The sequence below is a fragment of the Podarcis erhardii genome (assembly GCF_964252035.2).
Source record: "Podarcis erhardii genome assembly, chromosome: 4".
Taxonomy (NCBI): Eukaryota; Metazoa; Chordata; class Lepidosauria; order Squamata; family Lacertidae; genus Podarcis; species Podarcis erhardii.
Genome location: NC_138508.1, coordinates 60,147,209 through 60,252,412, shown reverse-complemented (window position 1 = coordinate 60,252,412; position 105,204 = coordinate 60,147,209). Strand labels below are relative to the sequence as shown.

At 48.5% G+C, this 105,204-nt stretch overlaps 1 long non-coding RNA gene across 4 annotated transcripts; it reads left to right on the top strand.

The window, feature by feature from the left end:
- Positions 1-8,085: 8,085 nt before the first annotated feature.
- LOC309340258 lies at positions 8,086-70,651 on the top strand. 4 transcript variants are annotated; one of them, XR_014155896.1, is made up of 5 exons: positions 8,086-8,258; positions 41,440-41,749; positions 57,134-57,220; positions 64,666-64,736; positions 70,236-70,651. It is a non-coding gene; the product is annotated as an uncharacterized lncRNA (long non-coding RNA). The 4 variants fall into 4 exon arrangements; XR_014155895.1 differs by lacking the exon at positions 57,134-57,220; XR_014155898.1 differs by lacking the exon at positions 70,236-70,651 and having other exon boundaries at positions 64,666-68,732.
- The last annotated feature ends 34,553 nt before the right edge of the window (positions 70,652-105,204 follow it).

Sequence of the window (105,204 nt, the reverse complement as noted above, 5' to 3'; positions counted from 1 at the left end):
GGGGGCGAGTGTAGGACAAGCCTCGCGCTGCTGACAGCCAATCACGGAGCGCTGGTGACAGTCTGTGAAAGGGCTACTGTCTTCAACCCTGTCCAGTTCTCCTCGCAGTCAGATGCAGCTGCCACGCAGGGCCCTGCTGTGCCGTGGGGTGGGGTGGAGGAGGCGGAGAAGATAAACAAGGAGAGCGCAAAAGGATCACCTCCTCACACGTCTCGACCTTTGCCTCTCAGCAAAAGGCTCAGTTCCTGCAGAAACAAACAACAAAAACATCTCCCCACCCCCACCCCCTTAAAACAAAAGCAAGAGGCCAAGATGCCGAACAGCAAGGATGGCTGATCTGTGCCCCCCAGCTATTACTACTGGACTTCACCAGTTCCAGCCAGCACAGCCGAGGGTCAGGGATGATGGGAGCTGTAGTGTAAAACACTTGGAATGTCACAGGTCCCACAACCACCACTGTCACTGTGAGAACAGGATAGTTGACTAGATTAGCTTTCCTTGGGTTCATAAGTATTAAGTAGAAGTCCTGTTAAGATGGATGGGTCTTGCTCTCAGGGAAGTGTGTATCGCAGGGCTGAGGAACCTCCTCTTCCACTTGTTGTTGGACTACAGCTTCCATCCTCCCTGACCACTGGCCATGCTGGCTAGGTTTGATGGGAGCTGTGAGTGTCACTAGATCTGGAGGATGGGAAGTTCTTCAGCCCTAATGAGTAGGACTGCAGCCTTTATCTCCACATCAAGTAACCTCTGACTCACAACATCTAGCTGAAATCACTTTCGGCTTCCCCTCCAGTGTTAGACTGCAAAACCATCCTAACAGTCATTACTTGGAAGCAACTCCTACTCAGACCAGCCCAATCAATTCTGCGCATGTTGAGTTGGAAAATAAGTCCTGGGGAGTTCCATGAGATTTACATCTCAGTCCGTAGAGCAGAAGACTCTTAATCTCAGGGTCATGGGTTAAGCTCCATGTTGGGCAAAAGATTCCTGCATTGCAGGGGGCTGAACCAGATGAGTCCAACTCTACAATTCTATATATATCCCTCAATTTGTGCACAGACAGGGCTCCTTCGAGAAATATATTTCCAGATGTGCAAGGCAGCCCATGATCCATTAGCTTTATTTATTTATTTATTTATTTATTTGGTTGGTTGGTTGGTTGGTTGGTTGGTTGGTTGGTTGGTTTTCACAATGCTTCCAACTTCAAAGTGATTACTTTCTAAATGCCTTATTGTGTGAACTTTATGAAGCAGGGCTATGGAAAGTATAGGAAATTTATTTGAATCACAGGGCAGCACCTATTTAGTATCTGAACCTTCACTGACATGCGAGGGATCTCAAGGAAGGTAGGAGCATTTGCCAGCACAATGGACAGGACTCATTTTGAACCAGTGGTCACTTTTACCCTGCTCTCAATGTCTGCTGCAGCCCTTCACCACAATAACATATGGGGTGACCCTGAACTTGTGCCAAGTGTATTTTTGGCTTTATCCAAGAGTGACCGAAGTTAGCACTACTTTAAGCACAGGCTGGAGTACAAAAACCTTCAATCATAAATACCCTTAGAAATTGGGAAGAGGCTACAGCCAAACTCATAAATGTGCAGTCGGCTGGGAGGGGGGGTGGAGAGAGAGACAGCCCTCGCCCCCTCAGGACCAGAGCCTAGTTCTCACTGTGATGGTAAAATGTCTTTCTGGGCTGTGCCACTTCACTCTGGAAAATACAAAATGCTCTGCCATGGAAGAATATTCTGTGCATCTAGAAAACTAGCACGCTAGGTAGAAACATAGGCTAGAATCCTTCTCTATGGCATGCTAGTCTTCTGGGTGCAGGATTTGTGTGCAGGCGTGTGTGTTCCGTGAAGGAGCATTCGACCGCTATCTGCTTTCTGAGGTGACACAGCCAGGCACAGGTTTATCACCTCACTGTGAAAATTAGGCCCGGAAACCAGCCATCGTGATCCTTCTACCAAATTGCATTCTCAACTCCCGGGAATGGGAAATGCTGTTAGTTTCCAGAGAGGGTTTCTTTCCGCCGACACTGGCTTTTGTTTTAATTATTGGATGCAGGCGATGAATCATTCTCTGCCACCTTCTGCTTGAAAAGGAGGGGAGAAGGAAGCCATTTCTTTTCCTGGGCTGCCCTTGTGTGCAGCTGGTTCTCTGGAGCCACCATGGTGGTTGTATCTGGGCTCCTTTTTATTGAGAACTAAAGGCGGCGGCGGCGGCGGCAGCAGCAGCAAGCAGGCCGGAACACCAGAGAGAGAGAGAGAGAGAGAGAGAGCGCGTAGCGCTGAACAGTCCTTGTGGCCAAGCTGGATTTTCCGTTCATGCTGAGGAGCTCATGCAGCAACAGCAAATTTTCTGGCCTGCCTGAGCACGAAGGAAATGACAATGCGGATTGTTAGAGCTGGGCCGGAGAAATTGTGTGAAGTGGATGAAGCCTTCATTTCTTTCTTTCTTTCTTTTTTTTAAAGTGTTTTAAATAGTGTGCTAGTTAAAATAAAACCACTGATTATTTTGAAGGCTTCTAACAAAGACACTTCCTGGCTTCTTTGTGTGTGTTTTTAAGTTAGAGAGGCAACACCAGTGTAATAGCCTATTAGCAAAATGTCCTTGGGAACTTTCTAAAGTAAGGAATGTGTCATGTGTGAATGCCATTATTTCTAGATTCAAAACATGGACATTCTTTTCAGAACCTTACAGGTCTAGGGATGCAGATGAAACGGTTTAGGTAGTCAGTGGCTACAATCTGACCTACAATGATAGAAGCGACCCTGAGAGTCATCTAGTCCAACTCCCTGCAAAGGGAAGGACTTAAAGAAAAATCAACATGGAACTAAAACAAAAATATATTTTGTTAAGGGGAGAAATTTATTTGCTTCCTTCCCCAGTCTAAAAACAGCCCAATACACAGACAGGTTAACAAAGAATCCCATGGAAATTCAACAGAGCCACATGGACACAACCTCAGCTGCACCCTTCTTAACTAGGTTGTGAGTTTGGCTATGAATCAAGCACACTGGCTAGCCATGGAAAAACATCTGCTTACAAGCACACTCCTTAAAACCACAAGAAACACGATCTAAAATTTCAAACTCCTTCTGCCTGATTAATCCTGGCCAAGCCAAAATGTACCCATTTCCTCTATTCCAGGCCATAACTGGCCACATTAGGGAGTAATGAAATTACAAGGATTTGTTAATCTATGCTCTGGATCTCTGAAACACAGACACACAATAGCCAATTTCCAGAACAGCTGTGCAGAAAGTAGGGGAAGGGGCTGATGGCTTGATCACTTTGTAGAAACTGTGCAGGTAATTCTTTGTCCGCAAGGGTCCTGTGGGAGTGTCAGCATGTGGGGACTGCTTACAGTAGAACTGAGGTCTCAGAAGCCATTATAAAGGAAACACCTTTCCTCAGGCATCTGGGACCTTAGGTATGCTGAGGCCCAGTAGCTTCTTCCCTCAGGGCCAGCCCAACTCTTGGCAAGGCAGTCACTGCAGATAGCAGGATGGGAACAGCTGGGAGGGGGTGGCAGATTCAGGCCCCCCAAGGAACGTACTGCTTCCTGTGCATTGTCACCTACCTTCTCCCCACCCCTTCTCTGGCCTCTTTTTTTCCCCTTCTCCCCCACCTTCTTCAGCACACTGGGCTTCTCCAGGCTGCCTCCAGTCACCTCAGGTAGAGGCAGAAGGGTGGCAGAGGAGGAGGTTGGGGACACATTTTCTGTAGCAAAACATATTGAGCTGGCTGGTCCAGCTTTCCCTCTGCTCTCTTCATCTGAACTAGAGTTGTGAGGTAAGGCAAAGGCTGCTTCCCAGTACCAAAAAAGAACCAGAAGCGCAAAACAGAATTCCTCTGTAATTGTGGTTACCTAAAACCCTCCTCAGAAGGATAAAGGACTAAGGTAGCAGGACCATGAAAAGCCAAGCTTGGAGGTTGTCCGCAGACCTCTTACCAAGCTGAACCTAGATGCAATACTTTGAAGTAAAGCCCATTTGTTTCAGACTCCAGTGATTGTACTCAAATGGGCAACCAGGATAAAAGCACAGGTATGTATCACTTGCTTTAAAGAGTGGGTGTAAAGGCCACAGTGCTCCACACATTAAAAAATGTAGCCCAAGCAAACTTGCTAGTGAAATGAGGTGGATGGAAGCCAATATTCACATTGATCTCACTGTCACACGTGAGGGTATCACTGTTGACTGTGAAGTCATAATTCCAATACTTTCCAATGTGAAACCAACAACACAGATCAAGCATACAGGAAGAGCCATAGCTTAGTTGCAGAGCATCTGTTTTGCATGCAGAAGATCCCTGGTTCCATCCATCACTTCATCTCCAGGTAAGGCTGGAGGAGACCCTGCTATGAAATTGCCAGTCAGTGTAGGCAGTACTGAGCTTGATGGACCAATGGTCTGACTCAGCATAAGGCAACTTCCTATGTTCCATAGGTTTCCTGACACCCCCTCAAAGACAATGCTTTTCAAGGGAGGAAGTGAGGTACACCTTAAGTGAATGGAATGAGCCTTCAGACCTCACACAACCACCACTCCAGTTGTTTTTAGCAACTCATTTTTACTGCAGCTAAGCTTCCTCTCTCAAGGACAGGGCTGTGATAAAAAATACTATTTTGAAAGCACTGCCCCATGTGCAAGAATAATAGCAGATTTTATAAATTTCATATAATTCAGCTGATTTCCGCAGTATTCCTTAATGTTGAGGTATCAGGTATCAGGTGCAAAGTGCTTACTCCAGATCAGAATCTGGAGGATTACAGTTATAACAATTAATAAAGCAGGCCAGGTAGTCTCTGAAGACATTAAAGTCAATTGAATATTTGTCCTTAGCTCCAATGTGGAGTGAAGGGGCCCTGAAGTGTCAAACTCTGACATTCAGAACCTAAAATCATAACTGTAATTCAAAACAGGTCCCACTGATGTCAATGAGACTAAACAGGAGGCAAAATAATTCTAGATAAATATGTGTTCATAAACATGCTCAGAAAGGCATTCTGCTGCCTGAGGAAAGGTCAAGATGGCGACCCTCCCCATTCCACATGTAAAAAGAAGAAAGCCAAACATCGAAATCAGATCTTGCTTCAACACTGGGAACAGATAGCATCCACCACACCTGAAGGAAAACCTTCCATGACACACACACATCTGTCCCCCGACACCAACACCTGCATCTATTCCCCAACACCTACCACCCACTCCCTGCCCACCCTCTAGCATCTGCTGCCTGAGGCCACTGCCCCATTCTTCCTAATGGTAGTGCTGGCCCTGAACATGATAACTCGGAAGGAAATGTCAATTACGTTTTCATGAGACATCCAGCCATGCCTACTCTGTGTTGAGAAACTAAATGAGGATGAAGTCCGTATCAGTGTACATGAGATCTAAGCCTTAGTGTATAACACTGGTGTTTCAAACACCTCTGATCGGTAGGTAGACACCAGCGAGGCTTCCTTCCAAGTAAGTGTGATTAGGGATTGCAACGTAGTATGGACGCACATCGATTCAGCTATCATCTTCTTTGACCGTGTTCCCGCATCGAAGACTGCAACCCTAAGCACGCTGCTGAATAAGCCCTCCCCCGCCCCCCGGAGTACAGCGGGAATCGACTTCCCTGTAAACAGGCGTAGGATGGCACCGCATGTGTTAGCCCTGCTGCCTGAGGGCTTTTGCTGCGGCACAGCCAAGCCGCTGGCAGGCGGTGAAAGTAAACCCTATTAAAATGAGCAGGAGTTTGCGAGGAGGCAGCAATTGCAGAGCCTCCCTCTCTAGGCTGCAGCCCTTAAAAACTTCCGAAGTGAAAGTGTGCAGGAGAGAGGGTACTGTAGAGCAACCAGCAAGACTTTGCGCCCGGGTAAAGGGCGCCCGAACGGGCGGGCAGCTTTCGCTCCGCGCCGGAAGAGAGGCTCTCACCCCCCTCCCCCGATCTCCAGGCTCTGGCCTTGAGCTGCACCTTTCTCTCCGGGGTTGGCGAGGGAATTTCCCCGCGGCCCAGACTCGGGCTCCAGGCTGTTCGGCCTTCTCAGAAGCCGCCTGTCGCAGCTCCTTTCTTGGAGCGAGCGGGGTCAGCAACTGCGGGTGACGAGAAAAGAAAACCCTTGTAAACCCCAGCTTGGCGTGCGATTAGTCATCCCCAGAGTTCCCCTAAGTCAAAGAAAACTTGGCAATCCCCCAAAGCCGGAACCGTTAGGAGGGGCTACGCCTCCTGTTTCCCCATCACCACCAGCACCCCCCTCCTCCTAGGAAGGGCACGGTAGGGGCTGGGGGGCTGGGGGGGGGGCAGTGTGCGTTTCTGCCGCCGCGTATGTCAAAGCTCCTGCCGTCTTTCCAACGTTCGCGAAAGGTTTTCATCTTGGCAGCCAGATTAGCAACTAACGAAGTTCGGCGGCTGCAGCCCACACGACTTTAGTTGCCTGCGTTTATCCTTCAATAAAAGCCGATTCCTTTATTAGAAACAGGAGGCGCGTCTCCTACCGCCCCTCTCAAATCCCAACTGGCGAGGCGCAGCCCGACACCTCTCTACCCGCCCTCCTCGCCCCATCGATTCCCCTCTGGCAAAGCCACCGCCAAGCACTCCCGACGCCGCTGGCTGCCCCTGCTCGCACACCGGGGCCGGCCAGCAAGGCACACGGAGCCCCTGCCAGCCTCTCCTCCCTGGTGCAGGGAGTTAGTAACCCACAGCACACCCTCGATCGCGGGGGAGGGGGGCAGCCAACGTCTCCCTTGAAATCTCCCCTCGGGGGAGGCAGCCAGCCCGAATCTGCAAACTATTAATCCCTTTCTCACCAGGGGCAGCCAAACTACTAGGAGCAAATCCCCCGCTTCCCTGGGGCAAAGGTTTGAAATCCGTGCCTCCCCCCCCCCCGCAAAAAAACAAAACAAAAAACCCCCACACTCAAATCCTCTTCCCTTCCCCCATTCTCTCCCCATAGGTATAACCAATCTATTCATTTCTAAGACCATACAAACACACACCGCTCCCATCCAACACCTCCATCATCCTAACCAGCCCCCCCCCCTCCGGAGCACCTTCGTTCTTCCTTCGAGAAAAGTCGCTTCCTTTATTAGAAACAGAAGGCACGCCTTACCCCCTCCACAACCCCCTCCAATTAAAAAAAACACACACAAAAACACCAAACCTCGGGCGCAACCGCCCCCGCTTTCCCACCCCTAATAGCAGGGGGCCCTCCCCTTCTCAGGCGAAGCTAACACGCCCTTCCCTCTCCCTCAAATCCCTCATTACCAGGCGCAGCCAACCTCCCTCTCCTCCCGAAGCGCAGCCAACCACCCATCAAATCCCCCTTCGCCAGGCGCTGCTCCCGCTCCCTCCCTCCCCCTCCCTCCCCTCCCCCCGCATCAGCAGGTCTGAGAGGCAGCCGCGACGTATTTGCTTGTGCTCGTTCGCCAGCGCGGCCAGATTGAGCGAGCGAGGCTGCGAGGTTTTCCCGGGCGCCGCCGGGAGAGCTACGCTTGCTCTGGATGCCAACGGGCTCCCTGCCTATCCCTCGCGCTCTGCAGCGCGCTGGAGGCCCTGGGGAGCTTGTCGGTGCCAAAGCGAGGGCAGAGCCCGAGCCGCGGCTGCACGGCCGCTGTTGTGCGAAACGCCATTCGGCGAGCTCTGCTCGCAAAGCAGGCAGGTGATTCTGCCGAGCACAATGAAAGAGACCCTTTTCCCGGTTTAAACGGCGCTGAGCTGAAGCGGCTGGCTGGCTGGCTGGGGGCGGGGAAGAGGGGGAAGAGAGCGAAGCGAAAGCGCTGGGAGGCCAGCTGCGGTGGCGACACCCTCCGCGAAGCGGTTTGGCCCCGTCCCGGGGCGGCGGGACAAGCGACCTGGTGTTTTCCTGCGGGGAAGGCGGCGGCTCTCGCCGAGTCCTCCTTGGCACAGGCCCCAGAGCTCGCGGGACAGCGAAGCCTGCCCCGAGGGCGGGAAGAGGCGCGAGGAACAAAGCCCGGCGGCAGCCACCTCAGCCGCCCCAGGGCTGGCTGGCTGGCGGGGGAGGGCTAGGGAGGAGCGCTTGGGAAACGCCACCCGGGCGGGCGCGGGCCTGGCAGGGCTTCCGAGGCCTTCGCCGCGGGGAGCGAGGAGACCCCTTGCTGACGGCCAGGCTAAGCCGGGGGGGGGGAGGAGGAGGGGGGGCGCGAAGACAGGCCTCTCCAAAGCGGGAAGTTGCCGCTTGGCTGCCCGCCCTGGCGCGTCGCCTCGCTCCTCTCCTGAGGCCAGGGGCCTCCGCCGCCCACGGTGAGAACCGAAAGGGGGCCAGCCGGCAGTCTCGGCAGCGCGGGGGTGGGAGAGGGGAAACCCAGCCGCGGCGTCTGGAGACAGCGCTGCCTCTCGGCCCGGCGCGGGCCTCCCGCTCTTCTCGCCGCAGCGCTCGCTCGCCCAGCCGACGAGGGCGAAGAGAGCTGCTCTGAAGAAGCGGGCTCGCTGCGCAGCTCCGCACCAGCCACGGCTGGGAGCGGGAGGCCGGCGCGGGAGGCTGGCGGAGCGGCGGGGGCGGCTGCCGCCTGCTCTGTGCCTTGCGCGGCCCTGAGCTTCCACCTCTCGGCCTGCCTAAGGGCGCGCTTTGCAGAGCGAGCGAGCGAGCGAGGCAGACAGACACAGCCGCCGCCGCCGCCGCCGCGTGAGGCAGTCAGTCTCTGGGCCTGCTGCGTGACACGAAAAGATGGCGCTGCCTCGTCTTCCCTCCCCCTCCAGCAGCCAGCCTCCTTCCCTCTCGGCTGCCACTTCCTTCCCAGCCGCCTCGCCGGGCCGTTTAAAAGGCTTTCCCTCTTTCTTTTTCTTTCTTTCTTTTTCTTTTTGCAGCCGGACACTAGTGGGTCTCTCTTCTGCCTTTTCTCCCTGGCTCAGTGTCCTTGTTCCCCGCTCCATTTGGCTTGTTAACTTTCCTTCTCTTCCCCCTCCCCCAGCCCGCTTTTAATGTCAAGCAGCTTGCCGCGTGGGGGAGGGGAGCAGGGGGAGCCGGTGGACAAAGCCCGAGAAGCGAGAAAGGAAAAGTTCCGCCGCGGCCTCCCTCCCTCCCTCCCTCCCCCCTCCTCCGTTTCCTCCTCTCCTCCTCTCCCCCCCCCCCCGAGCCACCAGGGCGGGGAGGCCAAAGAGCTCGGAGCGGGTGGGGTGGGGGCTGCTCGAGACTCCCCGGGAGCAGGAAGGAAACCTCGCCAGAGAGTTTTGGCTGAGTTTCAGAGACACACACAAACAGAGAGAGAGAGACCCGAGCAGGAATCAAAGCCTTGCGGATTTGGGCTTCAAGCTGCTGCGAGCGCATGGAATAATGCGTCAGATTGGATCTGGGAACAGGCCGTCGATAAAGTGTCCTCTCCATCAGGTCCACCCCTACCGTTTCCCATTAACTGGGGACGGGGGAGGCAAAAGCCACCACACTCTTCCGGTCATGGCAGCATTTTAGCTTCGCATCGAAACCTCCCCCCCCCCCCGGTGGATCTTGGTGTGGGCTTCAATCCAGGGGTTCTTCCCTGCTTAGCGGAGTTGCGGACTAGAGGCTGCCGTGGGCCCAAGTGGCTCTGGTTCTCCCTGCCTGCCAGCTTTTATGCGTCTGTGCCTCCCACCCCCCACCCCTCTCTCCATCGTGCTCCTTTCTCCCCCTCTTCCCCCTTTCGGTTGTTTGATGTTGTTGTTCACTTCCTCCCCACCCATCACCTTTGCTGATGGATGGAAGGGGGTTGGGCTGCTGGAAGGGAAAAGAAAAGAGTTGATGCGCCAACGGCACACTACAGATGTCACAGCCGTCGGAGAAGTTTAACTGCCTGGAAATTTGGTCACAAAAGGGAGGACGAACCAGCAGCCCTTTGAATCGGTTCCAAACTACCTCCCCCCTCGCCCTGCTGCTCAAACCCCAGAAATCCCCCGCCCCCGTGTACACGCAACGCAGTCAGATTTGCCCTAAAGTGCTAAGAAATTTTTTTGTTTTGTTTTTGTGAAGACTGCAAATGAAATTCAGCGTGGCGGTCGCCTATTTTAAGGGGCTGATAATTGCACGTCGTGGTACTGGGATGCTGCTTAGAGAGGCGAAAAGGCCTCGCGTGCTCTCTCTTTACCAGCCCCAAATATGCGGACAAGTCAGCGGTGAGATCCCCACCCCACCCCCTCCAAATTGTCGCATGAACATAATACATGAGATTGTAAATCTACTGGTTTACAGAGGGTGTGTGTGTGTGTGTGTGTAAATTAAACGTTGCCAGAGCTTTGCCTTGTCTGCCAGCGCTTCGTAGCAGTCTTGTTTTAAAGAAGAGCAAATATTTTCCTTTTGGAATAGAAAATGCAAAATTAGGAAAAGACTGCCACCCAGAACCACATCCCAGTTAATTAGAAATCGATAAATCGTAGCAAGAATGTCTATAGTAAGGGGGGGCGCGCTTTGCATACACTGATTTCAGTGAGATTTACGTACTTCTAGGTAGTGTGTTTTGGATCCAAGCCGGTGGTGCAGTTTTGTTCCAGGCAAGTGCCCATCGTCTCTAAAGGCAAACTGATTTCTTAATTGTTTTTGCTGCTTGGTCTGATTGCCAGTTAAATGGAGTATCCATCGTTGTGATTGTGCGTACAAAAGTGGAAAGGGCCAGATTTGGTTGTTTGCGACTGACAAGGTCAGGAAAATTCTGACCTCTGATCAGATGCGCTCAGGAGGCGCATGAGTGACGTCCGCCAGCATGTTAACATTTAGCAGTGAGTGGAGCAAGTCTTCCATTTGTGCTGAAGAAATGGGGCAGGGGGCTTTCAGGAGCTCTATGCTTCTTCATTTCGAGACGATTGATTTTTGCTGCCAAGGCACCCGGGTCGCAAACGCAGTTGCTCTTTCACCTCCAGACACACGTAATGAGAACCGTGTTAGTCGAATCCCGCCACCCGCTCAGAATGCAAATGTAATTTTAGCCTGATTTCCAAACAGAAATTATCTCGAGATGCCTCAGGGGCTGCGGCCCTCAAGTACTGTACGTTGTTTGGCAAGAAGAAAGGCGGACCAGGAAATATCGTATTTCCTATTGTTATTTTGAAGTACTTATCTGATTCCTAGCAGTTTGCAAAGGGGGTTCTGTGCATTAAACTCTTGGGATGACGCGGGAATTCCGTCTTATCTCGAGAGAAATAACGTTTGTCCTTCATATTTTCATTTGTTTTTTGTTTTCTCTTTATGTTTGCTTGATCGTGGTCAAATTTGAGGAGCGAATTCAGGTTTGCATGGTGATTTGATAGTGGGAATGCGGAGAATCGTCTTTCTTATACCTGTTATCTGGCTCCGGATTGAATATTAACAGACATCAGCCTCCTGCGGTCGGTCCCGAGGCCTTGCCTTCTAGACCTTTGTCTGCTTTTCTAAAGGCAAGCAGGCACCAGGCACTTTCCTCTTTAAATGCACTGGGGCTAATCGGATTACAGTGGGGCCGATGGGGAGGAGGAGGAGGAGCGGGAGAGCCAATTCTGACTATTTAGAAAGCGGGTGCAGTGGTCCCCAAGGCCGCACGGCACCTACCCACGCGGACCCGTAGTTTGGCCGAAGGTGTTGACTTCTTTCTCAAGCGGCGTTTGGTTTGACTTCCTAACCCAGGAGGGTTAAAGGACTTCCACCACGTGCTAATTAAATCGCAAGTTCTTGCTGGCACCCTTGCAGCCGAAACGCATTCACTGGGAAGCCCGATCCACCACTCTGCTGGATGAAAGTCCTGAAACCTAAGACGCCAGAAGCCTCGGGTGGCAAACCCTTTTGTGTGGAAGTAACTCTTATTCATTTCAGTGGAATGTAAGGATTAGGGGGAAATACTTTTTTTTTTATTGAAATGAATGACATTTCCAGATAAATGCGGCATAGGCTCTTCCTGCACTCCAGCAGCGATCTGTCGAAGTTCTCGGACTTAAATGGCTTGTGGATCGTTGGGAGGCGGTAACAGATGAGCAATGTCAAATAAATACCAAGTGGAGCTGTAAAGTAGAAGTTTGGAAGCGCCTTCCCAGGGCCAATTAATCTTACTGATGGGGCGGGGGGGGGGGAGAGCACGTACCCGAGATCGCTTCAGGACTGAATTTGAAGCAGTGCTTAAAAACGCCAGCACGTGTTTTCAATATTTGGGCTGAGATCTGGTGCGTATGAGCTGGAGACAGATGTTTTCTTCCTTTTAGTCTTCTGAGGTCTGGAAGCAGGGCGATAGAATCTTCTTTCTTCGCCGGTGCGCACTCGTTTCTCTCCCACCCCGCCTGAGCATTGTGCCAGTGCAGACAGGTTTTTCAGGTTTTAGCTGTGCTTTGTCAAAAAACCTGCAAAGCCTGTTTGACCGGTGACGATGGTGCGTTCGCCACGGAAGGGTGGGGGTGGGCTCTTTGGTGCTCCCTTGGGCTCTTTTAAATAAAACCATAGCCTTGCTCCAGTCTAATGGAGAAAGCTGCTTTTATTCCGTCCTGCTTTAACCACAAATCCTCTCCCTACTCCCTACTCCCGGGACTGGGCACGAAGGCTTCTCGATCAGAGGGTGCGGCTCTCAAGAAGGACGGAACCCCAACACCTTACTTCGTGGTAAACAAGAAGGGCCGTTCTAGTGGACTAGTTATCCCCACGATTAGGACGTCAAACGGAGGCTTCCCTGCTCATTTTTTCCCTTCAACATATGTTTAGCAGCAGTGTGTGACTCCAAACGGCCTGTGCGATTTGAGGAAGGGAGGGGAGGGGTGGTGGGAGAAGCAAGTATTCTGAAATAATTAATCCGGGGCGAAAAGGACGTGATCCCCTCTGCGCCCTCGCCGAGTCGGCATGGTTGCCAAGTGCAGAGGAGCCCCCAGCTCCCCAGCTTCTGGGCAGGCTGGTGAAAATAAGAGCCCCCGGGCCAGCTCTGCCTAGTAAACAGCGAGCGCGTTTGTGCAGGCGCGCCGAGTAAACAGTGCCTGGCAAACAGACCACCGGCTTGGCTGGGGCTGAAGCAGAAACCTTCCACTTCTCAGCACTTAGCAACCGAGCCAAGCGTTGCTCGCCCGCTCTTTCCCGGAGCCAGGCAGGCAGGCAGGCTCGATTTGATTTACTTTCTGGTTACGACGCAGAGATTTCGCCTGGCAGTTCAAGGGCAGGACAGGAATCGTGGAAGCGGAGTCTTGTGAACGGAAATCTCTCATTTACAAGGTTCTGCTCCGCCACCGAAAGCCACCCTCGAGCACATTTGTTCCGCACGCAGCTCCCTTTTATCTTCTCCACTCGCTCCTTCTTCCCACGTCTCGCACGGAGGGGGGAGGGAGCCGGTGGGGAACCGCAGCGCAAATGCTACAGGAGCGAGCGAGAGAGCTCTGCTTGGCCTCTCGTTTAGGCCCAGGGCAGGCGGAATGTAAATAGGAAAGCGAGCTCCGGCTCCACGCGTAGACTAGATTCTCCAAGGCCAGACAAACACAGCAGGGGCACGTGATCAGGCTGCCCTACGAGCCTGTAAAGGCAGCAGAAGATGAGAGCCAAGGATCTCCCCGCTACTTTGTGGGCTTAGAGGAAGGTGAGGAGGGGCGAGCAGGAGGACGTGCGTCTGACCAAGAGAGCCTGGCTGGCCTTGTGCGGACCCGAGAACTTGGCGCGCTAAATGAACACTTTTCGAGCCCCCCAATCTGGCTGTTGAGTTGATGGGAATAGAAAATGGAGGATTGGCATTATTGTGGTTTTCACTCAGAGGACTGCAGCGTCGTGTCAAAAACTTGTAATTAGGCCCTGCACTCAAACTGAAGGATAAGGTATCGATCTTAAAAACAGGAGCGGGAAGGCTGAGATAAATGAAACATGTTTTCAGTCCTCTCCTTAGGGGAGGAGCCTTGGATGTCATGCCCCGTGGAAAGCCAGTGGGCCTTCACTGCCAGTGTTTATCACTAAACCCAAATGGATATCACAGAAAAAGAAAACTGGAGAATGAACTCTCTATCAGAGATTAGGATATGAGGGGATGTTTTGCCTTGGCTTCCATATTTGGAGTTCTGAGATCCTCCAGTCCTGCCCCCCTCCAAAAGGAAGTTTCAAAAAGCCCTCTAGCAGGGTTGTACCTGGTGCTTATTAGGTGGTGAATGCAGGTTTTTTTAGTCTTCCCGGAGTATGAAACCGCTAGGTAGTGGTAGTTACTCAATACAGTGGTACCTCGGGTTACATATGCTTCAGGTTACAGACTCCGCTAACCCAGAAATAGTACCTCCGGTTAAGAACTTTGCTTCAGGGTGAGAACAGAAATTGTGCTCCGGCGGGGCAGCAGCAGCAGGAGGCCCCATAAGCTAAAGTGGTGCTTCAGGTTAAGAACAGTTTCAGGTTAAGAACGGACCTCCGGAACGAATCAAGTACTTAACCCGAGGTACCACTGTAATGGCTATGGCTTTTCCTTTAAAAAGAGAGTGGGTTGAGTTTCGAAACCCTGACTGATTACTTGCCCCTTTTGAATGGCCCCAGTAATTCATTTTCATTCATAGGCTCCCATTGTCTTTTTCTCTGTCACATGCTTTGGGTGAGGAGACCTATCATTTCAAAGAGCAAGTTGGGAATAAAACTCACAAACTCAGTGTATATTAATTTCTTTGCATATTTTTTTATTTTTAGCCTACAATTGTGCTCAGGGCCATGTTAGTAATTTTGGGTCTTGCTCAAAAAAAAAAAACATTTCCATTGGGAATCCTGCCACATAGTTATGAATACTTTGTACCATAGAGGAAAAGCAGGCTGTGTGAAATCACCTTCTAATTTTCCTACTCTACATAACACTCAATAAGCTAACAGTTTATCCTCAAGTCTTGAAAAGTTTATTCTGCCATCATTAAAATAATATGCCTAGACAGGGCATTATTTCCCCCTTTTCTTTTTCTTTTTAAAATGAGACTGTGTTTAGAGACTGGCCACATAGTTGGTTTCTTTAATTTAAAGGAACACACACTACCTACTGAAGATCTATAATACAGATTCATACAAATATGTGAATATGCCACATATCCCAGTTATAGGAAGTTTTAAATTATTTGCAATATCTTGGAAGGAAGCTGTGCAAGTCATAGGTGTGCTAAACATGGTGTATGCACATGTCACATAATAAGAGCACTGTGCAATCTACAATAGTACCTAATGGCCTATACAGAGGGAGAAAAGGAACCAATTTTGCCTGTCCACTAGCACCTCTGGCATGTTCTCTGTCTAGGCTAGCCATATGACTTACCAAAATGGTCTTTACTTAGCTTTTGGCTAAATCCTGCATGGCACCTTTCCATATGCAACCTTTTGATTCAGAAGAATGTGTGTGTGTATAAAAGCATTCATTGGTTGCCAAGATCCAAGTTTGGGGAATGCACTCTTTGGTGAGAGAACCCCAGCAGGTATTTAAAATCACAAAATATGTAGCAAAGCAAAGCATGGAAATTTAGGCAGTTAGACCTTTTAAAAATGCCTTTCCAAGTAAGTTCCGAAATAGTCTCCTATTCTGCCAATACAGGAAAATACCATATGTTTAGTAAGTTAAAAATGGTTTCCTTACAAACTCTCTAAAGGTCAGGTTCATGTGCTTTTCCATACATCAGTATGCACAGTTGCACAGACAGTAAAACTTAGTTTAGTTCCCAAGTGGTGAAATGATTTATATACAAACTCAAGAGTGGCTTGTGAAAGCCATCCAATATGAGCTTGGATAACTAGCTCAGACTTCCTCACACATTGAGCTTGTTAGGTAGACTGAGGGGAACAAATGCTTGAATACCTTCTCCCTCCAAAGGTGCGCTGAGCCTGGCAGGACAGCTTGCTCTATGCTTTTAACCCTTTCATGCATTAATTAGACTTAAGCATGTTGGTTCTGTGACAGTTATGCTACATAATTAGGTTGAGGGGGTGATGGGGAAATACAGTGTGCGTGCATGGTAAAATATCATGGATTAAAACTTGCCTGTGTTCAGTTCATTGTCAGTTAATGACACCAGTTTCACCACAATTTTACCCATAGAATAGAGGGCATTCTGGAATTCTGCTTTTTGTCTTATTTGATCTGAAGCACACTTACTAGGAAGGAGTAAGCCCCAAGAGAAACCCCTAATATGTGTGTTTAGGATTGCATCCTTAAATAAAATAAACATTAGTGGTCCCATCATGTCCTTTACTCCATAGGGAAAGACTGTGACCAAACCGAAGGAATTGCCACTGAATTTAACCATAGTGGGGCTTATAAACAAAGGAAACAAAAGAAGCATGCGGTATGGCCTTTTATCTCAAACCATTTGAATAGCATTACTGTTGCAAACCAGGTGAACTACAACATAAAACTATCAGCTGAACTTGCAGGAATTTAATCATTCAGTGTAATGTGAGTGTGGTATGAGACAGCTACTGGAGGATAACCAGTTGTGCTGTCCCTAAATCACCACCTTAGTCCTCAAATCTGTTACTTTGGAATATAGTATTGTTGAAATGAGAAGACCCCAGAGTCAGCAACTTGCAGGTTTTCCCCCCTACCATACCTTCTGACATCAGGAAAGCTTGTATATTTGACCTAGAGGCTTTTCTTCTCCTGCAGCCCTGTTTATAGTTTAACTTTCCATCCAGTTCATTAACAAGAAAAAGAGCTGCTTTTTCATGAAAGGCAATGTTCCTAAGGACAGCAAAGTCCTTCCTTTCCCTTCTTGAAAATTCTCTACTTACAGGCAAGGCCATTCACTGCCTAATGACCAGAGTTTTTACCATAAGGCTGTGTGTGCTCCAGAGTTGGAAACCGCTAGCTAAGCGAGTCTATTTTTAATTCTTTTTGTCACAGGAGGCCTGGGTTATTTTTGTAACTACCACATCTCCAAATCCCCCCTCTCTGGCCTCCAAGAAGGTCTTGGAGCATGTCAGTAAATATACATCCTTACCCTAGATATTAAGATGGGCAGAAGTCCTAGATTTATGCCCAGCTTCTTAAGCAGCCTTGGCTTCTTAAGCTTTGAAATGCAGCAATTATGCAAATATTTGTGATGCTGTCCCCTTTGATCAAAACTTTCTCAAAATGATCCCTTTCCATTATGGAGCAGGAAAATGTATTTTGGCCATGTAAAGTGAGGTACAGAGCCCCTTGAACCTTTTTTTTAAAAAAAACAAACAAACCCAAAACCCAGAATCACACTAGTTTCTCATGCCATGCATTCCCACGTTCCCCAAAGTTGAATGATAAAAAGGATTTCTACAAAAGGGGTCATTCTCCCCACTCTTCTTCAGGCCTCAGTTTTATCACAACTAATATGCAAAAAGTACAGGAGGTTTACAGTCTGCTTTTGTTTTCAGCTGAGGTTATCTAGTTGATATACCCCTCCAGGGGATGTATTGGGTGTTAGGGGAGGGGTAGTACCTTTGGTCCCCACCCAGCATTCAGCTCTCACCTGTGGCTCCTAGAAGCTGTAAGCATATGACAGCAGCTACACCCAGGGACATGGCTTCGACTGGCTAAACCAGGTGAAGGTAGCCAATGGGTATTAAATCCTTGGCAAGTTAGGGACTTTCCCTGCATGGAAGGACAGGCTCTGATGGATTGAGAGGAGGAGAACACTCTCAAAGGTCCAACGGTCAAGAAGGGTCCAAAGGTCAAGAAGGTGGTTTTTGCACATGCTGTAGAGGGAAGTGAGGGGCAGATGGGGCTCATCAACCTGGGAAAGTAGATCATCCAGGAGAAGGAAAACTCTGATCTTAAACCTCTGCTGCCTTGTGGGATATCCTCAGAGAAGAACAGGCTAAGGAGAAAACCCTACACAAATCTAGAGTGGAGTCCCTAAAACGGTTGGATGGTGCCTTGTATGCCTCCTTCCACTGATGTCACAGACTAAACACGAGGCAAAATAGTTCTAGATAAATATATGTTCATAAACATGTTCAGAAGGGCATTCTGCTGCCTGAGGACAGGGGCAGAGCTACCTGCCCTGGCACCTTGAGTGGCGTGGGGGCAGGGCTAGCCACCCGCACGGCGAGCGTAGGGGGTTGCTCCTAGCTGCCTGCGTGGCGAGCGTCCCTAGCTGCCTGCCACCAGCACGTCGAGCGTGTGGTGGGCTTGGGGATGGCACAGCAATGTAACCCGCCCTCACAGCTGACACCCCCCCACACACACCTGCCTTCCTCCACCAGTACCTGGGGAAAGACCAAGATGGCACCCCTCCCCATTCCACATATAGAAAGAAGAAAACCAAGCTGGAAATAAGATCTTACTTCAACACTGGGAACAGATAGCATCCACCACACCTGAAGGAAAGCCTTCCATGACTCACACGCATCTGTCCCCAACACCAATACTTGCATCTATTCCCCAACACCTCCCACCCACTCCCTGCCCACCCTCTAGCATCTGCTGCCTGAGGCTGCTGCCCCATTCTTCCTAAGGGTAGTACTGGTCCTGAACATGATAACTCGGAAGGAAATGACAGCTATGTTTTCATGACGCATCCAGCCATGCCTACAACAAGCTTGTATGCCTCCTTCTGGCAACTGCTGTAGACAAGCTGGTGTCAAATGTATTGCTCTGCTTTCCTTTGGACTACATAAGTGAGACCAAGAGTGGGGTCTTGTTATCTGGGCAGCCCAGGACCTTCATACACACTGCCTAAACTTGCACTCTGGGGAGGTCACTTCGGTGCTACTAATGCAATAGTTTGACTTCCCCCTTGGAAGTGCAGACCATTGTCTCTTGAGACAGACAGGTGCCAACAACATATCCCTCCAAGTGCATCACTGATAGATGTAATCCAATCCAATAAAGCTATTCATGATTTAACTAAATTTAGCAGGGCTATTGTCTAAATGTGTTGAAGAGTTATGTGACAGAACCAGACCACCTTAAGTCCAGCATGCCATCTTAACAAGTTTCTGCAGTAGCTTTAAAATGGATTGAATGCTGATTCAACTGGTTTGCTGATATTCTCTTATTCCTTTTCTGATTGACAAGGTAGGAAGCAGTCAGAGAAAATTTACTTCCAACTTTCTTCTCAGGCATACAGCCAATCGCTTTATCTAGTCTTTAGACTTACAAGGAGAGTTGAGGCAGTTGCTAGGTCCCATTTGCAGTTGTGGAACTGCTTGCTGCAACCAAGCCTCAGCCTACTGGGATGATTTTACTAGATCCAGGAAAGTAGGCTGCTGTGTTGCATTTAGCAGGTGATGATAGGACACAGTGCCAAAAGCCCCCACAAGCCAACTTGGAAATGCCTGTGGAGCCTATCCAGAAGTTGTCTAGAAATCACAGTGCACATATTTATTCTAGGATCCAGCAAATAGCTAGGGCGAAAATGTGGCTGTTTCAAAGAGCAGCCCAAATTGGAGTGTGTGCATCAAGGAAGGTGGAAGGAAAGAAGGAAAGATAATATGGGGGTGGAGGAAGGCACCAGGGAAAGGATCTTATGAAATATAGGCTCATGAATATGAAAACATGCCAGAATGCTATGTAGGCCTTCAAGGTGCCACAGAGCTCTTTGTTTTTGTAACAATGGACTAACACATCTTCTGTTCTGCCTAACAATGCTATATGTGCGTCAGACTTTAACCACAAAACACATTATATAGACTTGCCTTTTGGCTAAATGACAATTGGAAAGCTTTAAAGCCACCTCTTGGTAGCACTGTGTTACTTTTTGTTTTAAACTGACAATTGCTGGCCACAGTTGTTGGCCATTAAAGTTTTCTTTTAACTAGGCATGGGTATGTTTGTACTGCATAGGTGGATGCATGGATTTAATAATATTTCTGTCCTACCTGTTGGTGTAAAATGGCCTCAAGGTGACTTATAATAACAAAGTACAATAAAGCTAATACAGTATAATAAATGCAATTACACCAACCAAACACAGAAATCCAGTAGATAAAGGGTCATTAAGCGATCACATATAGCACTAAACACCCCAGATAACGGGCTGGACTTTACTTGGTGCCTAAAAGGTAAGAGTTGATGCTCACTGAATGCGGGTTCCATAATTTGAGTGTCACCCAATAAAAATCTTCTCCGTTATTCTCCCATTCAACTTCAGAAGGTGGGGGGCACCTGGGGAAATGATTTCTACACATTCTTTTGCTGGCTGGCAGGTTCAAATGTGAGAAGAAAAACCATTTTTATACCCCATCCCCACACCACTGAGGACTTTGAAGGCCAAAACTAGAACTTTGAACTGAACTTGGAAATTAACTGGGAGACAGTGAATGTATTTTAACGTACCATGTGCACTGTGCGGTTGGCTGTGACAGTAGAACTTTATAGATGCGTTTCAGAAACAATAATCTAGCCTGTATATTACTAGAGTTGACTAACTACAGTCCAATCATCTTGTCTCCAAAAGGTGTAGGCTCAATCAAAGTTGGTAAAAGTTATGGATGCCAACAGCAATTGTACATTTCATTTGTTTTCAGACAAATCATTTTCTGCTTGAGCCTTCTAGGTGAGATACAAATTTAAATAAATATTGAATTGGAGATAGAGAGCATGCTTGCTGTTTCTGTTACTTCCCAGGGAGAGGAAGGGAGAGCAATCTGGCATTTACTGGGTGGGAGACAAAACTGAAACACTCCCAGGGATGACACCACTTCTGGGGAAAACTAAGGAAAGGAAATATTAAAAACAAGCTGATGAAGAATGGTAGTATCTCACTATTATTGAGAAAGCACCCATACTGAGACCCTTTTCATTCAACAAAGAATCTTGTGACATGTTAAAGATTAACAGATTTATTGTGGCTTAAGCTGTTAGTTTTGTTATTGTTAGTCTTATTGTGGCATGATCTATTTGTCTTTAAGGTGCCACAAGTATCTCTTGATGTTTTTGCTGCAACAAACGCAAATACCTTGCTAGACATCTTCATACATTCATTATTTATTTATTTTTATTCATTTGGAGTGCAATACTATACTGGTGTTATACTGGCTGAGAGGCTTTCGGATTTGTGAAGCTTCCCCAATACAACAGCAGAATAGCTGAAACGGGGGCAGTCTTTGGCTGAGATGCACAAGAAAGGAACACACTTGCACCAGATCCTATTCTCTCAATCCATGGCCATGCCCCCACTGGTGACAAAACTTCACTCTTCCACTGATCTCAGTAGGAGCGGCGCATGTAAAAATAGCTTCCCTTGCACTGATGACCACACTGCCCACACCTCAGTGACAGAACACAGGATATGGTATAACTCAACACCCCATCACAAGACACCCCAATTGGTATATAAGCCCCACACAGTGAGACCATAACTCAACTATTAGGTATGTGACATGGGAATATACCTCTCTGGCCTTATGCCATACATGCTGAATGGGGGGATCTGATGGAAAGAATCTGGTTGTCCAGATTCTTGTGAGAACAGGATGCTAGACTATATGGGCCTTTGGCCTGATCCAACAGGCCTCTTCTTATTTTCTCATACCCCATGGTGCACCTGATTGCTTTCTGCTGCTGTGACTGAGTGGTAAGATTATCATACTCCATATGTGGACATTTGATTTCCTTGATCTGCAGAACAAGTGCAGATCTTTTTACAAATGCCTCATAATTTTTATTCTACACATGCAAGGAGCCAATCTTTCAGTGTGGTAGGACCTAGACTCTGGAACTCAAGGACCATTTGACATTAGGTGAGTGTCTTTGCTGTGTATTTTTGGCACCTGCAGAAAAACAAATTGTTTAGGTGAGCCTACCCAGACATGTACACTTGACAAACATTTTAATATGTAACTGTATTTTATCACAGATATTTTTAACACTGCTGATCTTATTTATATTTTATATTTTTTATGGTCAGCTTGTTCTTAATGTTTGGTTTTTATCAGCATATTTAATGTATATTTTATATAAACCAATTTGAGCAGGTATGGGGATCTTAGTGGATCCAGGTGTGGCTGAACTACAGCTCCCATAAACCTTGACCATTGTCCATGCTTGCTGAGGCTGATGGAAGTTGTAACATCTGGAGGGCCAAAAGCTCTCCACTTCAGGCTTAGATGATTAACTGGTATACAAACCCTGTTAAGTAGAAAAGCGGGGAGCTGCTCTGTGGTATTTCCAGCGTGAATTTGAGTCCGAGGTGTTCCCTCTTTTTTGCCCATAACATAGTTCTCCCCTCCTCAGCATGGGAAGTATGATTAGGAGTATTGAACTCCTATCTCCTGCTTCCCAACTGGTGTACCACGCAGTGAACCTCAGCAGGCTGTTGCTGTCAGTGTGTATCTACCCTTGTTGCATGTCCTGGTCTCTGCTTTCGCCTGTTTGTTAAAAAAAGACCTTTCCCTTCCCAGGTGGATCTTGAACCCTTATGCCAAGAAGGGTTGCATGTGTCTCTTTCTCTGTGTGAGTGCCGTTCAAGCCCCTTGCCCAGGGAGCTGTGTGAGTGCTGTGTTTTGTGACTTCTCTTAGGATATGCCATGCTCCACTGTAGTAACATAAAACATAAGGGGTTCTGAAGCCCCCGACTTGGAGGAATGCCTGGGGACTGGCAGTAGAAAGCCCATTGCTAGCTGTGTTGTGGGGGCTGATAAAGTGAGGGTGCTGTGGCATCATCTCCTGTGTATACAGTGGTACCTCTGGTTACGAACTTAATTCGTTCCAGAGGTCTGTTCTTAACTTGAAACCATTCTTAACATGAGGCATGCTTTCGCTAATGGGCTTCCCGCTGGTGTTGTGCCGCCGGCACAAGACTTCCGCTTTCATCCCGGGGCAAAGTTCACAACAAGAAGCATCTACTTCTGGGTTAGTGGAGCTCGTTACCCAAAGCGTTCGTAAGGAGGACGGTACGTAACCCAAGGTTCCACTGTAGTGTGGTATGTGTACTGCAGGTGTTTCCCATCTTCATGAGTTCACTGGTTGTCTTTGTATGTGGGTGGTTATATTTCCCAGTCCTGCATAATTTAGGTATAGAATAGAACTGTATGAGGCATATATATGATCCTTACACTTAAAAAACCCAAAAAAATATCCAGAGTGACTAACAAATAGATATCAATGGTTTCTATGTCACACATGTATGTTGTGCGAACCTGGAAAATATATATTCCAGGTTTATACAACATACATGGTCAGTAGCTGCAAAGAAGGTAGTACAAGAAGGAATCTAGCACCTCTGGCATGAGTTTACTGTCTGCTGCATATCTCCTACAGTGAGAGGTATGACTGGAAACATTTAAGAGTATTTATCAGAAGCAGTAGGAATGATTTACAAGGCTCTGAGACCTAGCTGGGTTTTTTGCCCATTTAATTTGCCTTAAACATCTGTAATGCATTGAAAACTTTCCCCTTTTACCCAGTCATGACAGAAGTGGTGTGCTTTAGCAATGAGTACCTGAGCTTAAATACCTGAACTTTATTTGCCCCAAAAGCTTCCCATTGTTTAAACTCTGTGTAGGATTGATTCTCATTGTTAAGGTGACCTGCCTAGAACATTGCACTTGACACCATGTGACTGCCTGTTTGTGTCTATGTGGGAATACATTGTGGGAGATTGCAGTCAAATACAGCTAGCAAGCATAGTGCATGAAGGGCTAAAGGACCACAGAACTGTATTGCTAGATAGACTCAGGTCATGCCCCCTTTCTTCTGGAAAGGAAGGAAGTGAAGCATTTCTACTTCCCCTCTCTCTCTCTCTCTCTCTCTCTCTCTGCATCATGTAACCAGTGAAAGAGGACATGTGTAAGCTTTCTCCTGAACTTACAGCACATGTTTGGAACTATATTCTGTTATTTTCTACCCAAGCGTATTTTGCCTGTATTATCCTTGCTGCAGCATGGAATCATGCAAGACTGAGACTGTGAATCTGTAAGTAAAGCTTTTTAAACGTACTTAACAATGTGTGGTCTGCTCATTGCAAGAGGCGTGGAAAGAGGTCAGGTGCTGTGTGCAGCCGAGTAGGATAAAAGGGTTTAACAACCCATATTCCTAATGCTATACTGCTTCTTAACTTTTGTGCATTAAACTTTATGAGTTAAACTCTGCTACTGGGGCTCTCTCCCTGCAGAAGAGTGTGCAAAGCCCCATGTTTTGAATCCAGGAACCCAGCTATTTTCTTTGGTTGTTCACCCACATGTGGGTCCACAGGGATTCATATATTACGGTAAATTCCCCCACATACATTTTTGAACAAAGGATTGTGGAGAGCAAAAAAGAAGATTTGGGGGGGGGGGAGTTTCACTTCCAAAGATCAAATCTCATCTGATCTGATAAACTACAATATGTCTAGAGAACTAATGTTTTCATGATGTTGCTAGACTTAGCACAGAGCAGCTGATAGAAAAGTTAACTGTTTATTGCAACTGACAATAGATGGTCCCAATAGTGTGATTCAGGGGACCTATTGCATGATCTGTGAATCCAGTGACCTATCAAGTGGTAGATGGGCAACAAAATTGCCTCTTAAAAATCTGAGGTGAGTTGGGGATATGATTCACCATCCACTTACAGTGGAAGATTAAAATGGCATGCATCCAAATACTCATTCCTTTGTGATTCAGACTATTAGCCACCAGTCAATTGCCATCTGGCACCTTGTCCTCCAAATTTACACAATCTGAAATTGGCCTTGGGGATACCCTGTGCTGGGTTGATCTTGTGCCAGTTTCCTGAAACAGGGAAAGTACTTTTGGAGAAATGTTTCCACCAGCACAAATCCCCAATGTTGTGTGTTGGCTGCTTCCTGGTGCACATCAATGTGCGGAATCTAAATGGGCAGACCATTGATTGGCTACAGCTTAAACTTTTAGAGCTGTGTTATGATTGGCTTATTGCACAGCACATTTTTTTTTGCTTAAAGAGGTGCCATGCCAGGGAGGGAAGGAAGAGAGATGGCCTTAGTCTTGCATGCTTATAAGATATTAAGATCCAGTGCCTAATGAGATCATTGGGAGGTTATCTACTGAGTTAAAACATTAATGTAAGAAATTATACAATGTACACATCTTATGACACAGATAGCGAAGCCCAGAATTATGAGAGTTGTACTATTAAAAAGAAATATAAAGCAGTACATGCTACTTGTTTTGACAGAGGGGGGTCATGTTTAGGTTTTCTTTCCACATGACTCTCTTGCACTCTCTTGTCATTTTTGGGTCATTACCTGATGAAGTTTGAACTAGTAGCAGCAATCTCCCTCTCTAAGGGTAGTGGACCCATTCACATTGCCCACCCTTAGAGACTGATGGAACCCGAGGGGTTCCCAAATGCTTTGACAGATCTTACAGCTGATAAAGCTGATGATCCTGTTAGAGCTCTGGTTTTGCTGTGGGATAGCAGGATGTAATGGGCGGTTGACACAATCACTTACTCTCCCATCTTGTAGAGCCAGAGTGGCTCCTTCTCCTTGGTACTCTGGAGAGCTTCAGGCTATGAAGCAAGTTGGACAAAGGCTAGAGTACAACTGGCATAAGTCTCACTCTGAAACCCAACAAACACTGGTTTGGGCGTATAATCATGCCTACCATATGACAGTGCGGACTATGCAAGAAGCCTCATTGTGCAGCTCATTTTGCAGCTTCCATTGCATCCTCTAGCAGCCAATCCACGGAGTTATTTTGGATGACTCCCACCATGGGTGTGAGATCTTTGGGACGTTCAAGGGCATTCTTTGCCCAACTGGCTATACATTTTGAGGATAAAATTGCTCAACTTCTGATGGATTTTTTGTGTTATTTGTTCCTCATGATGCAGTCAGACTTTCTAGACATCTTTATTCAGGACTTTCCATTGTCTGGGCATCTATTAGGTAGAACTCCTTATTGAAGCTAATAGCTTCAAAATTAGAAATAAGAATCTCTACTCCCATAGCTTGAACAAGTGTAGTGCAGAAAATTGCCACAATCTAGTATTGGAGGGTTGTGCTTGTCTGCCTGTGTGGCCATCTGTTCCCAGGCCCCACTCCCTTCATATAAGAAAAAATGTGGGTCTCTGGGAAGTCATAATCCACTGTTCTGTCCTCTAGCGACATCATGTTCTTATAATAGGCAGGCACTTCCTCTGGCTTTGAGCTCTAACTGGAAGAAGTAAGATTGCCGCCATCTCCCCGCCATTGGCATGCAATTCTATATGAGGGTATTTGGTAAACACAAACTGCTCTCTCGTTTATTCCCCCTTCTCAAAAGTTCCACCTGTCATAAGTCTGCAGATTCGGATTTCAGACTATAATATGTAAACTGAATACTTTTGTATTTCCCCCTAAAATCATACTCTATTATTTTTATGATATATATTTCTTACCTCAAAATATTAACAGCCCTGAACCTAGCCTTGTATTTCTGCTCCCTTTCTGCTCATCTGTGAATGACTGAGATCCAGCTTTAGTCATGTACAGTCAGTCACTTGCAACAACTAATAGGTCCGGATAGGGATGCGCATCCTCATCTGCATTAAAAGATCCTTTCAGCCATTTTAACAGGGCCCCTATGTATTGCGTTTAACTCTCCTGGTCGTTTATCTAGAGACCAAACAGGCTTTTCTTTTTTTAGAGCTAGAAACTAACAAGAAGCAGCAATAACAATAAACAGTGGGTACATCTTATCACCTCCAACTGCCCGTTTGTTCTGACCCTATTTGTCCCTCAGCACATAGAGATGTGTCTCTACCATGGCATGTGCAGATACACATCCAGATTCACATTTCCATCTGTACTAGCTGTGCATGCAGAAACCTGGTTCTGTAAGCAAATCTCCATTCCTGGATCACAGGGCATTATCAGTAATTTAACTGGGTATCAGAAATGAGCTGTGTTATGCAAAATGAAAGATGCATGTACAGTGGTGCCTCGGGTTAAGTATTTAATTCGTTCCGGAGCTCCGTTCTTAACCTGAAACTGTTCTTAACCTGAAGCACCACTTTAGCTAATGGGGCCTTCCGCTGCCGCCGCGCTGCTGGAGCACGATTTCTGTTCTCATCCTGAAGCAAAGTTCTTAACCTGAAGCACTATTTCTGGGTTAGCAGAGTGTGTAACCTGAAGCGTATGTAACCTGAAGCGTATGTAACCCAAGGTACCACTGTACTTATTATTATGTTTTCATCTGCATACATAGTCTTCCAAGTCTCATTTTATCCTGTAAATTAGGTTAGGAAGAGAGATAGTAGCTGGCTCCCAATGTCATCCATGGTTGAGCAAGGGTTTGAGCCTGGCTCTCCCAAGTCCAGGTCAAATCCTGTAATCAAGATCATAGAGCTTCTCTAGCAGTATAGTAGATTTTGGCCAACATCTGATACATATGCTCAGGAACAGTAGCGGATTAACAGCAAAATAAAGTGTCACCCTGTTGGTTTTCTAAATCTACAGAAAACTATTTTCTCAACATTTTTGACATTTATATTGTCAGAATTCCCAGACTCTGTCATATCAATAGTTTGACTTCACAGTTTTCATCACTATGATACTTCTTTAGAAAAATATTCATTCTAGAAATGCAGGTGTGTTATCAATTCAATACTGCTTTTTTATGGCTCATCTATTATTATAGGCCACTAATGTACACATTCAAACTAGATGAATCATAAATGTATGCATAATGAGATCATGGAACAAACAAGACACTGCCTGGGTTACGTGGTTTGGTAGGGCTGAAACCTTCATCATAGTTGCTGCAAAGCTGGTTTATCAAGCTCCGCAGGATTTCTTATGACATGTGGTGGACCCTGCTGTTGTGAAGAATGGATTTTGCACAAGGCATTTTCCTTGTTGCAGTGCACTATGGAAGGAAAAGAGATTCATTTTGCACTTCAGCCCAGAGTGGGGGGACATAGGGAATTTAAGGTGCAAGGACCAGTCCTTGTGTTCCTTAAAATTAAAAGTTGAAAAGCAGCCTATTTTAGGAACATTAATATGATAAATTCTGTAACATCCAATGAAATAAGCCAGGGGTCAGCAACCTTCTTCAGCTGTGGGCTGGTCCACCGTCCCTCAGACCATGTGGTGGGCCGGACTATTTTTTTTGGGGGGGTGAACGAATTCCTATGCCCCACAAATAACCCAGAGATGCATTTTTAAATAAAAAGGACACATTCTACTCATGTAAAAACACGCTGATTCCTGGACCGTCCACAATCCAGATTTAGAAGACAATTGGGCCTTAGGTTGCCTACCCCTGAAATAAGCAATGCAGGGCCAATATATGACTTCTGAAGCCAAGCAAATTGCCTCTTTAGCATGCAGACTAAGTGCCAAATAAATTCAGGCATGTTTAAAAAGAAATTCACTGTTCACAAAAGGCAAACACAGCATTTATCCAGCAGCCATGACATTTAAATGCAGGAGATTGGTGCCAGTAGCAGTGAAATCCTGCAGCATGACACACGGGTAATTCTTCAGCTGAGAGAAAACAACAACAATTCACTTACATTTCACTCCTGTTCCAGCAGCATGCATGAACAACACTCAGGGTTGTGACCATCTACTATACTATTTCTGAGCCATCGCTTTTATAATTTTTAGAAAACAAAAAAGTGATAAATAATACATTGTGTGTGTAAGCAGGGGCAGCCCTACCAAAATGAGGCAACTGCTTTAGGTGGCAGATGTTGGGGCAGTAGTGGCAGCCTCCTGTCTGTTCATAAGAGCCCTCTGGGCAGTTCAGTCTATTGGAGGACAGAGCTGTGTATGTTATATAGCCTGTTCTGGCCACCCTAAATTAGCCTGCTACCTAAGGTGCAACACTGCCAGCATTGTAGTAATATTCAACAGCCAATCTAGTTGACTTCTGCATGTGGAATGGGGAGGGATGCCATCTTTATTCTTCATCTCGGAAGAGTGAGTGAAACTGGGCTGGGGATTCTGCAACTGCTGTACACATACCTGACAAACTAAATAATCTGAACATTAATCCCAAGAGAACAGAGGAAGGAACTGGGGCTCCCAGAATTAACACTATTTTGCATCCTAGCAGAAGTGTCAGTGTGTTCTCACAAAACCCCATTCTTGCTCTGGAGAAAGGGGTTCTTTCTCCAAGTGAAGCATTCTGAGCAATGTGGCCCAAAGAGTGCAAGTGTTTCCACCACTCATGGTGGCTAGAAAATATTTCAATACTGTATTGTATTCTGAAAACTAACACTCTTCCCACTGATATACTTCCCGGATGTAATTCTCAGACCCATAAACAGATAAGGGTTAACTTCTGTCCCCAATAATTATATGTCTCTGTGTTATTTATCAGCCTCTGACCCTTTTTCATGGTGATTATTTACTCCGGAACAGAAGTGCCAGTGCAGTGCTGTCTAATAAGCAGCCTGACCTGGAACTTGAATTACAGGGGGAAACATAGTGACCTTAATGAAACAAATAAGGACCACTTCCTGGCTCCACTGAGTTTTAGCCCCCCCCAAAAAAAAAATGTCCCCAAAGCCTTCCAAAAACAGTAGTTAAAGTGGCCATCATAAAAGATAAAGGGGGCAGAAACTCTAGTGGGCATCATCCCTGCCCTCAGTAAATTGAGTACTGGGTTGACACCATGTACAAATAGTATACAGACATGGCAGTCCTGCTTTAAGCATTAAATGAAGGGCTAGTCTTCCATGCCTGGGACCATAACAGCTGAAAGCAGGTCTGTCAAACAGTACAGAGACAGTGGCTTGCAGAACTGTAGCATTAATATGTTTTTTTCATTTCAAATAACTTAATTTGGCCAATGCCATTTTCTGATCACTGCTACCCACTTATTATTTGTGCATATTCAAAACCTGTTGAGTGCCTGACCTAGCCATGCTCATGTGTTCAACATGCATCTTCACACCCAGTATGTGGACATTGAAGCCAGGGCTAGCCCAGGAATGTGACATATGGGCGGGGCCAGAAGCACAGCCCTACTGCTTCTCCAGTAGATTCACACCCTACATCCATGTAATGCATGAATGTAATGCATCATATTCAAAAGCCATGACTTCATGATGGCATTGCAAATTTTTACACCCACTGAGTGAGTACAGTGGTACCTCAGGTTACAGATGCTTCAGGTTACAGACACTTCAGGTTACAGACTCCACTAACCCAGAAATAGTACCTCAGGCTAAGAACTTTGCTTCAAGATGAGAACAGAAATCATGCTCTGGTGGCACGGCAGCAGTGGGAGGCCCCATTAGCTAAAGTGGTGCTTCAGGCTAAAAACAGTTTCAAGTTAAGAACGGACCTCCGGAACGAATTAAGTTCTTAACCCGAGGTACCACTGTATAGGTGGGAACTTAGCAGGGTTTGCAGACAAGCATGTGGTGAACTGTCTGTTTTCCATATGGAGAGCTGGCTGGTTGGCTACAAGAGAAAGCATTTTCCCCCAAATCTGATTCAGCAGGGGAAGGGCAAGGAACAAACAATGCATAGTTGGTGGGAAGGCTTCAGCAGTTTTATTTATGGTAATCTGCTGGGCTTAGCATCTGAGAGGCTATAGCATCTGTGAGGACCACATCCCTGTTACCCTGCCTTACATTTTACCAGTAGAAAGTAATGGTGATATTCTCACCACCCTCTGGAATGTTTGCATTTGGTGTAAGGTCACCCAAATTCACATATGGCTCATTTATATTTCAGAGATAAAGAACACTTCAACATGATGCCAGATCTGCTATTTATTTCTCTCTCTGAGGATCAGGCCTCCCCTCATTCTTTTTCACATCTATTAAAAATGTCCCCATATCTAGCAAAACATGTCAGGATACTGGATACAAGTTCAAATGTCATTATACTGATCATATAGCTATGGTTGAAGGGACGGGCCTTGGCAAGATGCCTGTCGATTTCCCCACTAACATGGTCCAAAATAAGTAGCCCTTGTACCCTTGAAACCTGAAAACTCTTCCTCTGATTCTAACCATGTAATATTCATCTTTGGATTTAGAGAGAGTTTGATGCTTTCACTCTGGCTGGGATCCAAAGTGCTACTTTAGGTATGCCCAAGGGCTTGTACATACGCAATAGGGTTTAAGACTCCCCCCCCCCCCGACTCCTAATGCTAGACCCACCCATTCTGTGTTAGTGATTGCATTTGAAAAGTCAGTCAGTTTCAAAAGAGACACGCCAGGGTGGGGGCTGGTGTTTGATGATGACTTCATGGTTGATTTCCCAGTTATCTGCAGAAAGCTCCTGCAGTTGTGAATGATCCACTTGTGCATCTCTTATGTATGGTTTATTTGTTTCATTGGTCACTGAGGATTTAATATGGTCAGAAGCATGGGTTAGGGAGCGTGTGAACTGAAACTTTGGTTTTCTAGTACTTTGCGATGGAGGGTGTGTCACAACTGTGGTACAGCTCAGGAAACCAAGGAGTTTTCTTTGTGTGGTGAACAGTGTAGTAATGCAGAACAATAGTTACAAATGTCACGTTTTCTTATGTAAATATTATTAGTAGCTGTATTGCTAGTAAATACAGCTAGTTGCCCTGGTCAGGGAATCATGCAAGGTGGGTTACTTTCTACTGGCAGAAAAGTACTCTCAAGTAAAATTTGATTTCCCAAATTGTTGCCATAGTTTTTAACCTTCTGCTAATCTATTACATTTTATTTCATATGGAGAATGTTTTGTGAATGCAAAGCAAGTGTCCTTGAAAGTAAGGCTCATTTTCTGCCAAATCGGCATATGAATTAGGATCGTATACTAAATAATTTTATTAGTAAGCATCCTTAATCTGGATACAACTGAGAATCTCCTCTCATCCCCAAATAAACCAGACAAAGAGCTCCGAAGAACTCAAAAGCCATCACTAGAAATGGATGTAGTTAAAATATATGTCCTTTTGTATGCTCTTTCATACTACTTATTACAATGCAATACTACAGCGTTATGTGGCATGAGAATGATATTACTTTTCCTATATGTTTCACTCTGATTCCATATTAGAGAAAGGAGACAGGTCCTAAGCAGGAATGCTTTCACTTCAGCCTGAACAATCAAGGCTTTCTGGTCCATCCCTGTGAGCTTAGGATAAGCACAATGTGCTTAGGCCTTGTGGAGTGCATTTTTGCTGAATACCAAACAAAGGCTTTCCCAGCCCCTCTCTTCTCAGTTAAAAATACCAGAGCCTGCTGTGGATGGTCAATAAATCTTTGAGTTCTCCTATTAAACCGAAGGATTCTGAAGGACAAAGTGAATGGGAAACTTCAAGATTGGAGTTTATTGTATGACTTTGCTTAAATTATTTAGGCACTGAATAAACATTACAGGTGGTTCTCTCACTTCAAAAATGTGGGAATGTTCTGGGGTGCAGGAGAGGATATATTGACTAATTATATCCTTATCCAACTTGTGCTAACAAGTTCCCAAAATATCAGCAGAGTTTATAGACATTCCCCTTTAAGTTCGCAACGGTAACGCTTGCACAGGTTCGTCCCCAGGAAGTTTACCTGCTTGCTGGACAGACATCCCTCCCCATGTTCTAACATGTACACTCTAGGAATGTTGTCATTGACTGCTCCTGTGTTTACATCCCACATACCCCTTCTCAGGCAATACAACATACACAAAACATAAACAACTTTATTCAACCACCCAGAGTCCCAGCTTGACACGTAGATTCTGGAAACTCTCTCTTGGTAGGGGTTTCGTCAGGATGTCAGCAGTCATCTCTTGGGTGCTGCAGTAGGATAGTTCCACAAGTCCATCCTGGATCATCTGGCGTATGTAGTGGTATTTAACCCCAATGTGTTTTGTTCTGGCCAGGAACTTCTCACTCTGCGTCAGCTTCAGGCAACTTTGATTGTCCTCTAGCAAGCTGACAGGCCCTTTTCTCACCAACCCAAAGTCCTTTATGAGTTGATCAAGCCAGGCGATCTCTCTGCAGGCTTCTGTTGCTGCAACGTATTCTGATTCTGTGGAAGATAATGCTACACAGCTCTGTTTATAACTGCCCCATGAAACAGGTCCATCACCAAACATGAAAACATGACCACTTGTTGATTTATAATCAGCATTATCCCCAGCCCAATCCGCATCAGTATACCCAACCAACTTAGGGTCTCTGACGGCTGGTAACCTTAATTTACAATTCATGGTACCCTTCAAATATCGCACCACCCTCTTTACACCTGCCCAATCATGCTCAGTGGGAGAATTCACTTTTCTGCTAAGAATCCCCACAGCATTAGCTAAGTCAGGTCTACATGTGGTAACTAAATACAAAAGTTTACCAATCGCCGACCTGTAGTCATTGTTGTCTGGCAACTGCTTCGAATCCTGCTGATTCTTCAGGAAGTCAGTAGCCATCGGTGTAGCAACTGGATGTGCGTCTTGCATCTGCATGTGCTCAATCAGCTCGTGGATCTTCTGTCTTTGGCTGAGAAGAAATGAGCCGTCCTCTTCTCTTTCCACCTGGATCCCGAGGTAGTACTGGACATCTCCTAGCTCCTTGACCTCCACCTCTTTGCTAAGGTGTTTTACTATCTGTGTATAGTCTTTCTCACTTGCTGTGGCAATAATCAGGTCATCAACAAATGCTAAGATATATGAGAATTGTCCATTATTTGACTTACTGTACAAGCACTTGTCAGCGTCGCCTTGCTTGTACCCAAGTTGCGTCAGCATTTTATGCAACTTCTGGTTCCAGGCTCTAGCAGCCTGTTTAAGTCCATAAAGTCCTTTCTGCAGTTTGCACACTAAATGTGCCTCATGTGGTTTCACAAAACCTTTGGGCTGTTTCATATAGATTTCTTCAGAAATCTGCCCGTGTAGAAAAGCGGTAGCAATGTCTATGTGTTTCACTCTCATTTTCTTGGAGGCTGCAATGCTTAAAAGCATTCTTACGCTGCTGTACCTCACGGTTGGTGCAAAAACTTCATCATAATCTTCACCAAAACGCTGTGAAAATCCCTGTGCTACAAGTCTAGCTTTGTAGCGCTGCACTTCTCCTTCTGACCCCTTCTTAACCTTGAAAACCCATTTACTGCCAATGGCCTTCTTACCGGGAGGCAGCTCAGTGAGTGTCCAGGTCTTGTTCTGATGCAGTGCATCCATCTCCTCCTGCGCGGCCTTCCTCCAGAGACTGGCTTCTGCAGCTGGCATCTCCTGTATCTCTTCCCAAGTGGAAGGTTCTTGTGGAAACGCCGACCCTGCAAAGTAGGACAACCGTAATGGTGGGACACCTTTGTTGGTTCTGGACGAGCGCCTGACCTCTGGTTCTGCGACCGCATCAGCTTCCTCATCCTCCTCCAACGCAGGCATGTCCCCATCTGAGTCCTCATCTTCGTCTCTGGTGCCGCCAGGGTTCTGGTCCTCTGCGTCTTCTGGTGCGTCGCCTGTAGGGGGCGCTGTAACACTCGAAGGCAGATTAGTACTTTGTGGGGTCTCAAAAGGAAAATATACAAATTCTTGAGTCCTTTCTGACTCATCGGAAGAATCCACAACAGTGTTCTTAGTGTCTACTTTTCCATATTCATCAAAATAAACCGCATGGTATGCATTTGTCTTACCAGTTTGTAAGTCCATAATTCTATATCCTTTGCCTCCAGAGGCGTATCCCACCAGGATACCTGCTTTTGCCCTGGAGTCAAGCTTGTGTCTGTGTTCCTTGGGCACGTGGAAGTAACACGGACTTCCAAACACACGTATGTGCGACAGATTGGGAGCTTTCCCATGCCAAAGTTCAAATGGTGTGCGCTCTGCACCTTTAGTTGGCAGTCTATTCTGCAAATACACCGACGTGTATACTCCTTCGGCCCACAGCTTCTGTGGCAAACATGCATCCTTTAGCATGCACCTTGTCATGTCCATAATGGACCTAAACTTTCTCTCAGCTATGGCATTCTGCTGTGGTGTGTAAGGAATTGTGGTTACATGTGCAATTCCTTCCTTGGCCAGGAGAGCCTGCATTTCATTTGAGCAGTACTCACCTCCATTGTCGCTCATTAGCACAGCTGGAGATCTTTGGAATTTATTCTTGACCATGGCAATGTATTCCTGGAGCTTGTCCACTGTCTCACTCTTCTCTTTGAGGAAATACACAACACAAAATCTTGAAAAGTCATCCAGAAATATTAAAATATATCTATTCTTTCCCAGTGAGGGAACATTCATGGGTCCACATATGTCAGTGTGCACTATGTCAAGCACTTTGTTGCTTCTTTGTTCTGCACAACGTGGAAATGAAGGTTTTACAGCCTTCTCAGTAATACAGCTTATGCACTTTGCTGGAGCTTTGTTGCTCTGCTTTACCTGCAAACCTCTTACAAGATCTCTTTTCTGTAGATCCAGAATGACGTTGGTGTCTCTATGTCCAAGCCTTCTGTGCCACAGGTCCAGATCTGCTTCATCCTTCTGGCTGGAATGTGCCACTTTTGCAGACTGATTCTCTGAAAGATCAAGCTCATATACACCATTGATTAGCTCTGCTTGAGCAAACACTTTGCCATTTCTAGTCACTTTACATTCTCCATTTCCAAATGTGATCTGGAAACCTTTCTTGTCCAAAGTGGACACGCTGATTAAATTGCAGCTCAGCTCTGGTACATACAAAACTCTAGAGATTGTGTTCTCAATGCATTCATTATTTATATTGCATTTCAGCCTCATGGAACCTGCACCTTTTGCTTTAACAATGTTGCCATCTGCAATTTCAATTTCAGATCCTTCTTCATCATTTATCTCATTAAAATAGTCCTCTTTATATGAAAAATGCGAGCTGGCACCTGAATCAATTATCCATTTATTACGTCTATTTTCACGATTCTGGACAGTTAAATTCCTTTCTTGCAGTAGCCATGTGCATTCACATTTCCCCTTCTTTTCTCCTTTTGGCTGAAAGGGGTGGGGTTTCTTGGCTTTAGGAGCCCTGCAATTCTTTGCAATGTGTCCTTCTTTGTTACAATTGAAACAAATCACTTTCTTAGGCATCTCTTTGGACTTTGTAAATTGCCTAGATGCATAACTACTGTCTTTGCTTCTAGCATTTCTCACTGGAGATTCAGCTCTATCTCTGCATTCTTCTTTTAAATAACCAATCAAGTCTTTAAAAGTCAGACCTTGTCTATGATCCATCAAACTTACAAATGCGCTAAAGCGTGGTCCAAGTGATGATAACAAAAATGCTATCTTTGTATCTTCATCAAAAGCTTTGGGAGTCAAATCAATTCTTTGAATAATCTCAGTAAACTTGTTGATGTGCTCTGTGAATTCCTCTTTTGAATTCATCCTCACTCTGGTTAATTTACACACCAAGTTTCTGAAGCACTTTATGCTAGATTCTCCATACACGCGCTCAATATCTCTTAAGATTTGAGATGCATCATCTGTACTATTTATTAATGATAGCTGCTCATCACGAAGTCCACTCAAAATTATGTGTCTAGCTTCGCTGTTCATGCGTTTCCAAGCACTTATCTTGGCTAAAGCTTCCTCAGACGATCCCGTAGGTTGAGGGTTTAAAGCTTCCAAAATGTGCTTATAATCTAAACATGCTATCAAGCGCTGCTTCCAGTGTATGAAATTGTGTTCATTCAGCACAGGCATTCCTAGCTTTGCATCACTATCAAAAGCTGCTCTAGCCATCTTAAAATCCAAAAATTTGAAAATTCTTCAAAATTTCAAAATTTCTCAAAATTTTAAAATCAAAATCTCAAAAATCTAAAAATGCAAAACAATTCTTCACTGCCTTGGGTCACTGTGAACTCTGAGGGAAGGGGGGGGGTTGCTTAATCCCCACTGCACAATGGAACAAAGGACCATGTGCTTACCAGGAAGTTAACTCAGAAAAATACTACTCAACTCAAAATCACAATCCAATGCAATCCTTCAAAGATACGCAGAAATATGCAATACTGGGCCCAATAACCCTTTGTGGGAATGTTCTGGGGTGCAGGAGAGGATATATTGACTAATTATATCCTTATCCAACTTGTGCTAACAAGTTCCCAAAATATCAGCAGAGTTTATAGACATTCCCCTTTAAGTTCGCAACGGTAACGCTTGCACAGGTTCGCTAGAACCTCTATAATAATTACTCTGGTAATTTCCCCTTTGTTCCCTCTTAAAATACAAGACACGACACAGTCTTTATAAAAGTATAAAAGAGTTTACTCACGTTCTGTTCACAATATGATCCCAGAAGGTAGGCAGGCTTAAAAAGGTTACATGCAGTTAGAATCTATCTTGTAGCAAGATAGTACTGTCCTCTCTTGGCTGGGAGCCAAGAGGGCATGTTGCTCCTTCAGAAGATGAAGATGGCAAGAGGCAAGAGGCAAGAGTGGCTGCCTGCCCTGTGCTTTTATCATTACCTGCACAGGTGAGGCCACACCCACCTCTGGTCACATGCGGAGGAAGTCCGTCCCCAGGAAGTTTACCTGCTTGCTGGACAGACATCCCTCCCCATGTTCTAACATGTACACTCTAGGAATGTTGTCATTGACTGCTCCTGTGTTTACATCCCACAAAAAAGTAGCTTGTCTTGTGTGCATGAGAGATTTGGCAATTGTCTAATCAATGAGTTGTCTTGGGGTTCAAGAAAAAGGAAATTCACAGACACATGGTCATCACTTTTGATGGCTGAAAACATCAGGTGATAATTTGTATATCTGAAATAGGCACAAATTATCAAACATCTACAAGAAAGGGGTTTCATATTACTCGTGACAGAATTTAAAACCAAATAATTGCAATGAGACAGTTCATTCCTATTGAACAATATGGTGTGATATGACCTACATTCATACATCTGCAATTCAGCCTTGAGACAGGCTGCTACTGGGTATGCATTTTATCACATCAGAATCTGCAGTTGTAACTCCTTTTCAGTATTGTGGAAAGTTTCAGCATCTTGCCAGAATAATCAAAGTAAAGGTATAGCTATAGCAGCAGCAGCAGCAGCAGCAGCAGCACACATGCACACCTTAATTTTTCAGGCTATGTATGTAACTGGAACACACTCTTTTCTCAGTTTACCACCAGCTGCCTGGGGAGATAGGATTGGGCCTAACAAAACCAGGCCTCCAGATAAACCAGCTCATCTGTAAGGTGCTACTGGATGATTTATCTTTCTACTACCAACAGAAAGATTAAGAGGACTCCCCTCCTCTTCTTTAGGAAGCCATGAAAAATTCCAAAGGAAGAGACCCTAGTCACTTTCCTAAACAACCTGGTTTGTACTGTATTACCAAAATGTTACTGCCATGTTGGAACAGTATTCCTGCACTGTGCTTTAAAATCACTGCTTTTTGCAGCAATGTGCAGTATTTAAACTAGCTAAACTTCAATTTATAGCCAGGTCCTATGTATGTTTACTAAGAAGAAAATCCCACCTAGTTTAATGACGCGTACTCCCCCAAAATTCCAAATAAGATATTCTGGTCCCATCTTATCTTATGCATTCTTACTCAGAAGTAAAAACCCACTGAGAATACTGGCAACTGCATCCTCAGGCTTCTGGCTCTTCCTCCAGGAAATTCTGAGCAGCACTTTAGCCTCATAACAGCCTTGGGAAGTAAGTTGGGATAAAAGATAAAGTCTAGCTGAAAACCTGGGCTTAGTGTTTGAACTTGGATGGGACCGGAATATCCCACAGTGAAGCCCCACTGAAGCCAAGAAGCCACTTTTTTTCCAGCTCGCAGGAGGCAGGCACTAAACTGGCATATATGGAAATAAGCCCCATTGATTTTAAATTAAATCTTATTTCCATCTGCGCCTGCTTGGACTTGGTGTTAACACCAGCCATCCCCGCAAGCCTTGCTTTCCGATATCTTTGCTCACAAACGCATCGTCAGCCGTGATGATCTAGTATTCGACTTAAGCCTCCCCACCCCAAAGTTGGTGGGTGTCCCCCTCCCGCCCTTCTCCTTCTCCTTCTCCTCCTTTCCTTTCGCTCCTTTATCCAAAGGCTGCTCGGCTCTCTGTCATCTCTCTCCTGGTAATTGGCAGCAACATCTGACAAGGGATCAACCGTTGCTTGCAATCTGTTCAGTGACATTGCACACCTGGTCTTCGCATCCTCTCCCTCTCCCACTCCAGCTATTTATACCGCTCCGGCACCAGACGCGTCCGTGGCTCACAAGAGCAATAACTTTGGGCGCAACAAGGGCACCGCGAGTCATTTTTCTCTTAGCCAGCACTGTCTGTTCTGCTCTGCTGAGGATGACACAGAGCTCTTTCTCTGCGCTCGTAAGCAATGCCCAAAGAAACGCGGCGGCTGTAAGAGACCCGCTCTCCCTTTGCGCAGAAAGGAGTATGGAAAGGCGGCGGCGGCGGCGGCAGCTGCCTCTTCCGCAGTACCCCTCCGTACATCCCCTCTTGCTCCATACAACGCAAGGGTTCTCCCCACCCATCTCGCCCCTTCCCATCCGCCGCCCTCGCCTGGTGCACAGCGAGCCGAGCTGTCTCTGCTCTTTTCCCCTGAGGTCTCGCGCCGGCAGGCAACAGCCCTCAGCTCTCTCTGGCGCAGCACGCGGGGCTGACTGATAGGGCGCCAGGAGGCAGGCAGCGCTTGTCCATTCGCAGCTAATGATCCCCGCCGGCACTTGGGCTGGAAAATGCGCGAAAGCTACACTCCCGCCCCGCCCGGCGCCTTCTCCCGCTGTGAAATCCGATCCAAGTCCGGAGCCCTCGCTGCTTCCATTTTCAGCCAAGGCTGCTGAGGCCTGAGCCTCCCTAGGAGGAAGTACAATGAGCACCGTGGGATCGGGCCGGAAAGCTGCTTGACCCCTACGGCGAAGGAAAACAAGCGCTAGTGCAATGGAGAGGCTGAGAGGGCAACGCACCGACCGGGGACTCCCGGGTTCAAGTGTCGCCTTGGCTACTAAACCCACCGTCTTTTAGCATCAAGCCCACTGTCTACTAGGCCGGGGCCGGGCGGTTCAGAATACGGACCGACCGACCGCATAAGTCTGCATCCAGGGGTGTCAACTTGAATAAAATATTAGGGGGAGAAGGTAATGCCCGCCTCACATCACAAGACACCGCGCCCGCACACCATTTGAATGGCAATGCCCATCAACTTGGGGAATGGGGCTCAAATATTTTACATCGGTCCCTAAGAGTTGGGTTCTATGGTTGCATAGGAAGCTCTCTGAACACTCTAGAAGTCAATGCCAAGCACTGTTACTATAAAAGCGATAGAAATTAGTGGGTCGTGCGCCTAAGTTCAGGTTTGTGTGATCCGATCCTAAGCACGTTTACCGAGAGAAGCACGTCCTAGGGCATTTAGAGGTTGTAGGTCGATCCTATGCTTGTATAAGCGAAAGGAAAGCCTGGTGCTATGTCTCTGTCCTCTCCGTGTTTATTCGCCCGTCCCCCTGAGCTTAGTCATTTGAAATACAGGACAGCGAGCTGCCTTTCGGTGGCGACGAAGGCGGGAGGGGCAGGAGCGGCCGGGCTCGCTGGCTATGGCAGCCAAACGCGCGAGGCAGCCAAGGGAAGCCACTTTTGCAAGCGATATATAATTAGCCAGAGCTGCGCTTTCTTCCTCTTCCTCTTTCCATGAGCTTTCACCTTCAGATTCTGAAGGGAAAAGAGAGGGAGACGACGAACGCCCTTATCAAGATGGGATGGGCTCAGGGAGGGAGGTGAGTGCGAGGCGTCGCTTGGAAGCGGGCCAAGAGGAATTCCTGAAGGTTATTCAGGCTCCGGGCGGAATCCTGCTCTCGTTCTCCAACGCAAAAAGGAGGGAGGCAAACAAATGGCTGTCATCCTCATCACCCAGACAACAACAACCCAGATTACAGACTGCAGGCAGAATCCTCCCCCCACCCCCGCGTTTCTGCGTTTCCTTGGACAAGACGTCAAGGCGCCCATCAACCGCGCGCTCTGCTCGCAAACTAGCTCCCGAGGGCTCGTTTTAAACAACGAGATGTTGGGCCACCTTTGCATCGTCTGCTTCTGTGGAGCAATGGTGGGGAACCTTTGGTCCTCCAGCTGCTGTTGGGCTACAACTCCCATCCTCTTTGGCCGCTGGACATGCTTGTTGGGGCTGATGGGAGTTGTAGTTTAGCATCATCTCTGGAGACCCACAGGTTCCCCGCCTCTGCCGCAAAGGGTCCTGATAGCAGGATCCCAGCCATTCTTACAGAGAAGTTAACTCGTTTCAATAGGTCGTATTTACGAAGAGCGGTGGTCTTAAGAGTCCTAGTCCTGGAATTCTGTTTGGCAAACCCTGCTTACCTCAGTTCCGTTCTCCTATAAGAGAAGGCGGCAGTCCTAAACATATTGACTGGCTTTAGGTTTTAGCACGCTCTTTGTAGATTGAAGCCATGGCTTGCAGCGAAATCCTTAAAACTTGTAAGGCAATGCCTGAAGCCAAGTGAAACCGGACTCGCTGCTAGGTTGGCAGACACCTGAGCCAGAGGTCTTTGCTAGCCCTGCTACTGGTCCTTGTCACAACGTGATGACTCGGAAGTGCCTCTGAGTTCCGTGGCCCCCTCCGAAATCAGCTTGCATAGCGTAGGACAACCAAAAGCGCTGAGGGCTGGAGACGGCCCCTTCCCCCTTCCCCCACAGCCCATACTCCATCTCTGAGGCCTATCTCGACATGATTTCCTAGCCCTATACCATTTAATTTTCTCTGTCTGCCTCTCCCTCCCTCCTTTCCCAGCCCCCGATTCCCAGAGGCTTCCATGTGGTCGAGATTGCCCCTTAACAAAAGTATCCAAGCGGGGCGGGAGAGGCAGTTCGCACGCTGGCTCTGCTCCACTAAGTCTGCGCAGCCGGAGGAACCTTCAAGGACCGAGCCGCCACCCCTTTGATGTGCGACGCCGCCTGGAAGCGACAAAAGCCGAGCTCTCCTCTCCGCCCGGCCTCCTTTCAAAGGAAGGCGCTTAATTGTGCGGGCTCCTTGTTTGGGGAGGGAGCGGCAGGGAACTCCGCACAAAGTGGCGGCCAGCCGGAGCACGGCTACATCAAAGGTATTTATTTTGATTATCTCCTGGCTATTTTTGGCAAGAACTTTCCTCCTCTCTCGCTGCTTAAGTTTTGCCGGCAGAAGTGACTGTAATGATTCGTCTTTGTTCTCCACTGGATGTTTACGTTGCTCTTAGCATCACGTGCCTTTTGCTGGGACCACCAGCCCGCGGTTGCACTGGCTTGATTTGGAGTTAATCCTGGAAGGGGAAGGTGGGGGCGGCGGCGGCGGCGGCGGCGGCGGGTAACCCTGCTTTTATTAACTGTTTAGGTGTCAGCTAGTTTTTTTGCGCCGCCAGCTTCTTCTAACATCTTATTGAAACTTCTCTAATGGTGGGCTTGACTTTGCATTTGAAATGGTTCTCTCTACTTCCCTGGAACAAACCCCGGATCATCAAGTGTCACGGAAGTCTCATTCATTGACTTCCAGCTCTGTTACGCCTGCTTCTTATCAAAACCTGGACCCAAACCCCAAAGATGGAACCACCTTGTACTGGTTGTTGACTAATCCGGGTTAACCACATTTCTGCTCACGATTCTAATCTGGGGTTATAATTCCTCGCGTAGAAGCATGAATGGACAGAAAACACCCTAACCAATATTGAATCATTCGACGGCTAGTAGGATCAGTGGGCTGTAGGTGACTCCTATTCAGAATTTGCCGTGATCTTGACATTGGACCTCAAAAACTCCATTACGCTGCAGTTCTAAGTATACGCTTACCTGAAAGTAACTCTCAGTTAAACCTATAAAACAGAAGCAGGAACAAACCTGCTTAAAATAGGCCTCTTGTGGGCGGCGGGGAGCCTGTGACAGAGCATCAACTGAAGGGGTAAGCAGCTATCCTTTGGTAGAATATATCCAATGAATTCCAGTAGACTTATTTCCAAGTAAGCACACATGATGAGATGGGGTCGTCAGCCCTACAGAAAGCAACGGAAGGAACTCGGTGTGTGCTTAGGGAACTTAGGGATGTCCTGATGGAGCCAGCCAAGTGGGGGGAGGCGAAGGTGGCCTTTCCTATCCCAGGAAGGAGCGACAGCCGCCGCCCCCCTTCCTGCTGGGGGTTGGCTTGCGTTCTCCAGGAGGCTGGAAATACCTCCAAATTCGAAACAGCTGCTGGCCTTGCCGTGGTCTGCCTGCTAAAATATGCCGATCTCCTTTTAATCTGTTTCATATTCACAAATTAAGCACTTAGCCTAGGTAATAAATCATTAGCAGTTTACGAGACGAGGCTGAGACACACCAGTGAAGGGAAGTTGAGGGTGGGGGAACCGATCCCCCTAAAAGCGCAGCAGCCGCGCCTGGAAAGCAGCGCTTGGCAAAAAGCTGCCTGGATTCTCTGGGGCTCAGAGCGCCCGAAGCACGTAGTGTCGAGGATGACGCCTTGCCAAAAAACGCTTTCTCGAGTTCAGGGGTGGAAGGTGGGGACTTGGCCTAAAAAAAACCCTCCGCGGCAAGCGGAAGAAGCTGGAGGTCTGGCTGGAGACAGCTTCCCCGCACCCCGCCAGAGCCTCCTGCCTCCTCTGAGCAGGTAGCGCCCAGCTTGGCTGCACCTGCAAACGCGGCTCCGCTGCAAAGGATGACTCACTGGGAACAAGCAAGGCGCGGGCGCTCTCCATTTCTCCCTTCCCTTTTTCTTTCTGGCTGCGAGTCTCCGTCTCCTTTCCAAGGGCAGCTCGCCCATTCCTGGGCCAAGCTCTCCCCGCAGCCAACCCCCCCCCCCAACACCGGGAGACACAAGACATCCGTAGGACTGGGTTGCAGTCAAGAGCGAGAAGGCTGTGCTCTTCCCGGGACTGCACGGGAAACAATCGTGGAAGAGACCACCAGACAGCATTAGATCACACTGAAACAAGATAAACATTTTTACTAGCCTGCTTAAAAAATAAAGACCGGTAGCTCAGCCTGCTCACTGACGCCACAGAACAAAGCATATTGAGGAAAGGAGGGGTGGGGGTGGGGCTTGCACAGGGGCCACACAGGGAGCCTGGTCTGGCAACGGCAAAGTCCCACAACGTGCTTCCGGTGCCAGGACTCAACCCTATTTGAAACCATGCTTCTGAGCAAGCGCAGAGTGTTTTTGTCTCAGCGCTGAGCAGCCAGACCCCTCATTTCTGAATACTGTATTAGGATCTCCCAAGCTTAGTTAGCAGGAATACCAAGTCCCATTGCACCCAGGGAGACTTCCTAAAGGGAGACGGCATAATAAGCGGTAAAACATTTGCTGATACCCCTCTTTCCTGGATGGGACTCAAGGCGGCTTACAGATTCTTTGCGTGTTGGATCCCTGACATTGCCATTTAACTGGAATTCTGGTTCCGGGCCGTGGAAATATCCATCTCTGCTTGAGGTCCTCCAGAGCCTTTAACTCCCGAAGGAGAGGAAGGATGGTGGACCGTTGACCCTCCAGTTGCTTTTGGGCTTCAGCCGTAGCCAGCATAACCAATGGTCAGAGATGATGGTAGCTGTAGCAGCGTCTGGAGGGTCACCGCGGAGTAGGCAAGGTTAAGTCTAAACTAACAAATGCTCTGAACAAGGAGCTTCACGTATTGTATGTACTACGAAGTAACCCTGTATTAAGATATGGCTTCGTTCTCTTGAAATAAATTTCTTCTGAAACTAGCGTGTCTTGTGAGGATTATTATTATTATTTGGAAAGGGTGGCGATAATAAAAAGGAACTCATTCCAGGTCAGAGACGGCGGTCCCTCGAGCACGAGCCCCAGCACCCACCGCCAGTCCGGACGGTGACATTTAGCAGCCTGATTATGCACAGGAGGGGGAGGAGAGGCTGGCGGCCTGCCTGTCATTACATCCCTCCCTCCTCCCTCCTCCTCCCCTGCCGAGGAGTCGGGGACTACAGGCTGGGAAGGGGAACCGGTTTTCTTCCGAGCCTTCTTCCCACCGCTCTGCTTCAGGTCCGCTGCAAGACTCGCCTCTACTGCGCCCCTCCAAGTTCCCTCAACAGGAAAAGCCTGAGGATAGGATTTTCTCCGGGAGCCTCCCGCTTGACTCGTCTGTGGCCAGACATGAAACGGCTGCCTGCGAGCGCACTGCAGCCAGGAAGAAAGCGAGACCAGGACGGCGCCGGAGTGCCATCCGCAAACGAGTTCAGCCGGAGTTCTTGCCCTAGAGGCGAGTCCTTCTCCTAGGCTTACAGAGCTGCTGACACGTAATGAGTTACTTGGAACTCTTCCTATCAACCGCCTTAACCCTATGGACGTTTACTCAGATGCAAGCCTAGGGTTCATCCACAATGCCCTTTAACGTATCTCCATTAATTTCCCGTAGTCCGTATCATGTTCCCCTCCAGCAGACTGCCTTCCCACACTTTCCCGTCCCTCAGTCCGGATTTTCTCATAGCCTTCTTTTCGGAGCATTCTTGTTATGAGAAAATCCGGATTGAGGGAGGGGAAAGTGTGGGGAGGCAGTGGTCTGGAGGGGAGCATGACATGGACAACGGAGAATTAATGGAGGTACAGGAAGCTTGCTATCTACACTAAAAGACAGTATGGATGAGCACACCCACACCGAGAGAGAGAGAGAGAGAGAGAGAGAGTAAGTAGAGCGTCTACTGTGCCTTACTCCCAGTTCGAGCCTATTTAGTGGGTTTTGCTCCAGTTTAAATGGGACATTTCACTTCCGGCTCAAGGGGGCTGCCTGTTCGATCACTAAACACTCTGGGAAGTCGGTTTCATTGCGCACTGCAATTCCAGTACTCGAGAGTAAGCCTTACAGAGTTCAAAGAGGCTTACCTCGCAAGTAAGACGGCGGGTCTTTTGCCACTTTAGGTCCAAGGGCTGCTGCATGCAGAGGGAGCTGTTGCTTCCTGTGGGCCAAACTACTTAGCGAAATATCAGTGTGAGCCAATGCCCAAGTCTCAGGAAAGGCTGCAAGTCTGCACCCAAGGGAAGGCAAAATATGGAGCGGATGTGTGTATTCTGCGCGCACTCCCAAAGCATTGCTCCACATGAGGCCGGCACGATACTCCGACAAAGTTGCATTCAGTCCCTGGCTTTGGAAGGAAGCTGCTATATATAGCCAAGATGGCTGGACAGGACGCCGATGGGAAGGCCCGTCTCTTTCCACTACCGAGCCGGTTTAAGGCAACACGTCATCCCGAACGCGCTTGCTTGGAAGGAGGAAGCCCCAGCTATTTCAGCCTAGATGTCGGCTGGAGTTCTGCTCGCTTCCTGCCTTCCAAAGGACTCTACTTAGTCTAAAATCGCGGGGGCCCCTTCCATTCATTGTAAAGGTGGGCGGACTTGTTGGGCTCCAGCTCAACTGGGAGGCGGATCGAGATGTCCGCTCCGGCAAAAAAGAAGTTTGTGTGTCCAGGATGCCTCTGGGAAACCTCTTATCCTTTCTACAAGCCCTGCTCACCCTCCCCTCGCACCGTCAGGAAGGCGATCGATTTCCGTTGCCAATCCATAGGGATCTGCGATCTCGGACAGCACTAATTCCAGCAGGGAGCCAACGGAGGGCTGCGGTCACTCCTAATCGTTGTAACCCTCGCCTGCCAGGGTCATTTTTAAAGGGCACCAGGAGCCTTCAGTTCTATGCACACTGCCCAGCGAGTGAGACCCATTCAACTCTATGGGAGTTACTTCCATGTAAACATGGGTCTTTCCTTACCCCGCTCCCCGAGACTACCGCTATCCAGGAAAAGGATTCCGAGAGAGGAAATGAACAGCTCCGATCCACAGCACCATTAAGACGAAATGAGGTGTGTGAAGTGACTGGCTTCAGGGGTCGTAGTTCAGGATTGTTAGGAAAGACGTCGACTTATAAGGGACTTGTGTTTGATATATACACCAAACCTGATGGATTAGCTGAACGGATTTGCGGACGGGGCCTTCCTGTGAATAAGTAGGCTTTCGGCTTACTGGGGTTTGTGGATTGGAGCTGTTTGGGGTTTTTGGGGGCTCCATGACTAGTAAGGCTTTGAACGCGGAGGTGGCCAACATCAATCGCGGCGGCTCCGAAAACCTCGCTGTGGTGAAGCGAATGCAGCAGCAGGGCGATCCCGGACTCCAAACACTGAAGGGCGGGGGGAGGTGCGGGAGGAGGAGGAGAGAGGGAGGGAGGGAGGGAGGGAGGGGGAGGGGAGGGGAGGGGAGGGGGGGAGGGAAATGTAAGCGGGCAGGGACGGGGCCAAGGGAACGAGCGACTGCTGAGTGCATTAAAGAGAGCAACACCGACCTGGGAGCATCCGCCGCGTGCAATTGGAGGCGATCCCCTGGCGAGGAGGCGCTGTCAGAGGCTATTTATCTCTTGCCAGAGCTGAGGCTCCGGTTCCCACATCGGCCGCGTGTAACAATGGCAGCGATCAGCAGCCTTTCACGCGCTTCAGTGCCTGAATGGATTGCGGAAGGTGCCCGCGCTCCGCTCAGATGCCTGCTTGATTCATCCCCTCCACTGCACAGTGACGATCGCCACGGCCGCTCTGCCCGAGGGACGCGCGCGGGAGGGGAGGGGAGAGGCGGTGGTCTGCCCCATTTGCCAGCGGAACGTGCACCCCCCCCCCCACACAGACGCACCCTCCGCTCCACTTCGCCTTCCTTGCCTCCCTCAGCACCACCTGATTTTCCATTTGCAGGACTGTGGCGTTCAGCCAGAAATGTCAGCGAGGACTGAAACTTGACACACAAATAGGAGCCCGAAGCAATTTCCTGCCTCCTCCTCCTCCGCTGGCTCTCTCTTTCTGGTCCAGCACACGCACCCCAAACGTCTCCATCTTGTCTTCTAAGTTCACTTTGAAATAGTTTGGCGCTATCTTATTTTCTTCTCTCTCCTCTTAAAATGCTTGTACAATCAAATAGATGTATTTTGCAGCCGGGTGAATTTTGTCACTGGAAATTCTCCCAGGGAAGGAAAGGCCTTCGGTGCTCTGGCCATGAGCTGCTCCTCGAAGCCGGAGTAGCCGTAAGGGAGGGGGCTCACCTGCTGCTTACAGGTAACGAACCAAAACAGAGGAGAGGGCCTCGGCCCATGAAGGCACTTAAGTCTCTGAAGCAGAGAAGTGGGAGCCTACCACCGCCACCTCTCTGACCTGGGGGCACCGTTGGGTTGATCTCATTCGTCTCAAATTCCCTGACTGTACTCTGGCACTGAAAGAAAGAAAAGATGGGGAAGGAAGCTCAGGAACCCGAGCTCCAGTTAAACCCTGGGTGCCAAAGGCAGTACAGGAGGAGAGATTCTGAAAGGGCCCTTTCATAGGCATCTGCCCTGCTCTAACCATTGGTCCATCTAGCTTAGTATTGTCAACTTCGTGACTGTAGTGGGTCTCCAGGGTTTCAGACAAGGAGTCTTCCCTTGCTCTGCTTGGAGATGCCAGGGATTGGACCTGAGACCTTCTGCATGCAAAGCAGATGCTCAGCCACTAAGCTGCAGCCCTTCCCTAAGGGACCTTGGAGCTCAGCCATTTCCACACACACTGCTCAATACAGAAATCTTGCGATTGCATTGTCCTTTCCAGCCTCTTCAGCAAAGGAGAGAAACCACCATCTCCGGGGGCAGGCAGGCAGGCAGGCAGGCAGGCAGGCAGGCAGGCAGGCAGGCAGGCAGGCAGCATTGGCTGATAGGTTCTGCTAATGCTTGGCCAAACTCTGCTTCCTTCCAATTTCCACCGCTCCCTTCTACTCCTGAGCCTTTCACTTGTCCATCAAATCTCAAAGACGTGTGATTGAAGGAGGTCTACACCTTGTAGGTGGAGGACTGAGCTTCCTTGTGTCTCCTGTTAATCCATTCAGAGAGGAGCCAAGTGCCGACTCCTACTAAACACTATAGGAAGGGAAGCAAAATGAAAACCCATCCCTTTACCACAGGGGACATGGACATGGAAAGGATGCTAAGCGTGTGTGTGTAGGGGGAATCAATCTGTATAAAGATCCCAAACCCCAATTCTAAGCACATTGCTTGGAAATATGCCCCGCTGACATAAATTACTCCCACTCAAAATGTGTAGGTTCGCGTAAGAGATGAAAGAGGATAACAGCGCAGTCATTGCCGGAAGGTTTTTTGCTTAATTACCTCGCTAGGTGAGGAGCTCTGGCTTTGGGCGCCATCCGCTTGCACTAATTTCAGTGTTCGGCATCTCAAAGGTCTGTGAACTGGTATCATCATAATCACTGCTATTGTTATTATGTTAGGAGAAGCGCCGCCCCTAATTCAATGGTGGAGCATCTCGTGTGCATGCAGGAGGTTTCAGGTTCAATCACCTGCCTGAAATCCGGGTGGGTGTGTGGCACGGCGGCTCTGTCAATGAGGGTGGATGACAATCCTGAGGATGCGTAAACTCTGTTCCTTTGCAGCACACCCCAAATACATCCTTTCCCTCAATGAATTCTGGGCACTGCCATGTACCCCTTTACGATTCCCAGCAACCTTTAAAACACTTCAGTGCCCCTAATCATTTGAGGGAAAGGATATGCTTCGACTGTAAAGGTACACAGTGTGTACACAATCTAGGCGGGCCAATGGTCTCACTCGGTATAAGGCCGTTTCCTGTGTCCCTGTTGTTGGGGCTGGGGGCTACACAAACGCCTCTTTCAACTCAGTGGCTCCACCCTCATTGACCTTTATTGGGGCATCAGAGATGGAGGCTTGAAGTCTGTTGCATTAGATAGCGGAGACCTAGAAAGCCAAGGAGGAGCCCCAGCGAGTCCTGGTCCTCGGGTTCCCCTCGGGAACAGCTCAGGTCGAGGTGGGGGAAGGAAGTGTCCACGTCCACCTCTTTCTTCCTTTTTGTTGGTGTCTGCCCATCGGCTAGAGACCCACAACCCTGTCCAGAATTAAAGCTGCTTTGCATCCCGGCGACTTCTTCGTGACCTGAACCAGACGTAACCTAAAACGCGAGGGATTGCCTGCGTCATGAGTCTGAAACCTATAGGGTCCAGCCAGGGGCATTTGGCCAAGGATTGCATCCAAACCCGAAACAGATGCAGTCGGAAACCGCTCTCATTCAGATCAACGGGACCTTTCATCCAAACGGTTAGGATGAGGAGGTAAAACAAGCAAACAAAAACCCGGGGGCTGGTTGAGCGCTGAATGTTCCGACTCCGAGAGCAGTGTTCGGGAATGCTGTTTGGTTTAATTAAACTGAGCGCTCCGTCGGAGCTTGTCTCTCAGCCTCGTTTGACGCTCCTGTGACCCAGCTGCCTCCCTCCCTCTCTCTCTCTCTCTCGCTCTCTCTCCTCTCCCACCCTCCTCTGCGGGGGAGGTGGGGGGAGAGAAAAAATGCGTCTGCGGGAGTGAGAAAAAGAAAATCCGCGACAGCACCGGAGCAATCAGAAAGCCTGGCGTGAACGTGGCTAAACGGCGAGGCAAGGATGCCTCAGCACTTTCCTTCCTCTTGTGCATTTGCAGCGCAAGGCAGGCTAATTCCTCCGCTGAGGGCCTCAATCAGGCATTTATTTGACACACATGATGCATGAACGGTTAAACGCTATTCTCAGCAGAGGGGGGATCAGCCAGTCGTTTCGTGGCGGAGAGTTGCCGCCGACATGCGGCTAGCTGGAGGAGGCTGCCTTCGCTCGCGTCTCGAGGCTTAGGGGAAGGAGAAGGGCGGGCAGGAAGGCTCAACTTTTCTCAGCCTCCTCTCCAGCGCAACCAAGGGCGAGGTGATAAACCTCCCGGCTCGCAGCCACCCCTTCCCCTTTGCTCAGCGATGCCAGATGACCCCCCCTTCCTTCCTTCCTACTTCCTCCCTCCTCCCCTTCTTCTTCTTCTTCCTCCTCCCCCCCCCCGGCTGTTGTTTCCTCTCGCTCGCTCGCTCGCTCCCTGCCCCCCCTCTCCCCCTCCTCCCTTCCCCGCTTTGTGTTTCCCTGCCGCACCGCCTGTGCTGGTGGCCACCAAGTGAAACTGACGAACATGCAAAGCCTGGCAGCGCCAAGCTTAGTCAGTTTCACGAGACAGAGAGAGAGGCAGGCAACCAGAAAGGGCACAGGAACTGCAGGGGGAGACAGGGGCGGCCAATATGGAAGGCGGGGGAACCAAGAGATGGTCCTCTTCGGAATAAAGCATAGAACTAGCTGCGTGTTTCCTCGTTAGAGCTTTTGATTTTTGTCGAAAGGGCTCTTGGCCTGAGCGGGGAAACAATTGGCCCGTGTTTCCTTTTGGTTAAGTTATGTTCCATGTTTGAACGAAATGAGAATCAAGTAGGCCCCAGTCCCTGCATGTTGCTCCAGCGAAGGCAAATCCAGCAGAGACTGCTAATCCAGAATTGGAATGAAGTTCCACCGAAATCAAAGGAAATGTCCTGATCCTATACAGGCAGTTCTGCAAGAGGACTGTAGCATTTTCAAACAAACAAAATGTTTATACTCTCATGCTAAGTGCTTCAGTTCAGCTCAGTGCTGCTCAAGGCTTTTAACGGGCCTCATGTTAAGTGGGTGTTTCCTGAGAGGAGCAATGGCTCCCCAAAACACCCTTTCTGTTAGGGCAACTAGCTTGTGGAACCTTCTCTCCCCTGAAATAAAGCAGGGGCCAACTCCTTTGAGCTTTTGGAGCCAGGGTGGCAAAATGCAAGTGGCCTTTTTCTCAAAGTTGTTTGGCTACCGACTACAAAAATGATCTTCCTTCAGTTAGCTTTAATGTGTTTTTCTTTTTCAGTTTCCACTTTGATGTTATTTGTGCTAGGCAAAAAGACGTGGAACACAACTTTACTTTGAGGCAAGGTTACCAAGCACTTAGCACTTCAAATACTATAAATGCTGTAAGCACTATATAAGTGACAATAAAATCAAGACGTAAGCTGTAAGAGGTCAGCTGGATACCTTTTTTGTTTATAGCTTTTCTTCATTATTTTTACAGATATAAAAACAGATACTCTAAAACAAATAAAGCTTACCAAAAGATGGGAATGGCTACAATACAAACAAAATTAACAGTAAAGCAAGGCTGGCTTGGCCACATAGTTGCTACAGTTCTTTATTTTGGGGCAATGGTAATGTTCAAAGTTGAAAAACAAAAAGGAAGAAGACTGTAGAAGAAAGTACAGCATAGGAGGCTGTAGTATATGATATATTGTTGCTTTAAGGCTTGTTATACTACTCCCAAAGAGGGCCTGCTTCTTGTAGCTGAGGAGGGAATGTTTAGAGCTGGCAGGGAACTTATAGCAGCCCCCACTTTATGTGTTTGCTGAAGAAAATGAAGAATGTTGCCCTAAAAAACCATGAGATTCAATATTTGAGAGCCACCATACCACATGGCAGAGACTTCATTGGGATCCTAGCAGGGGCAGCTCTTGCATGAGGTCAAATGAAGCCATTTCAGGCAGGGGATCCAACCCCTGCTGTTGCATCGCTGCCAGCCCTGCTGGGGCTTCCTGCACTGACAAGGCATCATTGTCCTTGACCCGACATCCACTGCATCATCACCACTGCCGCTGTGTCACGGGGGCAGTCACAGGTGAAGATACAGTTGTGTTGACAGGGTGGCAGCAGTGTGGGGGCAGGGAGGGGACTGGGTGAGAACCTAGATCTGTGGGGTGGGTGGCATTGACATCAGGGCATGGGCAAAATGCCTTGGGTCAGCCCTGGCTTCTAGAACTGGTGCAAGAGTGCATTGAAAGCAGAACAGCAAATAGGAAGTTGAGGAAAAGTCTGGAAGTAGACCTGCTACACTGATATGTTTTGCAATTCTGCACAAGCCATACAACTTGGTAGCACTACAAAGCCACAGGACGGCTCAGAGGATGGGGCAATTGCCCTATGAATGCAGAAAGCTAGGGCCCCCCTGCTTCGGGTCCTGTGCATAACATTGGCCGTCAATGGTAAGTCAATGCACCTAATATTTCAAGGTAAGGTACTACCAGAGAGTAATTTTCTGCGGCAGTTGTCACAGGAAAGCTGTAGGAGTGTTGTGAGGCCAGGCCTTAAGGGAATAATCCTTCCTCAGTGAGTGAGTAGTGGAGAAGGCGAACAGCAGCCCACAACCAGAAGACATGTGAGACTGAGCCCCAGGAAGCAGAAAAAAATCTCTGCCATAAGGAGGTTGGAATTTGGAGGAGGTACTCAGGCAGGAGAAGTATAACCTAATCCCTATTCCCTTAATCCCATGTAATAAAAATAAATAAATGAAGCACATCTGTCATTCTGCTTGATCCCAGGGCAAGGAAGATCTGCAGGTGAGAATTTGCAGTTTGTGCGTGCAGTAATTCTTGTATGTAGACTCCCACATTTGTGCACACATGCATGGGTCCTTGCAGGGGGCATCAGCAGGGATCCCAACATCACACCAGTACTGAGCCCCATAAACCCTCTGGGTGGCCTTGTAAAGCTGACCATGGCTGCGGGGGGGGGGGTGGGGAGGGCGGATGGATATTAGAGCCAGTGTGGTGTAGTGGTTAAGAGCGGTAGACTCGTAATCTGGGGAGCCGGGTTCGCGTCTCCGCTCCTCCACATGCAGCTGCTGGGTGACCTTGGGCTAGTCACACTTCTTTGAAGTCTCTCAGCCCCACTCACCTCACAGAGTGTTTGTTGTGGGGAGGAAGGGAAAGGAGAATGTTAGCCGCTTTGAGACTCCTTTGGGTAGTGATAAAGCGGGATATCAAATCCAAACTCTTCTTCTTCTTCTTCCACACCCAGGCTGCTATTTATCCCAGGGCCAGTCCCAGTCCTGCTTCTGAAAACCTACTTGTTCACTCAGACTTTTGCTGGTCATTGATTCCAGTACTACTGAGATTTGTCCGGCTATTGTAGTTGTTACTGCTTTTACTATATGTGTTGGCTTTTAATGTGCCATTTTTATTGTTATGTACTGCAAACCTCCCTGGGATTTTTTAATGAAGGACAATGTAAAAATACTTGCTCAAATAAATAAGGAAACAAATCCTAGCATATGTTGTACCTGCAAAGTAAATCACACAGATAGGGCTTGAACCTCTTGTTCTTGTGAATCTTGTTGCCTTCCATATGTTTAGAATTGTGGCTGTTGGAGTTCTTTCTTAGTTGTGGATGAGACTGTTAGCTTCTCTAAGAGACTACTGGAGTCCACTGGTTTTAGAAGCCTTGATTGTCAAGCAACTTGCCTGCACTGGAATGTACCATCTGTTGGGCTGCTCCCTTATCCTAAGCACATTTATTGGATCATATTGGATCCCATTTGACACATGAGATCATAGCATTGTGGAGTAGGAAGGGACCATGGGGATCAGCAAGTCTAACCCCCTGCAATGCGGGAATCTTTTGCTCAGTGTGGGACTTGAACCCACAACAGTGAGATTAGCTGCCTATGGGCCAGTTTTAACTCTTGCTGTTTCTTCCTGGTGAGGCTGCATTGTCATCAGTGGGGGGAAATATGCATCAGGACTTCAGCAAGAGACAGAAAATAAATATGCTTTATTAAATAGGTAAATTTGGTGGGAGATTGCTGCACCCAATTTTATAGTATCCTGTGAAATTCCCTCAAAACATAGTTTGTTCAAAACTGATATGAGCCAATAGAAAAGACTGAGCTGATTCACCAAGGCTGCTTCTGCATGGCCTGGGCAAATGCTTCTTCCATCATCCTCTCTCATTTCCCTCTATGCATCCCAAGTGTCAAGGACTGTGTCAAGTGAAGAAGAGCAGAGTGGCCTTGCGGAGCTTGCAAATTGCCAGCATTTACTGCCGGGATATGACATGGTTGTGGCCTGGAATCAGAAAGGAAAGATGGCAGGGCTAATTGTCTGGGATGATTAGGTGGGAGGATGTTGCAGAGCATGAAAAGGCATGTGGGAAGGGATTTAGTGACAGGGAGCTGGGAGCTGCAGGAATACAGGTAGATGGTGAAGAGGCCAGGGAGAGAAAACTGAGAAAGGGCATGTGAGATAGAAAAAGAGTGCTGAAAGAGGTGCTGGATGGTGATGTGTTTCAGCTGGCTGGAGAGCTTTGATGGCGTAGGCTGAATGTTAGAGTTTTGACCCAGGTGTCAAGGATCAACCCCTACCACAAACCTGTATCTCTCTCCTACAGTCTGAAAGATACAATCTACAAAAGCTGTGTAGTATAATTATTCTGAGTGTGCCTTCTATCAGCTTAGGCTGGTGGCCCACCTATGCCCCTATCTGGCCAGGGACAGCCCAGCTACTATTGTCTATGCTCTCGTAACCTCTAGGTTAGATTACTGCAATGTGTAATATGGTTCAGAAACTTTGGCTGGTGCAGAATTTGCCAGCTAACCAAGTTGCTCACCAGGGCAAGACAGTTTAAACATATTACACCAATTCTGACCTGACTGCACTGGCTGCCAATTTGCTTCTGGGCCCAATTAAAAGTGCTGGTTCTGACCCAAAAAACCTTACAACAGTTCAGGATCACAAAACCTCAAGGACCACCTCTCCCCATATGAACCAAGCCAGACCCGGCCTGCAATGATCATCTGAGGCCCTTCTTTGTGTGTCTCCTCCATGAGAGGTTTGGAGAGTAGCAGCACTAGAATGGGCCTTTTTATTCCTTCATTATACAGTGGTTCCTCAGATTACAGGCACTTCAAGTTACAGACGCTTCAGGTTACAGACTCCGCTAACCCAGAAATAGTACTTCGGGTTAAGAACTTTGCTTCAGGATGAGAACAGAAATCGTGCGGTGGCGGTGCAGTGGCAGCAGGAGGCCCCATTAGCTAAAGTGTTAAGAACAGGTTAAGAACAGATCAGGTTAAGAACAGTTTCAGGTTAAGAACGGACCTCCAGAACGAATTCAGTTCTTAACCCGAGGTACAACTGTACACCTTTAGGCACCAGGCATAAACATTCTTCTTCAACCAGGCCTTTTGCTGATTAAGATCCTATATTTTTTTTATGTGTTTGTGGGATGGGGGAGTTACTGGTTTGCTTTGTTCTTGTTTTTATTATGTATTTTGTGTTTTTATCTTGTATCTTTATGCTGTGAACCACCCTGAGATCTTCGGATGAAGGACAGCAGACTGACTGACTTGACTGTATAAATAAATAAGATGGTATTTGTAGGAAGCTTCCTTATAATGAATTGTTCTGCACTCACTGGCAACAGCTTTCCAGGGTTTCATTCCCTGTCCTTTGTAGGCATGGCTGGATTAAGGTGGTACAGTCCCAAAAATAGGGACCCCTTCCCCCAAACTGAATGTGTGAAATAAGATACTGCAAAAAAGTATTATGGTATCCTAAACACTAACATGCTTATAATGTTGTAAGTTTTACAACAACAACAAAATTACAACACCTCAGCACATGCCATTTAACAATGCAGCCAGCTGAAAACAGGGGTTTTTTTGCCAACCTTGATGACAATAACAATAATTAGATATCATTACAATGTATTACCTGTCCTTTACCCAAAGCTCTCAGGACAGGTTACAACAACTTAAACAACTCATGGTTTTTTTAAAGCAACTTATAAAAAGAAGGTGGGTCCGGAAAACATACATATCAAATGTCAGAAGCCATGGTAACAAAAAAAATCTTCAGCGTTTGCTGAAAGCTGCATGATGAAGGTGGAAAGGGAGTTCCACAATTTAGGGGCTGCCACAGAGAATGCCCTTTCCCAAGCTTCCACCACCACTAGGAGAAAATACAAAAAGAAAGTACTCTAACCATGTTCACTTAACACAGTATCACTGTTTTTGCACACTTCCTGCTTTGGGTAGCCTAACCTACCTCACATGGCCATTGCGGTGATATAGAAGGATGAATAAAATGGCTGAAAAATGGACATTGGTGCTGGCATCATAGACACCAGATGTTGGTTCCTTTAACCAGACTTATGCATCTCTATTTTATAAACAGTCATGTTTTCTTGTGCACCCCCCCAAAAAAAAAAAATTTGGAGCCAACCAATCTTAATCTGCCTTGATTATTGGATGTTTTAGATCCCTTCAGTTTTGGGCCTTAGATTTCAACTGATAGTGAATCGCAACCTAACTGACAGGGGCTTCTGTTTTGACCAGAGCAGCAGCACTGCATGAAGGTTCTTTTGCCCCCCCCTACACTGTTTTCCTGATCTAAACTGCATCCTCACCAAGTACTATTAATACCACTCTGGAGGGGGGGCACTATATAATGCCTACTGTTTTTTCTCAGTGATGCTAACAGGAACATCTAGCAGTAATTATGGTTGGTTGGCTGGCTGGCTGGTATGGCTTAAAATTCAGGTAACCTTGTCATTTTTGTGCAATATTATGGGTAAAAAATTTGGCTCTTCATCTCATTTGATACCCTGCATGACTATTTGAAGCCATATCCCCCTTTGGTACTCAATTGCACAAGGCCTTCTTGAGCTACCAGAGTCTCATATTTCCTGTACTTCCTTTTGTCATTCAAATGACAATATTCTACTACTCATGTATTCAAAACCTGTCTTCTCTCCCATCTTTGTCGTGTCCATGTATATCCTTCTGGGCATCTGTCTCCTCTCTGGACATCTGCAATAGAACACTGCAGCAGGGGAAGCATAGCTGTGTCTGCAATCCATAATCAAGAATACTCTTACATTTTTAAACCTACAGAACTGCTTTGAAGTAAGTAGTTCCTTTACAGTCTGGTGTCCCATCATAAACACATTCATTTAGAAATAGATGAATGGAACTTACTTCCACTGAAAGAGCCACAGTTCAGAGAAAGTTCAGCTTGTTTTTAAGACCTTTGAAATAATGCAAATTAAGTGCATTGTTAAACCCTTGTGCTTTGATAATTTCAACAACACTGGTTTATGGATTTTACCCATTTCAGTTGGACCCCCTACATGTAGCACTTTCACCCATGGCAGAAGAGGACAGCCTGCAGCCCAAGTGCCAACTAATTTCATGAGGGTGCCAAGGAAGGGGAAATGGAAGAAAGCGAGATGGTGGCACAGAGAGAGGTGGGTGGTAGGAAAGGTGAGAAGGGGGTGCCTCTTCCACTTTGGTTCTGATTTTGGGCCTGCCCACCACTGGCTGCAGCCTCACCCACCTCAAGCAAGTGGCCTTCAACAGATTGCCCCCAAGCCAATGTGGTCTTCAACAGAAAAGGGCTTTCCACGCCTGATGTACGGGATGCAAGCCCTTATTTACACATCAGCAGACCAGCACCCCTGAAGTTCAGTGGCACCAGATCAGCATTAGTAGAGGCCCATATCCCATGCTAGATTTAGGACAAATTAGTTTCAAATTAGATTACAATTTCCCCTTCTAGTTGTTACAGTTATGGAAATGTCTGCCCAGCCACAAAAGTTCATTGGTACTCATTTAGGGACTTGGCTTGTATGTGGTAGGAATCTACTGAGTTTCACAAACAAACGTTCAGCAGGAATAAAACAACAACTTGGCAAATGGAAAACACTAGTGCCAATAAAGCAGAAAGCTGCAGAGTACCTTTTTCAGATTATAACAGATGCAGGATCATATTTATTTTTTAAAATAACATTTATTGATTTTTGCATACATCAATAAAAATATAACTTTTACAGAAAAGAAATTTAAATATACTATGTGGAAAGGTGATCTCACTAGACACACTGTGAACCACTGACAACTGGACATTTAATACAGATGGATATTGTATTGAAGAGTTTTTGATAGGTCATCGTTTTCTAAACATTTTTAAGCCAGTTGCTTTTGTTCTTCTTGTTCTTTCCTTCTCAAGAGTTTAGCCAAAGGCATTCTGGCAGCTGCCAGTATACATAACTGGAGTTCTTAGATGCTCACTGGTAACACCATTGTTTCATAATGATGAAGACAGAGTAAAGGATCTATGAAAGGTCATATTGCTGCCTGAAGTTTAGTTCTGAAGTGTTTCAAAGTTTCCTTCTAACCCACATGCATCCTAAGTAGTTAGTGAACTGCCTGTCTAAATGCATTCTCATTGACATGGAGCTTTTGATAATTAAAACAAAACGTATTCATAATGTAAGCATTCATTTTAGACAGATCTACAAACATATAAATGTGATATATTTTTGCTTAGGCCAGTCCACAGTTGCAGAAATCAGTGCAATTAAGTCAGCAAAAGTGTGAGCACAGTTGGTCCAACAGTTTGAGGACTGCATAGTAAATCATCTCTCAAATGCCAATGCTTTTTCTATATTTGTTTTTCAAGTAGAGGTTGTAGGGAGGAGTCAATTGTAGACAAGAAAATGAGGGCTTCAAAAAATCTGAAGAGGTCTAACAAGTGACATGCAAACTCAGCAAAGGAGGTGTCTACATTCCATCAAAGTGAGCAGAGGGTCTCAGAACCCTATTAAAAAGGAATGTCTTAGGCCCAGTTCTCATTGAGGTGCTGAACCTTTGTCGGAGCTGCATCTCTTGAGGTCTGGTGGGGGCTCACATAAAATAACAGGAGGTCATCTGACCCAACCCCTGCTCAAAGCAGCTATCATGCAACAAGATTACTAAAATCATAGAATCATAGAATCATAGAGTTGGAAGAGACCACAAGGGCCATCGAGTCCAACCCCCTGCCAAGCAGGAAACACCATCAGAGCACTCCTGACATATGGTTGTCAAGCCTCTGCTTAAAGACCTCCAAAGAAGGAGACTCCACCACACTCCTTGGCAGCAAATTCCACTGTCGAACAGCTCTTACTGTCAGGAAGTTCTTCCTAATGTTTAGGTGGAATCTTCTTTCTTGTAGTTTGGAGCCATTGCTCCGTGTCCGCTTCTCTGGAGCAGCAGAAAACAACCTTTCTCCCTCCTCTATGTGACATCCTTTTATATATTTGAACATGGCTATCATATCACCCCTTAACCTCCTCTTCTCCAGGCTAAACATGCCCAGCTCCCTTAGCCGTTCCTCATAAGGCATCGTTTCCAGGCCTTTGACCATTTTGGTTACCCTCCTCTGGACACGTTCCAGTTTGTCAGTGTCCTTCTTGAACTGTGGTGCCCAGAACTGGACACAGTACTCCAGGTGAGGTCTGACCAGAGCAGAATACAGTGGCACTATTACTTCCCTTGATCTAGATGCTATACTCCTATTGATGCAGCCCAGAATTGCATTGGCTTTTTTAGCTGCCGCGTCACACTGTTGGCTCATGTCAAGTTTGTGGTCAACCAAGACTCCTAGATCCTTTTCACATGTACTGCTCTCAAGCCAGGTGTCACCCATCTTGTATTTGTGCCTCTCATTTTTTTTTAAATTTTTTTTTTTTGCCCAAGTGCAATACTTTACATTTCTCCCTATTAAAATTCATCTTGTTTGTTTTGGCCCAGTTCTCTAATCTGTCAAGGTCGTTTTGAAGTGTGATCCTGTCCTCTGGGGTGTTAGCCACCCCTCCCAGTTTGGTGTCATCTGCAAATTTGATCAGGATGCCCTTGAGTCCATCATCCAAGTCGTTGATAAAGATGTTGAATAAGACCGGGCCCAAGACAGAACCCTGTGGCACCCCACTAGTCACTCTTCTCCAGGATGAAGAGGAACCATTGATGAGCACCCTTTGGGTTCGGTCAGTCAGCCAGTTACAAATCCACTGAGTGGTAGCATAGTCAAGACCGCATTTTACCAGCTTCTTTACAAGAATATCATGGGGCACCTTGTCAAATGCCTTGCTGAAATCAAGGTAGGCTACATCCACTGCATTCCCTTCATCTACCAGGCTTGTAATTCTGTCAAAAAACGAGATCAGGTTAGTCTGACATGACTTATTTTTCAGAAATCCATGCTGACTATTGGTGATCACAGTATTCCTTTCTAGGTGCTGACAGACTGTTTGCTTAATGATCTGCTCCAGAATCTTCCCTGGTATTGATGTCAGACTGACTGGGCAGTAATTATTTGGGTCCTCTCTTTTCCCCTTTTTGAAAATAGGGACAACATTTGCCCTCCTCCAGTCTGCCGGGACTTCGCCTGTTCTCCAGGAATTCTCAAAGATGAGTGCCAGTGGTTCTGAGATCACATCTGCCAGTTCTTTTAATACTCTTGGATGCAGTTCATCTGGCCCTGGAGACTTGAATACATCTAAACTAGCCAAGTATTCTTGTACTATCTCCTTAGTTATTCTGGGCTGTGTTTCCTCTGCTGAATCATTTGCTCCAAATTCTTCAGGTCGGGCATTGTTTTCTTTATCGGAGAAGACTGAGGCAAAGAAGGCATTGAGGAGTTCAGCCCTTTCTGTGTCCCCTGTTTGCATTTCACCAGCTTCTCCTCTGAGTGACCCCACTGTTTCTTTGTTCTTCCTTTTGCTACGAACATACCCATAAAAGCCTTTTTTGTTGCTTTTAACCTCTCTAGCAAGCCTGAGTTCATTCTGTGCTTTAGCTTTTCTGACTTTGTGTCTACACATGCTGGCTATTTGTTTGAATTCCTCTTTGGTGGTTTCCCCCCTTTTCCATTTTTTGTACACATCCTTTTTTAATCTTAACTCAGTTAAAAGTTCTTTAGATAGCCACCCTGGCTTCTTTAGGCACCTTCCATGTTTCCGTCTCATTGGTATTGCCTGAAGTTGTGCTTTTACTATCTCCCTCTTAACAAACTCCCAGCCATCATGAACTCCCTTTCCTTTTAATATTACTGTCCATGGGATCTCACCCAGCACTTCCCTAAGTTTTATGAAGTCGGCTTTCTTAAAGTCAAGAAATTGAGTCCTAGTATGCTTGGCTGCTCCTTTCCGCTGTATAGTAAACTTCAGAAGAGCATGGTCACTCGCGCCTAATGATCCTTCCACTTCTACCCCACTAACCAGGTCATCAACATTCGTTAGGACCAGATCTAAAATGGCTGTTCCTCTTGTTGCTTCTCCCACTTTCTGGACAACAAAGTTGTCTGCAAGGCCAGTGAGGAATCTGTTTGACCTTATGCTCTTGGCTGAGTTTGACATCCAGCAAATATCCGGGTAATTGAAGTCCCCCATTACTACTATCTCCCTTACTTTTGCATGCTTGGCCATCTGTTCCAGGAAGGCATCATCTATGTCCTCCGTTTGGCTTAGGGATCTATAGTAAACTCCCACAATGAGGTCACTGTTATTCTTCTCTCCCTTAATTTTGTGGGATGTAAACACAGGAGCAGTCAATGACAACATTCCTAGAGTGTACATGTTAGAACATGGGGAGGGATGTCTGTCCAGCAAGCAGGTAAACTTCCTGGGGACGGACTTCCTCCGCATGTGACCAGAGGTGGGTGTGGCCTCACCTGTGCAGGTGGTAATGATAAAAGCACAGGGCAGGCAGCCACTCTCTCTCTTGCCTCTTGCCTCTTGCCTCTCTGCCATCTTCATCTTCTGAAGGAGCAACATGCCCTCTTGGCTCCCAGCCAAGAGAGGACAGTAACATCTTGCTACAAGATAGATTCTAACTGCATGTAACCTTTTTAAGCCTGCCTACCTTCTGGGATCACATTGTGAACAGAACGTGAGTAAACTCTTTTATACTTTTATAAAGACTGTGTCGTGTCTTGTATTTTAAGAGGGAACAAAGGGGAAATTACCAGAGTAATTATTATAGAGGTTCTAGCGAACCTGTGCAAGCGTTACCGTTGCGTACTTAAAGGGGAATGTCTATAAACTCTGCTGATATTTTGGGAACTTGTTAGTACAAGTTGGATAAGGATATAATTAGTCAGTATATCCTCTCCTGCACCCCAGAACATTCCCACAAATTTTGACCCAAATGCTCTCACTTTGGCTTTGAGGTTCTAAATCTTGGATCTCTTCACAGGTATACACATCCCTGACATATAATGCCACTCCTCCTCCTTTCTTGTCTGGTCTGTTTCTCTGAAATAGATTGTATCCCTCTATTATTACATTCCAGTCGTGGGACTTATCCCACCAGGTTTCAGTGATGCCTATTATGTCATATTTAGTTTGCTGTACCAAGAGCTCAAGCTCATCTTGTTTATTTCCCATGCTTTGCGCATTAGTGTACAGACATTGAAGTCCATTAATCATTCCCCCGTGACTCTTATTTAAGGATTTTTTCCTCCCACCACTAGGTCTGCGTGCTGTTTGCTCCATTTGGTCTATGACATTTGGATGATCAAATGGAGGCTGGCTTGGCCAGCTATGAAGAGGGCAGTGCCCACCAACCTCAGTCTGCTCTCATCCAGTTCCTACCTGCCAGGCTTCTGGTGTATAACTAGCCCAGGGGATGACTCTGGCTGTCAGCTTCCTCCTCCTTAGTCTCAGTTTTACCCTTGTAGATCTCAGAAAGAGGATGGGGGCAAGCCAAGAAATAGTTGGCCCCGTCCATGCATCCATCTTTGCTTTTGGGAATTATTGGCTCTGGCTCCACCTACTGATGGCCTCCTTGCCTTCCACCCTACCGATGGGCACCAGCCACCATTGCTACTTCCCTGCAGAGTCCAATCCACATAGAAAAACGGAGTCAGAGATCAGGGTTCTCACCTAGCCATTTTCCTTTACATGCTCCTTTGCTGTGTGCTGGGAACTCTCCGCTCACCCTAAAATGTCGGGAGCATTCAATCTCTTAAGCCCTATCTGGATTCTGCAGGACCCAGGCCTGTGGCCCTCCAGATGTTAATGGAATGGACTCATACGTCCATCTACCCCAGCCAGCAAGGTCAGTAGTCAATGGGAGTTGTAGTCCAGCAACTTCTGAGAAGACCACAGGTTTCCCACTCCTGGTTTACCACTAGAGAGAGAGAAGTAGGCCTTGGATTTCATCTAAGCGCAACATTCCCTAAAGAGCTTCAAATCCTTCCACTCATGGAGGGTGTGGCTGGCAAACTGCAAAGCCACACTGGCCCACTGGTCTCTCTCCCGCACCTCCGGATGGCCGCTACTCCCAGATGCCTGGAGAAGTTTCCAGGGCTGGGGAAGCGTCGGGACAAGGGACCGGTCTGTTCTGCTTTTCCGACAGGCAGCTCACAAAGCCTGTCGCCGGTGCCCCCCTTCCCATCAATTTCCTAATTAGCGACGCCTTTCTGTGTAGCAAGCCGTTTCATATTAATGTGGCATTATGCCTTGCTGGAGCAAGAGGCCGGAGAGGCCGCTCCAGAGGCGGGTAAGGCTCCGGGCACGCTTCCTGAGCAGGCGTTCCTCGGGAGCTCATCGCGCAGGCGCGACGCGGAGGAAGCAGGCAAGGCGAGCAAGAGGGGAATTCTGCAGCAGCTCGGCAGCTGCCACCCGCGAGGATGGGGCCGCAGCCCCGGGAGCCTCTTTCCCCTTCCCGTGCGCAGCCATTCACCTTAGATCACTGGGCTGCAGTAAATCCACCCATTCCCCGTGGTCTTCCCGGTGCAGTCGGGCGCCCCAGCGCGCACGGATGTATGCGCCTGTATGGACATGTAAATAAATAAATCCTCCCCTCTGCTTGCTCCAAAGCCCCGATTTGCATCGCGATTGGTAGCGAGTCAACTTTTGCTGCAAATCCGCTCGCGCTCCCGAGTTTTGCGGTCTGTTTTCTTGGTTCGGCAGCCAAAGGCTGCCAAACATACGGCGCTCTGCTTTTACATTAAAATTTCAGCGTGTAGGCAACTATTTACATTCTCGGCTTTACGGACGCCTGTGTATATAAAAACCATCGAACATGCTGTCCGTGGGTGCATTTGTGAAAAAGCAGGGATCGATCTGCTGTTATTGCAGAGAGGGCTCACGTCATGGACACACACACCACACCTCCCCCCCCCCATCTATTGTTTCATAAAGGTCTCTTTCAGATGCCTCTTGGATTTAGAACGTGAGGCTGTATTTTGTTCGGGGCTTTTCCCGTGGTTGTGTTTTTTAACTGGCTCGTAGCTGTTGCTGTTTCCCCTGCCCTGGCCTATCAAATGATTTCCTGCCACACAGCGCTGTCTCCTTTCCGTCTTGCAGCCCGATCGACGACCCGGCTCGGTGTAGCACGCTTGCATGTCTAAGCCAATGCAAACCACGATTTTCGTATGGCCGGTGGGGTTTCCTTGCGAGAAAAGGTGGTCCTGGGATCAGGAGGAGGAGGAGGAGGGAAATAAACGGAGCCAAGTCCACAAACAAACAAAATCTTCCTCTTCGGTTCCCCTAAAATAGGGTTGATTCGGTTTGGTGGTCTTTCAGATAAGAAGAGGAAGCGTATGTCAGCAACAAGGATGAAAGGAGATCCTGGGAGGTGTTTTTCCTTGCGAAAGGTAAAAGCAATACAAAGAGCAAACCAGTTGCTGAAAGGAGCGGCGGCGGAGGAGAGAGACTCACCCTGTGAAATATTCCCTGAGCGGCAGCCTCAGCTAAACAACAGCCTCAACCAAGGCCGCCAAGGTCAAATCCAGCCGGTTAAGAAGGGGGGAGGGGCGGGAGGGATGCAAAGCTGGCTCGCTCGCTCGCTGGGGAGGAAGGCATTGCTTCTTCAACGGTGCATGGTTCTGTTTAGGCGGAGAGCAAAACAGAACAACCTCTGCCTGGCGAAAGGTTTTTTCTCGCAACAAATTTAACAGCTGCTGCCTCTTTGGCTGGAAATCTTTCGTGCGCTCTGCTCGCCCGTGCAATTTGGGGCGCATGCTCAAGGCCACTTCATGCGGATTAGCTACCTTTTAAACACCCTGTTTTGCTGAAACAGGACGGCCAAAGAGTGGATCCTGCACTGCCCTGCACGCACACACACACACGCATGCACACCCACCCTTAGGTGAATACTTAGTATTGAAGTGAGGTTTTAAACCCAATTAAGCTACATGCTTCGCGCTAACCTACAGCAGCGCTTCCTCCCCCCGCCGTTGCTCAATCGTAGTCAGTAAACCCAGATGAGAATCTCCACTTTATTCGTAGGCTTTCCGTGGGGCGGAGGGTGGGGGAAGGAAATGACTGTTTTAACCCCTCTGGTTGTTAAAAGGAGATAAGGAGTAAGTGGTTTGCCTATATACATCATTGATGACGGGGAGCAGGAAACCAAGGTTGGTAGTCCCAGGCTGTTTAGCTGGAACTATAAACACGACACCCTTATAGTGACATCTGAAGTACATTTGTTGGAGGGGCCAGGCAGTGCTGAAAGAGTCAGTTGGCTTGTAAATTTGGCCAGAAGTCCACAAGCCAGTGAAGAGCCTTAAAAAAGAAAGTATACCGGCAAGGAGTGGAGGAGAGACAACTTGGCTTCATTGCTAGCCTGCAGACATTTCCATTTATTTATTTCTTAAGCCATCCCCAGGGAATGCACTGCTGCTGCAATTCAGGGGCACAAGAGTTAAGTCTTCAGACCTTTGCCTCAATGGAGAGAGCCAAAGGCCCAGACCTTTGACCTGCCCTGGGACCCTCAGTTCCTTGGCCCTGAGCCCTTGGTGGAAGAACATGGGGCAGTGAGATGGCCCAAGTGACCTTCCCAACTTGAGACCATGGATGGGCTCCTTGCTTTTGAGATGAAGATACTTAAACTACTAACTAAACCAGCTGCTTAGGAAATGCAAGACTCTCTTCTCCCACCCAGCCCATACTGGACAGCAGACCAGCTAGCCAAATGAAAAAAGCTGGTTGCAAACTGATTTGGTGCAGGAGACCTAAAGCTCAGTGGAAAGTTTCCTGAAATACCTAGAAAAGATTGGCCCAAATAGAAATTTCCTGATGATTTTGGAACGTACAGTCCCACTACCAACAGGCACACGCTCCGCCTCATGTGACTGATGCGCAACTGTTTCTTTTCGCATTTATATCCGTTTGAGTTTTAAATTGTGAGTTAGCATTCAGTAAAAAGTTAATAAAGTCTGCTGAAAGAAGGTGGCTATTTGTTGAGGACCCAGTCATATACCGAGTGTGTTCAGTATTTAAGAACATAATGAGAGCCTGCAGGATCAGGCCAATGGTCCATCTAGCTCAGCATCCTGTTCTCCTAGTGCCTGTGGGAACAGGACAGGAACACCAAAAGCACTCTCTCTTCCTGTGGTTTCCAGCAACTGGTATTCAGAAGCATTACTGCCTGACAGGGAGGCTGGAGCACAGCCATGTTAGCTAGTAGCTATGGATAGCCTTCTCCTCCATGAATCTGTCCAAATTCGTAGTTCTCTTAACCTGAATGGTGTTCTAGCAACAGATTCAACTAGTCCGAAGTAAGTGGGCTGTGTATGTGCCTTTAACAGCTGTGAAAAATCCCTCCATCTCAACCCGCTTCTGCTCTTCCCTTCTCCCTGCCTGAGTGATCCGTGGTAAGCCCCAAGTGGCTGACGTTGCCATCAACAAACCACTAAACCAAGTGATGTTAACGATCTACAAGTGACTTGGGGCCACTTCTCCCCAGTCTTATTTACTAACTGCACAATGACATGGGCGACAAGCAGATTTTGAAGGTCTGGCCACTCCAGACCTTCCTTGGGAATAAGGCCCACGGAGCTTCAAGGGCTCAATCACCGCAGCCACTCCAAAGGGATGTGCTTCATATAGGGCTGTAACGGTGGTCGTCAGCGTCGCTCGCACTGTTAGACACATTCCCATCAGACAGGCCGGTTTAAGTGATTTCAAGAGCCCTCTTTCCCCTGGCAGAGCCCATTGTCTGCACAGCGAGGCCTATTTCCGAGACAGTGGCTTGAAGAACTCGGCCTCTGATTCTGCAAAGCCTTCCCTTAGCCCCGTTGGGCTGCAGTTTCTTTGTCGTGCACTCTAAAGAATGGCTCTTCTCTTGCCAGGGTCCCACAGAAGGGAGCTGTATGGGCTGAATGTAAGCATTGTTCGTGACGCTTCTGTGTGGGAGAATACAACAACCTCTCTATTTTAGAGAGCCAAGAGGGGAGAAACGGCTGGTGCAAGGGGGCTTCTTCTTCGAAGCGTAGCTCTAGGAGCAGAGAGGGGGACAGGGATGGCTTGGGGGCGGGGCTGCTCTCCGCCTAATCAGCGGTCACAAAATAACAGGCTTCCTGCCCGCAGCAAAAGGCCAGTCGGGAATGCGAGGAGGGGTTGGGAGAATGCAGGCAAAGAGAGCCTGAAAGCTTTAGTTAAGGAGACGCAGCATAAATGAAGCTGGGACTGTCATCTAGCAGCACCAGCTCCCAGAACAAATAAAGACACACAGGAGGCTGTGGACCCAGGATATCCTGTGCTCAGAATATATGATCTACACACAGGGGGGAAAGAAGGAGGAAGACCACTTGGGTACTGTCTTCCTGCCCTCCCAGCTCTGTATCAGGGACTTTCTAACGTCGTATGAAGTCAAACACGTCAAGCACTTGCACTTGTAGTATCTGAATGCTTTTTATTATTATCCTCTTCATCACCATAACTTATTTATGTATCTATTTCAGTATCTCAAAAGAGGTACTTATCCTGAGATTATCATATTATGAAAATATATTACCTTTTAATTAATTACTTGATGAAAAGGCATATAAAATTATTGAGCCAACTGACATTCCAAACTTTAACTCTCTACTTTCTTGCAATATTTAACCTTTTCACACCAAATCACTCAATTTCTCCCTCTTCCTCTCTTGCTCAGGTTGCAACACTGACTGTGTTTATTTGGAATTTCCTTCGGAGTTTTGTCTTTGTTTTAAGCCAGGCATGGCCAAACGTGGCCCTCCAGCTGTTTTGGGACTGCAACTCCCATCATCCTTAACTAACAGGACCAGTAGTCAGGCATGGTGGGAATTGTAGTCCCAAAACAGCTGGAGGGCCAAGTTTGGCCATGCCTGGTTTTAAGCCCTATCCAGTTAAGCCTCCTGGAATGTTTCAACCCAGCTGTGGTTTCAAGCAAATGCTGGTGTTTTCATGGACATCACTTAAGAGATCCTCTAAAGTAGAGGTTTTCAACCTTTTTGAGTCCATGGCTCCCTTAACCAACTACCGGATGTTCTTTCTGCAACACCCCTGTGGGGCTCAGGAGCCCAGTTATGTCACCCCTTGCCTGCAGAGTTGGCAGCCTCTCACCCTTTTTTAAACACCCTCTCTTGTGCAGTGTTCATTCCCTCAGCCTCCTCTCCCCTCTCCTTGGGAGTCCTCTGGTCTCTGACCTGCCCCCCCCCCCGCCCAAATAGAGGTGTCTCCTCACACTGCCCCAAATGGGCCTGGGACTTGTCTGTCCATTCTCAACAGCAAGGGCTGGTGGACTGGCTGGCTGGGCTCCCTCACCCGCTTGCTTGCTTACTCTGAGGCTGCATCAACTCCTGGCAACCAGCACCCATGGGCCAGCCCCAGAGGCACAATTTGCCTCCATCGTTCAAGGCACCCTAGATTGCCATGGCACACTGGTTGAAAACCACTGTTCTAAAGGAATTGTGACTAGGTTCTGAGTGGAGACTGAATTAGCAGTTTGGGGATGGAGCAGGAGACATGCTTCCAGTCACAGTCTTACCTTCTGAACCTTACAGGGTTGTCATATGTCCTCTTTTTCCAGGACACATCCTCTTTTTCATGGGTATGCAGAATGAGAGCCATCATAGCAATCTATAATTAATGGTAGAAGTTGGCAAATGTGCCCTTTTTTTTGCTCTTCAAAATATGGCAACAGCATTGCTGTTGTAAGGAAGAATTCCTACAAAGAGCATATGAGGTTCCTGGTCTGTAGCACTTCAGCCTGCATTTGAAAGATCTCATGGCTGAATGACTCTCCCCCACCCCAAATCTGTAGAAATGAAACTAGTTTATGATGGAAGTTAGGCTACAACTCATTTCTCTAATGTCTACTTTTCTGTGTCCAGGAGTTTTTGATACTGATGACCATTCAGTGAGGGGATTCCCTCGCTGCATTAATACAGACTGTAGGAAGAGTGTAATCACCTAACCTCACCTGCTACTTTGTGAACTAGACCTCCAGTCTCCTTAACTTCCATAGGCCTTAGATTTGCTACCTTCATTAGTTTTCAGACTAAGTGTTCTATGCAATTTGTTGGTGGATGTGCATCAAAGTTTTTTTCTCTTTTATACTCTCTGTTGTGGGCTTAGATCCCTACACTCATTTCCTCAGAAATTCATATTTTTTTTAAGTGTTTCTGATGTGAAGCAATGTCATCTTGCTCCATGGGCCCTATGGAGGGAAAGGTGATTTCAGATGAGGGCTTAATGTTGTGAACAGGCCATTCAGATGTAGCAAATAGGTCCTTAAGAAGGGAGGGGGCAGCAGAGTGGTGGAACATCTGCTTTGCAAATCGAAGGTCCTAGGTTCAATCCTTAGCATTTCCAGGTAGGGCTAGGAATGTCTCCTGACTGAAGCCCTAGAGAGCCACTGCCAGCCAGTGTAGACAGTATATAGAACAATGGCCTGGTAGCTTCCTATATTCCCACAGGAATGGTCAGTGTGGTGTGGCAATGCCCTGCCATCCTCCTCAATGGGTGTTGCTGCTGCCTACAGGGATGGAGCAGAGCTGAGCAATAGTGAGGCCGTGGTTATGTGAGCGCACCAGGTTGGCCGTGCCAGTTTCTCTTGTGCAGCCACAGCCTTGCTTCTGCCTTGCCCTACACCCTCTTGGTATATAAGCATGGCGCCTTGCCACCCACACCTTGCCACCCACACTTCTGCTATTTTAACTCCAGTCTCATCCACGTCATACATTCAAAGGATATTTAAAGCACCCTGGTTTTCCCACAAAGACTCCTGGGAATTGTAGTTTAAGGGTGCTGGGAAGTATAATGGTGTGAGAGATAAATCACAGTTTCCAGGGCTCTTTGGGGAAAGCCATGTGCTGGATGTGACCTCACTAGGTTTTTTTCTTGGACAGGGTAAATCCGGATTAAATGGGGAAAGATACAGGCGGGACCAACGACCATATATCGACACTGTCATGAAACCTGTGTGTACAGCAGCACCTAAACACCTTAAATCCATATTCTGTCCTGAAACTGAGTTTCTCGGCGCGATGACTTGAAAATAAGAGTCGGGTTCATTTCAATAGCACTGACTTCCAAATCGTGGTGCTTCAGGTATGGGCTCTTTTATGTCAAAGTAAATTCCAAATAAGTTAGACTTTTATTTGGAGGTTGTGGGAGACGGCATGTCAGCCTTTGCTCCGGGTCCGGGTCCTGCGGGATTTGGGGGAGGCATTCACAGCCCCTGGAGATCTCCGCCGCCGCCCCCCTCCATCCCGCCAGGAAATTTCTCTTTTGGCAAACAAGACCCGGGGCCAGCTTTCCCCTCCCCCAGCGCAGGCGGCGGGGAAGCACTAAGAGCCTCCGGCCTCCTCCCACCCTCTCCCTCGGAGGGGCCGACGCACAAAGGGCCGCTTGAAGGCAGGATCCAGCGCCGATTAGCTCTGGGGGCAGCCACGTCAAGGCCCATTGGCGCGCCGCGCCTCCGGGGAAGGCCGCGCTCGAGGAGGGGAGACCCCGGCCTCTGCTCGCGGTCGAGGTACTCTGCATGTGCGCGACGCCTCCGAGGCTGCAGTTCGGCCTCGGCCTCTTCTGATCTGCAGCCTCCTTCCTTCCCTTCCTCCGGCAGATCGTGGCGCAGCGAAAGGAAACACGCTGCTCCCTCTGTGCAAAATGCGGACCATGTGTGCGCGAACCGTTCGCTGGGAGGCCAAGGGTGGGGTGGGGGTGGGGAGGAAGACAGCTCCGACCCACACAGCCCAGTGAAGCCGAGGTCCCTGGGTAACTGGAGCGACTTTTACTGGTGCCCCGTCGTATGTAGAGTAGGGAATCACACTTAGATTCCCGTTGGAATCAGACGCATTTCCTCGCCTCGTTTGTGTCTCTGGGCGCAGCATCCAGCCGGTTCGGCTTCGGTCCAAGGACATCAAGCGAGGCGGGTAGGGCAGTGTGTGTGTGTGTGTGTGTGCGCGCGCGCGCGCGCCAAATTAGGAGGGCACTGCTTTTCTTTGCCCTATTGAAACCACCGTGAAGCCTCCACACTCAGGACAAACCCACAGTTAGAAACCCTCTGCAAAAGAGCCCACATTGGCAAAGATTTCCTCCGTAAGAACATTAAATCGGCATTTAGTGCCCTCTTGGAAAAAATGAATAAATGGGAAAGCCCTGGGCCTCAAGGGTAAGGTTGCAGTCCTAGTCAAGATCAGACTACACGTCTCATTTGACAGCCCCAGATTAAGGCTCCTCTCCAAAAGGGTTTTGAAGGGTTTTGGTTGTTGTTGTTTTTTGCAGGGGGTCTATTAGACCGTTAATCAATTTATATAGTATTGTGCATACTATGATTTGCGATCCACAAATCACTTAGGTCGAAATAACAGACATGTTCTGATTCGCCTTTCACACTTAAACGTATATTTGGAGAAGCTCCCTGTTTCTCACAGAACTAACTCCCAAATACTGTGTTTAGGACTGGGATACGTTCAGACTCTATCCTGAGCATTCTTACTTGGAAGCAAGTCCCACAAAAAGAGATCCAAGTCAAGGATATGCTGTGTAAAATCCCAATTCTTACTACGATCTTTAGGCCCCCTTGCTTGGACGTTCTTCTCCATGAACTCAATAGGATTTACAAGTGTTGACGATCGGAGCACTCTAAAAAAGGCAGACAATACTGATTAAATCCAAGGTTTTGCATTTAGCTAGACCATGGACCAGGCAGGAGGTGACTATTTTACAGCTCAGTGCTCGGATTTTACTCGCTTGCGGGGTTCCTTTCTCCTCTTTTATCACGGGCTAATTCTTGTTTTGTTTTTGGAACCGAGAGGAATTGCCTCTTAGACAGACGGCCTCCTCCAGCTCCCTTCCTTCTTGGGTTAGATGGAAAAGGTGGGGGAGGTCTGCAGCTGACAAATATTATCCCTCCTTGCCATCGATCGGAGAGTGTACAGATGTGAGATCTTGAGGCCGGCTGCAAAGCGGCTGCTCCGCCGTTGTCTCCTCGCTCTCTCGCTCTCCCCCTCAGAGGCTTCGGCTTGTCCTCCTCCCCTCCCTCCCTCCCTCCCTCCCTCCCTCCCTCCTTCCTTCTTTCCCTCCTCGCCCTCCCTCCCTCCCGTCTTCCCTCCATCCATCCCCGCTTTGTTCTCCTCCCCTTTCCCTCTCTTTAAATAGATTTCAAGGCGCTGCCCGCCCGAGAGCAGCTGTTGAGCTCTCCAGAGGGAAAGCGAGCGCTCGCTTCCCTGTCAATAGCCTCCCCGCTTCTCCGATTTCCAAACAGAAAACAATCCTCGGCGAGCTGAACCTGCGGGGAGGAGTTAACCCCAGAAAGCTGGGGAGGCCGCCTGTGCGACCAGCCATCCCTCTCTGGAGCCAGCAGAGATCTCTAAGAGATCTCTTTCCCCCTCCCCAGCTCCTCAAGCCCCTTCCTTTGCATCAGCCCGCAACACCAGCCTCGCCGCCTAGCCTGACTTCTCTCGAAAGCAGCCGAAGAAAGGCAGCGGGTGAATGGGCTGGTGGTACTCAGCAGCCCAAGGGTTAATCTGCCCGGGTGGGCTCCAGCTGCTTCTGACAGCCTCCCTCCCTCCCTGCGTCTCCAGCGACCACTAACCTTGCTCAATGGCTTAGGGAACGATCCACCAGGCACGACTCTTGCCACCGCCATTCATTTCAGGGGGCTGTGCATTTCAGGGGGCGAACTCCCATGGAAATGAATGGCGCTTGCGCAGTAGGGTCGATCTCTTTCTCACACTCTCTCTCTCTCACACACACACAGTCGAAGTCCAGGGAACGTGTACTTGCAAGTTCAGCGCCGCAGGTTTTGTTAGGACTGTGTTCCAATAGCACCAGGTCGGGACCAGAAACAGACTTAAGGTGCCCCCGATTGCGCCTTTCTGAGTCCCGCGCGAAGTTGGAGAAGCGAGTCCTGCTGGTGGCCGAAATGCTCACACTTAGCGCATACCATGCGCCTTAGAGGGTTCAGAGCGATTCTCATGCCTCAGGGACAAGGAACCCGCCACCCTTCGGGTGCTGCTGAGCTACAACTCCCAGGACTCCTGACCATTGTTTGGGACTGATGTGAGCCGGAGTCCCATCAAGGTCTGGAGGGCCGCAGGTCCTCCACCATTCACATGACCTTACAACAACCCTGCATGACGGGGCACTGTTGTGATCACCCCCAAACCGCACAGAAAGTACTGGGGACGATGGGGAGGGGGTTGCCTAAGGCCACCGGCCACTGGCACAAGAACCCCTCTTTCTCTGCCTCCACTTAACTAAGCGACTTTCGTAGGCTGCCTGAGCGGGGTGTTTGAGGTCCGCCCGAAGCACAAGGCGCCGCCGCCTGCTAGGAAACTGGGCGTCCTCGTGAGGGGCATGGAGAAGGCACGGGGGGGGGGGACCTTGCCCGTAAAAGCTCAGGTCGCAGTAAACATCCCCTCCCTTTGTTTGTTTGCTTATGTGCCAGAGGATTTCTATTTTTTGCTCTTTTGCTACGCCCTTGTAATTAGAAATGTGTCATTTAAACGCGCTAAGCCCTTGAGCGCCAAGCTTCAATCATCCACAACCTTTTTTCGTGCGGGGGGGAGTATTCTATTTCCAAGCCGGTCCCATTGTTCAGTGGGGCTGCCCGTGAGGTGGTTGCGGTTTGTGGGCTGACGCTCGACGAGCACGTTGCCCCATTCCAGCGATGCCAGCAGGCCTGACAGACAGGCTTCCTTCCAGACACGGGACCCGGACGAACCGGTTTGGGGAAGGGCGGCCTTGGGAAAGCGGCACGGGCTTCCCTTTCCAGTGGCTAGGGCCCTGTTCCGTGGGTGAGGCACTCAACTGCGCCTGTTCCCGGGCCGCGGCTGGGGGAAGCCAAGGTTAGCCAAGGCGTTCGTGCTTCGGCATTACGAAACCCAGCGCTGCAGGGGGCGAGTCAGACAGCCGGGCAGCGTGCGGGCTTCAGGCCGGGGCCAAGATCGTGTGATGTACGTGTGAAGCCCTTTCTCCTCCCCGCTCCCCGATTTGAGCTGAGTCAACATTCCGCGTGTTCCCTTTCGGAGCTGCGGAGCACGCGGCGGGCAGCGGACGGATTAAGCGCGATGAAAGCCTCTCTCTTCGCCCCACGGCGCTTTTAAAGCCTTTTTCCCCCTTGTGGGGCGCATCGCGACGCGAGCCTCCGGCAGCGCCTTCGCGGGAGCTGCCAGGGGCGAAAACGTGGGGGGCTGCTGGTGGGCGGAAGGCAAGTGTCACCCGTCGAGATGTTCTGACAGATGCTCAGTGCTATGCCCTCCGCGCGCTGGCTGGCTGGCTGGCTGGGGAGGGAAGGAAGGCAGGCAGGCAGGAAGGAGAAAGCTAAGGGCAGATTAGCGAGCGAGCCGCTCCTTCCCTCCCTCCCTTCCTCCTTGGGTGTGCACGGGCAGGCGCCGCTGGTAGAAGCCGTCCATCAGCAACCAGTCCAACCTGCCAGTGATAATGTGCGATCAACACCAAATCACCCCCGCCAGGCACGATCCATCATCCCCTGCAATGCGAGGGGGGCTCGAAGCGGAGGCGTCTGCACAGATTGGGGGGAGGGGTGGCGCGGGGGGGGGGAGGAGGTAAGGAAGGAAGGAGGAGCGGAAGGCTGCAGCAGCAACGACGAGCACCGGCAGGGTGGTTGCAGCCGGGCTCATCGGCTGCCTGCCTTGGCTGAGATACCGAGCTGCGATGTGCTCCTGGGGCCGCAGCCAACGCTCCGGCCGTCCCGCCTTCTGCTGCGGTCTCCCCAGGGAGAGTCCCCAACCTCCACCGCCCCGCCTCGTTAGGAATAAAGAGGACATTGACTAAGCAGCCAGGATGCGCTCGCGCTGGCTCAAGAAAGACACCCTCCCCCAGCCGCCAGATAGGTTTATTCGGAAGTCAGTCCCGCTGTATAGAAAGGGGATTGCTCCCAGGTAAGCGCGCACACGGCGGCAGCATCTTTATCCCTGCAAGGATTGGGGCTGCCCCGGTGCTAAAGCCCGGGGTGACACGGCGGCACTTTCTGGTTAAAAAATAAAAAGGTAGCGAGGTTGGCGCTGCACTAAAGGGGCGAAGCGGCTCCTCCACAGTTTCCCCGCCGCTACTTGTGAAATCCACAAGCCCTAAAAGCCTCCTCGAGCTCCCTGCTCCGAGGTGACTGCTCCCTCCACCCGCTAACAAGCGCCTCAAGTGCTTTTGCGCGACGCGCTCTACAAACGCCGGCTAATCCCCCTGCGAAGCTAGGCCGGATGGATCGAGGCTGCCACCTTCGGCGCGCTCTGAAACCTCGGGAGTGTAGCGGCTGTTGTCTGCTAGAGCAGCGCCGCGAGGCTGGAGGAGGTGGGGGTGCGGGAAAAAGGAGGAGGAGGAGGTGGGGGTGGGGAAGTAAGGAAGCGGCTGGGAACCCGGCCAAGCGACACCCGCTGCGCGTCTCCGGGCCCGGCTTCGCCCGGGCTGCTCTCCGCAGCCGGCGTTTCCTTCTCCGCGGAGATCGGGGTCCGCTTAGGGGAGGCAAGGGCAGGCTCGGCTGCTCCACCTTGGCGCTTGTGTGCCTCGGGGGTGGGAGGAGGCGGGCTGCCGGAGCGGGAGCGAAACCACAGCGCACCTGGACTTGGCTCGGCTGTGGAGGAGGAGGAGGAGGCACATCGCGAAGCCGCCGCCGCCACCACCGCCTCCACCACTGCCGGCTCCTCCTCCTCCTCCTCCTCCTCGGGGGCGCCGTAGTACCTCTGGCTGCGGTGGCAGGAGGAGCGCAGAGCTCGCTCGCCTTGTCTCGCTGCCGATCGGGCGCTCCTTGGCGCTGTCACCCTCTTGACCCAGATAAGAGCGAGGCAAGGCCACACGGCTCTCTCGCTTCGGCTCCCCTGCTGTTACACCTCCTCACACCCCTTCCTTCCTTCCTTCCTTCCTTCCTTCCTTCTTTCCCTTCCACCCGTCTCAGCCGCCAGCCCGCCTCTAGGGCGAGCTTCTCCGGCTTCCTTCCTCTGCAAAAGCTCGGCCTGTTCCCTTCCCTCCCTGCGCTGGGGGCCGCGGGCTGGCTCTTCCGACTCCCCCCGGGCGGGGGGCTCCCTGAGCAGGCAAGGCAGCGGGATCAGGGCCGGAGAGGTGAAGGATCCTCGGGTGCACGCATCTGAGTTTGGCCCCTTCCTGGAATCCGCGACAAAAGACTTAGAGGGTGACACCTCTACACACCCTCAGAGGCACTCTTTATCATCTGTTGTTGTTTTTTATTTGACCTATTACGAGTCTTGTTTCACGCAGCCACGTCTCCCATTCCCCTCTTGAGGTGGGGAAAAAGAGGGTGAAGAAGAAAGGAAGGCAGGACTGGTGAGATCTTGGCTGCATTAAATCTCCACTCCCACCCCGCACCCACACAGCCACTGCCCTATCTTGCCCTTCCGACAGAACTGTCTGCGAAAATGCGCTCAGGCTTTGTCTCAGTGCCCTTTCTCATTTGCTCCTTATCTTGCACGTTTTCCGATTCAATATTCTTGATTTAGAGACTGTTCCAGTCCGGGACTTTGAAAACAGATCCTTCTATTTTATTCTCAATCCAGTTAATGCCTCCCGTACTTAAGAAACAGCCTGTCGTTTCTCTCCCCGCTCCTGCGACTCCTTCCCTCCCCATTTTATTTACTTTTGATAAGGGAGGGGGGAGTCAACTGCAGACTAACAATTGTTTCCCGTCCCCCACTCATTCTTTCGTTTCCCAGGGAGTCCTAAGTTACCTTCGGATCCTGTTGTTGCCTGCTAAAGCCGCACGACCCAAGATAACCCCACTCCAGGACCGTTTGCAGAGGATGTCTAGGGTAATCGCTGTACATATTTTATGATGCGAGATAAAAGGGACCTCGACAGGGATAATACTTCTTACTAGTGAGCGCAGGGAAAGGTGGCGACGGAGCAAAGGAGGCGACGCCCACTTTGCCTCTTGCTAAAGAGCAGATTAGTGTGGTGGGTAGCCCCTCACATATTTCAATCTGACTGGGGCTGGGGTGGGTGGAGAGAGAGAGAGACAGAGAGCTGGAAGGAACTAAATGCATAAAATCGCAGCATAACTCACGCTGTCCCTCTCCCCGGATTCGCGCTCTTCCCACTGCTCTTCACGCGATGCGTCACGTAACCTAGCTAACTGAAAGCCTTAAATCCCAGCTCGTCCGAGTAATTGGGCTGTGGATCGGGCAGGCTGCTAATCCCACGTGCATCGCGTTCAGAGCGGGGATCATCTCCCCAGTGATGACTATGGACTGTCCACTCGGTGGGGGGCAAAAACTAAGAACGTTTAAGTCCTCTATGGATTGGGGCACACCTGGGAAACAAAAATTGTATTCATTTTTAAGAGACCAGGGTCTGGTTCAAATAAACCAACTTGTACATCACTCCAGCCTACATGCCGAAAGGTATTGCGATTTGGTTTTTTGTTCAGCTTACCATATTTATATAAGCCACCCTGTAGCTTTATCCTCTGAGTGGCTCACATGATACGAAAGTGGTCTCTAGTATTTGAATCGTGATGGTTCATTCCACAGAGGCAAATCCTCATTTTGCCTTACTGTCATCAAACAATGAACATGCTTGTGTGAACTTATCCTTACTTTCATGTAACATGATTAGATTCAGAGAGCCAATATTCCTAATTAACAGCACGATTTCCTCCCCCAAACCTATTTGGATAATGGCTGTTGTATAATTTAAGTGAAAATTAGACTTAATTTTGAATCAGGGCTCAACCTGGGAATGCTTTCAGCACCAAGGTTCACAGTAATGCACATACACACAAGCTCCCACCAGCCAGCCTCTGCAGACTTCACCTCTAAGCTTGTGCAGAAGGCATTTAACCAAAACCACTTCAGGATCAAAGGTCATGTGCGTGTGTATCCTTGGCATTCTTCATTTTATGACAGAGACTTGAGAGAAAGTGCACACATCAGCATCTTAGCATGGTTGATGATGTTCCTGGCTTAAGGAGGACCAAAGTTATATTAGAAAACATGCTGAAGATGGGAGTTCACAAGGTGTTCACAAGCTTCTTCAAGAAATCACACAGAGGCATTAGTGCAAGTATTGGCTCTGCCCTTGGCACACACAGAGATCAGGGAATTTGCATGATTAATGATCAAATTCTGGAGTGTAACAGACAGTGACATCCTTCCATTGGGTTGAGAACAAAAGTACTGAGTTTAACCTGGCATCGTTCTGACAGCTGCAGTCCTGCTCACAAGCAATGTGTTCCACGGTTCCTACAACTTTGCTTTAACTTAGTTGTGGCTGGGACTCAGACATGTTGGCAAAGACTACCATGTATTTTGTCCCTACAGTATATCCACAAGCAAACTATAAATTAGAAATAAAAGTAACAGTTGGCAGAAATAAATATAGTCAAAACCAGATGGATCTTTCTATTGCACCTACTATTTCCAGATGCCTAAACTGGTTAGGAAGCTGCACTTCCTGTTTAGAAATGACCAAAGGCACAATGTCTGGCCTGTCTCTACCACTCTCTCTCCCCTTATCTGTTTTGTCTCATGCACTGGGCTTGGTTCCCCTCTGTTTGCTTTGTGATGCTGACCAATTTTTTCCCTCCATGGATCACGTCTCTAAGGCAGCATGAGGGCTCACATACAGTATGCTTCCCATCAGCAACACACAATACAACCGTACAAAAGACACTGCTGAAACGGGATCACATGAGCAAGGAAGTGGCCTAGTGTTTGGAGCCAACACAGAACTGAATCACTTCTTATCTTTGGATCTCTGCTACTACAGTGTCTTGGTCAAGAAAAAACCTTCCCAGCAAACCGTAAACTCTGTGTTCCTGCTAATGGCAATACATGTACCACAGAGTAGGCATGCCCAAAATTGTGGCCTTTAGATAGTTACGCTTCATTTCATTTGTTATCACATTTTAAAACATCAGTCTACAACATCCTGCATTGCCCTTAGACCAGAGCAATCTCTCAGACCAAATGGGCTGCAAGAGTATTTCAACACAGAACCTGCAGGCTGCAACGTGCCATGTTGTTCAGGGCGTGGGAAGCAAGGCTAAAATGGGATGCCCCCTCAGCCCTCATGCCGCCTGCCCAAAGCCAGATGAGTGAGGCACCAGGCTTTAGGAAGGAGTGTGAAGCTCTGACAGGGTCCTAGAGCCCTCACACCTTCTTCCCAAAGCTGGGAACTAGGCTTTGTGAAGGAGGCAGGAGGACTCTGAGTATAGGACACTGTCAGGGCTCTCATACGTCCTTCTCAAAGCCCAGCACCTCACTTACCTGGCTTTGGGAAGGCAGCAAAAGGGCTGGGGGGCATCAAATGTTACCAAGGGCCACTGAAAAAGCCATTGACCACCCTGCCCTAGATTATAATTTCATGTCCTTTTTACCCCTAACTCATAACATGCTTATTAAACTACCCCATGTTTCGTGTTGCAACTGACTTTGTGCCTTTGCTTTTCTGATTTTACTTGAATACAGGGGCATGGCATGTGGGGTGCTGTTGGGGCAGACACATTTCTCTAGGGGGCATTGGCAGAGTGGTATGAGGAGGACGCAACAGCCATGTGCCCTTTGATCCCAGCCTCGCAAAACGGATCGGGGCTGACGTCACATCAGCAGCAGGGGCTGGACTGATGTGCACTTGCATGCCTGCCCCAGGCACCATGAAGACATGCTCTGCTGCTGCTGCTGCTTTGACATCCATTGCTGCCTGAACCCATCTATTCCTCTTTTAGAACCTGTCTTTCCTTTCATTCACTGTGCAGTTTACTTTGGATCATTTGAAGTTTCTGGGCACATCAATTGTCTGTGATTCTTCAAATCCCTCCCCTCCCCACTATAGTTTGCTATTGTGCTCTCCGTGTCATTTCTTTCCCACTTAGCTGTTTCATGTCATGTCCAAGTTTTTTTTTAATAGTTGTCATCTGGCAGAGAGTAAATTGAGATGGTTCCATGTGGGAATGATTTTATTGGGAAGTACTTATTTCGTCTTTAGATATTTCCAGAAAGGCAAATTTCTATCCATGTCAATTTATGCAGAAAATAATTAGCATCCACAAAAACTCGAGATGCAGTTCATAGGTTTTCATACACTTTGCAAGACACAGTGAAGCTCTTGATAAGATATTGATTTCTGAGTCCAAAATTTTTCAAAATTTGTCTTCCATTTTCAGCTAGTGACATCTTTGAGCTTCTAATAGTTTTGGCTATGGCTCAAAAAGGTTCCATAGTTATAAGACAATTGGAGGGTCTGAAATGATTCAGCACTGTACTAGGCTATCTTAGATATGCTTTGAACTATCAGCTATTACTAGGGTGAAAAATAAGCCCTGAATGTCAAGTGGAATCTTGGGCAGATTAGCAATGTATAGAAAAGCAAGACCCTCACCCACATATTGATATGCATTTATTTGTAATGTTGGCCCTTAAGATATAATTGCAGCACAAAACAACTAGGACAATAAGCGGTGGTATAGTGGACAATAAGCGGTGGTATATATAGGAGAAGGGGACGACAGAGGACGAGATGGCTGGATAGTGTTTGCGAAGCTACAAACATGAGCCTGACCAAACTGCGGGAGGCAGTGGAAGACAGGAGCGCCTGGCGTGCTCTGGTCCACGGGGTCACGAAGAGTCGGACACGACTAAACGACTAAACAACAACAACAATAGTGGAGCAGGGATGAGCAGGAAGGAAATGGAACCACTTATTTCACAGCAAGGACAATGCTATCATCTCCCAAGCACTATTTGCCAAATCTTCTGCTTGCCAAATGAATAAGCTTTATTTCAGAAAGTAACCCATCAGAGGAAATGTTATATTAACATGCATTGCTAAGGGTTGACTGCCACTTTTATGCGGGGGGGGGGGGACCAGAGTCCTTTTATAGAGTGGCTGGGGAAACGTACGTGTGTGTGTGTGTGTGTGTGTGTGTGTGTGTATGTCTCTCTCTCTCTCTCTCTCTGTGTGTGTGTGTGTGTGTGTGTATTACTATTGTGACCAACCAAAATGTTTCACTATTTTGCTATCAATAAAGCTTCTTCAGACTGGATATCAAGCAATGCAGGAGGCAGAATAAGAAAAAAAATTGGTTTGGTGTCGAACTAGTAATGTCTGTATTGGTCAAAACTTAATATTTGTTGCATGGAACATGGTGGCTGCAGAGCAAGGTTATGAGGGTTGTAATGGAAAGTACCCACACTTCAAATTTTACCTCTGCACCCCTGGCTATAAGTGACCAGGGAACATTACAAATGACATAACTGTAACAGCCATTGATGTCCCCTGGGGTTCCCATTCATCCCCACATACTTACAAAACATACTGGGCAGAATCCAGACAAAGTTAGGCATTTAAAGTTCAAATTATTTCAGTGGAAAAGTGTGCACAGCTCTCTCCCATTGAAATCAATGAGACTTAAATGCGCTTAACATTGGCTCCGGCTGTATTGTCCTGAGCTCTATAGCAGCTTGAATAATAAAGTCTTTCTTATCTGATAAACTCTCCTGATTGTCCAGTTAAGCAAGATAGCCTGCATATGAAAAGCCATTGTTTAGACCCACACCCTGAATGGGCCCAGATGGCTAGTTGGCCTTGGCAGAAAAGGAGCTGGAATGAACTAGCTTAGGAGGGGGTCCAACAAGGGGATTTCTCAGGAGGAATTTGCAAGAGAAAAAGGAAATACTCACTTTGAGAACTCCAGAGCAGAGGGCTTGTGAAGGAGAGAGAAAGAGAAATGCGGAAGTTCTACAGAAACCTCCTTTATTTTGTTTTTCCTGTAACAGGCATTGTTTCATGAAAACAGCACTCTAGCTCGCACATTCAGCCCCCATATTTGCCAGATGCTCAAAAGTAACTACTATATTTTTAGTCTATCAAGCACGGTCTAGAACTGCATTTATGAATCTTCTTCATTTAATGGCATGCAGGTTTGATACAGGTGGTTTCAAGGAGCTCCCCAACCCTTTCCAATCCAGGGGACAACCAGACCCAGACCTGCTTAGCTTCAGCATGGTGGTGACCTTAAGGGCCTTCAGACCACAGCTTGGAACTGCTGCTCCAGCTCCTCACCACCACCTTTTCTTATCCAGTTCTTATTAGTGCTGCCCTCAATTTATGCAATTTACTCTTTCTAGCTAAACAAAACACTTCTGAAGCCATTAGCCGGGACTTGTGAAGCAGTTGACTTTGGAGACTTGTGACACTATAGAGTCGATGGTCTTTTTCAAATTGTGTTTAAATGCACCTTTAAGAGAGGCAAACACTCTCCTGCATCCCAGAGAACAGAGGAGTGTGATAGAAACCCTTTAAAGTTCTGTGAGTGTTTACTTGGAAGCAACTGTAAGGTAAAGGTAAAGGACCCCTGACCATTAGGTCCAGTCGTGACCGACTCTGGGGTTGTGGCGCTCATCTCGCTTTATTGGCCGAGGGAGCCGGTGTACAGCTTCCGGGTCATGTGGCCAGCATGACTTAGCCGCTTCTGGCGAACCAGAGCAGCGCACAGAAACGCCGTTTACCTTCCTGCCGGAGCGGTACCTATTTGCACTTTGATGTGCTTTCAAACTGTTAGGTTGGCAGGAGCAGAGACCAAGCAATGGGAGCTCACTCCATCACGAGGATTCAAACTGCCGACCTTCTGATCGGCAAGTCCTAGGCTCTGTGGTTTAACCCACAGCGCCACCCAACTGTACTGTAGGCTAATTTCTACACCCACCCAGTCCTTTCTAACCTCCATCCAGACAAGCAAAAGGCATTACAGTTCAAGGTCACATTCTAGCTATGCCAAAAGGCAGGGTGCAAAGTGAGGGATGTGGCCTAAGGAGAGTTATGAGCAGGGGTGCCAACTTGAATAAAATATTGGGGGCCCAGGTAAGCCCTGCCCCACATAATCAATCACAAGGTGTGGTGCACCTGCACCATTTTAATGGCAATGCCAATTAACTTGGGGGGGGGGAGGCAGCCCCCTCAAATATTTTATTGAGGGAGGGCTGAAAAGACCTCACCCCCTAGGAGTTGGCTCCTATAGTGAACAGAGAGGCCTTGGGGGCTGCATTTGGCTCCTGGGCCTGAGGCTCCCCACCCTGGATTATTTAGTTATTGCATTTATATCCCACCTTTTCCTCCAAGAAGCTCCTGGTAGCTTACGTGACTCTTCCCCACCTCACTCTTTTAATCCCCATGTGAACTCTAGACTCATCAAATATTCATATAATTTTAGAATTGGAAGGGAACCCGTGAGTCATCTAGTCCAACCCCCTGCAATGCCAGAATATGCAGCTGTCCCATATGGTAGGTTAGGCTGAGAGGCAGTGACCAGTCCAATATCACCCAGTGAGCTTCATGGTGAAGTGGGGATCTGAACTCAGTTCTCTCAGGTCCTAGTCTGACATGTTAACCAGTGCATTGGCAATTGAGGTATCATAAGGTTGCATAATAACCACATAAATAGTTAGGCACATATTATGTCATTTTTGCATCAAGCACCGTCAGATTGAGCTAGATATGCATTTTTAGTTACTGCTAACTGTACAAAAATGAGGTGCAAAGCATGCAAAATGAAGAATTTTTAAAATTACTTGGATTTCAGTGGAAGTTAAGCATGTGCTTTGCTCTCCTGTTGAAATACAACATTGCTATCAATCTTTTTTGAAATGCTAGAATGTAAAAATTTATTCCACTCCTCTTAAGATCTAGTTCTAATTTCCAGTTAGAGGAAGGAAACCTTTTTTTGGCTTCAAACCTTGAACAAGTTAGAGGAGCCTGTTTGAAGGGGAGGAGGGAGGTTGCTGCAAGCAAAATACAACATAAACAACTCAGACAGGAAACAGTAATTTATGCTAAAATAAATAGACTTCCCCCCACCCCTAATCAGAATATTCTTGGGGCAAGCTAAGGAATACTGCAATTTCTCTAATTTATGGTATTGGATGGACCTTTTTAGCACATTTCCAAGGTGGTTTTGCAACAGTTTCTATTTGAGCTGGTCATTATAAGAATTCTGACTTTAAGAACTAAGCTTGCTCCCCTGCACACACTTCATGCTTTCCTCCCCTAGCGTGTTAGTATATTTTAGATTGTGCAGGGACCGTCTTACGTCTGCTTTGGGTAAACTACTCTGGGAGGTTTTTTGGGTAAAAAGAGCTTAAACAAACAATTAAATAAAAGTCCGCTTTGTTGCGGAGGGATTATTAGGAAGAGTGGAGCTAGCACTGGCTATAGTCTGTGTTGCTACTTTTCCATATACGTGATGTGTCTTTGTGAGAAAAGTGACTGCCTTTCTTTCAATGGAGTAAATATCTAGAAGATCCAGCCAATAAAATTGAAAGGCTATGTCATCCTATGGTACTGATATTTTAGCCATCTTTAAGGGCTTGATGGTGTTTGGAGAAACAGAGAGAGACTTCTGAACACTTGGAGCTATTGATTATATGTTGTACAGTAGAAGTCTTTTGACTTGGAGGGAGATCTGCAAGCATAAGGGTGTTTTGGATGATAGCATCAGATGACTAAATACCATCCCCCTCCTCCTTTTTCTAACCCAGCTGTGGGCAGGTGGCTAGATCAGTCTTGTCCACACCTGCCCAGAGAGAAAAAGAGTGATGTTTCAAATGTTATTACATGTGGAGGCTTCAAAAGCCTGTGGCCTAGTTTCCAGTTCCTCTTTAATAGGGTGCTATGTTTCAAAGGCACCAGAGCAGGCTAGCTCATAAAGTCTTCTGTGACTGAAGAGGTCCTGCCTCGCAAAGGGAAGTTTGGCCGATTCTTTTGCTTGGCTGGCAAAACCTCACTGGAATCTCACGCATGGTCTGGTTCAGTGTCTCCTTGCCCTCCTGACACCACTCTGATGATCTGGTAAGAGGCCTGGTAAGTGGGGGTGGGGCATATGGATGTCAGCACCCTGCAACTGTCCATTTCCCCCCACTATTGTACATGCCACTATCATATAAACACCCACCAAAAAAGCTTAATATATTTGGAGCCAAACTCTTCTTCAAGAGGGTGTCCCCCTCCCCCTTTATGTGCCACTAAGCACATTGTACTCCCACTAAATGGAAATCATTCTTGTTTTCGTGTGTGTGCAGATGAAAGCAAGCATGGCATGTGCATGTGGAGTGTGTGAATCACACGTGTTTATTTTGCCATTTTACATGTACTGTACTGGACCCACAAGACTGGATGTGGGGTGATGTTGCCAATAGTGCAAAAAAGTCAAGAGGATGAGCTTCTTCTCACGTGAGATTTCTTCTTGTGTCACACTTGTTAATTTTCAAAGAAGGAAGTTGCAAATCTTTCCTGGTGAGATGTAGACTCATCTATCTGGTTTCTCAGTTGTACCACCACCACCACCACTGAGGCACCCAGAAAGATGCAGTGTTTCGATGGGGATCTCACAAGGGGGGTGCGGAGGGCGAACCTGCAATGTCTTCGACCCCATTCACCCTGACACCTGAGAAGGAAGCACCATTCTCTCCCGTTTCCTCCGTTGCTCTCACCCGCACGCCCTTTGTTGAAAAATGCTTCGCTGCTTCCAGTACGTTGGCTGGGTACAAGAACGGCGCTTCTCGGTTTTAACCTTGGCGTGTCTGCGTGCGCGTGTGTTCAATCGCTGTCTGATGCAGCCGCCTTCCTTTTCCTTCTCCTCCCCGGCGTTCCGTTCTCCTTTATGAATGCTTCGGGAGGAGTCGGAGAGGTTGGCCTGAGAGGAGCCAACCTCCAGGGTGGGCTTTTTTTAAAAAAAGAAAAAACTGTCCGCCCCCCCCCCCCTGATAAATAGCACTCCCTCTTCTCTCTAGCTGCCCGTTCCGCCTCCCACTTCACGATTCCGATCTCCTCCTCGCCTTCTGTAAAAGCAGCTTCAGCTTCCGAGAATGAAGAGTGGCGCTGCTTATTTTTGTCCCCCCCCCCACCGATTCTACAGCTTGTTGTGAACCCAGGGGAGGGGAGGAGGGTGAGAGGGAGAGAGGGGGAAGGAGGGAGAGAGAGAGGAGACTGACTGACTGTAGCCCTTCTGCGCCGATAATAGGCTTATACGGAAATCACCCCCCACCCCCGCCTATTTACATTTAAAACGCGCAGAGAGAGAGAGAGAGAGAGGGGGTGGATGGGAGAAAGCGCCAGCACACGTCCTCTGCGAGGATAAAAGGGAATTCAAAACAAAACAAAACAAAAAACGCTGGCGCACACAGAGCCTGTGACTTCAAATGACCTTCAAAAAGAAACGCAATTACCTATGGTAATTAGCAGTGTGCAGTTCTTTCATTTTTTTTAAAAAAGCAACCCCCCCCCACAAAGGAGGGTGGGGGGGATGAGGAGGGGAAAGACAGGTGCCTGCTCCTCCGCGCAGTCCCACCTGGCAGAGAGAGGCAAATGGCAGACGCAGGCTGGCCTGGGACTCGAGGCCAAGGAGGGAGATGTATTCTGCCCCCCCCCCTCCTTCGCTCTCTTCCTTACCTACCACAGCCAGCCATCGCCGGGACCTACTACCTACCCCTGGGTGGGGGGGGGGCTGCTCGTTCCCGCGCGCTTCCCTCCCCTCCCCCGCTCTCTTTCCCGCCCGCCGGGCCTGAGAAGGAAAGCGAGCAGAGTCCCGCTCGGCTTTTGTCCATGGAGCGAGAGAAAGAGCGAGAGCGCGCGGCGGAACTCGCTAGCTCTGGCTGCTGCCGAGGAGTAGTAGGCGCCGCCGCCGCCGCCGCGTGTTTACTCCCAACTCCCTCACCAAAAACACACACACTCGGCTCCTCCGGAGGCCCCTCGCCTTCTTCCCCCACAGCTCCCTCCCCTACCACATATCTCTCTCTCACACACACACACACACTCTCCTGAGGAGAAGCGCGGGGGGAGCGGAGGGCGGGAGGCGAAGGCTCATCGCTCGACCCGGAGCTCGGGAGATTTAGGTTAATAGGATGGCCTTCGATCCGCGGTCCCCTCTCGCCCCTAGCGACAGCCACCGGCGCGCCCGGGTCGCCTCAGAGAAGAAACGCAGCAGGCCACGCTCCCGCCAGCACCTCCCGCCTCACATAAGCCGCCTTCTTCTTCTGGAGGAACAGGAGAAAGAGCCCAGGCTCCGTTTCAGGCCTACAGACCGCGAGAGAGAAAAAGTGCCCTGTCATAATAATGGCTCCCTCGGCTCTCTCCCGTTCACTGCGGAGCCGAGGAGGAGGGGAGGGGAAAGGAAGCGCGGCCTGCCTGCCTGCCCCTCTTCGCAGGGCGGGAGGGACGCGCCGAACGACCCGAGGGGGCGAAGTGGGCGGGTGGCTGTGGAGGGGCGGCCAGGGGGTGAGCTACTCGGGGCCGGCGTCGGAGAAGATCTTTCACAGGATTCAACAGGAGAGCCTGGCAAGAACGCAGGAGCAAGAGGGGAGCCGGAACAGGCCGCCCGCCTCCCGCGCACACTCCCTGCTCTCTCCCCCTTTCCTTCCTTCGCAAGGGCTGGGTGGAGAGAGAGGGAGCCATCTGGGGTTGGGTGGCTTCTCATCTCATTACAGGGCATTAGGAGAGCCAGGCAAATATACAGCTATTAAAATTAATCGCCTCACGCTGTCAGCTGAACATAATGGAAATTATTTATAGGCCGCCGCCTACGTCGCGTTTCTCGTCAGAGAGGCTCGGGGTGGTCGGCCGAGGAGGAGCTAGAGGGAGAGGGCCGCGCGAGGCGGGCGGGTGAAGAAGGGATGGAGCCGCCCAGGGGAGCCGCGCCAAGTCTAAGAGCCCGGGGGGCGAAGAGGCGGTGGCGGCGTCCTCCTTCGCGAGGAGACAGGCCCGAGGCGGCCCCGCCGAGACCGAGGAAGAGGCAGAAGCTTCGGTCGAGTTGCGGAGCGGGCATCTCGCAGTTCAGCGCCTAAATGCCGCGGGCCTGCCATAAAGGTCGAGGGATCGCGATCTTCGGCTACGAGCCGAAAAGCAAATGTTTTCCTCGGAATGCAAACGCGGATAAGGAAACGTCGGAGAAAGCACCAGCTTTTGCCAGCCAGAATCCAGTCCGTCCCAAGGCCGCTTTTAAAACCCCGTCAGTGCAAATTAAAATACAAAAAGGGGAAACAAGGAACACGGTTAGGATCCGGGTTGTAGGTGGCTGTGACTCCGATCCGCAGTGACACTTCCGAGACAGTGTTCCTGATTTAAAGCCCGCTTACTGACAAATGCAAAACATATCTGAATCGGAGTGTTAGGGGTCCCATTGAAGTCAGTGGAATTTGCTTCCAGGATCTCAGGCTTCACAGTATATATCTATATTCTTTTCACACTTTTATTTCCGAGGAAGTGGGTTCAGCTGGTATCAAGGCGTTTCTGCAGTTCATTATGAGACTGGCTTGGGACCTTGTGTAAAAAATGAGCGAGACGTTAAAATGGCGCTACGTTGTTTTTTTGTAGCGATCCAGACACTGGCCACGAGATTCGCTTTTCTGCGTTGTGGCCCTGAATGTTTGCAGATCAGCAGATTATTCGCCCTGACTGCTAGAGATGGAGGCCCGTGTGGTTTCACGTCCTTGCGGAGAATAATCTCTTGCTATGGCTTTGTGGGGTACAAGTAGGATCCAGTCCACCCACCCAGCCAAGGGCAGAGGGGCTCTCAGCTCACTACCACATTTCGAAGTAATGTACACTCCCGTGGGATGGAGGGAGTAGGAGAGACAGAGAGGGACCAGAAGACATTTTAAGTCCTGCAAATCCTTGAAAATGACATATCTGCACTTCCCTCAAGCGAAGGGAAGTGCCGCGGGATTTTTCACCCTTTTAAAAATGTGGCAACGATAAGAATAGTAACATCAATTGATAAATGTATCGTGCATGCAATGCTCTCTCAAAGTAGCCCTGCTCCCCGTCCCCGATTCTAGACACACTTGGAAGGCTAGCCCCACATATCTTACTCCTGCGAAAGGTGTTCTCTTCCTCGAGGGGGGCGCGTGGCTTTTGTTTTTACTGAATGAAATAGAACACAGCGTGGCGTTGCGCGTGTGCGCTTGTTCTGCTTTTCGGGACTGGCTGGCACCAAAAAGCAGCCGGCTCTGCCAACAAACTCCAGCCTGGCTCCTTAAGGGTAAATGGCCTTCCAGCTGTTAAATGAATCAAGGTCCTGTGACATGACGGATGAAGGCTCCTCCGCTGTGGTCGACCATGGACAGCCTTGCGGCAACGTGTGGCTGGAGGAGGCAAAGGACAGCCATCTGGGTCGGCGAGAGGCGAGGCCGGCGCGGTTTGCAGGAAGCTGCGATGTGGGGGTGGGGGAAGGTGTATGCGAGGAAAGAGGCGGAGGGGATGGGTAGTAGTTGGAAAGATGAGGAAAAGAGAGCGAAAGAGCCTCTGCCAGGCCTGGGAGGTTAATAAGCACACCGTTCTCTTTCACGTCCGCCCGAGGGCTGACTCGCAGCTCAGCGGGTAATTGACAAGTCTCCAGCCCAAATTGAAACATGTGTTAACAACAACGCTACGCATCCTAGGAGCTGCCCGGGAGATCGTCTCCTCGCGGGGTCCTGGTGCATTATCTGAAATCCTTCGGAGGAAGATGTCACGAGGTTTCCCCCGAGCACGTTTCGCCTCTACCTGCAAATCAGCGCTCTTGCTGCTCGGTGATTAATCCGAGAAGGGAGGAGGAATTCTTTAAGAATAGGCCAATTCCATCACCACCCTGTGTCCTGTCTGCATTCTGTTGTGTCCCCAAGGCAAAACATATGATGCTCTGGACCCTCCTATTAATTAGACTTTCAGCGCTTGGCATCGATGCTAAACACTCGACCGCAGCATATTGATCACATTCCATATCCCTTCTCACCAGGCAAGCAGAGTTGCTTTAAATACAGCCTGTCGGCCCGTATGGATCTTTCTATACATACTCCTATGCTCTGCATGTTGATTTCCAATGCATCCTTAATACACATGGGGGCATGCCATATGGAGGTCTCAGCCTGAGAAACAGGAAAGCAAGGTGGGAAACCTGTGGACCTCTAGAAGTTGTTGGCCTCTGTCTCCCATCAGGTCCCAACCAGTATAGCCAATGGTTAGTTGTAGTGCTACAACATCTGGAGGACCACAGGCTCCCCACCCCTGGCAGAAAGATTTCCTGGTGTAAGGACATTTCTGGCACCACACCATGCAGCATCATAAAGGGATATCAAGACTCCCTAAATCACCCGTTAGCATGTTTTGAAAGAGTGGGGGGAACCACCCATTTAACAACTCCTTAAGCAAGAGGGTTGTATTTAACACCTCCCTTTGTGTGTTAAAAGGGAAAGAATCATGCATTAAGTGATCTTAACATATGGGCCCATTTGGCATTCAGCTCTGTTTTGGAAGTTGTGTCTTTTGTTTCTTTCCTGTGAAAATCTGGGCAGAAGGAAGAAGCAGAAATAAGAGGACTTTGTTATGCGAGTGTATAGATTATGGCCCCAACTCTGTACACCTCCATCTTAAGTCACATTAATGTGAGTGAGATATGCGTATGCACATGAATTTTATAGAACTGCCTTGAGGAGTTGGGCTTAATCTGCAAGTAAGATGTTAAGCAAAGCTCTGCTCAATAAAACAAGGTTAACATTTAACCATTTCATGGACAGTTGTTCATTAACGCTTAACTTACAAGATGATGGTTTTCCTTTTCTCTCTCTAGGGAGAGAAAACCCTACATGGTGCAATAATATCCAAGCCTACTAAGTGATAAGTCTCACAGAGTTCAGGGGGCCTTACTCCTAAGAAACTGCATAGGTTTGCAGCCTTAGAATAAAAACATTCAACAGAATCTTCATTGTTAATAGATTCAGGTAGGTAGCCTGTTGGTCTGACACAGTCGAAATATATTAAAAAAATTGTCCAATAGCACCTTAGAGACCAACTAAGTTTGTTATTGGTATAAGCTTTCGTGTGCATGCACACTTCAGATACCATTGTTCATTGTTAATTTTAGTGGACTCAGAATTACATCATTATTGTTAATGAATGGAGACAGGTTACTGCAGAAAAGAAAGGTAAATAGTTTGGAGACATTTATACTAGAGAATCCCTTCCTCTGGGAATTCTATCCCACCCAAAATATCCCCCCGGAAAATCAGGCAAATCTGGTGGGGACAGACACTAGCTGGTGCTGCAATGACTCAAGACAAGGCATTTTTGGTTCCTGCCCCTCCACTCCCATTATGGAACTCCCCTCCACACCATAATATATGTAGCATGAGTGTTTGACCCCAATTAAAAACTTCCCAATTAAAGATCTGGCCTTTGACTGAATGTTCTTGTTTGAAATTTGTATGCTATGTTATTGATTGTGTGAGGTTGTTTTAATTGTGTCACTTAAATTTGTTCTGAAATATTTTATACGCTGACTTAAACATACTGTCTGAAAAATGATATATAAAAAGGATATACTAAATAAAATCCATGGGATCTAGACTGGAAGAACATAAACCCACTGTGAACTCAGAAAGGCATTTCTTCACACCACTGCTTTGACAGTGGTTGCTTACTGAAGTAGTAGACTCAAGTCTCATGGAGTTCAGTGGGGCATAGTCCCAGGTAAGTTGGTATAGGACTGCTGTCTAAGCGATCTGCAGTGCAGTACTGTACGCATGTAGTTAGGCATGCATAGGGCTACACTATTATATTTACTCTTAAATATTTGGAAAATAGTGTTACCCTACAGCAGAGGACACCAGCAATACTTTTACAGAGGAAAAAACTCTCAACCTCTTCCCAGTCCGGTGATCCTTTAACTTTTCATCATTTAATTCATTTGAAACAATCCTTGTGGTGTGAGACCACTTCGATTTTACATTATGTAGGACAGAAATTGAGCAGGCACATGACTGGTCAGCTGTAGAGTACCAGGCGAGCTGGGCAAAGAGATTGACGGGAAATCAGAGGCCAAACTCAACCCTCCCTTACACAGTCACGCGCAGAAAAGCACTGTGACCTTGCCCTCCTCGCTCCTCGCCTCTTTGCAGCTGCGCACTGGGGCCCAGGGCACAGCAAAAGCCCGCTTAAATCCCTTACAGGTCGTCTAGAACTGCAGCTGTCTGCCTCTTACCTTCTCCCCTTGGGGGCCAATCAAGGGCGTTCCCAAGGAGGAAAGATGACGACGAGGAGGAGGGGCTAAGGCTACAGCCTCCCTCTGCAGCGGACAGCAAATGCAAAGCAGTTAGGGATCCAAAGAAGGGTCTGCCTTTGCCATCGTCTTTCTGGGAGAAGGATCGTGAAGGAACGCCGTTCCCTGGGACCGGGCACATTCCAGCTCAAGGAGCAGATCTGTCTGCCTTACGTTAACTATTAAAACTTACAATCCTGACTCACATTCTTCCAGGCTCAGAAGAACCTACAGTGAAGACAAGTCACTCTCATCGTACGGGGCGTGCACACTCTACACTGTAGTGCGTGCATCTAAGTGATACAGCAGCACATCAAAGGGTCTCTCTTTCTTACACACCCACATCCCATTTTCGACAGATTGCTATCTTTGGGCATCTGCCCAACCCGCAATTAATTCAAGTGGGAGCATTATGATCTTGGGGAAACTGCCCCACTTCCAAACACATTTACGCGGATGGCCATTTCCGCCCCCGCAATGTTACTTGTTCCCAAATAAGTGTGTTAAGAGCCGATGTCTTAAGGGAAACCCTGATACAGTTCTGCGCTGCTTCACACAGTTATGCCCCTCACTGGACGACGGCGGCGTCTCGTGGGGGCTTGTGATACATCAGCCGTCGCAGAAGCCACTTGTACACCACCCCAAACGCAATGCTTCCTAATGCAGTCAGTTCACACGTTAAGCTGCCAGACATCCGGCGCTGAGGCAGCAAGCGGCAAACAGGCGTGTATGCAAGCTGCCCTCAAGAAGACGAGCGAGCCGCCTCTTCGCTCCAACAGGACTGCTGTCGACTTTTGCAGCTAAATGGTCCGGGGGGCGCACAGCCTCATTAGGCATAAGTACAATTCCCCACCCCAAGGAGACGTGCCAGAAGAGCTTTCAAGCTGGCCCTGCATAGAGATCGCACGCTCCGGGCTGGAAGCCTCGACCCCCTAACCCCAGATACGTGGGGGCCAGTAGCCGAGGAGTGGAAGGAACCTCTGCACGGTCGAGGAGCGAGTACAGCAACTCTGCTTCTTGTGACTCCAGAGATGCCCCCGCCATTCCCTCCGCCAGGTTTCGGAGTCCAAACCACGTCGGATTAAATCCGTTCCTCTGTGGGAAGCCCTTCTCTCTCGCGCCCCTCCCTCCCTCATTTACGAGTCTGGCAGGCTCTCTCCGAAACGTTCAGTCTGCCTCTGCTGCTGCTGCTTTGCCAGCTCCAGCTCTTCGCCTCCTGCCAGCTCTTATTGAATATAATTTGTTTGATCGATCGACTTGCGGGCGGGTGGGGAGGAGAGGGGAGGGGAGGGGAGGGGAGGGGAGCGGGAGAGTGTCAGGCTTCAAAATCTGCATATCGCCCTTCGAGATCCCGCTGCTGACAGAACAAGGTCTGCCAGTGGCGTGGAGCCGCTACCAGCATGTCAATGGGGCGGCGGTGAGGTAATCAGATTCCCAGTCCGGGCGAGAGGGAAGGAGGAGGAGGAGGAGGAGACCGGCTAACGAAGTTAGACGGTCCCCGAACTGGCCCGCGGACCAAGGAGTCTGGGTTCCCCTCTTTTGGAAGCCTGACCGATTCACACGCGCCCAACGCAGGCAGCTCGCCGCCTGAAAAGCCGCGCACGGAGTTTTCCCTCTCCGGCTGCGGACTCGCCGCCTGGAAAGGCTGGCTGGGCTCGGCTTTGCATTCCGCGACCGAAAGGCCAGCGACGTCGCCCCAGGCGAGGGAGGAGGAGGAGAGGCGGAGGAGGAAGCAGGCGACGGGACCTCTTGGTCCCGGGAAACGAGCCGAAGGCGCTTCTCGCCGCCCACGAGGATCGGGAAAACGATCTCCCCCCCCCCCCCCGAAGCATTCAAGCCATTTCCCACCCACGGGGCTTAAGGAGTGTCAGGCCTCGAGCCGACCTACAAGTTACACTTTCTGACTGAAGGCACCTTAGGAGCGGGGATAGGGAGGCTCCTCATGCCATGGTGGTGGCCTTTGCACATGCCCGAAAGCAAGAACCTGGCATTAAGGCTCCCCACATTCCACAGGCTTGTGACACTGAAAAGAAGTTCCCTGTCGACCCCAGCCTCACATTTAGTCCTCTCCTACCCGCGTTTGACTGAAATTCACAGTTCAGAGGAGCGAGATGTCCGGTCTACCCGTTTGACTGGAAACAGAAGGGTGGGTGTGTTGGGGTCTTGTGTGGAATGTGAAACACAAGAGATCTGCCGGTGGGTAGACTCAGGCTTCAGTGGAGCCAGCGGCTGAAGTTTCCTTTCCTGAACACTTCTATCCCACTTCAATGTTAATACAGTACCAGGTCCTTAGCATTTCTGCTTTCCTAAACACGGACCTTCCTGGGAAGCAAATGCCGTGGAGATCTAGCACAGCCAAGGGTACGACTGATTTCAGCATTTAATACCCTCTTCTTATAGTATAGAGCTTTATTTGAAAGTAAGGGTTGTTGACTTCAGTTAATCTCCTTTTCCATTAGGTATATTTAGGATTAAGGTGTGAACTTCTAAAACAACAGTTCAAATAGTTCACAGCGCTGCCCGCTAAAGTCCTACATGTTCCAAGATTCCCACAGAAATCTGGGAACAGGATGTGGAACTAGACAGACCAATTCCTCAGATTCTTATGTCCTGAAATCATGGGCACACTTTCTTACTTCCGAGTAAACACGTAAAGGATCAGGTGGAACACAGTAACTCTCAGACTCCAATGGCAGCGGGAAAATGGCCCCTCTACCATTTCAGTTTTTATTTAACCTCCTAGAAATTGCGCTGGGTGTAGCTACTTTGGCTGCAGTCCTACAAATATATTTCCACCTGGCCAGCTTGACCAACTCCTTCTGTACCAACACCACCCGGTCGCAGCTTCTCTCCAACCTGAACACTGGGTATGCAACACTTCCTTATGTAATTCATCCCTCCGTGTTCCTTGATTCTGACAGTACCTGGATCCACGCTTTGAGAAAACCTCCGCTTTATAGGCCTGTTCCAAACGAACATACACACCATTGTTTGCACGCCAGCCCGCAGGCCACACGGAAGCCGACCTCTCGCTCGTCAGAATCGCACTGTTCGAGCGTTGCGATTTGATTTCTAGGCATCAAAACATTCAGGACCCCCCCCCCCGCTTCCCCCTCACCCCACTTAAAATCCGTTTTCGAGGCGACGTCGAGTTTGTCGTCCGCTGTCAAGCGTAGGGAAGGAAGCACATCCCGCACAAATCAACGGGAGTTTAGAAAACGGGGAGGAGGGTGCCAATCTTATAATTGTTGGGTTTGTGCCGGAGTTGGAGGAGGGGGTGGGGGTGGAAATCACATACGAATGTATTTCTCTAAAAAATATTGACAAGAGTAATAGCCTCCTGGCGAAGACCTCGCGCGGCGAGGTTTTGTGCTGGAGAGATATTTTATTGCCGGGTAATTATTCCCGATTCCCCCTCCTAACGAAGGGCTGTAAGTGAAAACGCTGCCAGAATCTATTAAATGTCGCCAAGGCAGAATTGAAGTCAAACTGCTGCTGGGTTTACACGCCCCCTGTTGGAAAAGATCTTGTAATTAGGGAGAGCTCTCCCGCCGGAGGAGGCTGCATATCAGGGCCCGGAGGCAGGGTGGGGGAGGGCTCGCAGGAGAGCCGAAAAACATCCTCCTTTCTTCCTCCATGCAAATAAGGTTGCATTGAAACGACAAGCCGAGAGATCGTTATGCAATGAACAGCAGATGTTACTTTCCGCCTTGCCTGGTGGAAGGCGGGGGGGGGGGGGGAGGAGAGAAACCTACGTGAAAAAGAGAAACCATCCCCTCCTTTTCCCTTTCTTTTTTTTGGGGGGGGGAGGGGAGGGGGTTGTTGGCAAACTCTTCGCCTCTTTTCAACACCTTGATTCGCGCTCAGCGTTGACGTTAGCAGCTGTTAAAAGAGAGCCCAGGCCGCCGTTATTAATGTTCCGCGACTGTGTTTGCTATCCCATGCGAGAGCAACTCTGTCTCCACGCCAGCGCTCTTTCTTTTAGCCTCATTTTACAGATGGGAAAATCTAGGTCCAGCACCCCGACCGTTCAGCATAGACAGCCCTTAGACTTCTTGTGCCTAACGGTGTCAAACTAGGACCTGGGAGTGCAGGGTTTGCATCCCCACTCAGCCACGAAACTCACTGGGTGACCTTGGGCCAGTCACCATTTCTTGGCCTAACCTACTTCACAGGGTTGTTGTGAGGACAAAATGCAGAGAACCTTGAGCTCAATGGAAGAAAAGGTGGTATATAAATGTAACTAATGAATCAATAAATGTATAAAACAGGCTGAGGGAAATATTTCATTAGACTACAGTTGGTAAAGCAGTGTGCAAGCTTTCCAGTTGCACAGAGTTCTTCATCAGAAAAAAATGGCTCAGTTTGCAAGTAAGGTTTAGTAAGTAAACCTCTGTAGCAGTGCAATTTTAAAGATGCCTACTCAGAAGTAAGTTATGGAATTCAGCAGGGCTTACACCCATGTAAGCAAGGTTAGGCTTTGCAGCCTTAGTCCAGTACTTAGAAAAAAGTACTTCTACTACTTAGAAAAAGCAGGCTGAAAGTCTGAGCTATTCAGTTTACATCTCTACAGTGGTACCTCGGGTTACAAACGCTTCAGGTTACAGACTCTGCTAACCCAGAAATAGTACCCCGGGTTAAGAACTTTGCTTCAGGATGAGAACAAAAATTGCACGACAGTGGTGCAATGGCAGCAGGAAGCCCAATTAGCTAAAGTGGTGCTTCAGGTTAAGAACGGACCTCCAGAACGAATTAAGTTCTTAACCAGAGGTACCACTGTATTCTCTTTATAATCAGTGTGTGTATGCTCAGTTCCTAAAACTAATTCAGTAGGTTTTAGATTTGCCTAATGTGGTTTAAGATCAGGGCTGCCTTTCCTTTTGCCCTTAACTGGAGTTTGCCATACAGTACTCCTATAGTAGCTAGCAAATATCTGTTTACATGAAGATCCCGCATGCAAGCTGCCTAGTTCCCTTATCTTTGATAGGATCCCATCGAATAAGGCTTTTGAAAAGCACTATGGGCCCTCGGCCAGATTTTTACGTAAGCCCTGAAACATCTCTGCAACCAGCTCCATAGGCTGAACAGATGCTTGCTCTAATGTCACCGTAGTTCAGATATACCAAGCAGGTAAGGGCTAAGAAGAGCAAGTTTTGTTACGGGCCAAATCTAAAGATCCCTAAAGGCTAGTTTGAAATTCTGGATTACTAGTTTATATGGACTCCCCATTCACTTAGTGTCTGGCAGCAGAAAAGTGAATACTACATAGTCTTATATCTTTAAATTTAAAAAAAGGGGAAATGATTACATTAATCCTTAATTATGAATATCTTTTACCCAAATGAGTTTGTTTGAGAGAATAGCTTTATAGGGTTCTTCTTTAACAAAAACAAAAGCACTCAAAATGTGATTTGAAAGGGTTAAAAAATAAATAGTACATGGTGAAGTGGGATAACCCAGAATTCTAGATAATTATGATTCCGCCAAAAGTAACAATTACTCAAACACGAAAACAAGTACCGGTATTTGTTGTTTACTTCTTGCAGACACCTGCTAGTTAATCCTGAATGAGTCATAGTTACTGTATTTTAGGTATTTTAAATGTTCTGCTTCACCACTAAGCTTAGAGCAAGTAAAGAGCACATAAGGTTTGCTGCCCCTAAATGTACTCTTTAAGATACAGTGGTACCTCGGTTTAAGAACAGTCCTGTTTACAAACAATTCAGTTTACGAACTCCGCAAAACCGGTAGTAGTGTCCCGGTTTGCAAACTGTACCTCGGTCTAAGAATGGAATCTGAATGGTGGAAGGGCACCGGTGGCAGGAGGCCTCATAAGGGAACGTGTGCCTCAGTTTAAGAATGGTTTCGGTTTAAGAACGGACTTCCAGAACAGATTACGTTTGTAAACTGAGGTACCACTGTATTTCACTGGTGGGGAAAGTGAGAGACAGTGATTGAAAGGGAAAGGCATTTGAACGTAGGATCAAGTCATTCCTATCCTTTGAATTCATACCATCCCCCGCCCCCCCAAGCCTACCACAATGCCTTTCTGGAAGGAGGTAAACAATGGTGGTACCGACTTTCTTCTAAACAAATGTTCCTGATGTTTTTCTCCAATTCCTAACAGTAATCCTTTTAAATTTTGTTTAGAAGCAACCCTACTTCCATGGAGGCCACCGTCAGTGGCATTTCCAGTTTCCTTACCAGAATTTTAATCAAATCGATGAGCTCCTGGAAAGCAAACTATAAGCTCCACAATCCTCCTTCCGGGTCACTGAGCTCCACGAGAACTACTGGAAAGCCCAACAGAATAAATCAACCAAATCTTCTGAACTGCCAAAAAGGCCAGCATGTCGAAACAACGGCGGAGATGCTATTCCGTGCACGAGTACAACCAGTAAGAGCCCTACCGTGGAATCCGCAGACTGAATTCATTTCTGCACTGGAGAGCGAGCAAACACCTCGCCTGGCGCTCTTGCATGTTAATGCGCGGCTGTGTTTAAGAATGCCCAAGGCACTCTCGCCTGTCACTTAAATACTGTCTAGTCGGAGGCTATCACCTCGGGTGTCTGTCTGCAAATGGTATACAATGCCTGCACACCTACGTATTCTTGTCAAAGGAAAGAATGGCCCATGGATGGTAGTTTTCTTTTTTTCTTTTTAAAGGAAACCACCAGTGTGAGAAAAATTCAGCCTAACTGTTTTGTAAAAAGGCCCCGAAATGCTGGATTGATGGTTCCAGCTTTTAACTACTTTTTTGCTCTTTCTAAAACAGCATTGCAAAGTAACATGGCATTCCTAATCAGGTTTGCAGAGGGAAGACTCTCAACTTTTGCCAGTTCACCGCCGATATGTCGAGTGAAGGGCATTCCTTGACAAAGCAATCTTGTATCCTGATCTGCACCCACTGAAAGACAAGATGCTTCAGAACAATCCACGGGAAGGGGAGAGCCTCAAGCAGCGAACCGCCTTCCCCATTTATCCAGCCAGGACGCCTCGTAGGCCACACACGCCTCCCAGGGTTTTCCCGCCTCAGCTGCCTCTTCAGAAAAGCCTCCTTGCATAACGCACCTTGCGTGCTGGCAGTTCCCCTCCCAGAAATATGCCTAAGCGCATTAATGGCGAGAATGGAGTCATTCATTCATAAGATCAATGAACGTACAGGAGACTCACCAAGTGCCCATTGCACCAGATGAAGAGAATTCATACCAACTGAGCTGCTTTCTTGTTTAACGCGCAGGACAGAGATCAGACCATCTCACTTGAGAGGAAAAGCCACGCATGGAGAAATCGCCAAGGGAAGACCGAGCCACTTGGGAGTTTGCACTAAGGCCTCACAGGCTGCCGGGAAAGATCGGATCCATTTCTGCGTTTTGCTTAAACGGCTGCGAGAGGTTGTGGCAGGGACCCCGCCGGGTGCCTTGTTACATCGGCGCAAACCGAGTCCCGCGAGCAACAGGGACGTCCCTCCCTCTCACCCAGGGGGGCCAACTTGAATAAAATACTGGGGGGTGGGGACGGGGACAGGTAAGCCCCGTACGGCCTAATCAATCACAAGACGCTCGCATGTGCACCGTTTAAATGGCAATGTTCATTCCCTTCGGGGCGGGCTCCTCAAATATTTTATTGGGGGCGGAGAAGAGACCTCGGCCCCATGGAGTTGGCTCCTATGCTCCCGCCAAAGCCACGCTTTTTCGGGAGGGGGCCGCAACCCCCCCCCCCTTCTCAGCTTTAAGCGGACCTCGGTCGCAGGGAGCGCGCGAGAGAGCCCTTTCCAGCTGGGAGGGGGAGGAGGAAGGCTTCCCGCCACGAGGCTGCTGCTGCTGCTGCTGCTGCTTCTTAAGGGGCCAGACGAGAACTACCAGCGGCTCCCTGGAGCAGGCAACCGAGGGCGCCTAGACTAGAGCCCCGCCGGCAGCCAAGCCCCGCCCCTTCGCTTGCCTGGCAGAGGCCGCCGCTGCCCCCTGGAGGCGGCTCCCTTCGGCTTCACCCGCCAGGGATGCAAATGGCGGCCTCGCTCGGAAGCCCAGAGGGCCCAGGCGCTCGCTCGCTTGAAAAGGGAGAGCGCCGGCCGGGAAAGCCTCGCCCCCCCCCCCCAAGCTCGCCCGCCGCGCTGCCCAGGCCGAGCCTGCTGCTGGCGGAGGCCCCGGGAGGGCCAGCCCTGGAGCTAGTTGAAGGGGAGGCCGCAGCGCGCCGCGCTCACCTCCTGAGGCCCGAGGGCGGGGTGGTTCCGAGGAGCCTGGCTGCGAGCCTGTGGGCGGGGCCGCCGGGTGAGGAGCTGAGGAAAGGAACCTTTGTGCGAGGTGGCGCTCGAGCTCCCTCTGGCGGCCTCTGCCGGCCGCGCCCGGAACTGCGCCGCTTGGCTCGCCCGCTGCCTGCCACGCCGAGGCGGGTGTGTGCGCCAGAGAGATAATCCCCCGCCACTGTGCAGCTGTCACACATGCCAACTGTCCTTGTCAAGGGAGGACAGCCCCGCTTACGCGCTCGCTTTGCAAGCGCAGCCCGCTCGTCTCCACGGAGCTGTCCCTTTAGCAAGCAAATCGCGCGGCGGGTTTCCATGGAGGTGGAAGGGAAGGGAGGCTGCGGTGTGACCCCCCCTCCTCCTGCCACTCACGTTGCTTCTCTCTCCCCCCCCCCCGCCTCCAGCTGTAAATTCTTCTCCTGCTGTGCAGGTTCGGCTCGCTGCTTCGTCCTTAGACCGTAACCGAGTCTCTCAGCTGCGAACTGGGTCAAAAAACTCTGGCACTTCCTCTTGCACAGCTTCGCCTTGAAAGGAAAACCTCGGCTAGTTTCAGTGGAGCCTCTTTTCCAATGTGCTTAGGTTCGCAACCTTACGCTCCAGTGGTAAACACATTAATTTTCTGGCATCCTCTTATGTAAATAGAGATGCTGGAGCTCAAGTTTGTGTTTATCCTGGTTTCTAATCGCAGATGTTTGGCAGGTTGCGGTTACTACCGGGGAAAAAAGCATTTCTGCATGGTTATATTGTTTCTTCAGACGTTCATTGAAAACAGATTTTCCGGGCTGACGGGGACTTGCTTCCACAAAGCTCTCTTAGCCAGAATGTCAGGCGCATCACTGTAATTATCGTTCAGTGGCGAAGAAAAAAAGCGCTCTGCACCTGCTCAAACACATTCCATTCTCTGTCGGTTCATAAATTCCAGAAAATCCTAAAAACAGATTCCTGGGTGCAGAGGAGCAAGTTCATTATAACTTCTACCTATTATATTTAAGGATCCGGATGCTAAATTAATCGCTTGTAGATTAAAGTCAGGGAACGGTGCGATTTTATGCATCTTTACTTGCGACTTTATTTCAAGTAAATGTGCATGGAATCGCAGCCCTAGGGTAAGATGGCTCCTCAGTGATACATACCTCTGTTGGAAGAACAAATCCGTCTGGGGTTTGAAGTTGCACTACAGCTGGCGGAAGTTGGGGACTGAAAAATGAAGATAACCTTTAACTCTCAGTTCTTAAGCAACATCGTTAAAAGCATGTTCTGTTGAATAAGAGAGAGCACAGTTCCTAAAAAGTTTCCCTTATTTCAGTTACAGTTTGCTCCCGAGCAATATGGAGGAACAGAATGTGGTTGACATACAGGCCTTGAATCGCTTTCCTGGCGGACTAGAGCGTTTTAGAGGGGATTACCCTAGTACCAGCAAATGCTCTTGGGAAACACTTTTTAGGATTCCGGATTTACAGACTAGCGAGAATTAGAGAAGCCGCTTTGGATTTACGAGGGGCATCTTAAAAGCCACCAGCCTTTGGGTTTCTGGTGCAGCAGACTAACAAAGCTCAGCAGAATCCCTCTTTTTGCATATTTCTGAGTGGCAGCTGAGAAAACTCTGTGGCACATTCAAGCTTGGGATGCAAGAGCCTTACTGAATAAATAAGTCCTCCTTTACTGACCACTGTACTGGTATTGCCAATCGCGACTTCCGAAGGGCACATTCTTGCAAGCCTGAAGCCTGAAATTGTGAACACGGAGCTAGAGCGTGGTGGCTATTCTGAATTAGTGAACTTGAAGTACATAGTGTAGTCGTAAAAATGGATACGCTGTCCCCCTCTCTTTCCAGTTTCGCGGGGTGGCTGTAAGGGGAATATGAATGAGTGCGGTTTGCTGTTGCTTGAAGCAAGCAGGTTTGACCTGATAGATGCACCCAACGGTGCAGTCGGAAGGAATGCCTTCCAGTTGCAGCGCAAGCCTATACGTGCCTTGCCATTTACTTCCAGGTAAGTGTGCATGCAGCTGCAGCCATGGGCGTAGCCAGGGTTTTTTGGGGGGGGGGGCAGAACCTCAGTTAGCTATGCATTTTTTATTGATTTAGGGGTGGCAGCTGCCCCTTCCTGCCCCTCTTGGCTACGTCCTAGGCTTACTGCGGACGACCCAGCCCAGGCTCTGCATCCTGCTAAACCGGTCTAGTTGCCCACCAGCTTCTACGTAACTTGGGGGGAGCGACGCCCTCGTAGCCTCTTTTCTGGGGCTTCAGCGGCTCCGTTCTCAGTTGCCGCCGCTACCGAGGGCTGAAACCTCTTTCTCAGGGGCTGCTGAGCACGTGTCCCCCCCCCCCGCCCCCGGATCTCCAGCAAAAGCAGCTGCAGGGTTCTGAGCGCAAACAAGCCATGCCGAGGGCGGGTCCGGCCTGCCTTGCCTGCTGCTGCTGCTGCTGCGGCCGCCAAACTCAGGCTCAGCCCTGCAGATCAGAGTCTGCTTATTACTGGGGAAGGAGGAAGGGGAAGGCAGAGGACTGGAAGGCAGAGTGAAAGCTCGTCCTCCGGAGAGGAAGGCTTTGGCTCCGCGCCTTCCTTGCTTCCCGAGAACCACGAATAGGAGGAGGAGGAGCGCGCTTCTCCTTCTCCGAGTATTCTCTCCCTCGCTTGCTCGCTTCTCCCAACCGACATTCGGCTGAAGCATGCAGAGATCTACCACACAGCCATACTGGTTTATAATGGGATGAGATGGGGGAGGGCGGAACGTCCGCCGGGCCACTCTGTTCTTCTCTAACTAGGCGGTGGGTAATTGCAGCAGAAAATAATAGAGACCACCACCAGAGCATAGGGTCGATAATGAAAGCGGGAGTTAAATGTCTCCGGGAGGCTTCTCATCCGTTTCTCAAGGCCATCGTACTATTAGTATACAGCTGCCAGGGGTGCCAACTTAAGTAAAATATTGGGGGAGGGCAGGTAAGCTCTGCCCTACATAATCACAAGACGCGGTGCACGCACATCTTTTGAACGGCAATGCCCATCCACTTTAAGGGGCCGGCTGCTTCAAATATTTTATTTGAAACCCCTCGAACCACAAAAGGGACCCCCCCTCCCCTAGAGTGGACAGTGGAATCGGAAAAAAGCTTGCAATTACCAGTTAGGCTTAGGATTTAAATAAGTAATGTGATGAATTAACATGTTTAATGCTGAATTGGGAAGAAAGAATGATGTTAAGTGATTAAGTTAAGTTCATAAGAATTTTGATTTGGAAAACCGTTAAAATGATGTGCATTGAAATTCAACCAGGGGGATACGAGGAAGTCACTTGACAATGTTAATAAGATTAGTTTTAATAAGGTTTGATTTCTGTTTGTTGGTTTATTTGTTAGTGTGTTTATAATTTTGTGAAAATCAATAAAAAAGAAAAGAAAAAAAATAGAGTGGACAGTGGAGACCTACATCGGGAACAAGGGGAGGAATCAAATCAACATTACCAGATGGTTGAAGTGGGAACCAAAGGTCCACAGTGGAGAGAACGACCCCTGCTCTGAATCACTCCAGATGGAAGCAGAGCTCAGGAGCCCCCCCAAAGGGCAGCACCCACCATTGGGGGGGGGGAGATAATCCGTGCTTCATATTTGCTGAGAGATCAGTCTGACCTCCAAGGACCCCACTTAGGCAGCAGCAGGCCATGTATCCTTGGAGCATAGGAGCCAACACCTAGGAGGTGAGGTCTCTTCAGCCCCCCCAATAAAATATGTGAGGGGACTGGGCTCCCCCAAAGTTGATGAGCATTGCCACTGGCACTAACTCCAGGGGGCCCTAGGGGCCCAGGCACACACTCTTTTTTTTCCTATGGGCGCCTGGCCTCCATCCCTGCCACCGCGACCCACTGCTGCCACTGCACACGGCCACACCTCGCCATGCACTGCTCTCTGCCACCGCCTGCCAGTTAGTGTATCTTTAATGCCAATCCTCAACAACACTGGTCATGATTCTGCCAAAGTTAAGCATGATCCCCAGCATATCTGTGGATTTGTGGTTGAAGATGAGATTCAGCACATCCATGGCATTGAATATTCGCATTGCGCTTTAATTGTAACTTTATTGCTTCTTCTATTTCTTACATTGTATTTTATTGTATTACAATTTGAATTGTATGGAACTACAATTGCTACAAAAGGCAGCAAAAGTGGTCAGCAATTTTTCACTGGCCCATTGGGGAAAAGTTTGGGAATCACTGCTTTAGAACCCTTGCTGCCTTTGTTGTCTAAGCTCCCTTTAAAAAAAATGTAGATATTGGTTGTTCCTGGGCCAGCTGCTCCTGTATTTGATAGATAGGACTTAAAATATGCTTTATAATAAGATTGCTTGACTAGATCTCTGGCTGAAAGATTAGGGGAAAACTGGCAATGCCACTGAAGAGCTCCAAGATTAACAAACCATCAGCATTGTTTCTATTAAAAACCAGTATAATTAAGATTTTCTCCACCAGTCTTTCTATAGTCCTGATCCCACGAAGAGAGATCTGCCCAGGCAAGGTGCAAGAATAATCTCTGTTATTGTATGTCCTGGGCTCAGCCAAACACCTACCACATGCTCACTCAACACGGAATGGAAGACTCATCACCAGG